The sequence below is a fragment of the Ixodes scapularis genome, unplaced genomic scaffold (assembly GCF_016920785.2).
Source record: "Ixodes scapularis isolate PalLabHiFi unplaced genomic scaffold, ASM1692078v2 PGA_scaffold3__209_contigs__length_174095766, whole genome shotgun sequence".
NCBI lineage: Eukaryota > Metazoa > Arthropoda > Arachnida > Ixodida > Ixodidae > Ixodes > Ixodes scapularis.
The window spans coordinates 95,841,822-95,986,000 of NW_024609868.1; the positions used below are offsets into that span (position 1 = coordinate 95,841,822).

The 144,179-nt window shown below is 46.6% G+C and overlaps 2 protein-coding genes across 2 annotated transcripts; one reads left to right on the forward strand and one right to left on the reverse strand.

The window, feature by feature from the left end:
* Positions 1 to 22,123: 22,123 nt before the first annotated feature.
* Positions 22,124 to 57,256, forward strand: LOC120844825 (the record flags this gene model as incomplete). The annotated part of the gene is made up of 4 exons (XM_040216777.3): positions 22,124 to 22,525; positions 22,632 to 22,724; positions 54,410 to 54,518; positions 56,787 to 57,256. Coding segments are annotated over exons 1-4 (1,074 nt in total), but the record flags the coding sequence as incomplete, so codon positions are not given.
* A 12,815-nt stretch (positions 57,257 to 70,071) lies between these two features.
* On the reverse strand, positions 70,072 to 71,943 carry LOC121837230 (zinc finger MYM-type protein 1-like). Its single transcript, XM_042292804.1, has one exon. It carries the CDS (start codon positions 71,941 to 71,943, stop codon positions 70,072 to 70,074), a length of 1,872 nt encoding a protein of 623 aa, XP_042148738.1.
* Between the last annotated feature and the right edge of the window lie 72,236 nt (positions 71,944 to 144,179).

Genomic DNA, 144,179 nt, shown 5'->3' on the forward strand with positions numbered 1-144,179 from the left:
CGTCGAGACTGCCGGGCTCCCAGGTGCTCCGAGTGCCGCGCCTATGGCCACGAGCGTGACGACTGTGTCCGCTCCTACGCCCGAGCCGTGGGACGAGGAGTCAACGAAGACCACGTCGACGACATGATGGACGAGGAAGAGGCGGAGAGAGCGGCCGCGCCCGTGAAAACCCAGGCCGAACAAGCCAAGAGCGACGACGCTTCCGGCACCTCCCCCGAAGTGAACAACACCGTGCTGCCGGACAAGCCGTCGACTACGGCTCATGCAGATCCACCTGCAGTCGAGCGCTCGACGGTACCTCCAACAGGGAGCGCCGGCGGGGCAGCTGGTGCTTCGCCATTGCCAGACGAGGTCTCCATAACGCCAGAGATGGACGTCGAGCTGGGCTCTGCGAAGCGTAGGCTCGAAGACGTCACGGACACGACTGGTCAGGAACTTCGGCTGCGTCAGCTCGAGCGCAGGTGGAGAATGGTGTCGGGCTGGAGCGGAGTGGATGGCCACCAGCGGTCCGGCGCAGACCGAGGAGGACCACGCGACAAACTGTCGCAGTGAACGGCAGTGTAGGCGGGTTGGTCCTCACTAACCCATGGTCTCCTTACAAAGTCCTGTCCGAGTAGCGACCCTTAATGTCCGAGGCCTCTCAGATCGCAGGAGGCAGAGGCAACTCTGCCGTCTGGCAGTCGAACAGGACCTTGACATCATCGCTGTGCAGGAGACCAAGGTCGAGAGTGAGGACCAGACCAACTTCATGGTTAGACCTTTTTCGGCGCGTTACGAAGTGTGTGTTAGTCACGCGGTTGGGTCGTCAGCGGGCTGTTTGTTGTTAGTGCGCCAGAGTTTGGATGCAACAGTCGAGGCGGTGACGACATGTGATTCAGGCGCTTTGTTGTATGCGATTTTTCTCTTTCATCGTATGATTGGAGGGCCATTTGTGTGTACCCCTCCAATAGGGTTGATGAGCGGCGGGAGCTTTTTGATTTCATGCATCAGTATTGCAAAAGTGATCGCCTTATTATTTTTCTTGGCGATTTCAATTGCGTCGGCTCTGCTGGGGACAAGTCCAGCTCAACGCCCTATCGCGATTTAAGCACCGAAAGCCTTCTGAGGTTAATCAACGAGTCCGGCTTTGATGACGGAATGTTTGAGGAATGGCCGCGAAATTCAGTACACCCATTTCCAAGGGTCGAGTCACGCTCGTCTAGATCGAGCATACGTTTCTTTAGATTTGATACCATTATGTTTTGAATGTCGCGTGCACCCTGTTTCCTTTAGTGATCACTGTCTAGTTTCCTTTTGTATGCGTAGTAATCCCCAAGCCAGGAAAGTCTTCAGCTGGGAATTATGGAAATTGAACGCGAAACTGTTGGAGGTTGACGTTTTCACTGCCGAAGTGCAGGCCGCAGTTGAAACACTGGAGAGCCAGAAAAAATTAGGGTATGGTGTGAGATGGGAGCTTTTTAAGCAGGAAATAAAAATGAAAGCGTTAGAGCGGGCAGGCGTACTTAAAAGCACTGAAAGGAGCAACGAAATGTTATTGCGTAATAATTTGCGGATACTGCTAAAGGAAGAGACTAAAATGCCTGGGGCATACAAAGATGATATTTCTTGTGTGAAAGATAAACTCGAGATTCTAGATCGGGAACGATATTGTGGGGCGATTGTTAGAGCCAGAGCCGAAAGATGGTCAACAGGCGAAGCGCCAACTAAGCGTGCGCTGAGCCTTGAGAAAAGATATGCTCGGCGTAACGAGATAACGGGGGTAGAGAGGAACGGATCACTTACGACCGATAAGGAAGAAATCGAACTCGCATTTTTCGAGTATTACAGTAGATTATTTGCGTCCTGTCCAGTAGATGTCCAGCTTTTTAAAGATGAATTTTTGGGTTTCATGCCGCGCATAGATGACGAAACGAAAGAATTACTAGAATCGACCATCAGCGTAGAGGAAGTGGTCTTTGCAATAGAAGCCCTAAACCCGGGAAAGTCCCCTGGCCCAGACGGCCTAAGTGCAGTTTTTTTATAAGACTCAGAAGCACGAGATTGCCGCAGTCCTAGCCAAGGTATTCAATGAAGCATATGATTTGAATATGTTGCCTCCATCTTTTATGTCGTCGCACACAGTGTTAATTCCCAAAACAGATGACGCAGTTAAGTTGCAGCACGTCACAGCGTATCGGCCGATCAGTCTGACTAATGTCGACTACAAAATTTTAATGAAGATCTTAGCAAGGAGATTGCAATCTGTAATATCGGAAATAGTGGGGCCCCATCAACCTTGCGGCATTAAAGGAAGGACTATTTGCACCAACATCCACAAAGCACGCAGTGTTCTGGAGTGTTGCGACGCAATGCGTACTTGCGTTGCGATGCTCCAGGTAGATTTGGAAAAGGCTTTTGATCGCGTGCCTCACGACCTGCTTTTAACCATTCTCGATCATGTAAACGTCGGCGCTGTTATCCGCGAAGGTGTCAGCATGGCGTACAACGGTTGCTCGACGAGACTTATGGTGAACAAGTCGGTTGGAAAACGTATAAAAGTGAATCGATCCGTCCGCCAAGGGTGTCCTTTGTCACCACTTCTTTTTTGCATTTACATAGAATCCCTTTGCATTAGTATTTTTAAAAACAGTACTATCAGTGGTTTTCAGCTTCATGCGACCGAAGTTAAAGTGTTAGCGTATGCTGATGATATTGCAGTGTTTTGTTCCAACCGCGAGAGTATTGTTCAAGTCGTTCACACGCTTAAACGTTATTGCGAAGTCAGTGGCAGCTCTGCTAACTGGGCCAAGTGCCTGGGATTTTGGCATGGAGAGTGGAGCTCTACTCCTAGTTCGTTTGCCAACATGCAGTGGGTGACCACCCCCGTAAAATATTTGGGAGTGCCTCTAGAAAATTATCGCGATAGCGAACCCTATTGGCGATGGCAGGTAATGGAGCTTCGCGAAAGAGTAGAAAAAAGTCGGATGTATGATCTGTCTATTTTTGCACGGGCCACAGTTTGCAATTTGTTTTTTGTCAGCAAACTGTGGTACGTTCTACAAGTTTTGCATTGTTCGCGGGTAAATGTGCAGAAATTGCACCGGGTATTTGCAGTGTTTATTTGGGGTTCCACGTGGGAGCGATCGAGTAGGACGAATCTTTTCCGGCGCGTACGCAATGGGGGGCTTAGTTTGACGCATTTGTTTTTACGTCAGGTTGTTAATCGGTTCATGTATTTTCGGGACATAAGTGACCCCTTTTTGCGCACCGTTTGTCAAGTGAGAGTTGCAAGCAGGTTGCCTGAGTTGATTGTTTCCACGTCATCGATGTCGGGTGGTATTCACGGATATTTAAAGGAAGTCGTTGCCTCATGTAAATTTCTGTTATCTCGTTTTTCAGTTGAGTATTTTAGTGAGGTTCCTCGGAAAAGATTGTATAAGGCTGTGTGCGATACTGTGTTTCCTGTACCTCTATACAGAGCCTTATACTGTGCAGGCCCAGGGCAAGATGTCTTGAAGCGCGTTAAGCGTATGGTGGTGCCCGCAGGCACCAAGACTTTCTTCTTTACATTACATTCAGGTACACTGCCGGTCAAGAAATGGCTAAACGAGAGGGGACTTTTTGTACCGTGGGGGGATCGCTGCTTTTTATGCAAGAAGCCAGAGACGGTCGAACACGTGTTTCTTGAGTGCTGGGATGGGGTCTTCTTCTGGGACGTCCTCCAACGTACCCTGAAGAAGGACCTCCCCCTGGATGCGCATGGAATCCGTTATCTATCGGTTAAAAACAAGGAAGGTTTTCCCTTTGACCTGGTTATGCTGTTGGGTCTGCACAGTATTTGGAAGTCCCGAATGGCTCTACACAACGCTGACAATAATGTACGGGAGGCGCGGGAATATTTTCGTGAAAGTGTATCTTTGTTAGTTGAAGTCAACAGAGCACAGAAGTGCGAGCCTGAGTGGCTTCCGCGCATTGAGGCACTTTTGTCCATGAAACAATTTTAGCCTCCGACGCCAGTCACTTCGGACTGGTTTAGTTTAGCCTTGCCCTGCTTCCTATGGTTTGAGCGATATGCCTGCCTATTTGACAATGTAAAAAAACCCGGCAATAAAGAAAAAAAAAATCGGTGGCCGAGTGGTCTAGCGCACACCAGCTCGGAGCACGTCGAGCGAAAGCTCGCGCTGCAGAACCCAGGAATCCTGGGTTCGAGCCCCACCCCTGCCCGTTTCGATCTGGATGAGCATCGTACCGGCGTGCGGTCGTGTATCACTACTGCGTGGTGCACGTTAAAGAGCCCGGGCTAGCGGCTGTACCGCACTGGCTAAATTTCTCATCTACAGCTGGGAGACTCGTCGCCCCTGTGAGGCAGACCAAGTTCTAGGCTGTATAAACACACACACAACCCAATTTTTTTTTTGAGTGGGACGAGCTACAGGCTCCGCTCATGCTTTCAGTTGCACCTCAAAATGTGGAAATTGACCAGGTGAAACCAAGCCGCTTTGATGGCAGCGCCACCTTCGTTGCGATCAAGCAACGACACAGGTCAAGGTCATAAGGGCTAAATAGCCCCTTAGGGGCTATATTGTATGTTTTATGATTTTGACGTCAGACGTAACGTCAAAGCACCACGACACGACGACCCCACGATGCCATCGTCGACGACGTCACGCGACGCCAAGATGCTGTCATATGGCCGTCGTGACATCGCGTCGCGTCGAGGATGACGCCGTTTGGCAACATGAAGTCGCCGTGGTAACGCGGTCGTGACATCACGTTGAGGACGACGCCGTTACGGGACATCAAGTCGCCGTTGAAATGCGGTCATGACGGCGCGCGCCACATCGAGGACGACGTGGAAGTGGTCGTGGATGTCGACGTTGACGTCGACGCCCCACGCAATGTAAAACATCGCTATGACGTCGCGTTAATATCGTCCTGACGTCCTCGTAAACGTCAACGTCAGGACGAAGCCTTGCCGGCGTGTAACGTCATCGCCTTCGCCAGCATCAACGTCGACGCGCAGTCACGACGAAGTATTAACGTCGTGTAACGTCGTCGACGATGACGTCGACGTCGTGAAGCTGTTGGGACGTCTTCGTGACGTCGAGTTGCGTCATGTCGACAATGACGTCGACGAACTGGCCAGCGTCCTTATGACGTTGCATTCACAAGGACGCCATCACTCTGACGTCCCGTGGCGTTGTCGTCGTCGTCATCAACGTCAACGTAGACATCGTCGTCCTTGTCAACGCAATATGACGTCAGAACTCAGTCTTGATGTTGTGTAACGCACATTGCCAACGTCGATGACAACGTAGACGTCAAGGCGTCGTCCTGATGTCGCATGGCGTTGTGAGGACAAGTCAGGTCGAGGTGACTTTATGTACGTGATGCCTGACGTTTAAGTTGTCTAAGAAATATAGTCCGGCGTTCTATAGTTTCTATGACCTTGACCAGTGTGCCGGTCGAGCTTGGCGTTGGAACGAAACGCGTTTTTCATAAAAAGCGGCTAATCCCAACCACTTTGCTTGTAGCGCCCGAGAGGGGCTCTATAACTAGCCCGTAGCGTTGGATACGATCCGAACTAAGGTAAAGTAAAGCAAATCTTCAGGATTTAGGGTTTCACAAGCCAAATCAACAAAAATCACGTAACACGTCCCGATAAAAAAAATTGCGGGTTTATTTTGACTAACTGGAGATCTTTTGACTTACAACCGAAATCTCACATTGGCCTCCGCCAGATTGCGGGCACACCGGCAAGTATTTAAACCAGACAAATATGGATTCATGGGCCAGCGCGTTGGCTCAGAGGCACTGAAACGTGTTAATGCTTTTGTGTTTTGTTTGAATATTTTGGCCACTTCAGAGCCACTGAGGTGGTTTTTGAAACAAAATATAGTTGAACCATTCTGACAAGCATAGTTTGATTGCGAAAATGATTTTTGCAAGTCATAAAAACATTCAAATGTTTTTGCGTACGTGGTTGAATTTCAAATGGCGGAATCCCTTTCATGGCGCCCATTTCATTTAAATCGCGTCAGGCATGTGTACGGACGCACAGTAGAACGCGCGCAAAAGCAGCTGTGGAACACCCGCAGCCTCGCGCTTGTTTTTCTGACATATCTGGCCCTCTCACTGCGGGCATCCAGGCATCTGACACCCTGACATCTAGCGCTTTTCTGTCTTTCACGTAGCGTTCCAAGCGGCACATGACGGAAAATGTAAATCAAGCTATTCTGGAACACGTGTCGCCATCTATATTTTATATTAAGAAACTGCAATTCGCCGTAACTGAATGGGAAAAGTTTGAGGGCTAAGAACTTTCTTAACTTGTAATATATCAATATGGAAGTTCTGGAAAATGTAATACCGAAGTATACTTCATAGTTTAATGTCTCGTAATTTTGATTAGTTGACGTAATTCCGTTTTTATTGCACAATAAAAAAACATCATTTTAAACTTTATCTTTAATTTAAGATATAAGTTATTTTTACAGTTCGTTGCTTACTTTTTTTAATTTATTACATCCAACCAAATGCTTACGTAAAATATCGCGAAAGATGGGACGTTATAACTAGAGATATGCTCTTTTTTAATATTAAAACTATGATCTATTAAAGGCTGAATAATTAACTAACAACAAAAAATATATGTAATATCGAGACATTAAAGTATCGTTTAAAACCCGCTACTTAATTTGACATCATCTTTATAATGATAGAATACACAGAAAGGAAATTATAAACCGTCCAAAAAAAACACTAAAAAGTCATGCACGGTGGGGTAGCACTTTAAAGCCGGGGTCACACTGCTCATACTAGGGTGCCTTCATGTGCGCTTTGCTTAGGGTGGTGGCATCTCGCCATTTTGTCTCACACGTTTATTTTTATTTTTTGTTCAGAAGCGCGTGAAAGAGCGTGGCCCTGCACGTGTTTGTGGCGTTGACTGTATTATGGCGACATTTTGTTTTCGTTGATTTCTTTGTATTTTCCCCGTGAGCGCGTGCTGTCGGCATCGGGTACTACAAAGGGTGGCATCACCCTAAACAGAACGACATTGAGGCACTTTAGCTCATACATTACACAAAAGACAGTCTGCAAATACGAGACACCACAATATCCGTGGTTCCGATGTCGCGTGCCAAGTTTCCTTCTTAAACTCATTGCCATGCTGCGTTCGAAGCACAGATATCGCCGTGACTCGCGTTCGAATTTGTATGCAGACTGTCTTTTGTATGATGTATTAGCGCGAAATGTTTTGGTAGCCCCCTCGTTCGGTTACCTTTCCTGACGTCATTACCTTGTGAACAACAAGTTCTATGGTGTTTGTAATGGGTACGGTGGAAGCCTGAAATCAGAGCGCTCTCAAAGCAACACTGCCAACAGCGTAAAAATTGAAGTTCTTACATTCCTCTTATATCTGCCGATAAGACATCCTTTGCTGACGTCAGAGTCAGCATTCGGCCGATTGTGGTGGGCCGACCACAGCGACGCTTTCGATCGCTCACGTCGCCAATGAAGAGTGTGATCCCAGATTTATGAAATTGCACGACAACTGCTGTGGAAATTTTTTTATTACATTTAACACCAATTTACTTCATTCTCACACCTAACTGTCTATTACCCGCAAACGATTCCTCCGCGACCAACCAACGACTTTCTTGTGGCATCACTTCAATGCAAATGTTTCTATCTTATTATATGGGCGTGTACATAATACTTATTTAAACATATTAGGCATATATGCAATATGCATATACGCACGGTAATTTCTGCTCAGAATTATCACATTAAAATCTAAGCAACAAAATGCCTCTGTCCAACTGTCTAATATCTGCCATAGGATCTTCAGTGACATTAGAACGTAGGGCATGGACACTTAATTAACTAGAATCTCGGAATTCTCACACATCAATTGACTTTCAAGAAGATTTCCCGGGATCGCACGAGCTGTTAATGCGCAACAAGCAGGCTCTTTTGATATAACAAAAGAAAGTCAAGCGCCTTGGACAGTGTTTGGGCCACCGCTCGTAAGAGTGGGAAAGCCTGTCAAGCGCTCACTTCTGGAACAAGGCTTTTACTTCCGGTGGCTTCACACCTGTTTGCTCAGTGCGCCATCCAGCCCTCTTGTGATGATCAGTGGAGCAGCACATTTGGAACGCCTCACAAAATTCGATTTCCAAACTTACATACCTGAAACTGGGCATGAGAAAGCCTTTTTGCAAAATAAAAAATAAAGCTTACTAGAATGGAAAGTTGGGCTAGTTGGTAATAATTCATATTGAAAAACAGCGCGAATAACACGCGGACAAAGAAAAGGGAACACACAGGACAAGGCGCCTCGTCCTGTGTGCTCTCTTCTTTTTGTCCGTGTGTTATTCGCGCTGTTTTTCAATGTGAAGGTGCAGACAAAAATATCATCTACATATCTTCTGATGGATCCCACGTTAGGTGACAACTCATTCATCCTGTCAAACAATACTCTATCCAAACTGTTGAAGTATATTTCAGCTCACAACGGAGCGACCTACGAGATGATATTTTTGTCTGCACGTTTGAAGAAGGAAAATCAGAGTATCTTGAAAAGCTTATTAGGTCAACGGCTTCGGAGTTGCATTTCACAGTAGAAAAACCAGAGGAGAACATGTTGCAGTTTTTGGACTTGCGCATTCAGGTAAAAAATGGTTTATGTTGGGAATTTGGTCAGATGATGGCTAAACCGGTGCTCCCAAGACAAAGTTGTCACTCTAAAATTATTAAGGCGGGAGTTGCGAAATCATTAATTGGTAATGCGCTAAAAAGGTCATGTACCCATTTCATGAGTCAAGCTTTAAAAAGACAATGGGGTAGAGTGGAGGACGCGGGGTATGATGAAACTTTTCTAAAACCGCAACTTTCTATTCAATTCAGAGACAAGCGGAATGAACCAACTGTTAGGAACCGACGGGTTGCTATACCGTATTTTCACGATATTTCCCATAACATAAAAGCGTCGGCGAAAAGGTTTGGCGTAGAAACAGTGTTCACATCTGATTTTAAGTTGTGCAAGCTTACACCTTTTGAATCGAAAGAGGAAGTTTGCCAGAAGGCACATCGCGAGAAGTCGGTACCGTGTGAGAATTCGGTGATTTATGAGATTCCTTTGGAGTATGGATTTAAATACGTAGGTCAGACGTCGAGATGTCTAAATGATAGACTGACGGAACACAAACGGAATGTGATAAACAATGCGTCCAATTCCGAGTTAGCCAGGCACCTTCTAGAGTGTAATAATTGTAAAGCCAACTGGTCTGTAACGGAAGTAATTCACAAAGAACGCAATGATATGAAACGTGTAGTCCAAGAAACGATTCGTATAAAAACGTCTGGCAACTGTATAAGTCAGGCGTCATTGCAGTTTGGGTATGAATGTAAACAATTTCTACGACTGTAAAGTTTTTTTTTTTTTTTTTGTAGTATTAGTGTTGTTTATATGTGTATCCTTGGACTTGTTCGAGAAAGTCGCTGTGTTATCCATTTGTGGTTCGTGGTAAGAGGGCAATGTCGTTCTCATTTTTGGAGATGGCCCCAGTTCCGGCTGTTAGCAGTGTATAGTATTGTTTCTTTGGACTGAGTGATTTGTTAGAGGAAACGCATCTTTTGAAAGTCAAACCCTTTCCTTGTGTTCAGTAGTGTTTTCACCTACGTTCGCCTGGTGGCGGTGGTTATGCAAGAATGTGACCCTTTGTGTGAGTGTCCCACAGCCAAGGTCAAGCGAAATAAGAGAAGGTTTACCGAAGTGTCATTGTCCTCTTGTCATGCGTGTTTTTTTTTTTGTTTTTTTTTTTTGTAGAGACGGCGTTGGAGATGGGGTATATAAAGCGTGTTCGAAATAAACTTTGCAGTTGAGTTTGAGACGTTGCCTCCTCTTTTACTACCTTCTGTTGTGTTCTCTTTCTGCGCCAGTCTCAGGTTTACAATCATGTTCAACTTACACCAGCTCGCCTGCACTCTGACTATTTGTTCTTTAGACGAATGTTTGTTTTATTTTGTCGTCTGCTATCCGTTCGCGTATCTCTGTTGGGTGCGGAAGGCACATATAGAGGACCTAACAATATTATACAAGTAAACCCCCCCCCCCCTTCCCCCCCCCCCCCCCCCCCCCCCCCGGCTCGAACGAAAAGAAAAAAAAGTTACATGCTTTTTTCCGCAAAAAGAAACTATGGATCGCCGGACGCTGATTCTCCATCCAAATATAGTGTTAGAGGTTCGAACCAGATGCCAAAGTTCGTTATCTTATTAAAAGTTATGATTGATTTCCTGAAATTTTAATTGGGAAAATGACTGCAGACAGAGCTGTCGAATACGTGGAGCTCTATGGCGCCAGTTACCGAAGACGGCCGAAAATGGGCCCCATGTTCCCACTTAAAGTTTCAGGAATGGCTTACAACTTTTGCTTAAGATAACCGTGAGTGCTGAAACTTTGGCACCCGGTTCGAACCTTTAGTGCTACATTTTGGCGGAGAACGAGTGCATGGCGATGCTAAGAGTGCTTTTTTTACTCTCAAAAAACAAAACAATTATTATTATATTTTGTTTGTTTGTTGTTGTCGTTTTTTTTGTTTTTTTTTTTTTGTTGTTTTGTTGTTGTTGTTTCTTTTTTGTTGTTTTTTTTGAAGAGGGTGGGGGGGGGTTGAGAAAAGGAAACGTTGTTTTTTTCGGCCGGGGCAAATAAAATATGCATCACAGAAAGCTCCAACGCCGTGAGAACGGGATAGAGGCTGGGAAAGAACGCGGAAGTTCGAGAACATGACGTTACCTGGATCAAAAGACAATTGAGAAACACGAAACTTTTCATTGAGCCGACGTCCACCTAAGCCTAACACCGCCAGAAACATGCCCTAACAATGTAGGCTCCTGTAGCACCTATTTCAGTAAGCAAAACAAAAAAATCTTGTCTGCAAAAAAGAAAACAATTTTCTCGTTCTCGCGGATAAGTGTTTTTTACTTATATAAATCCCAGAAGCGTTCACACTATCAGTTCTTGTTTTGACGATACTAAGCTTAGGTAAACGTCGGCTCAGAAAAAGAAACTTATTTCGTGTTTCTCAATATTTTTTTTTTTAAATCTAGGTAACTTTATTTTTTCAATCTTTCGCGTCTATCTATCCCAAACGCTAGTGTCACTTTCTCACGATGTTTGAGCATTCTGCGATGCTTAGCTTATTTACCCGGGGCAAAAATCACAGTTCTCTTTTCTCGGAAGCTTCCTTATTTTTGTCTCTTGTGGAAGTGTTCTAACCTTGGGAGCCACATGACTATAGTTCTGTTTTATATGTGGCTCATTCACTGGACCCTGACAAAGTTGCGCCAAGCTCCATGAACAGTCGCCATTTTGGTTCATGGCATGAGCAGTTTCTCCTTGACTTCTTCATTGTTGGTGAGCTGATTCGAAATTGGGGTGACAGGTTCTTTATAAAGAAATTTCTGGTATCCAAAGATATTGTTTTTCACACTCTAGCTAAACAAGGACGCATCTTGCACCTCCACCACATGGAGCATCGTTTTTTGGCGGCACTGAAACAATTTTTCTGCCTTGAAGGACAATATAACTATGAGAGATCTGTCTAGATAAGCATGATTGACAAATTGCTTGCATACGCAGTGCCAAGCGTGCCTATATTGGCGAGGAACTCTTTCGCTACGATGACGTTCCCTAGCGACCTTGGCACGGCTGGTTCAGATTAACCGTTTTGAAAATTCTAAGATTGGAAAAGACCGAAATGACGATTGCCATGGCACCAGGGACCGATCAATCAATTGCCTTGGAAGGTTTTAGTCACCTGTATGTTCGTATATGTTTGTGTCCTGCAATCAGACAGGGAAGACAATGGCGCTACTCTCCCAGGATTCAACTCCGAGGTGTTTTTGTGGCGCCCTCTTAAGGTTTCCATCCGTGACATCACGATAAAGATTAGACTCGCCGTGGCGTCACGAGTTCTGTTCCTGGCTACTTGTAATCAAATGCGATAAGTAAGATGGTGTGTTTAAAAAGCATAGAAGAAGCTAAGAGTTATCGCATTTTCAAACCAGCACAGTCGGAGTTGACATTCTGACAATGCCCTAATGCCCGTGATTTGGCCAATCGTGAAAAGCTGAAATGTATAGAAATATATCTCAGGCTGAATTTTTAGTATAGCTTTTTTTCAAGGCTAGATGTATCTTTCAGTAGAGTAGATTGTTGGGCTATAGTAGGTTACAAGTCAAGAAGGTAGCGGCAAATGCCCCTCAAAGGGAATCATATATCCGTCCGCCACCTCCGCATCCAATAGCGTTCCATCGTTTCCGTGACGTCGCGGCCAACGCGCGAAGAGGGTCTTGCCTTTCTGTACCATATTTGCTTTATCTTTCGACTTTGACTGAGCATTGTGGAAGCCTCGAGAGGGAGATTAGAGCTTTCCCCTCCGATGGAAACAAATACGACTTTCGGGGATTAGGTTCCCCCTCCGATGGATACAAAGGCTGCTTTTAGGGGCTCGGTTCCCCCTCGAATGAATACAAAGGTCGCTTTCTTAAAAAAGTGGGATTGGAGACAAGTTGGCATCACTCTGTAGCCAATATCTATCCATAGAAGCGGAAGGAGCCTTTTTAGTGAACTCTTCTTTCGACTGCGGAGGGACTTGAAACCAGCGCATCGCGCTTGTGGGAGGAGCTTCTCCTGCCTTCTTGACTTGTAACCGACTATAGTTGGTTTTGGAATTTGGAATACATTTTAGCTCTCAAGAAACAGGGACAAAGAGGCGAGAAACAGACAGCACAGTGCGCTGTGCTGTCTGTTTCTCGCCTCTTTGTTCCTGTCTTTTGAGCGCTAAAATGTATTCTAGATGTATCTTGTTGCAATTTTCAAGAAATCATGACTCTCTAAACAAAAATTCAAGCTAACGTTTCACGCTTTTTTTGTTTGTTTTTTCTTGAGAGGGATGGAGGTTGCTGTAAAGGAGATGCGAATGCTTCGTTGTTGTGTACACCAATGTTCATTATGGACGTCTAGTCTTTGGTCATACGTGACAGCCTGCTCTGTTCTCCAAAGATAACAAATGTTTTCCAAGACTTCAATGTTGACAATCATCGTGGATTCCAAAAGTTGAAGGCGCTGCCGGCAAGTGCAGACTAAAGTCCCTCAATAAAATTCACGCTTTCAAGTACCGGAGAGGGAACAAGAAGTGCTTCAAACAGGTCTGTGCTCTTTTCGGCTCTGTTATTTGTGGCTACATTTTAATAGTACCAACCTTCTACACGTTTTTCGTTGAGCCTACAAGTGTGAAGCCTGCCTCCGCCTGTATGCGGGCAGGTGTGCCGGTCGGCTAGGGATTATTCCTCGGCTTTCTTGAAACGACTCCGCAATGTCCACCAGAACTCCATCACTAATGGCAAGTCAAAGAGCTGCAACCGACCGATACAGCGTGAGCTCCTCGATATGCGATAAATCTGTTGCTAAATCGGAGTACGAAGCTTCCGCTGCTGAGTTGGCAGGAGACCTCGCAGCTGTTCAAGTCAAATATCAACGTATCAAACGCCGAGGAGTCACAGCTCCTGCCAGTCTCCTTTCAGCCCAAGTGCTGAACCCACAGCTAAATCTGCATGGGAAATTTGGATTCCACTTCAGAAAGTAACCCGTATGGCTTGCGCTTTTCTATCTGCTGTGGATGCGTAGTGGGCACGACTTATCCTCTGAATCTTTAACATGATTCTACCTCTTATGAAATCATGTTAAAGGCAGGGAAAGCCAACAGGTCGTGTCAACGAATCCGGGACCCCAAATTCCCGTCAATTCTCCAATGGAACGTGAACGGCCTACATACAAGCATTCCTGAACTTCGGCAAAGTTTGCAGCAGAGAACCATAGATGTAATTGCGCTTCAAGAAACCAACATTCTACACGATCTCTACTCATTAACGGCAGAGTATGCGGGAGTCACAGCAAGGCTCGGCACCCAAGACACGACAGGCCGACAACAGTCAAGACCGACATCCCGAGGCGGCCGACACGAGACTTCGGGAGGAACCAGGCAGAACAAAGTGAGCTGGGCTAGCAGGGTCTCCCACACCACGGCTCCGCAGAATGCAAAGAAAAAGATTAGCAACCAAACTAGCGCGCTACAGGCAGACAGGCAGCAACAGGTGGAACACACCAAAATCAAGCAAATTCCAGAGATGGTAGTCGCCGAAAACCCAAATCTAAAGGCTGAAGTGGCGAAACTAAGAGGAAGCGAAAACGCCGACAAAGTAGTCCCCGAAACGCAGGGTCTCTCGAAGTCGCAGGCCCCACCGCCAGACCAGGACAAGGCAAACACACTACGACCCACACAGGTCCCGCTAGCTGAGGACTCGTCTAGTTACGAGATGGAAAACTCGGAGCCCGAGTCTCGTCCCTCGAAGCGTAAGGCGAAAGACACAACAATAACAAACGCCCCAAGGCTCCCAAAGAGAGCAGAGAAAAGGGACGCAGAGACACTGCAACATTTTGGAGAAAAGTTGAGCAAAATGCTCACCACAAAATTTGAAGCCATGCTGGCGAAATTTGCCAAGAACATAGGCACGCAAATCGCAGCACTCAACGCTAGGGTAACGGCGACTGAGACCATCTCACCGCGCTTCACCGGAGGCGGAGGGGGAACGCGTCCGACGAAATCCACCGAGCCTTACGCCAGACTCGTATCATTGGAAACCACTAGAACAGATCTAGACAATACAAAACGTAAGGTTTATGGCGCCGAATAATCACAAATGCATAATATGAAAGTGGAATTGCCACGGGTACCGCCGCAAAAGGGGGAACCTACAGCAATTCATAGAAAATAAAATAGCAGGGGAGGCGCCAGACGTCATTTGCCTGCAAGAAACGGGAGCCTTGGCTAAACTTTTGGGGTACAAACCGTAATACAGTGAGGATGAACCGGCCTCGGGCAAAAAAGTATAACAGTAGCGACCCTCGTTAGACGTAATCTACCGGTTATACGGCGCGATACCGGCGTAACGACCGTGAACCACGTCCTTGTGGAGATCATCTCGAGCCAAAAAATGGGCAAGGGAAGCCTATTTGTATTAAACGTATACAGCAACCCACGCAAGAAACATAGATTCACAAACCTGTTTCGCAAGGCATTAGACATTGCAAAGCGCCAAACACTAGTGATGGTAGGTGATTTCAACGCACACCAACCAGCCTGGAGATCCAAGCGGGAAAGGATCAAAGGGCGAATCTCTGTTCGGATGCCCAGTAGGAGGGGCTGTCTCTGGTCACCGACCGCGCGCACCCCACTAAGTTGGGAAAGAGCGTATGTGCGGACGCCACACCGGACCTAACATTCACAAAGAACGCTAAAAGAAAGCCGAGTGGCTAAACACGCAGTAAAATCTAGGAAGTGACCACTATATAGTGGCCACAAAACTAGAAGGGGGCCTCCACAAACCAAAAAGGGCACGCAGCTTAAGATCATCGAGTGGGACAAGTTAAGGGAACTAAGAGCAGCCGAACGTGATTCATGCGAGGACAAAACAGAGAAGCACGAGATTGAGGACATCGAATCGTGGGTCGAACTAGGGTGCCTCAATGTCCCTCTGTTTAGGGTGATGCCACCCTTTGCAGTACCCGATGCCGACAGCACGCGCTCACGAGAAAAATACAAAGAAATCCACGAAAACAAAATGTCGCCATAGCACAGTCAGCGCCACAAACGCGTGCAAGGACACGCTCTTTCACGCGCTTCTGAACAAAAAAGAAAAATAAACGTGTGGGTCAAAATGGCCGCATGTCTCCACCCTAAACAAAGCGCACATGAAGGCACCCTAGGTCGAACTACTTCACACATGCGTGCAGAAAGTAACAAAGACCATTCCGGAGGAAGCCGAACTAACACGGGCCAACGCTAAGCTTCTACATATGTAGGAATCGAAAGAAGGCTTAAGTTAAGCAAACAAAAACTAAACCCCGCGCTTCGTCGACAACTAGCGCTCCTTAATAAGACAATAGAGGACTACGCAAACCAGCTGTCGCGCCAAAACTGGCATAGCACGTGCGACGGTATGGAACTACAGATGGGCCTTGCAAGAACCTGGAATATCCTTAGGTACTTAATCGACCCAGATAAAAGCAAGACCACTCAGAAACACAACATAAGTAAAATTTCGCACATCTACTAGGCCACGAACGACGGCCTAATCAAGGAAGTCCGCAATAGATACATCAGGACCAGTCCAAAAGAAGAACTCAGAATATACGCGGGAGCTTCGAATGAGACTCTTGACCATCCGTTTACGACGGCGGAGGAGCGGGGAGACATGCTAGGTCTCCGCACCCAATGCGTTCCGGGACCGGGCGGTGTAACAAACAAGATGCTGAGGAATCCAAACGACGATTCCATCGAGGCTCTCACCAAGTAAATGAACAAGAGCTGGAGGAACGGTAAAATCCTCCCACAGTGGAAGACCGCTAAGGTTATCATGATACCAAAACCGGGCAAAAAGCTACAGCTGGAGACCCTGCGGCCCATCTCGCTCACCTCATGCGTGGGGAAGCTGATGGAGCACATAGTGTTAAACAGACTAAACGAGTATGTGGATGAGAAGAAACTCTTTCTCCATGCCATGATAGGTTTTCGGCCCAGGCTCTCGACTCAAGACGTGATGCTGAGGGTCCAGCATCAAATTATAGATGGAGAGGAATGCTCCCCGCTAGACACCAGGGTCATTGTGGGGCTCGACCTCACAAAGTATTCAAATGTAAAACACGCAGCAATTCTAGAGAACTTAGAAAAATTAGAGGTAGGTCAAAAGACCTACGACTAAATCGGGGATTTTTTATCCGACAGGACGGTCACCCTGACAGAAGGGGGTATTGAGTCCGGCGAGCTGGATTTGGGGCGCAGAGGCACGCCGCAAAGCTCTGTCCTCTCGCCTTTTCCCTTCAACGTCGCTATTATCGGCCTACCCAGCCTCTTAGAGAAAATACACGGACTAAATCACAGCCTGTATGCTGACGAGGTCACAATCTGGGTGGCTGCCGGCAGTGACGGGCCCGTGCAGGATACACTGCAGCAGGCAATAAACGCGGTGGAAGGGTACGAGGAACCGAAAGGCTTAAGCTGCTCTCACAAAAATCGAGGCTGCTTCTTTATGGGCCAACCCGTAAATGACAAGAAAAGGAAATAACCACCGAAAAACCAGAAATTCAGCTATACGCTTGCGGGAGGCTTCCCATCCCGGTGGTACACTGCATTAGGATCCTAGGCCTGAACATTCAGGAGAACGGTCACAACATCGAGACAATCAGGACACTCGAAAAATGTGTATATCAAACCACCCGCCTTATTTCGCGGATAGTCAATAGGCATCACGGTATTAAGGAGGGCAACTTAATCAGGCTGCTCCAGGCGTTCGTCCTGAGTCGAGTAACCTACGTCGCTCCCTTCCTTGACCTCAAGGCAGATGAGCGCAATAAAATCAACGCTTTAATAAAAAAAGGCTTACAACAGGCAATTGGCATACCAATCACGACCTCCAACGAGCGCTTTGAAGCACTAGGATTGCACAACAAGCTAGGTGAGCTAGTAGAAGCACAGAGGATAGCGCAGATGGAAAGGTTTACCAAGAGTCCGATTGGCAGACACAACCTCCAGATGCTAAATATCAACTACGAAGGAAGTCTCGGCGAGTCACACGACATTCCACCCGACATCAGAGGGCACATAGACATCCCACCATTGCCAAGAAACATGCACCCCGAACACAATACGGAACGCAGGCAGGCCAGAGCACAAGCACTAGATAAAAGGTTCGCACACCTCGAGGACGTGGTTTACGTGGACGCCGCAGATTACAGTAGTCGCGACGCCATGGCCATATAGGTGGTTGATCGACAGGGCAAGTTAATCAATTCTGGCACGGTCTTCACGGCTTGATTGGAGGTCGGGGAGGAAGCTGCCATTACACTGGCCATGACCTCGTCCTCCCGGATCAAATTCATAGTAAGCGACTCCAAGCCGGCAATTTTAAATTTCACGAGGGGACGCATCTCGTGCGAGGCACTCAAATTTCTACAGACCGGTTTCGAAGGAGATCGAGTTCGGGCAGTTTAAATCGTGTGGGCGCCAGCTCACTCTGGCCTCCCGGGGAACGAAAAGGCGCATGACGCGGCTCGAGGCTTAACCGACCGGGCCGACGTCACCAACATCTTTGACGCACATTCGTTCCGCCGGTCCGACAGAGACAGGCTGGTTGCCTATCGGAACGTGATTAACCACTACAGGCTGGGAAGGGCTAAATACCTAGCAGCAGACAGGACTCTGTCGAAATGGCAGGCAGTGGCGTGGTGCCTTCTTCAAACTAATACATTTCCAAACCCAGTGGCGTACAGTCGCTGCTATCTGGGGCTTTACTCCAGCGCATGTAAGCATTGCGGGCACAGGGCCAACCTGCAACATATGGTCTGGGCTTGTTTCTTTAAAAAAAGAAAAAGAAAAAAAAACATAGAAACAACAGAAATGGAGCTCGAATTTTAATGTTAAACATTAGAACCTCCGAGCAGTGGGAGACCGTGCTCGGACCCTGGAGAACAGATCCGTCCGGTCCAGATGGCCGAGGCCGCCGCCAAGGAACAAGGACTCCTGGCCGCAGACTGAGGACGGAGGGGGGAAGGCTTTCTCAACATTCCCTCTTCCCTGACACCATCTATGGTAAAATAAATGCTGTCCTCATCATCAAGTACCGCCAGCCATTGTTGTGGAAACGCGCAAGACACGTGCCAGGGGCGGGTGCTAAGCCGCCATCGCTTCCAAGGGCCGCTTATTTCCGTGCTGCACCGACAACTGCTTCCAAGGGCTGCTCAAGCCACGGGCCTCGTGCACTGGAGCATTTAACGCTACTTGCAAGACAAACGCAACCACATGAAATGGCCCTTGTCCAGGCAAAAAAGAAAATGGGGTGTGGGTATGTTCATACTGCCTAAACTTAGTCTGCCTCAACGGGAGACTTGTCACTCAGCAGTAGATAAGCAATTTACCCACTGCAGTTTAAACTGCTTGCCTAAAATCTTTAACGTGCACCACGCAGTAGTGGTACATGACCGCAAGCTTGTGCAATGTTCATCCAGATCGGAACGGGCAGGGGTGTGGATTGAATTCGTCCAGACAGATAAGATAGCACCGGTTCATTCCCGTGATATAGTAAGATCACTGCTGAAAGTGGTGTTCATAACAGACAAGAGCATAATGGACTCTCGAGATTGTTCATGACGACACTAAGCTGATTTAGACATTCATGTGAGTTTGCCTAAAAATTAGAAGGGTAAAAAAGAAGAAAAAACCTACGTTTCACCTAACGTTAGCTTCACCTTTGGTATTTATTTATTTATTTATTTATTTATTTGTACATACTGCTGGCCCGTGGGGCCGTGGCAGGGAGGAACAAACACACACACACACAAAAAAGAATATGACTCATACCTCCAACAGAGCTACGAACAATAAAGTAATTACAAGTTTAAATACAAAACGCGCCGAGAGCGCTAAATAGAAAACAAGAGCACTAAATGCACGTAAAAAGTGATAATAAATTTAACAATGACAATATACTGACAAAAATCATCACCAATAACTAATAACTGAGGGAACGTGCCGTGTACAAAAACACTATACACACAAAAAAAGCAGTACAATATTTAAATATCACGTAATATATACATATTTAACCCCAAAAAGAGAAAAAAAAAAAGACAAAATAACACCAAGGCATAATGCTCACTCTTTAAACAGAGTAAAAAAGTCTAACGGCATCTTCGAACAGTGAAACATCGTTGTGACTTACGATATGTTCGGGAAGCTTATTCCAGTCGTTAATTGTATTTGCAAAAAAGGAATACTTGAAAACATCGATTCTGGGCAGATACGACTGCAATGCTTTGGAATGATTTAATCTAGCTGATATATTGGTTATGTTTCTAAGATAAGTGTCTCGGTTGATCTTTACTTGTTCATGATACTTATATCATGAACAAGGTGCAAAATACCGTATAAAGGTATTTTCCACCTTTTGGAGGTCCGCTTGGTTTTCTTACCAATCCGCAAAACGAGAGTGTAAAATTTACAAGAAAGTTGTTTTGGGTGCCAAAACGCAAGCGTCAAAATTCAATTTGTTTCTTACAGTAAGAGCTTGTTTGTTGGTAAATAAACGTTCCTGTAAATGGTCTAAAATAACATTCATCAAGCTTCGTTTTTGTTTCTTATATCCATTAGCCACCCAACCAGGTCTACAAATTAGAGAAATATCTAAAATAATGCCTCATAAAATAATTTTTATCCGAAATAAGTATTTTAGCCGTCTTTGCTATGTATTCAGTTTTTTTGTTTTTTTTTTTTTGTTTTTTTGAAATACATATTACGGTATTCATGTTCAGCCCTGCACGATATTAAGGTGCTTGCCAGCCACGCTTGTAGCCACGCGCGCTAATAGAGGATACCGAAAAATAGAATAAACAAAACTTCCGCCTTCAGAATGTTTTCAGGCCTTTCGCTAGGAGCTTCCTGAAATCTAGTTACACGTGCAGAACGTGCCGGCGTCTCCAGCCTTATAACTGTTTGAGAGCAAAAGTCTATGGTGCTTTCAAACAGTTCTTATTTTGATTATTTACTTTTAATTACTTATACAAAAGAAATGAGTGCGTGCGGTGTCTGCACCTAATGATTTTGAGAAAGTCGTGTTTTTTGGCCCGTGTGAATAAATTACGTATCGCGTTAAGCTGAAACGCCGTGAGAATGTTACACCAGGAGTTGGAATAGAGCACGAAAGTTTGAGAACGTGATGTCAGCTGGATCAAGCTATAAAAAAAGAAATAAAAAATGTCTTCATGAACGACGTCCACCTGAACCTCACACTGTAAGGATAAGAGGTTATGTTGTTTACACATTTAGGATTTATTTCAGTTAAGAAAACTTGTCAAAAAAATAAGACCATAGTATTTTTTATTTTTTATTTTTTTTTGCTGCCAAGTGTATTTTGTCTATGTAAATATCACATGCGTCCACAATGTTAGTTCTATTTGTTTTGATGATATTAGACTTATGGGGACGTCGGCTGAACCACTGCACAATGCCGGAACAACCGATATTGCGGAACGTGAGAATCTGAAACTTTGAATGATAATCAGAAATGCTGCAAGCGCAAGTTTACAATTTTGGCTTGCGCTCCCGCGGCACGAGCACTTTTTCAGCGGAAGTGCAATCGAACACAAAAACCTAACACTTGTACCCGTAATTGTGCTGAAATTCCACAACTTTCAACAGAGGTCAAACTTTTGAAAGGGTCTATTGAGATTTCCAGAAGCACTGATCGTAGCTTGAGCGTTACATGCGACTCCTGTTTTATATTTTGCACTCCCGTACCCTGAAGGAATATTTCCTCCGGCCGTCCACTTCTGCCACCAAATAAGATGACATGACCAAGTAAAGAGAAGCGCAAAGATTCCTCCCAATGGAAGAGTAAAATGGGACACAAATGGTTCTTGTATATTATGCCCTAGTTCCCTAGAGCGACAAAAAGGAACAATCGGCACCGATAAGCCTCAAGCAAATGTAGCAATCAATCCACGCCCCAGCCCGTTTTGATCTGAATGAGCATCGTACCGGCGTGCGGTCGCGTATCACTAGTGCGTGGTACACGTTAAGAAACCCAGGCTAGCGGCTGTATTGCACTGAATAAATTGCTCATCTACAGCTGAGAGACAAGTCCCCATTATAAAAACTGTAGCGCAAAGGACGCGACACAAGAAAGAGAAGGATGCAGTACAAGTCACAGCAAAGTCAGCAAATGAGAAGTCACAGCACAAGTCAGCAAAGGACGAGACACAAGAACGAGAATGGCACAGCACGTCACCAGTTGAGGCAGACTAACTTTACGCTGTATAAACATACAAAAACAAATGAAGCACGCACGCAAAGCAGAAGGAAGAAGAAAATGACCTTGACAGCAGTCCAGCTTTTCCAGACCTCCGCAATTTTGGTTGTTTCTCACTCAATCTTTGTCATTCCTGCATTCCCAACTAACCAAGAGGCCTCTACAACGTCTTCCACCTCGTTCCGGAGTGGGTAACCACTTCGGCCGGCGGCCGATCATGCCTAACGCCAACCACGACAACGCTGAGCAGAACACGGATCAGAACAGCAACTTGAGCCCCAACATCCAAGCCATCATTAGTAAGATCCCTCCAACTACGGACAATGACCCAATCCTAATGGACGCCCAGGATTGTCCGGACGGCCAGATTCCAAACCCGGATGCTGCTCTTGACGACGGTGGCGAATGGTATCCAGCCTGTGCTCCCCGAAAACGTCGGTACAAGGAAACATCCAGTCAAGACTCAGAAAAAGACGCTCCCCGGACCGAAAGCCTCACCGTAATATTTGTGCCAACAAAAGAAGGTGACCGCATCAGCAGTCTGAGCAGCCTAAATCTGTCAGACGGTTTAGATTTTCTCTGCCCCGAGTGCATTGACCAAATCAGACCAAATGTGCGTGTGAGCTTAATTGCCATGTATGTGAGAAATGGATTCAACACAAGAGCACTGCTCAAATGCACACGCCCCGGCGGACCTCCAGTGAAGGCGTACGAGGGTCTTGCAGGTCACAGTCGAAGGTGTGATCAAGAACGTCGACGTAGTACATCCTGAAACAAAAATTGCTGGACGACTGCGGTCTGATACGGAAATCGCTCGAGTACGTCGTTTCGGCTCCACTGAGAGCGTATGAATCACATTTCGTGGAAGCAAACTTCCAAGCCATGTTCTTCTGCGGCAATTCCAGCATCCAGTGATGGAATTCCACCACCGACCGAGTCAATGCTACCGGTGTGGAGGCTTCGTACACTATGCTGTCAAGTTCAAGCGTTCCGTTGCTTGCAACCACTGGGGTGAGAACCGTCCAACAATTGACGAAAAAACAAAACAGAAATGCACCTCCACGACTATCAAATGCGTGAACTGTGGAGAAGAGCATAAGGCAACATCCCAAAATTCCAGAAATGGAAGAATGAACGAGACATTCTTCACTAGTCGAAGGTGAACTCTGTCGATCTCCGGACTGCACGAGCAGCTATACAGAACCCCAAAAGTAATCCCACGCAGGACGGCGCTTCGACCCCTTGCCAAAGAGCTCTGGAGAGAGGGGCTACAAAGAAATACTTCGTGCCCGAGAAAATTTCTGTTCTGGAAGCTAAAGGAGTTGTTCCAGCATCATGCGCTTCAACATCCGCCTCAGCATCCGTCACCGGCACTACACAGTCAATGATAGCAAAAGGAATTCAACAGTCGCCTCGCACTCTACCAAAGTCCCTTCCACGAAAGCAAACTGTTGCACACAGCAACGACCCTATACCGGAGGAAATGGAGTGTGATACTCACCAAGCACATACGCCTTCCCAGGAGAACATTTGCAATTTCAAGCCTCCAACAACGAATGCCAAAAATCTAAAGCCATCTTCGTTACCGACTCCAGATGTGGACTTGCTGTTCATTGTCAAAACCGCTGCCCATATGGCATGTTCTTTTCTCACACCCCTACAAATACCATGGGCATGTGGTCTACAATGTGTGATTCAATTCGTCATTGACCAGTTGGACATCTATTTCACCAAACAACAGTGAGCCACAACGGAAGATTTCGAAAACCCCAAAGTAGAAAACCTAAACTACCCACTGTGCTCCAATGAAACGTACGTGGCATTAGATCTCGTCTTCCTGACCTTCGCCAGTACCTTCTGTCAAACAAAATACACTGTTAGAAAAACTCCTGTCAAAGTATGGGACACATACATGCTAACCTTGTTGCCACAACATGTACTGTATTACCGGACTACAGAACATGTTCCATACTTCTTTAGTACGGGACATGTTGTTGTTGTATGGGCAGCCAGAATAAGATCCATACACGATCATCACGGAACAAGTAGCGTATGCTACAGGAAATGTACCATCATGGCACACAGCAGCACATGTTCGGTTGCAAGCCATGCTAGAACGAGTACCATTTTTACGAAGTACATCACATGTTCCAGTGCGTCCAAAATGACAAGGTTACATTTCTTGTACTTACGGAAAAAGTTCAGTCTTGTTTGTGATAGTACTCGCCCCATTTTATGTTACTGCCGCTATTCACGAGTCCATCCGGGCTTTGTATGTCACATGCCAAGCTTCTCCTTAAAAAGGTTGATATGTGACATGCAAAACAGGGATCTCCTGACAGTTTGCAGGCGCAACTTGATGCAAGTCTTTGCAACATAAAATTACCTGCAATGCGGAAATGTTCCCCAAATTTGTATGGAAAATTTGAACTGTCGTATCTAATGCGAGCGCTAACCTGAAAAACAGAACAATGAATCTGTGACATACATACTTAATAGAACAGCCAGGAATGCTATGAGAAAGTGCTCTCATGCTACGTCAAGTTTAGAGATCATTGTACATGTAGGGACGGGGATAAAGGCATATAAACATTTGTAAACATCCTTATAAAACTAATTTCACGCTTGGTCGTTTTGGTTCCAAACCATAGCAACGGACCCCTTGCGAAGAAGACTGAACAGTTTGCTGCTTCAAAAATATTTACATTTATTATTTTTTTTAAATGACTAGAACACATACACAATAAGAAAACATTTCATGCCGCAAATATATTTGGGGCAGCTCAGCCATAAAAAGAAATATCAAAGCGAGCAGTCTACTAAAGAAAAATGTCACAAAAATTATGCTGACAAGCTACACCTCGAAAAGAACCATCTTGGCCTATGACAACAAATAGTAATATTAACGATAGAAAAAAAAATTAATCTAAACAAGCACCGAATTTTCTTTCCACTTCTTTCGGAACTTCGAGAACTCTTGGAGGGCTCCCTGCGCCTTCAGACGCACCAGAGCAACTTTTCTTCAAGACTGCCGGGGCCCCTCCTGTGGGTTCATTGCCACAAGTTGCCTGAAAGAAAAAGCACTTAAATAATGGGCGGGATTATTTAGAGGAAGATGTCTAACAGAAGCTAAGGAGTTCCTGACTCCTTCTTTAACTTCTCTATCGGTTAGTAATGCAATCTGAACGAATTCTAAATCTTGACTATAGTATACTTTCAAGCCGAGACAAACGCCCCTAATCTGGACAGTCCGTGCACACACCATGAGCCTCCAAGTCTGATCCTTGCATCAAAACAAATTTTGGTTGTACAAAAAAAAAAACATTTCCCCCCACTGGCATTAGTTCTCAGTAATAACTGCGCACATTTCGGAACTTGCGTGAGCACAGAACGCTAAGACATTCTACAACCCGAGACGGAGGCTACAAAGGAGGACAAACACATCCATCTCAATTGAGACGTATGTCTACGTAACCTCCATCCCGGGTTGTAGAATGTCATATTAACCAGCTCGCCTGCCTAGTAACGTTGTACACAACAATACTTCGGTTAAAAAAAGAAATTCAGAGTGCCAGTCAATGCAATATTAAAAAAAAAGCTTCCCTGAAGTGCTTAAGCAGAATATTGTGCTTAATATTAGAACACTGAACATTCATGTCTTTTGGTTCATATTACTTATTCTAACTGATAAGCATAGCCCGGTCACAGGTATATTTATGTGCCCCTGCAGAACAAGGGCCCATGCATTTGCAGCTGAGTGATACTAAGGCGGGTTAAAATATAAGTTGCACGTACCGTAGGATGCATAAATTCTAGTATTGGTTCTATATGACAATATATCTGAGTACCAGATTCATATTTATTCATTATATTGCAACATAATAATAGGATTTAAAAAGAAGCGGTCCTCCCCGCAGCACATCCAATTAATGTGAGTAACGAATTGTAAAGCGAATTGCGAATTGCCAAGCGAATTGTAAATAAGGGTGACTAGAAAGCAGCACATTAACATTAGATCTTTGCCTTTCTTAGTGTAAAGTTTCAACAAAAACATGGTTCAACATGTTCCAGGTTGCTGTTGAAGGTGCCAAACAAACACAAACCCTAAGGCGAATATTCTGCTCTACAAAACATATTTTTTTCCAAATTGCTGTCGAAGGTAAGACACTTTGCTTGATGTAATTGGCAATGCCTCAGCGACAGTGTGACCAAGCTGAATGAAACCCTTAATATTTACATGGGAATACTGCAATACGTTCGAGGAATCGTTATGCGTCTGCTATGCTGTTTTTTTGTTGTTTTTTTTCTTTATAGATTTGTTTAAAGAAAAGTCATGAAAGCTACACTTACGCGGTTTGTGCGAGTGAGTTATACGCCCAGGGGGACATTACCGGGGTGGCTACTCTTCGCGATAAGTCGGCTAATTAATTGAAATTCGTTAATTATATTTTAATTAGTGGAAGTAGTCGTATGTTTCCAATTAGATATTTGCTGAGCGTCGTTCAGATCCCCTGGATCAGTAATTTTTGAAGGACTTTGAGCGCGTGAAAAGCGCAACAGTGTGCTGAAGTTACTACTCGTGGAGCAGGTACAAGGCTGGGGCTAGCTAAGAGACGGAAAAATCGCGCGGGCGCCTTACCGCAACCGCTAGCCTCGTGCTCCACAAGTGGTAACTTTATTGTACTACTACACTTCTCACGCGCTTAAAGTGTTTCTGAAAATGACTCATTTAATGGCTTTCGATAACACTTAGAAAGTTTTTAATTGGAACCATATGTCTATTTTCACTAATTAAAAAGTTAACCAATTTTAATTAATTAGCTGACTTATTGCAAAGATTAGCCACCCACACAATGTCCCCCTGGGCGTATAACTCACTCGCACAAACCGCATGAGTGTAGCTTTCATGGCTTTCTTTAAACAAATCTGTAAGAATAAAAAAAATCCTGTATATGCACAGTACTCAGCAAAGGAACACGCGACTGTATTACCTCTTAAGATTACATCAATCTATGACGTACCGCACAAAATTGTAGCATTAAGCGTTCGGCCACCGACAAGTTAGCACGTTTATGAGGTAATAACAGTTTGTGTGTTCCTACAAGTTTCGGAAACATTGCACATTGCCAAAGGAAAACAGTGTTTGAACTTTTTGACTTGTACCCTATACTGTAAATGACTTATTTTTCGCGGGCTCAATATTTCGCGATTGAGGTAAAAGTTGAAGATTTGGAATAATTCGCGGGTTCTAATTTTCGCGATGCGGCGGGATCCCAATATAGATTCCAATGTGTTTACATTTTACCAGAATCGTTCGCGGGACCTATTTCTTTTTTTTTTTTCTTTTTAATTGTAGGCGATTCGGGAAAATTAGTATCTTTCAAAAAATAAGTCGCGTATACAGTCTTCGAAATCTCCAATTCTGAGCCCAATTGGCTTTGCCGGAAATACGTTGAGGAGCAAACCACCATTCAAAGGTATGCCAAACTGCTTAGGATGTTGGCAAGGACACGATAACAGATTAGGTATATAATTTATTGCTAACGGCCTTTTATGTCATTAACGCTGTCAAAAATTACTTATCAGTTATTGCTGCTTCCCAGACAAAAATAAATCGCCTATTTATTTCTTCACGAAATGCAATATCCACTTGACAATTCAACCACTTGAAGGATTTAGAACTGTCCATACGATACATTTTTCCAAAGCAAATTCACAGTGCAAATTTTCATAACTGAAAGGCACATTCATAGTTATCTCTAAACGAACTTCAACGCTGCTGGCAGCTCAGCAGAGTACTTTAGGTTGAGACAACAGTATGTGGTGTACATCAGCTCCGTAGCAGAGAAGAAGCTGACGCCTTCGAAGCACCTGGTGCCATCCAGTGGCAGTTGAAGATGCTTCTGCCTGAAAAAAAGTAGATATTTTTAGTCATAAAGGAACGCTGAACCAAACGTTTATGATTGCAATTGTGTTTGAGAGCATTAATACCTAGGACTTTTGGGAGTTATACTATTTTCAAACATGGCACACCTTTTCAGTTTTTATCTGGGGAGATTTTCAGTTTCTTCCGGTTAGCATGTATACCCATGAGTTTGATCGCTTTATTCTGGTGATATGTATAGTATCTTCCTTTAATTCACAACGCAAAACCGCACTCCGTTGCGGTGAATGAACTTGATACGCGATGAAAACAAGTCAAATCCCATCCTCTAAAAAAAGGGAACTTGACACGCAAAACCCAATTACAATTCACGAGCATGCTCATGAATGTGCGAGGCTGCATGCACAATGCGCGAGTCTGGTCGCATATTCACAAGCAAGCTCGTAAATTGCGTGGTTGGTTAGGTCACGATAGCGAAAATATTTGTTTGAGGGCTGTGCAGTAATTTGTATTGGCAGAGCAAAGCTCTGCCACTATGGCCAGGATTCGACTCGTCCAATGAAAGAACGTTAACGCGCGTCGTGAGTACAGCAACTTCCAGTAGAGCTGCACGACGCCGTGCGTGTAGCAATACTCTACATAAAAAGGGTCTCCCTCTCACGCCATAAGCGGGAGTTCACTCTGAGCATGCGCAGCGCTCAGAGAGCTCCAATGTGTCGTCGAGTGAATACCACCTATTACATTAGAGGTTTCGACTCGACCGGGGTAATTTCGAAGTATATTCGTCTATCAGTAGCCCGAGTTAGGGTGCCTCAATGTCCCTCTGTTTAGGGTGATGCCACCCTTTGTAGTACCAGATGCTGACAGCACGCGCTCACGGGGAAAATACAAAGAAATCGACGAAAACAAAAAAATGTCGCCATAGCACAGTCAGCGCCACAAACGCGTGCCGGGACACGCTCTGTCACGCGCTTCTGAACAAAAAATAAAAATAAACGTGTTTGACAAAATGGCGAGATGCCACCACCCTAAGCAAAACGCACATGAAGGCACCCTAGGCCGAGTTATTTCAGAAATATCAGTCCCGAAAAAATGCCATCAATTTAGTCCACAAAACACCTGGAGTGACGGAGCATCCGCGGCGCGCACACGAGCATTAGCAAGACGATGATTGATTACTGGCACAGCGCGGATAAGTTTACTGGGCGACTCAAAATATCGCACGATAATGCGTAGCTATTCCTAAGATGCAAAAGCCTGCATTGTTTCTCTGCATCAAGCAGGTGCCACCTTTATTTGACCGCATATTCGAAAAGCTGCCAAGAACTCTCACACGGTCGAGAAGCTGAGAAACGCAGTGCTCCGCTATGCCTTTCAAACGCATAAAAAAAAAAAAAAAAGTTAAAAACAAGCCTTTTTAATTGAACGCTGTATTGAGAATATATTACGCTTTCGACCTTAGGAATATACTTCGTTCCTTAAAACATAAATGACCAATGTTCACGTCTTCTAATCCGATCTTCCCTCATTCTCCAATTGCCCCATCCCCCTCCCCGATCAAGCGCTGAACTTTGAACAATGTGAGGTTGAAGTTAGCGGCGAATCTAGTTTAATTCGACGCGCTTAAAGCCTAGTTCACATGCAGCGGTTTTGGCCCTAGAGCGGCGGGATTTCTGCCGTCGCGGCGCTCTGGCCAGTACTAAAGTCACTGGATCCTGGGAAAGTAGCGCCATTGCCTTCCCTACCTGCTAGCCGGACACAAACAGATACGAACATACAGGCGACCCAAACCTAGCAGGGCGATTGGCTAATTGGTCTACGTTGCCAATGAAATCGCCATCTTGGTCCATTTAAGTCTTCGAAGCGTCTAGAGGGTCGTTCTAAACCAGTCGCGCTAAGATTACCATAGAGCATCATCGTACTGAAGGCGTTCCTCGCCAATATAAGAGTCTTTGGCACTCTGTATGCAATCAACTTATTATTCAGGCCTATCTCCATGGATCTCTTAGAATTATATTGTTCTTATTGCTTATTTCAATACAGTAAACTTATTTTTCAGTGCCTCCAAGCACCGACACAGCATCTGGTGCTGGTACGAAGATGTACGCCTGTTTCGCGGGTGTGTGGTTAGCAAAATCTCGGTATACACAAAACCACTTCATAAAGCTACACGTCAGCAGCGAATCTAGATCGGCTCACCAAGAACGGAGGGGTCAAGGAGAAATTGCTCATTTCACGGACCAAGATGGCTACTACACGGGGAGCTTGGCGTTACTTTCCCAGGATTTAGTGACTTTAGCCAGCACCAGCAATTCAGTGGCACGAGCGCCGCGACGGCAGAAATCGCGGCCAAAATCGCTGCATGTGAAACACGCTTAAGTCACGCATGTTTACAGCGGCTTGGCGTAATAATGCGGGAATATTGCGGAAACCGTGCTCTCCTAGTGCCCAACTACTAAATAGGGTCGGGCAGTATGTCGCCCCGAATCAGGAACTATAAAAGGCCTAGTCTTATGCGGCTGGGAAGACGAGACGCTGCACGATGGGCATCCCGAACTTGGAATATACGACACCTTTAGAGATAGTAAACTAACACTGGTGTTAGGAACAACTTAACGTATACGTACCTTGGAAAACGAAGCCGTCAACGCACCGTAGAACGCCGCTGACGACGCGACAACAACGCCAAACTCGCCTTCCGAACGGGTAGCAGCATTCCGCAGCCCCCGGGCCTAGAGCACTATATAGCTCCTACGGAGCAGAGTAGCGCAATCCTTTGAACCCCGTGTTTTGCCGACAACATGGCCGACAGAGCGGCTCGGTGCGAGCCACGTGGTACTTCGGGTTCCAGGAGGCGGCCCGCCCTATGGGAGAATACATGGAGATCTACATAACACGGCTGATTAAAAAACTAACGGCGAGTTCACATTTTTCAAAACTAGCCTGTCGTGAAGTTAGTATAAAGCGCTAAACACTTTATCAAAGTTTTAATAATATCGGATGCGTGTGCAAATTTTGAGAAGGCAATTTCCAAGGCAATGGCGTTTGAAGCAGACGATTTTTGCTCGCAGCGGAGATGGGCTTTTCGGGTTGGCCGGAGCGGGTCACGTGAATGGTGTGAGGTCGCCGTGTCGTCTGCTGCATGATGCCGCTCAGGCAATTTTTTAAAAAAAGTTACGTCCTTGTATGGCACAAAACTTATCGCATATTATTCGAAAATGTTTCATTATTATGTCAAAAATGATTTCCATTCCGCACATCCCCACAAAACTGAAGAAACAACGATTTTTTCACGTTCTCCTTGCATTTCTGACCGCAGTTGGAACGCGGGCGTTCGCCGCTAGTCGCCGAGAGACGGCGTTCTAGATTGCGCTACTCCAGAGCCGTGTATTGGGAGAGTTTGGCCAATAGGCGGAGCAAAGGCTTCCGCCAGCGCCGAATATTCCCCTCACGCTTGAAGCGTAAACTAAATTTGTGACACACCGTCAACCAATCAGGAGACCACGACGTCACAATATTGCAAACGAAATTTAAAGCGTGAAATAGAAGCGTTCAATCTCGGCCTCTCTACTCCATCTCACAAATGTCGGCAATGAAGACAAAGGTACAGGCGCGTGAGCCTAGCTCAGCAAAACGCTTTTGTTTGTACGAGAACTCGTGCATATAGAGGCACTTTCCAAAGCCACGCGCTCGTGCCCCTGCCTTTGTCTGCACTGCTGATGTTTGTTCGCTCTGGCCGGCTAGCTAGAACAGCGTCCTGAGACTGGCTGAAGAAAAAAAAAAACAGTGCAAAAGGTGGGGCGCGCGAGCGTCTTGAGACGCGGAGTCCCGCTCGGCTCGTGCGCTGGCTTTGGCAGTGCTTTCTTTCCCCGTCTCAGCTGAGACGCTGTTTCTAGGAAGTCGGCCCTGGTTTGGAGCGCACGTTCGTTTTTTCTACACTTGAATATTGGCGTGACGAAAACCTCACATGCACAAAGTTTTCAGTCACCGAGAGTTAAACCTTATCACTCTAGCAACGCTAAAACGGCTTAAATTAGTCGTGTCTCAAATCTAGAGCTCGCGACCACCACTAGGCGCTGTTTCGAGGCCTGTGGTTAGTCCCGAGATGCTCGCCTATTCAAACCAATGTATGGCCAAACTCTCTCAATAAACGACTCTGCGCTACTCTAAAGCCCCTCGATATGTTTTCGTTTGTCTTTGCAAGTAGCGCCAAATGCGCGAGCGCACATGGCCCAGGTCTCGAGCGGCCCTTGGAAGCAAATGGCGGCACAGCATTGAAATGAGCGGCCCTTGGAAGCGAATGGCGACGGAGCACCCGCTCGTGGCACGTGTCTTGCGCATTTCCACAACAATGGTTGGCGGTACATGTGAAAACTTTACGCCACTCTGCTCCGAAGGAGCTATATAGTGCTCTACCCGGGCCCACGCCGGCCGGCAGCGGCTTGCGCATGCGCGAGAGAGAGATGTCTTCCTTCGCGCGGCGTAACTCGGCTCACGGGCGCTGCACTTCCGCGGTCTGATTGAGTTCCATAAAAATTCCTGGATATCCGGCACTTTTGGGCGCGTTCAATTCGCTTATACCAGTTGAACAGACTATAAACTGTAATCTTGTAAGGCTTTTTTTATTGATACGGATAAGCTCATACTTATTGCTTAAATAGCACATTTCAATGCATATGGTACAGTTCCCGTTCTTGAAAGCAAACAGCATATTATGTGCATTTCCAGAAAACGGCACATGTTCTATTCGGTTTTTCCACGTAGATTGATGGAATTTTCTAACAGTGTAGACATTCTGGCCCTTCAAGAGCCACGTATTTGTCTTGGAGATTGCAGACTTGCGCCATATGTGATATACCTAAATGCATCAAAACAAAACGACGGCCAGTCTCGGGCGGCACTATTCGTCCGGGCAAGCATTTATCAAGAACCCCTAGACTTATCCTCAATCGCAAAAGCAGCAGCGGAATATGTCGGTTTCATTAGTGTCTACACTATCATTAGTGTCTACACTATCTATCATTAGTGTCTACGTTCCTCCAAACGTCTGCTGGGATGCCGAAGAGCTACGCGAGATGGAACATGCCTCTACGGAGCACCTTGTTATCTGTGGAGATTTTAATGCCTATAACAAGCTATAGGGCGACAGGCAGACTACACGAAGAGGAATTCACCCGAGATTGTAGCATCGTCCTTACACCTTCAAGCGCTGAATGACGGAATGAAACTTTTGTAAGACCGTGAGCTAAACAGAGTGTCTTGGATCTCTCTTTTGTTTTACCGAGTATAAGAGCAGAGTGGAATGCTCAACCCAACACATGGGGAAGCGACCATGTTCCCATAATAGTCACTTCACCAAGACCTCCGACGCCAATGTACAAAGAGGTACGCGTCACCAATGGGGATGCAATTAGGGCTCACATGGGAGGACATGTGGTTAAACTTGGAGGAGATCCATACCCTGCAATTGCTCACGATGTATCCCTGGCTACGAAAACGATCCGTGTTCCTATCACCCATCTTAGTCCCGACCTCACGTACCTCAAGCTGCGGGCGGCCCGAAGGAGAGCCGAGCGGTGAGCTCGCAGAACGAGCAATCCCGCAGATTGAATAAGGGACCCACAACTTGATGCGGCTTTCCGCCGGCACACATCCCGGCTCCAACGGCACCAATGGGACCAACGTTGCTCTTCCCTAGGATCAGCGTCAGGTATTTCACGTGCATGGAAGATGGCCCAGACACCATCATAGAGAAAAATGTGAAGTCATCCAATCGCAGGTCTAGCAATTGCTTTTGGCCATACAATGCAGGATACGGCTGAACTACTTGCTGATGCCTTCGCGACACCTATTTCACTACCTCCAGGTTACCAGGCTGGTAGGGAATCCAGTGCGAATAGTAGAAGCTGGCCTCATTTGCTCTCGATTCAGACTTCACCATCTCAAAGCTTGAGTTCGCATTCCGTCGGTGTCGACGCAAAAGTGCTCCAGGACCTGATGGGGTAACTTACCAGGCACTACGAAATCTTGACAGATTACAGTACTTGGCCATACTAGAGGCATTTAATGTTGTATGGCGCACAGCTAAGATTCCTGGAGCCTGGTTAGCGTCTACTGTTGTGCCTATACGCAAACCAGGAAAGCAAGCGCAATCACTTGACTCGTACCGTCCCATCTCGCTGACAAGCTGCGTAGGAAAGCTCATGGAGCGACTTGTGTTACGTAGGCTAACCTGGTATATGGAGACTACAGGTGCGCTGCCTGATGAACTTTGTGGATTTCACGCTAAACGCTGCACTGCCGATGCAATTGGCGATTTAGCATCCACTTTGGAGGAGGCACGAGCATTTCACCAGACAGTGTATTGTGTGTTCCTAAATATGCACAAGGCATTTGACGCTCTACCTGATGCAACAATTCTCCAGCGGCTACGACATTTCGCCATTACAGGAAGATTGTACAGCTACGTGTGCGCCTTCCTTACAGGAAGATCTTATTTTGTACGAGTTTCTGACGCCGTCAGCAGCAGTCGTTCGATGACACAAGGTGTTTCTCAGGGAAGTATTTTAAGTCCTTTCCTCTTTAACCTTGCTATGGCCGCCCTTCCGTTTTCTCTGAAGGCATTACCCAAGTCTCCTGCAACTCTGCACATTGCGATATACGCTGACGATGCAGCACTCTGGTGCGTCGGTCCTTCAAGGGCTTAAAAAAGTATCGGCTCACAGCTGCAAATAGCACTTGACGAGGTTGTGAAGACCACAGAAGACCTCGGGCTCACTCTTACTGTCACAAAAACAGCGTTTCTGTGCTACCGTCCAAACGAAACACCCAGCCGACCCGTAGCTAATGCTCTGAAGATAGGTAGCATCCCTCTTCAGCATGTTATGACTCAACGATACCTGGGCGTCCTGATCGATAGCAACGTGACCTGGCGCCCTGAAGCCAAGCGACTACTCATCCAGTGTCGTCAGCTGATGAGCGTTCTTCGCTGCTTCCGGCGAAAGAACTCAGGCCTCTCACCACAGGGCCTTCTAGCTCTGTACCAAGGACTCATCCTCTCAAGAGTACGCTGTACCACTTCTTAGCCTTGGCCGACCCGAAATACAGCAGTTGGAGCAATTTCATATATGCGCGCTGCGACTGTGCCTTGGGCTTCCACGATTCTCTGCAAATGTAGCGACGCTAGATGAGGCAAGGGAAAACCCGATCTCGCTTCACAAAACAAAAAGAGCAATGCGCCATCTAGTGCGACTCCAAGACGCCTTGTCGGCGACATCTCTTCTATCCAAACTCCGCTAACGGCCGCAATCCTGCCTTGGAACTGTCACAATAGAATTCGAGGACTACATCAGACCATCCAAAAGACGATTCTCACCGACGCCACCCCACACAACCTTACCACCGTTGAATGTGACCGAAACTTCACCTTTCTTCGAGCGAAAGTCATCTGTCGCTCCCATCGTAGCTCGTTCCCTCGATATGGATCACCTAGATAGATGGTATAATGGTTGGCTACATGACTTCACTGATGAGTCGACTAAGCCCGAAACAGCAACATCTACACCGGCATTTCTGACCCCGTCCATGGCGGTACAGCAAGCTGGTAGGCTTAACTTTCGTACAGCGTCAACTGCGGAACTAGTAGCTATCTGCAAGGCTCTGGAGGCGCTGCTTGTACTTGAGCCTCGAGCGGCATTTATACTAACAGATTACAGAAGTTCCCTTTGTCATCTTGAAAACCTGGAAGATGCTCCACCACTTGCAAAGGAAGCGTTCATGAAGCCGCAAAGTTGAAGCCAAGGGACAGAGGCTAGCATTTCAATGGATTTTATCTCACTGTGGCATCAAAGGCAACGAGCAGGTGGACTCTCTGGCCGCTAAGGCTCATGGCTAGGAGACCCCAGAATACTTCATCCCCCAATTCGGTGAAGCCAAAGGTCTTTTCCATCTGAACACAAGAATGGGACATCCTCATGACGGTGTCGCCTCTGGCAATGCTCCTCCTCCCCTACCGGAGTCGAAACTCAGCCGAAAGGAGTCTTGCCTTCTGCATCGCCTGAGAGCAGGCGGCCCTTTACGGCAAAAACGTTGCACAATATTTCACGCAAAAACAGTCCGAACTGCGACAGCTGCGGGACCCTATAGGACACCGAACACGTGCCATGGTGGTGTCCAAAATACGGCAGCGCTCGAACTATGTTTCACACTGCCCTGCAAACATCCCGCACGTCGGTGACAACGCCCAGCCAACTAATGATCCCGAACGGGGGCAAGCGCCTCGCAGAACACACCTTTCGAGCACTTTTAGAGTTCCTGGAAGCAAGTGGCCTAGCAACTCAGCTGTGACGACATTGCTTTCCGCCACAGAGCTGTGACGCCATTGCTTTCTGCCACAGTTTAGTACTTTTTGCTGCAGATATTTGTAAGAGTACCTGCATTTCTCTTCCAGTGTGAGCATGTGTAGTTTACAACGCGGATTAAACTATACGCCACCCGAATTTTATGCCTTTTGGTGTGACACTTCGTGCCTCAAAACCTTTTATCCGGTGTATCCTAACTCACACCGCACATTCTAAGCTTTTTTTTTTTTTAGCTTGGTTTCAGGCATCGCCCTCTCCCTCGAATTCTGCAACTAACTATTTGAATATCTTAATATGCCGCCACTATCAAAATCTACCTTCCCCTTTGTTGTATCGTTCGATGAAATGGGAGGCCGGGTACTCAAGGAGACATCGGAGACATCTTTATGTTCCAGAACCCAAGCATAGGTGTCACGTGATGCGCGTGGCATGAAACTATGTACAGGCAGTCACTCCAGGCAGCATCGGAACTACTCAGATTAATATATAGAAACCGAAACTAGGTTACAACAACTTCCTTCCGCTTAGGATTAGAATCACTCATGTCCAAATCGATCAGGCAGACACCTAGTCCTGGTACTACGCCTTAGTGCTACAGTGACATGAGTAGGCGACCCTTAGTAAGCTGGATGTGGTGATGTGTTACTGGCCACATCTGAACTCTGAGTGTCCGCATGACCGGCTTGAACCGTGGGGGGCTCACAAGGAGCAGAAGCATCACATACATCATCATCATGAGGCAATGACACGCGCCTCAAATGGCCTTTCAGAGCTGCATTCTTGAAACGACCGCCTCAGATGGTCAACATGCACAAAACGCACTTGTCCGTTCACCAACACCAGATCACCAAGTCATTAGAGACTTGACACTTTTGATTGTTTTTTGCCACCACTTCACAGTTTTTCCACGCACCGTTCTCACGAACACGCAGTCACCCACCGAGAACACTTTCGGTGCACACTTTCGCTTATCAGCGGCACACTTGGTTTTCTCAACCTTTTCCTGCATAGCCATTTTCATGTCTGGTTGTACAAGAGACAACCTCGTCCTTAGTTTCCTTCCCAAGTACAACTCAGCGGGATTTTTGTCTGTGAAGGTGTGCGGAGAAGTTCTATACGCAAAGAGGAAGTTGTCAACGCGATGTTGCACATACCTTTTCTGATTTGCTGCTGGTCCTCTAGAAGTTGTTTCAACAGTGATTTCTTTACTGTTTGAACAGCCCGATCTGCTGCGCCGTTTGATTTTAGATAATAAGGTAGGGTGAGGGTGTGCTTCACACCGTTGCTACGCAGAAAATCGGTGAACTCTTCTGAGCGAATTTGCGGTCCATTGTCAATGACAATCTCTACTGGTAGTCCGTGGGCTGCAAGCCATCCCCTGACTGTCTTGATGGTTTGCTGCGCGGTGGTTGATGTCATTATCTTAACTTCTAACCCCATTTAGAAAGAGTACGCCGCAAGCAACCAAGTCTTGCCTTCCTTCTCTGCAAAGTCTAAATGTACCATTTCCTACTTGTTAGTACCCCATCGCAATGGTTGCAGTGGGGCAGGCTGTCCAATCGACACAACGCTCTGGCGCACACCGCATCGCTTCGCTACATCTTCGAGAGCTTTGTCCATGCCTGGCCACCAGAACTTGGATTTAGCGACTGCTTTCATCTTTGTGATGCCCATGTGTTACTCATGCAACATGCGAAGCATGTGACCTTGGAGGGACTTTGGGACAATTAATCAAACCTTCGAACGAAAAATGGCTGATACTTATCAGATACCCTTTGAGGCCATCCTCGACAGGTCATTTCTCGTACAGCGCTCAAGACTTTGTCTTTTGTTGTCTCCCGTTCGACATCTTTCGAGGTTGCTGGACGTTCACTCGCAGGAGAGAAATAAAATATCTCATCTGAGTTGTCAGTCCTACTGGGCAGGGGTAGCCTTGACAGGCCATCAGCGTTATTGATGGTTTTCCCCGACCTGTAAACAATGCGGTAACTGTAGTCTGCCAGGAATGTCAGCCAGCGATGAATGCGGGCCACAGCCACTGCACTAGCGGGTCGCTTATTTTCAGAAAATACCGTCAACGGCTGGTGGTCCGTTACCACCTTGAAGGTGCGTCCATACAAGTACATCTGAAACTTTTTAACTCCAAACACAATTGCAAGCGCCTCTTTCTCGGTGTGGGCATAGTTACGCTCTGCAGGCGACATCGATCTAGATGCAAATGGAATTGGTTTTTTGACACCGTCCACTACGTGGGACAACACGCGCCAAGATAATACGCCGATGCGTCACATGCAAGTTGAATCTCTTTGTGCACATCATACAGCTCCAAGATCTGGCTCTCACAAAGAAGCTTTTTACACGCGTTAAACCTGTTAGCACATTGGCTTGACCATTCCCACTCATTGCTTTGTCGCCGAAGGGCTTGCATAGGCTCAAGCAAAGTAGCCAAATTTCGCAGATACCTGGCGTAATAGTTCACAAGGCCTAAAAATGCCTTAAGCTGGGTCAGGTTCGTTGGTTCGGGGGCTTTGAATCGCCTCCACGTTTTCTTCTGTTGGATGTAATCCTCTACTATCCAGCACGTGTCTTAAGTACTGTACTTGGATCTGAAGGATCTTGCATTTTCCAACATTCACTCGGATGCCGTGAGTGCTCAGATTCAGAAGCACCTGCTTTACGCGGGTGTAGCATTCTTTGCGGTCTTTGCCAGCAACGAGCACATCACCCAAGTAACATGCGGTGCCAGGTATACCTTGTAGGATCGGATCCATGACTCCCTGAAACATGGCGGGTGCCCTTGCTACCCCATACGGCAATCTCCGGAACCTGAACAGGCCCATGTTAGTGTTCACAGTTAGCAGCTCTCGCGCTTTCTTGTCGACTTTGAGTTGCAAGTATGCCTTGGAACGGTCTAGTACTGTGAAAACAGTGCCACCAACTAAGGGCGCAAAAATGTACTTAAGAACAGGCAATAGGTAGTGGTATACTGTACTTTTATGTTGGGGTTCACGGTCACTCGATAGTCACCACAAAGCGGAACAGCAGTGCTGTTTTAGAGCGCAGCTCTTAGGCGCCCGTTTCCGGCTTGAGCGGCGTCGGCGTCGCCGTCGCAGTCGGCGTAACCAAGGTCACCCCAAGGTCTCGTGACCCACCAAGGTAACCCCAAGGTCACGTGACCCCTCCCAAGGTCACCCCAAAGTCACGTGACACCCAGGTCACCCCAAGGTCACGTGACCCCCGAGGTCGCGTGACCCCTCTTAAGGTCACGTGACCCCCAAGTCACGTGACCCCTCCCAAGGCCACCTCAAGGTCACGTGACCCCCAAGGTGACCCCCACGTGACCCCACGTTACCCCCCCAAGGTCACGTGACCCCCCGAGGTTACGTGGCCCCCCTCACCGAGGTCACGTGACCCCCCCTCCCTTCCCGAAGTCACGCGACACCCCCCCCCCCCGAAGTCACGTGACCCCTTCCCCCCGAGGTCAGGTGACCCCCCGGAGCATATTAAAGAATGAGGGGAGGAGGAGGGGTCTACCCTCCCCTCAGTACCCTTCCCTCCTCCTCCTCAAGAGCTGCGTTCCGATTCGGCGTTACACGGAGTTGTAAGCGGCTTTCACTTTTTAGAACGCAGCTCTTATGGTACGTTTACACTTGCGGATCCGCCCAGCTTTTGCCGCTGGGGCGAAACGCTGGGCGGAAAACGCGGCGGCGAGCCGTATAGGTCCGGGATCTATTTCTGCCGCCGAACGAGGCGTTCCGCTGACCGGATGTGACATTCTTGCGCAGCGCGACGCTGCCTACGTCACGAGTGCGCGTTCTTCCGGGAGCAGCAACGCCCGGGAGAGAGAGCCGAGGCGGGAACTCTCGCGCCTTCTCGTCACATATGGCGAGACGTTACGGGAACTGCTGCCGCAGCCGGCGCTGCCGCCACTGCTCGAAGGCAATAGATGTAAACACAACCAGCTCGTCGCCGCCGCCGCCGGGAGCGGATCCGCTCCCGCGGCAGCGGATTTCTTCTCAGGTGTAAACGTACCATTAAGCGTCCGTTTCCGGCTTGAGCGGCGTCGGCGTCGCCGTCGCCGTCGGCGTAACCAAGGTTACCCCAAGGTCATGTGACCCCCCAAGGTCACCCCAAGGTCAAATGACCTCCAGGTCATTTGACCCCCCAAGGTCACGTTGTGGTGTGCGAGAATGGTGTGACGGTGGGGGTAGAGAAGAAAGAAGAAGCGGAAGAGAAGAAAGAAGAAGAGGACCAAAAAAAAGGGCCGGTTGGGCAGGCGGTGGAAGCCGACCTTCGGAAGCCTGAACAGACGCCGTCATCGGCCCTGGGTCTTTGCGAAGGGGTCCCGATCGACGTCGATCTCCATTCTTCCCCCGCGACGAGCAGACACAGAAGGAAGACGGCTGACTGTGAGTGATGCTGACGAACACTGACTGAGTCACCTACGTTGATCTCTGGATATCTACGGACTATGACACGTGTAGATAGTATTTTTTCTTCATTTATTCCAGTTTACTTTCTTATTTTTCCTACGTTTTCTTCCGGATTTCTTAATTTTATTCTAATTCTCAAAGTAAAACTTGTTCATATTCACAAGGTCTCCTGATTTGAAACGACCCTCTATAACATACACACACTCAGGTGTTGTGACGGATAGCAACGTCACAAATGGTGGCAGCGGTGGTTTATTCAAATAATTTCGACATCCTAAAGTGGTGGGAGCAACCCTCCTACTGGCGAGCCTTGTGAAAATGAATCAAGCAACCTCAGGCCCTGGACAAGGAAATGGGCAAGCAATGACAGGATCTCTGGGGGCAATTGTACTGGCACTGGGAGGAATGGTGCCCATATTTTCCGGGGATGGTAACGGAACCTCCGTAAACGATTTTATTTTAGTGCTCGAACAGGTCGCACAGATGGGTGGCTGGAACGACACGCAGAAAATAGGAATTGCCAAGTGCAAAATGTCAGGGAGGGCATACGAGTTCGCGTGGCATGAAGAGAGGATGAAATCCGTCGCATCATCATTCGTTTCAAACCGTTGCTCCTTGGACGATTCGATAGCGAATCACGAAGCGCTCGACTTGAGAAGTTTATGGGGGCTCGTCAACAAGCAGATGAGGATGTCAGAGCCTTTGCGACCCGTGTGCAAAGACTGGGGCAGCGAACTTTGGTCCTTTACGAAGGTGGACGGGCCAAACAGAAGGAGGACGTTGCTAGAGAATTGTTGGAAGATCAAATGCTCACGCAATATGTGCATGGCCTAAGAGATCCAGTGAGGCGGTTTGTTCTCTCTAGAGATCCTAAGTCCTCTGAGGAGGCTGTCAGCGTAGCACATAAGGAGGAGAGGAATGACCAACAGGTTACATCAAACCAAGCGGTACGGACAGTAGCTGCAAATGACTCTGAACTTAAAGAAGTGCGAAGCCGTCTTGAACGAATCGAAGCAATGCTGTAGGAAGGAACGGCAGCTCGGGAGACTAGGGACCAGAGTAGTTCGAACTACAAACAGAGATGTTACTCTCCCAGGTGTTTAAACTGTGGACAACTAGGCCACGTTGCACGAAATTGTCAGGTCTTGATGTTTCGAAGTGATGGAAACACGGGAAAAGGGCGGGGTCAAAGAAAAGATGGGCAAGTCACGGGGAGCCGTCAGGAAAACTAGAACGGCTCCTCTCAAATGACCCCATCGAGAAGGAAGCCGATACAAAAGCGGGGTTAGTTAGATTATCTGGTGAGAGCAGTCCAATGGTTTAGTGCCAAGTAGGAACAACAGTGGCCGAATTTATTATCGATACTGGATCTAAGGTAACGCACATGAAATAGTCTGTGTTACGAAATCTTAAGGGAGGTGCTCCTTTCAGCCTTTCAGAAGCGCATGCCCACACCGAACTGATTGGAATTACGGGGAAGCCATTGAAAACGAACGGTTGTTTTGACTTCCCTTTCAAGATAGGAACCACTACGTTTCAACATCCCTGTTTTGCATGCGCGGACGATGTTATGCTTCCAGTTGCTGGAATATTCGGCCAAGATGTTGTGCGAAAGTATGGCATAGATATTCTGGCATCGGAGGGTATCCTTAGGATAGGAGGGCAAAGCGTCCCTATTCTTAACTGGAGAAAAGACGACGATCACCCCGCACTATCTGATGTACCATCAACCGAAATTGTACGTTCTCCTGTATTTCTTGCGAGAGAATGTGTAATACCACCAATGTCGGAGACAATGGCACTTGCCAGAGTGAAGCATTTGATGCCGATTTCAGGAGATGGTGTTGTAAAGATGAGCGAAATAGGTATACACGGACTATTAGGAGCAGATGTGGCCGTTCGAATCAATAGCGATGGCGAGGTACCGGTGAGAATGGCCAACCTGACATTACAGGAACTTCGTGTAGCCAAGAATCAGCTAGTTGGAGATTTCATAAGTATTGTGAACGAAGGGTCGACTGGAGAGCCCGTTTTGCATTGCAGCGGACAGGCAAGAAAAGGGTGGCGTCCTACTGAGCAATTTGATCTTGACCACCTGCAAAAGAAAGAAAAAACGTCAGTCCTAGATCTTCTTACAAAGTACAAGAGCGCGTTCTCTCTTCATAAACTAGACCTTGGACGTTGCGATGTGATAAAGCACCGCGTGCCAACCTTAGTAGACGCACCTGTATACAGAAGAGCCTATAGAATCCCTTGTGCAAAGCGAGAAGATATGGAACAGCAGGTAAAAGAAATGCTGGAGAAGGACATAATTGAGCACTCCACATCCCCGTGGGGCGCTCCTGCTTTGTTGGTACAGAAGGCAGATGGGTGTTTCATGTTTGTGATCGACTACAGAGATTTGAACAAAGTGACTCGAGTTGATCCTTACCCACTGCCCATTATTGAGGAAACGCTTGCTCTCTTGGGGTCTGCACACTACTTCTCTGTCGTAGATATGGCCGCCGGTTACTGGCAAATAGAGATGGAACCGAGCGATAAAGAGAAGACCGCTTTCAATACACCAAGTGGGCACTATCAGTGGAAAAGGATGCCAATGGGATTGGTTAATAGCTCCGCCATTTTTCAGCGTACGGCGGATGCAATTTTGGCCGCCATTCTTGGGAAGACATGCTACGTCTGTCTAGATGACATCATCATTTTCAGCCAGAGCTTCGACCAACACCTTAAAGATATCGAGACTGTCCTGAGGAGACTACAAGCGGCAGGACTAAAATTAAAACCCTCAAAATGTCAATTTCTTAAACCTCGGACACATTTTGTCGAAAAACGGGGTTCGACCAGATCCAGAAAAGACGCAGTGTGTTAATGAATTTCCAAGACCAACAACAGTCAAAGAAGTTCGCCAATTTCTTGGTCTTATTGGATATTACAGGCGTCACATACCAGAGTTTGCCGAAAAAGCCAAACCTTTGATTGCGCTCACGTCAAAGAAGGTCACTTTCAGCTGGAGCACTGAAGCTGAAGCGGCTTTTTAGGTTCTGAAACATGAACTGACGCAAGCTCCTCTGTTGAGGTTCCCGGACTTTTCGAAACCATTTATTCTGATAACGGACGCTTCTCAAAGTGCACTGGGAGCCGTGTTGACGCAAGAGTTCGAAGGAAACGAGCACCCCATTGCATATGCAAGCAGGGAATTGGATTCGGCCGAACAAAATAAGCAGCAACGGACCAAGAATGTTTGGCGGTAGTCTGGGCAGTCAAGCAGTTCCGGTGTTACCTGTATGGAAGAAAGTTCAAGGTGTTAACCGACTGTCGTGCACTCAAATGGGTGATGAACGCCCGTGACCCCTGTTCTTGTTTATCACGCTGGAATTTACTGCTGCAAGAATATAACTTTGAAGTGGAGCATCGGGCTGGAAAAATGAATCAGAACGCGGACGCATTAGGCAGAGCTGTAGTCAGAGAAGTTATTCAATATGAACCACATTGTGATGTCGATCGTTTTATTGGTGCACAGCTAGTGGACCGAAAGTTAATCACGCTCATCTTCAAGTGGGAAGAGCAACCTGATAAGACATTCGGATACTATGTTATCGACTCTCGAGGCCTTCTTTGTCGGAGAGAGCAGACTACGTTGAAGCAAGAACGCCGTGTGAAGAACCGAATTGTTGTCCCCGAATTGCTTAAAAATTACATGATCCAACTATATCATGATACACCTTACTCTGGACACCGAGGGACGGGCAAGACAAGTGAAAGGTTCCGAGAAAAGTATTTCTGGCACGGAATGCAAAAGAAGGTACAGAACTATACTGTGCCCAGTGTGTGTCGTGCATACGTCACAAAGCGTATCACAACAGAAGGCGAGCCCCTCTGCAAGTATTCGAAGAGGTTGCACACCCATTTCAAAGGGCAGGAATAGATATTGTGGGGCCATTTCCAACTACGACGGAAGGAAATCGTTTTCTTCTGGTGTTTGTAGACCACCTTACCAAATATGCAGAAGTCGTCGCGATGCCAGACCAGACAGCCGAAACTGTTGCTAAAAAATTTGTGGAACTCGTAATCCTTCGCCATGGGGTGCCTCAGCAAATCTTGACAGATCAAGACCCTAATTTTACATCAAGATTGTTCCAGGATGTATTCACATTGCTAAGGATGCGGAAGCTACAAACAACAGCATATCATCCCCAGTGCCACGGAGCCGTAGAGCGACTTAACCAAACCTTGGCCTCAATGCTATCCCACTATGTGCGTGCTGACCAGAAAGACTGGGACCAATGGATTCCATATTGTATATTTGCATACAACACAGCCAAACATGAAAGTACAGATGAGACGCCTTTCTACTACTATACGGACGTAACGCTGATTTGCCGGATCTCTTATATGACCCACCCCTTAGCGAAAAGTCGTTCAAAATCAGTACACTCGAAGTGTACTGAAGTATACTAAAAGTATACTTTCAGTGCGGTCTTTGTACTGATTGTATACTTGAAGTATACTTCTAGTAAAAATGGTGCTGGACTGAAAGTATACTCGTCCGTACAAAACTAGTACATGTAGTAGAATCATAGTGCCCGCGGTAAAAAGTAGTTCAAAATCAGTATGCAGAAAGAGCACTTAAGTATACTAAAGGTCTACTTTAAGTGCTTGCAGTCGGTGTACTTAAAATATAATAACGGGTATATATATATATATATATATAGTGCGATTTTTAACATCAACACACTAAAAACGCGATAGATAGGCCGATGCCGTTTTCACAGAATATTTGTGGGGCTCGGCGGACATTAGATGAATAAATAAACGTCACAGCACGTTGCCTAATTAGCTTTTTTAATTGACAGTGTGATTGACCACGCTGAATTTTCAATTTTAAAGGGGCAATGAATAAACCCTAGCCCAACTGAAACAATTTGCGAAAAGGTGAGGAGTTCTGGGTTATTCATAGCTAAAACTCTGCCTTTCGTCGCCTGATTAAAAACAGCGCGCTGGACAGAGCGCAGGATGCTATTCTTACGTATTCCCTTCAATCAAACCGTTGGAAGTATGATGCTGGAGCACCACCAAAGGCACGCTGTGTGCAACTTCGTTCATGCTGAATGCGACAGCACTTTATGAGGGTTGTAACTTCACTAGAAAATTAAATAATGCATAGAACTTCAGTATGAGAAGTTCTCGCTAACACAAACAAACATGCCATCACCGATATGCCATGTCAAAACCGCTAAGTCACTCTCCACTTTGCCCGCCCCTGCCGCGTGTGGCTCTTGAATCGAGAGAAAAAAGTGCGAAATTCGATAAATAAACATCTAAAAGCCCCTTGCTGTTTCGTGAATAGTTTTGATTGTGTTAGGCTCTAATAACGACTGCCTCTAAAACAGCAATAATAAAAAAGTAAATTTACGGATTTTAATTACTTAAAAAAATGTTGCTACGGTTATTCACCCATGTAATGTCCCCCGAGTCGCACGACACACATGAAGAGTGCATCAACATGACAGTGAGCCCCCAATTTTCCTGAAACCAGTTGATAAAAAAATATCACCGGGTATAGCTGACATAACGTGACCAAGGGATGCTTCATTTCTCATTTCACTGCAGACCACGTGATCCAAAAGTTCCCCGGAGAAACGACCGGCACTGTCATAGCATACTTACGTCGCAAATGCAACATGGACTTAACGCCTAAAAAAAGCGCAAATAGAAAAATTAGCTACATTGTACGCCACGGAAAGTAGCGTTATCTAACTTGTCAATAATTATTTTAGCTAGTCATTTCCATAAATTTAGGAATTGAAAAGTCTACTTTTATTGCAAAGATAGCTTTTATTTTGCCTGAGTTGTATTTGTTACCTTTATTAAAGAATAAAAGTTTACTGTAAAAAAAACTGTTAGTACTATTCGGAAGCTAGGCGATCGAGGGCAATCGCACCTAGTGTCTAATGCTGATGATGAAAACGCATGCACATGACTTTGTTTTCAAAGTGCACCGCCACAAGCGTGCTGCCTCATAGGCTAGTAGACAAATTACGTTTGCAGGATATTCCGGTGTTTTTGTAATGCAGGTCTCAGCGCACTATACGCTGTTTCAGATATATGCATCCACAGCAATCAAAAGGACGAGAGGCAAAAGAAACCACGGCTAATAATGGGGACATAAGACGCTCCACCTTGCATAGTCGCATGCAGCGCAAGTCAACTTCTGAGCCGCGTAAGCGAAGTGATGTTATGAATGGAAGCTCGCTCTGAAATTGGCTGGAGAAATCAGCGCCTTCATGTAACAACCTCAAGCTTTCACCGAAAGTGTTTCATGTTGTAGATTTATCTTTCAGAACTCTAAGACATCTCAATTCACGTGAAAAGAGATTGACAATTGCAACAACGAACAACACCGTCGATCGAGAGTTCCACACTGTAAAAAATCGACGTAAATTTAACGTGTTTTTCCCTCGTCAAAGAAAAAAACGTGCACGCTCATTGTTTAAAAACATGAGGTTGCCCTCATTATTTATGTGCCGCGAGAGCCGATCCTTCCAGAAAAGCCAAAATCCCAGCGGTGCAAGCATGCGCTGATGAATCAAAATAGCCTTGGCGACAAGGGAGAAATTGCTTGAGATGGTTGCGGTTTTACACTGAAAAAGAAAACCGAAAGTTTAGATAAAATCTAAGATAGACTAAACGCTTTGACAATTTTTTACGAATTTAATAAAGTGACATTATTATTATTAATATATTGATTCGCTTAGTTTTGTCTTGAAAAACACAAAGAACAAAAACAAGAGACTTCTGAAAACTGCGCAAGACCATCGCTATTGCAATCAGCTTCCGTTCGGCCGCCGTTGGAGTTCCGGAGGCTTCGAGCATCGCTTCCTTTTTACGCTTTAGCCGTTTTAGCGGATATTTTACATAGCTTACTTACGAATTTCGTGTTCAATAATAGCAGTCGATTACTGAGATCTGTGAGACGCAGCGTCGGAAGTGGCGGACAGTCATGGCCGACTGGCGCAAGCGAAGGTGAGGAAGTTTTTTTTTTGTTTCTGCGAAGTGCGCTGCTGTTTCAAACTTTGTCTTGTACCGTGTGCTTGCTAAGCTATGCTTGACTCTCACTATGCTCTACCCGGTTTTATTTCGTTATTTGAGAACAGCGTATTTTCAAAATTTATGGCTGTCTCCGCAGTGTGAGAAAGATTCACGTGCGGCGGAACCGAAAGCCAGCCGCGGGCCTGTCCTGGGCGCCGTTCCTACGACGGTCGCCCGACGACGCTTTTGCGGAGCGTTCAAGTACAGTCTGACGGCAGTTCAAGCAATTACAGGTCATGCTAGTTCTGACGTGTGGTCCCAACAGTCTCTCGCCAACGATTTGTTTCATAAAGCGGGAGCGAGAAAAACGTTACAAGAGCGAGCAGCATGATTTCTTGCCCGTACTGATTGATGCCTGTGCCGTAAAGACGGGCGTTCTCTTTGCGTATGCCGAAGCGGCACGCTTTCCAAGTTTGCGATTGTGTGTTGTGAATAAAGTCAGTTTGGATGTCACGTTTTTTAGTGGCGGCGAAAGCCGCTACAAAAGGCAGAGCAGTTAGAAAAAGCGAAAGCATGAAAAAATGTTAAAAGGACCTGAATATTCGATGGAGTTTAAAGACTACCAACGTACCAACTCGCCCAATTATTCTTTGTCAAAGAATAATAGCCAATACTAATAAAGTAAATAAATGGCAACTTTTAATTGGTTAGAAATTTATAATTGATGCAGTACACCCCTACCCTGCTCTAGTGCTTTTATGATATCAGATAATGTGTAAATATATAGGATAGTTCATAGCAACCATTTATGTCCGACCCATTATATCGAATCTTTTCTCTAAAAGCTCGAAGGTATATATAGAAAAAGTGCTTATCATAAATTAAGCCGCACCACTGAATGTGTAATAGCGTAAGACTTGTATGTGTGTTCTCATCTGAAGAAAAAGAGGCATTAAAAAAAGGCCAATAATTTTGTTTGCTCTGTGTTAGAGCTTCTTTCAGGTACAGAAAAATATGGCTGTCCCTATCTAAAAAAGTCTAATTGACATTCCCCGCAGGGCTGCAGGCCTGACTCAGTTGGGCTAGCAGTTTGCAACCTATGGGAACCTGCAGGGACCTGCATCACACGAGTAAAAGTGACATCCGCCCACTGATCTCTATTATGGGTGGCTGGAAGATGCATCGACCAGACAGGTATGAAGCCACCGTAAGTAAGCGGCCTGTCCCGGTAGCGAGCGCTTGACAGGCTTTTCAACTCTCCTGAGTGCTGGTTCTAACAGCGTTCAGGGCGCTGGGTTTTTTCTTGTCATCCCAAGAGAGCCTGCTTGTTGCGGAGTAACAGTGCATCCGGACCCGAGAAGTCTCCTGGGAAGCCATTCGACGTGAACATTTTTAGATTCTATGTTATCAAAAAGTATCTCTTTGGTGTCCTTGTTTGTGGCTTCCAGGGCTGTTGCCACAGTGAAAATGCCCTCTCACGTGACGTCCTTATCTTCCATGGCAAGCAGACGGCAGCGAATGTGTTCGCTTCGGAGCCCGGCAATCAAGTGGTCTCGTAACGCCTCCTCCAGGAAAGTGCCGAAGGCGCAAATGGTTGCAAATGTCTTCAGAGCGATGACAAAGTCCGAGTTGCTTTCTTCGGGACCCTGGTCACGTCGATGAGATGGTAACGTACCGTGACGACCAATCGTTTTGGAGCGTAGTGCTTTTGTAGCACCACAACCGCCTCCTCATATCCGGTTTCCGTCGGCGTTTTCGGTAAATTTAACTGGCGCAGCAGAGCGTAGGCTTTCTCGCCGAGCACGGTAAGAAGAACGAGCAGCGTCTTGCCTTTGGCAACATCGTTCGCCACTGCATACAGCTCGAACCGCTCAAGATACACATCGATGTCACCTGAGTCTGGGCAGAACTCCGGAAGCTTCCCCACAGTAGTTGAAGCACTCGACGTCATCGTCTTCATTCCTATGATCCCATCTTCTCGTTGCCAAATGTTGTATCGTTCGATGAAATGGGAGGCTGGCTACTCAAGGGCAACGCTACTGGAGCAAGCTCAGTTTTACAGCTCCGCCTGCGACGTGGGCTCAGTGGCGGTCACGAGACCTAGCAGCGCTGCAGTCGAGTCTTGCTTCCGGATTGTATAGCCCGCCAAGTTTGAATAGTAATTCTTGAGCTTGGGCGAGTTGTTGATTCATATTAACACTTCACAGCGCAAGGAGACAGACGCGCACGAAAATAAATCTCAAACACTCAAAGAAAGAACACCCACGATGCGCTGACTCTGATCCCTGTGGTGTACTATGGTCTGTTCACACGATGCATCTTTTAGGCGCGCAACAGTTTCGCGACACTCAAGTTTCGCAAAATGTGCTCGTTCACACGTACCGCTTTACGTGCAACAACGATGACGTTTAGACTCGCGAAAATAGTTTGGGTGTTGACCATAAAGTGGCGCTTCAGTTGAAAGCCAACATCATCATCATTACCTTTAGCCATTCAGCCGTCGTGTTCTCCATCTTCCGCCACATTCTCAGAGTCAAAACGCAGTCGAGCTGGTGAACAATCATAATTAAGAAATAAAACCTTCATTTACCGACATTTACATAATTTACTCTTAAATTGGCATTTACTAGTTGTTGAACTGTCGTTTACTGCCATTTGCTTTATTTACTGTTGAATATGTATAATTTGGATGGAAATTGACAATGAAGATGACTGTTGTTGAAGTAAATGAGAGGCTGTACGCTGTGCTGGTTTTGAGACGGTACTGTGTACGTCCCTTTTTGTTTCCTTGTCTCAAGGTTTTATTTCTTAATTATGACTTAAAATAGACGCGAATTATCATCATCACCAATTACGTCTTCTTCCATCGCTGGATTTTTTTCCGATATGCTACTCACATTTCCTTCAGTGGTGCTTGACGTGCTTGCGGAAGCGCCGGCAGTATCCATCGTTCGTGGTTTCGTTGTTTTTTTTTTCGGATTTGGCTCGGCTACAACACCGGCAGTGAAGTGATCTTCTCAAACAGCTCGGTCCCCCCTCAAAGGCCACGTGAGAGCGTTTCTGAGCGGCCATTGGCGGCGCCCTCAGAGTGATTGACAGGACTCGGCAAAGTTTCAGCAAAAGCTCGCTCCAGAAGCGAGGTGTGCGCGCAACTTTTTTCAGATGCGCGCGTCCTTTTCGGACTCGTTCAGACGGCGCAACCATTTCTCAATACTACGTTTCGCGACACTAGATGCGCCAGAAAAATGCATCGTGTGAACGGGCCATTACACTTCACCTTTATCCTTTTTTTTTTTTTTTTGCTATTATACACATGGAAAAAAAGGAAGAAATGAGAAAGAAAAGGAAGGTCTCAACGCAGTGGTAGCAGAAGACGCGCGTGATAGGGAAGCAAGATCCGACTGCAGCGCCGCCAGTTCTCGTGGCCGCCACCTGGGCCACTCACCTCTGCAGGCGAGAATAGGAAGCTGTGAAACTGAGCTTGCTCCAGTAACGTTGCTCAAGGAGACATCGGAAACATCTTTAAGTTCCGGAATCCAAGCATACGTGTCACGCGATGCGCGTGGCATAAAACTATATACAGACAGTCGCACCTGGTAGTCAGCATGGGAACTACTCAGATTAATAGACAGAAATCGAAACTGGCTTACAGCACCCTTCTCCTCCCTCTTCTTTCACTCCTTTCTCCCCAGCCCGTGCGAGTCTTTCCCCAGTTATGGGTGGATAATATTTACGCGCGGGCTTTTCCCATTTTCACGAACAACAACACGCACGCAAAGGTATCTTTGACAGGCTTGTTATCTCCCGGTGCTTTTGAAGAAAACACGAGCTATTGCAAGCCTGCACATACATTCGCGCACGTGCTTCATTTGCTTGAGGCTTGTCGATGGTTGTTTTTATTGCTCCCTCTCATTTGACTTGGTCATGAGCTTAGCGATCCCGAAACTGCCCAGAGAGGCAGTGCAACCGGGAGCCCGCGCTCTTACACTTCAAGCATGCCCTGCAACGCGCACCAGGAGCAGTACACCGTGGCCGCGGTAACCAGAGGCAACGCTTTTGCGAGCGTTTGGGTGTGTTTGACTCAGTGTTGGCGGTAACGCGGTACAAGTCACCGCGTTACCGGTAACGCGTTACTTTTTTTGGTAACGTAGTAACGTTCTCGTTACTTTTCCAAAGAAGTAACGGGTAACGTACTTACGTTACTTATTTTGAGTAACGTGTAACGAAATTACGTTACGTTACTTTACTTCCTAAAACTTTAAAAAATTAAATTTTAATTTTTTTTGGTGTGTTTTTAAGTGTCTAGTCATAAATTCCTTAGTAAAAAAAATGGAAGCCGTTTACAACTCCCTGTAACACCGAATTGGAGCGCAGATCTTGAGGAGGAGGAGGGAAGGGTACTGAGGGTTACTTGTTCTCGGGGCGGGGGGGGGGGGGGGGTCATGTGACCTTGGGGGGTCACGTGACCCCCCAGAAAAATTTTTACGCTTCATTTAGCGGGGAATTTTTTCCGCTAGATTTAGCGGGGCATTTTTCCCGATAGATTTAGCGGAGAAATTTTTCCGCTAAATTTAGTGGAGAAATTTTTCCGCTAGATTTAGCGGAGAAATGTTTCTGCTAGATTTAGCGGGAAAATATTTCCGCTAGATTTAGCGGAGAATTTTTTCTGCTAAATCTAGCGGGGAAAATTTTTCCGCTTGATTTAGCGGGGAACTTTTTCCGCTAAATTTAGCGGGGAAATTTTTCCGCTAGATCTAGCGGGGAAATTTTTCCGCTAGATTTAGCGGGGAAATTTACCCATAATGCACCACGCGGTTACGCCGACGGCGACGGCGACGCCGACGCCGCTCAAGCCGGAAACGGGCCCCTAAGAGATGCGCTCTAAAAATGCCGCTGTCCTCCACGTTTCTTTGACGTCGCTGCTCGTCAGATTTGACGTCACACGCCACCTGTCACTGGTTTTCTCCCGCGGCTCATTGACCTCGACCCGCCGTCACCTCGGCTGGAAGGCCAAAGAGGTCCGGCTTCGGGTGGATTTGGGAGATTCATGCGTCGAAGCCTGCGTTTCGCTTCCCGCTGGGAAAGAGAATAACACCTTCGTGTCATTCCCTTCCCCGTTTGCCATGCTATAAATCAGCTTCATAAATACCTCCGCGTTTTTTCTTGTAACTATTTGGGTGAAACCCTAAAAAAGAGAGGGTAATTAAGTTTCCGCATGGACATATTTTAGCTATGGCGCTTACGCACATAGCAAACGTCGAAACAGCAAATGCTTTTGTTCGTGAATAAAAAGTAACGCAACAATAACGTGCGTTACTTTTTATCAGTAACGGTAACGGTAACGCGTTCCTCTTATTTTGAGGTAACGTAGGTCGGTAACGTGTTACCTTTATTTGCAAGTAACGAGTAACGTATTTAGTTACTTTTTTTCGGTAACGCATACAACATTGACTGCGTTGCGGCTGCGAAAAATCAGGATATCCTTGCGTCCTGTATCGCGCGCCACGCTACTCCTTGAATTGAATTCCATGCTTCATACAAAGCAAAGTTTTGCTGGAGACTTCTTTCCGTTTCTCGGCGCAGCGCGATCAAACGCGCTAACACGCAACTGTGGTTAAGGGCATTTAAACACCTTATTACGCATGTCATTTATTCTTACTGTTCGTCAAAATATTGTTTCGGCAGCACTTGCGAGCATCGATCTTTTCCACGTGACATCAAGGAACACGACCCCTCTCACTGATGTAACGCATAAAACCAAAATATTATTTATTAGGTACCCATCTATTTGTTTTTTTCTTTTCTCGTAAGCGCAGGCGCCACAGAGAGACAGGCAGCACGTACAATGAATGCCTGTGAGGCCCGGTTTAGTGATGATAATAATAATGGAGTGCGATGTAATTTGCGGCAGTGATAATCTACATTGAGGCATCACGAAGAATGGTCTAAGCTGATCGCAGGTATGTGCCAGCTTCGCGACAAATTTGAAGAACATCGGGTCGGTCACTAGTAAACCCGTTATATCTTTTTTTTTTTTTTTTTTTGCAACGTTGAAAATTGCAGACCAACGGGGAGCTATCAACTGTAATTCTGTTGTGTTTATCTTTAGGCATCGGGAAGTTAATCAACCCAGAGAGAGTCTGGTGTCTTCGTTGGAGACGAAATCCAGTGCAGTATATCGATTCAGGTTTTACGTATTTAACTTTCATCACGCAATAGTGTTCCATAACCGCACGCTGGTACGATGCTCACTCAGATTGAAACGGGCAAGGGTGGGAAAAAGATTGGGTTGTGTGAATCTTTATATATTTGAACGTGAGCGCATTGGTTTTTTGTTACAGTTTCTCAAGTCGACCCCCCCCCCCCCTTCTTGTCGTACTAGGCTCACAAATACTCGCTCTCCTGCAGCCCCGACCTTCCCCCTCCTCTCCCTCACTTCTTTCACTTTTCCTTTCCTTTCCCCTTTTCCTCATGGTCCACCGATATCGACGCCAACATCTAATAAAAAACGTCACATGTTGTTGAAAGTAGAAAGATGTCCGTTCTTGTCCGTCCTTTTTGGTTACTCTTTCTGTAACAAGTTATCAAAACCAACGCGCTCACGTTCAACTATGTCTTACTTTTGAGAGCCATGTGTTCGTCACGTACGGATGTGCCAAGCGTCGGGCCCTCGGAATTTGATTCTGTCACCTTCCTTCGAGCTTCAATATTCGTGTCAAAACTTCCTCCTTCGCCTACGCCTGAGAACCCTCGGTCCCTGCCTTCGCAAAACTATCACCCACCCTCCGATACATCAGGTGTTTGAATTCTCCTCGACGCGTTGGGCGGCGAACTACAGAGTGATGCAGATTGCACGAGAGGAGTTATCGCAGGAGATCCTGGTGATGCAGAGGTCCGTCCCATGCCTCCCCTACTGGAAAAACCAGCATGAGAATCAAACTGGCCAAGATGGTAACTAAGCTGGTCAATCTGGTCAATGTGGCAGTCAAACTGGCAATCAAGCTGGTTTAAGCTGGGCAAGCTAGAATTTAAGCTGGTCAGTCTGCTTTAAGTAAAAACCAGCATGGTCTAACTACAATATGGTTTTAGATTCAATATGGTGTAGCTGGGAACCAGTCTGGTCCTAATTGGTCAAACTGGTTTTCCATGGAGCCAATGTGGTCAAGCTGGGAGACAAGCTGGTCATACTGGGAGACAAGCTAGCGAATCTGGTCGAACTAATAATCCTGGTGGTCAAGCTGGTCATGCTGGGAGCGCGCACGCCAAGGTCGGCTAGAGATAGCCGAACTGGCATTGCTGGGAGCGCGCGCCAAGGTCGGCTTAGGCTGAAACGAGGCCACGTCCTGTTCTTTGTCCTCTCGTTTTTGGTAGACGACCGGGCGCGTCAGGCGCGCTGCAAGCTACCTTTGTGTGCGAGAAAATAGAGAGAGAGAGTGGTATGAACGTAGAATTTGAGACGCGTTTGGCTATCTTGGACAGATTTTCGAGGGGACGGCTGTGTGCGCGTTGTTTGGAGACTACTTGAACGACGGCGCAAGCGAAGCGGGTTTTGAGGAGACAGCGAGCGGCAGTCCGTTCAGTGCGGGAAGATGTCGGACGTCCCCATTGAGGCGTCGCTTCGTGTCTTCTAACGTTTGTGTGCTCGTGAATGACGGTGGCGCCGAGGAGTATCGCCAATGCCACGCAAGCCACACGGATTTCCTCGCCTCTGCCGACCACGCAAGTTGCCACTTCGCCCCCATCACTGGCGGGACCCAGGTTCGCCTCTCTCATCCGTGTAGCATTTTCTTTTGCTGCTGCCTGTTTTTGGCGGGTGTCTAGTATTTTTCGCGTTGAAAGACAAGCAATCTGGTTTTATTAACATTCTTGGCTTTGCACCGAGAACCACTGTATGTGCGTCGCTTAGTACTGTGTCAGCGCCGAGGATATGTAGCATCCGTGTTCATGTGAGGCGGCCGCGAGTACGAAAATAATAAATTGGATGCCGAGTTGTCTTTTCTGAAGAGAACCAGACAGTGGTTCTCGGTGCAAAGCATACAATGTTAATAAAACCAGATTGCTTATCTTTCAACACGAAAAATACTAGACACACGCCAAAAACAGGCAATAGCAAACGAAAGATATTACACGGATGACAAAAGTGAACCTGGGTCCCGCCAGTGATGGGAGCGAAGCGGCAACTTGCGTGGTCGGCAGAGGCGAGGAAATCCGTGTGGCTTGGATGGCATTGGCGACACTCCTGGGCACCGCCGTCATTCTTGAGCACACACACGTTCGAAGACACGAAGCGACGCCTCAGTCGGGACGTCCGACATCTTCCCGCACTGAACGGACTGCCGCTCGCTGTCTCCTCAAAACCCGCTTCGCTTGCACCGTCATTCAACTAGTCTCCAAACAACGCGCACACAGCCGTCCCTTCGAAAATCTGTCCAAGATGGCCAAACGCGTCGCAAATTCTCCGTTCCTGCCACTCTCTCTCTCTCTCTCTCTTTTCGCACACAAAGGTAGCTTGCAGCGCGCCTGACGCGCCCGGTCGTCTACCAAAAACGAGAGGACAAAGAACAAGACGTGGCCTCGTTCCAGCCTAAGCCGACCTTGGCGCGCGCGCTCCCAGCAATGCCAGTTCGGCTATCTCTAGCCGACCTTGGCGTGCGCGCTCCCAGCATGACCAGCTTGACCACCACGATCATAAGTCCGACCAGATTCACCAGCTTGTCTCCCAGCATGACCAGCTTGTCTCCCAGCTTGACCACATTGGCTCCATGGAAAACCAGTTTGACCAGTTAAAACCAGACTGGCTCCTAGCTACACCAGATTGAATCTAAAACCAGATTCTAGTGAGACCATGATGGTTTTTACTTAAACCAGACTGACCAGCTTAAATTCTAGCTTGCCCAGCTTAAACCAGCTTGATTGCGAGTTAACCCAGTTTGACTACCACATTGACCAGCTTAGTTACCAGCTTGGCCAGTTTGATTTTCATGCCGGTTTTTCCCATAGGGTGGGGCAATAACCCAGCTTGAAGCTGGGACCAGATCAACCAGCATGACCAGATAAACCAGCATGACCAGTATGACCAGATCAACCAGCATGACCACCATGCCAAGCTGGGCATGCTGGGGCAATAACCCAGCTTGAAGCTGGGACCAGCTTAAGCTGTTTTTTTCAATAGGGTCATGACGGCTACTTTCGGTACTAACTTCGCCACTCATCCCTCCTATGTCTTTCTCAACAAGCCCGCCCACCTTCTCCTGGAGTCTTCTTGGAAGCTTATCCTCTCCAACGCAACCGCAAAAAAGCGAGCTAATCAGAACCCCGCGCTGGTCCCTTCTATCAACCTCTCCGACACCACCCTTTCGGCACAAGCTGAGGCAGTTCTCTCAAGAGGTCCCAAGTTTGCCCCCGCGTATGAGCTGTCGCGAATTGACCAGCTGGCTACTGTCCACCAGGTCGCCTCAAAAATCCCTGAACTTGAACGACAGGATTTCCTCGCGACGGGTTTGCGAGTGGCGTGCAGATACGGGAGGGCTCCACCTTCAAAACTGGAGTTTTTGGAGGTAGTTGACGAGCTCAGGCGTTCAGAGCTGAAACTCCTGGAGTCTGACAGGATGGGTGTGTTCGTTGTTATGACCGCCGGGGACTTCAACAACAGACTGGGTGCAGTTTTTGACAAAAACTTCAAGAAAATGAAGTCCAGACCATCGGGGTCTTTCCGCACAGAGGCTAAAACTATCTGCAAAGCCAACGAGCTCACCTTTTTTCTCAACAAAGTGTCAAAACCATCGGATCAGTACCTGCGGGTTTTCTTCACGGCAAAAACGCGCAAACAGAACACACCTTTCGGAGGCATTGTATTAAAGAGCGGCTGCTGGCCCTCTTCCTTCAGACACATTTGACAGCCGTCCCTCTCGATCAGCCTTTCCGGGTCGAATGTTCCCTCGAGGTTCTTCTATATCTCCGGGAACTTCACTCAGCTGGGCCAGACGTCGCCATGTTTTTCCTAGATGTCACCGACATGTATTACAGCCTCGACGTGATGGTTCTGGTGGCTTACATTGAACGGGCTGTCAGGCAATGCGGAGTGGCTAAGTTTCAAAACTCAACTGGAATCACACTCGAGGCGTTCCTGCGAGCTTTTTCTCAACCCACTCCCAAGGCCTCAAGTTCACCAAAGAAGACCCTTCGGACGGGGAATTACAGTTCCTCGATCTGCGCCTGAACACCAAATCCAATGGACTCTGCTGGGGTTTCCAGCAGCGGTCCAAGAAGCCCGTGCTACTGTTCGGAAGCAACCATTCAAAAACTGTGAAGTCCGCGATTGTAAGATCCCTCTTTTCCTCATCCCGTGCCAAATCTTGCCCCCACTTTTCTCAGACCAGCTTAACTGCCCAAATCTGTCGCCTCCAGAAGGCGGGCTATCCACGCGACCTCCTTACGGCATCCCTAAAATCTCTGATCTCCCAGCCTCACCCCGACCGCACCGGACCACCTCGACCAAAAAAATTCGCAGTAATCCCTTACCACCAGAACATATCACATCGCCAGAGGGCTGCGGCCTGCCCGTACGACGTCGATGTGGCCTTATCATGCCGGTTCCGATAAGGTTCCATGTGCCACCTCGTGAACGACCCCCACCGCCGTTCACATGCAGGGTGTGCAAAAAAACACAAAACAGGCTTCATTCCCTGAGCAACTTGTCGCGTGTACTCAATCCCCCTGTCGTGCGGCGCCGAGTATATTGATAAAACGGGTCGCTGCGTGAATGACAGGCTCGGCGAGCACGACAGGGAAATAAAAAAAAAGAAGACATTCAGTCCCAGCATCCCATTCTCCGCCATAGAGGCGCATGCTCTTCGTGTGAGCCCGTTTCACAACGTACGAATTCTGGGCTCAAATAGAGACCGCTACGGGCACGAGATAATTGAAGCATATGCCATGCAGCAGGCATCTCAAAACATTTCGTTTCCCTCGCTTTTCCTTTCGGAGAGGGAGGCGGCTTACCTGCGACCCCAACTGGCGGCCTTGACGCGGGCCCGCGGGTGCCCTTGCTCACTGACAAAGACAATGCGGCTATGCGGCGCCGCTTTGTGTCTCAAGATGACTCCCCTTCGCCCCCCCCCCCCCCTGCCCAATCTTATCGGGCTAACAACTTCCTGAGTTTCTCAAGCCGGCCCCCCCCTTCTCATCGTACATCGACCTTCCCCTTCCTCTTTCTCCTTGTTTCACTTTTCCTTTCCTTCCCCCTTTCCCTCTATCCCTCCTTTCCTTCTTTCCCTCCTCCTCTCCCTCCCTTCTTTCACTTTTCCTTTCATTCCCCTCTTTCCCTCATGGTCCACCGATCGCGACGCCAACATCTAATAAAAAACGCTACATGTTGAAAGTAGAAAGATGTCCGTAATTGTCCGTCCTTTTTCTTTATTCTTTCTTTAACAAGTGAATCTTTATGCAGCCTAGAACTTGGTCTGCCTCAACGGGTGACGTGTCTCCCGGTTGTAGATGTGAAATTTAGGCAGTGCAGTACAACCGCTAGCCTGGGGTCTTTAACGTGCACCACGCAGTAGGGATACACGACCGCACGCCGGTACAATGCTCATCAAGATCAAAACGGGCAGCGGTGGAGATTGAACCCAGGATCCCTGGGTTCTGCAACGCGAGCGTTCACTCCACGTGCTCCGAGCTGGTGTGCGCTAGCCTACTCGGCACCGATCCTCCCAGGGCCCGTTTGCTCGAAGCTGGTTAAAGGGGTGATGCAACAATTTTTGTGCTTTGCGCAAATACCGCTTAGAATGGATCCCTGACGTTAATGACCTATGAAACTCGTGTTCGCTTTTCACCCCACGCAATAGAAGTCCCAGTAAAAAATTAAAGAAAAACGAGCAGCGTTCACCCCCTCAACTCGCAGCCAGAACAAGCGGCCACGTGATCTGGAGCCGATTATATACCGCCAATGTTCATCATAGCCATGCGCTGGGGTTGGCAAAGCTCAGGACACGCGCTGAGTTCCAGACAAAGTCAAATTTGGAGGTTTTACGTGCCAAACCAACGACGGGCATCTGGCACGCCCCAGCGGAGGACTGAGCATTAATTTCGACCACCTGGGGATCTTTTGACGTGCAACCGAAAGCTCGGTTACACGGCGTCTTCTCCGCAATAAGCCTCCGTCAGATTGCGGGCACCTTGGCCGGGATTCGAACCCGCCACATAGGGATCCGTAGGCCGACGCTCTCGCCTGCTGAGTTCCAGACATTGTTATGGCTCGGCTATTGTCGTCGTTGCAGCGATCGGACACGGGCCACTACCCGAATGCTTCTCGAGCTAGCAATTTTCAATCGAACTCTGGCGATCGCTGCTCGCGTACATCCAGGACCCTGCAGCTCCCCCTGTCGGCACGGAACTTCAAGGCATTCAGCTCTCCACCACTGAGCCCAGGCAAGACACCAGGCCTGAGCCTACTGTACATCTATCCTCTGACGCCGTCGCACCAACCGGGCCAACAGAGAGGAATGGAGGCCCCCTGTCCCCCGTTCCTGTACCCTAAACCCTTTCACCGCAGCATTTCTTAATGCAAAAAAGTGAAATAAACGTTCCTACCTACCTACCCAAAAACCTGTTTTGGCTGCCGGTCTAGAAGTATTCACTGACAAATTAGGCCTAGGAAGGATTGACAAAATGTATTAGTCACAAAGTATTAGGGCCGTTTTTTTTTTTAGAAAAAAAAAATTGCAAGCTAGGCACATTGCCCAATAATGCTCTGGATCAACGAATATTTTTCTCCATATCTTTAAAAGCTAAGGTCTTCAAACTTTGCCAGCCTGTTGTCCTGTATGTAGTTCATCTTTGCGTGAAATATTGTCCTGGTTAGGGGGAGAAATTTACAGGAATTGCTCACACAGGGTCATTTAACTAAAAATTCGCTATTTTGAAAAGCATTTTAAAAAAGGCCATCTTTAATAGTCTTTAAACTCTCGGACATTAACGTTTATAATATGAACTAGCAGGGTGTGCAAAAACATGATGCAAAAATATGGCTTATAAGTTATAAAGCGAGAAACATGCTCAAATTGACGCTGACGTAATTGCCATAAATGGGGCGCACACATACCCATTCTTCACAATTTCATTATTATTAAAAAGCGTAAAATGCCACGAGGTGTTCAGGAAAAGATAAATTGACAGCACAGAGGTGGACTGCAGTTTTGAAGGAAAAATTTCTAATACATTTTCGTACAACCGACTTAAAAATGCCCAAGGGCCGGAGCGATCGAAGTGCACCACCCTGTAACATGCTTCGCGGTGCCTGCTTCAACAGCCGGCGGAGAGCGTCTCTGTCTACGCCACGTGAAGGAAGCAATTGGAACGACTTTGTAAACAAATCAGCCGGCAACCTTGGCGGTAACATGATATAGGAAGTAGGGCGCAGCAGAACCTGAACATGCGCCGCCTGTGAGCGCCAATACATCCCCCGCCGTGGAGGGCCGCACGACGTGGAAAAAATAAAGATACATAAAAAAAAAATAATTGTGATTGATAGAGTTTCTTTGTAAGTTCATTTATAACATAATGGTTGGGAGAGTCGTGAAATTCAATTTTGGAATGCTGATGTGAGCTACGTAAATGATGGTGCAGCAAACCACTTTAAGAACAAATACCAACTAAACGAGCTGCAGAGCCACAAATACACGTCAGCGAGATGTATTTTATTCCGCAGCTTGACATGGCGAGAGTGCCTGTGATTGAATCGGTTGTCGTGTCAAGCACAGGGTGTAAGATAGGCAGGTGGGGAAACGGCCCATAGAAGCCTACCGCAGCGCCGTGACCGGATTGTGTACACGTCTGCTTGCGGGTACCCCCGATTTGCGACAGATGGCGCTGCGGCGAGAGAAAAAAAATCGGAATCGGATTTGCGTGGAACTCTATGGGAGAGTGCGCAAAATAAACCAAGAGCACGACAGTCCTCCATTGAAAATCTACGAGAAACCATCTCCGTCAGTTTAGCAGGTCGCCACCGGTCGCCTACCCTGAGCCAGAGTTCGCGGTGCTCCACATAGATGGCGCCACAGAAAAAGAGAAACCCGAGGGGGACACAATCCGGTCGCTCATTGGGCTCTCGTTTCCCCACCTGTCTATTTTACACCCTGGTCAAGCACCAGACAACGTTGTACGGCCTCCAACGGCCTCTAAGTCGGTGATCAAGTCGGCGTCAGAGGTGGTTGCGCCACTGAACACTAAACAGCCGAACGCGAAACTAATCCATCTCCCGAAAGCCAGTGTTGTACGGAACGGCGTTCCTCCTGGAACGCGTTCCTTTTAGGACGAACGAAGGAACGCCGCCGTTCCAGTTTGCATCAATGGAACTGGAACGGGAACTCGTTACATTTTTACGGGAACGGAAGAAGGAACGTCGTTCCTTTTCCTTCGTAAGGTGGGGTCATTTTTATTTCATTTATAACAGGGGAATTCTAAAACGAAAAGTATAAAAACAATATATTTACACAGAAAAAAGGACCTCGTTAGGCTTTTTTTTTCTTTTGTTTTTTGGGTTGGGGGAGGGTATTTTGTGGGGTCCTCGCTTGGTAACAGTAGGGTACAGGAGAGCTACTGAGCATTGATTCTCTTTTCAGTGCCCGAGACTGCGGTACAGAAACTAAAACATTTGGTGGAAGGAAAAGACAGAAAAAGGGACGTCTCAAACTCAGGTACTTTCTTTGCTTCTACGAATCCTCATAAACCAAGAAATCTAAGGCCGACTACAGCCATCACTGAAGTTTCACAAGAAACCAGTTACCCCAAAAGAACAGGTTACTAGACATCAGACGCACCATTGTATCCCAAACATGGCCAGATGCGAAGAAATTAACCTTGCTTCCCTCTCCTCTTCTCCCACCTTCAAACTGAACAACGAGTCGTACCTTCACGAAGAGAGACTGGTGGTTTTTAAGACTGACCTTCAAAAAGCCCTACCTCCTTCTCCACTTGTCTGTCTCACTGACAGCAGATTCGGGAAGCAACTGTTGGTAAGTTCGAACACGGGACTTTGTTAGATTGAAACGTCTGAGGTTGTTGTAAAACGCTCGTGCCATGTGGGGTAACAGTACATTTGGCTCGTCTGCATAGCTCGCCATAAACATATATACAGCAAAACGCTGAGATATTTAGAACTGAACTTATCAACAAATGGAACCTCGCTTCCGCTTGTTTTCTTCTCCTGGTGTCCTTCCATCACGGCATTCAAATTCGTATGTTGCTATTTGATGAAATAGGCTAAAAAAACACTTAATTTGATCTAGTTAAATACTGTAATTAGCAAAATACAAATGTAACGTAAATGTAACGACACGTTCCATTTTCTAAACTGTAACGGGAACGAGTTCTTTCTCGCAGATGAAACTTGTACCGGGAACGCGTTCCAAAAATCAAGAGGAACGAGGAACGAGCTTCCGTTCCTCTTTTTGAGGAACGTGTACAACACTGCCGAAAGCTGACGTCAAAATGTTCAGGGATATGAAAGCAAAGGACTGGGACTCTGTTTCCGTTGTGCGTGGAATTAAGTCATGTCACTTGTGGCAGTGTACGCGGTGCAACACTTCGTTACCACAGGTATTTTTAGCAAGAACAGTAGACGCAGAAAATATATATCTTTAAAAGTAAAGTCTGCTTAAGCTGCGAAAAACAGATTTCGGTCGCGAGCTTGCAGTGCTTCTGAGAAGACACGAACAGTGACCACTAAAGTCAAAACGGGGAAAAAAAATGCTCCTCCTCGGAGTGCCAGGAGAGTGCCGTGACCGACTCAGGTCAGCCTCCGGCCGAAATAATTCACGCCACAAGCTCCGAATGTGCGCACTGGATCTTGATTAATTAAACTAGTCTCAATTGTACCACTTTGAACATGTGCTCTTTCTTATCACTATTTACACCTGGTCGTCAGGAGCCCAGCCTCCCCACGAAGGGTAGGCTGAGAAATTCACTGATCCGAGAAATCGGTGTTTAAATTCTTGACTTGCGCTGCAAACTCACCTGTAATTTTTGGTATGAATTCTTATTTTTCACGAACTCCTCTCACAGTGTTTTTTCGTCAAAGACCTCCTACATTTTTCGACCCCTTGTTTGCCCTTGTTTGAAAACCGCAACGTCCTGTCTTTGTAAAGACAGAACGAGCGAGTTTGTAGTTTTTCTCTACTCCCGTTACGGCAATTATGTATATTTAAAACCCTGTAAAATAAAAAGAAAAAAAAAGAAAAAGTTGCAAAACATTTTTAGGGGGCCTGATAGGACAGATTATGAGCCTTGATCTGTGAAAAGTAGAAGAAACATTACGCTGGCCATCATTTTAAACTGATTTTTCACTTATTGCAAAATCTGTAACATGTCTACATTTCAGTGTATGTTTTAGAAAGGTTACCATTTTCAATTTCAATGACAATTTACGCGAATATAGAACAGACGCGTCGAAATAATTTTTAAAAAAATCGAATTTCCAGTCTTTTCAGTTTCAGATCCATAAAACTCTGAATCGCTTCGTAATCGATAATGCATGTTTACCTCCTTTTATTTTATTTAGAGTCTCTGCACAAAAAATGTTAAGGCTAAGACGACAGCAGTTTGTAAAAAATATCCAAAAAGACCGTTTCGTGCAAGTCGCAAAAACGTGCCCGAATACCGAAAGCGACTTTGTGATTTTGTTCGCCTCAAAAGAAATCTTATTTTCCGCAAAAAAACTTATGAATATGTTTCTGCGCTTGCACAACATGTAAAAAATATATCTTTTGGTAAAAATAAAAAAAAATGTTGACCGGACATGGTCGTTCGATCCTAACTGAAAACGCCCAATACCCAAAAATCTCAGGCAATCAGAATTTTTTTTGGTTTTGAGTATCTTTTATTTTCCATGCGTTGCGCGTCTCTCCACGGCGGCGGATCGATTGGCGCTCACAGGCGGCGCAGGTTCACGTTCTGCCGGGCCCCAGTTCCTATATCATGTTACCACCAAGGTTGTAGGCTGATCTGTTAGCGAAGTCGCTCCGGTTGCTTCCTTTACGTCGCGTAGACGGAGACGCTGCACGCCGGCTGTCGAAACAGGCACCGCGAAGCATGTTACAGGGTGGCTCACCTCGATCGCTCCGTCCCATGAGCATTTTTGGGTCGGTTGTACGAAAATGTGTTAGGAATTTTCCCTTCAAAACTACCGTCCACCTCTGTGCTGTCAATTTGTCTTTTTTTGACCACCCCGTAGCATTTTTACGCTTTTTAATAAAAATGAATTAGTGAAGAACGGGCATGCTCACGCCCCATTTATGGCAACCGCGTTAGTGTCAAGTTGGCCATGTTTCTCGCTTTATACCTTAAAAGCCACACAAATATTGCATCGTGCATTTGTCTACTCTGTTAGTACATGTTATAAACGTTAATTTTAGCGAGTTTAATGAATATCAAAGATAGGCTTTTTTTTTATAATTTCCAGAACAATACATTTTTAGTTAAATGCCCCTGTGTGAACAATTCTTGTAAATTTCTTCCACGAACCAGGACAACAATGATTCACGCAAAAATTAACTATATGCAGGGAAACATACTGCAAAGTTTGAAGGCCTTAGCTTCTATAGATACGGAAAAAAATATTCTTTAATCCAGAGCGTTATTGCGTAATGTGCCGTGTTTGCGTTTCTTTATTTCTCAAAATGGCTACCCTATTATTCGTTGATTAATACGTTTTGTCAATTATTCCCATTCCTAATTCGTCAGTGCATACTTTTAGACCCGTAGCCAGAGCAGTTTTTTGGCGGAATCCGCCCGAAAAGTCAACATCGCGCGATACGCAAAACGCGCACGTGAGTAAGAGGGTGCTTACAAACTCTTTTCGCAAAGACGACATATTTTTTTTTCGATAACAAGGATTGGTTCTGTTCTCCTGGGCATAAAGCCAGCAAAATATATTTTTCATCGAAATTAAAAATGGTCACCGGACCAGGGTGTCGAATCCGAACCGAACCGAACCGAAAACCGGAACGCGAACCGTTATTTTTTGCCGAACCGTAACCTAACCGAACCGAAATGCTCGCCGCCATCTTGGAACTGAACCGGAACCGAACCGAAAAACAAAATAACGGTAACCGGTTCAGAAAACGGTTCAACAGCTTTTTTGGCAAGAAACGTTAGTTACAGTACCTGCGCGCCTTAAAGAAAGGAAGAAGCAAACGGTTTGTATCGAGATTGCGAGTTTCCATCGTTCAATTCGTGCAATTACGCTTTCTTCAAGTGACAAAACTATTTATAGACGGGTGAACAAAATAAAGAAACGGTCGTCCTACTTTGGGGCAATAAGTGCTCGGGCGTGCTAAATGAAGGCATACGCAATCACTCAATCAATCCTTTCACTTTCCTCGTTCGCGGTGCTGGTGCCGAACTGAACTCAAAATATACTCTCTTACCGAAAGGGTCAATAAACGTCTACTCAATCTCGAAAAAGAGATGTCCACACTCGCGCGCGCGAGCTTAAGTTTTTTTTTTTTTTTTTTTCTTCTTCTCAGTATTCGGCTCGTTTTACGTAAGCTAGAGCATGGACAGAACTCCTCCAGTCCGGCTGTTGCTATGCTCCATCTCTCCTAAGAACCATACCTACGGGTCGTCAGGTCCCATCACGGACCAGTTAAAAAACATGTGGCAGATAGCTCCGCTGTGCGTATCATCGAGAGAGTAATATACCACGTAATTTCTAACTGGCTCGTGATTGGACGTGGCGACCCCGTAGCTTTGCTTCTTAGTCCGTCGTAGGGTAACACAGAGTACGGAGAAACCGTATTTTCAGGTCACATGCGTGTAGAAGAAAAAAAAAAAAAGAAAACCTAGCAGCCGCGGAGTCGGCATGCGATGCAGAAGTGTCGAACAGCGCTCAAGGCCAAAGGTTCCTTCTGTTTGGAGATCGTTGACGTGCTTCTATCTTTCCATCAGTTTCTTCCCTCGTTTGAGGTGGCGAAAGGGGGGGGGGGGGGGGGGGGGGGGGGGGGCTAGGCCTTGTGAAGGCGTGAGGATGAAGCACACAAAGCTTTTTTTGTTTAGCGTATTTTTAGTTGGCAGGTCTCAAGGGAAGGCCGTGCGCATATTGCGTCTGCTAGGTCAAGTCGATATTTTTCTTTTTTGTTTGTTTTTCTAGAGTGCTCGCGTTACTAGACGTCTTAGGGTTAAAAACAAAAATGCCAGGAAAAAGGAGGATTGGGATGGAACAGACTTGTGCCATGTTCAATGCCCTTATTTGGTAGCAGGGACGAGGTTCATGACCAAAAAAGGAAAGGCCAGAAGAGGTCTTTAAAACGAGCGCGAGTTTTCTCTCTTACCGAGCGTCGAACATTACCAAAAAAAGGAGATGTTGTGTCTTTGAGGGAAAAGAGGGAAGTCACATGTTCCTGGAGCGGACACTTTCCCTCGCGGAAGATGAAGTTTTATAAAGGGGCGAAAATTTTTCTGCGGGCACATTATCAGCGAAGAGCCACCCTGTGACCAGCGACGCCTCTGCCAAAGGTCACCCCTTGCAGCCAACAAGCCGGATCTTTCAACCAACCAACCGACCAACCGTACAGGTAAGCAAGTGTCCATTTATGGCGATTTGATTTCTTCGGGGTTAACATCAAATGCGATGAAATTAAGTAGGTTTTGCTTTTCCTTGCTTCGTACTCTCTCCGTGATACGTGGTCGTTTCAGCTGAACAATTTCAACGCATTTCTTTTTGTTTTACAAACTGCTCGAAAAAAACAACAACAATCACAATTGTTTTCGCTTTACCTCGATTTTTTTTTTTTTTTAGTCAACGCTCAAGAGAACTGTTCGCTCGCATTTTTATTTTACTTCCAGTTATAATTGACTGCGGTAAACCGGCCCATCTATTTTCCTTCATAACCACGCAAAGCCAGTCACTAGGGAGTAGTAGTAGACCGCACCGCGTCCGCCGTCGCGCTAAGCTTACCGAAGCTTACCACGACCGGAAACGAGCGCGCGCCGCTAGCCTTGGCTGCAGAACTTCGGGCCTCGTTTACGGTCGCGGTAAGCTTAGCCGGATAGCGGACGCGGTCTACTACAACTCCCTATTCTGATCTGCGGAAGAACGGTCTGACGATGGCGTAAACATTTTCTGTACACTTTAGACGACTTTATTTTCTCAGGCTCCATATTCAGCAAATTTAGAAAAGTGATGGTTTGGAGAATATTTCGCGGGCACAACGTTTCACGAATCGTAGTGGCATTCTTTGTATTCGTGACCACCGTGCGCTTTAGTCCTGTGATAAATATTTTCTCAATTTTTATCAAATCGCGGAATTCGAGGAAAATTTATTCTCGCGCACATTAGGTCGTTTGCCGTAATGAAAAAATTTAATGTGGCTTTGAACAGCGCAGGCGGTGTTTCACATTGCCCAGTTTTGCAGTGCATACATTTGAAGGTAAATGTTTTCTACCCCGCTGTTGGTTCGGTTTCCTACGCGAGCTGAAGATTATTTCTCCTGAATTACGATGTAAGCGTGCGTATACATGCCCGTATACGTAAACCCCGTCGCTTCGAACAAAAATATGCCTTTATTGTGTTTTAAGGCGATCTGCAGCGCTATCGAGGCTATGCGAGCGAGCACGTTGCCAGACAAAGTGACTTTTCTACTCAAGTTCTCATGTAAATAAATAAATAACCTCGTGTTGCGTTTTTGCGATCGTGTCCTTGCTAACCCAGGTAATGCTTATCTTTCAATTGGAGCACCGCCTTCAGAATATTTTATATTACCTGTGTCGATGTAACACGTATAAAATTCATCACTAGCGAAAACAGTCCTGTTTTCTTATATTTCAAGAATTTTGAAAGTTATTTGTTAAAACAGGTTATATGAGGTTAGCGGGAGCTATCTTCTACCTGAAGATGGCATCCGCTGAGCGGCAACTGAGCCACTGCAGTACCACTGGTAACGCCAGGACTTCAAAGCGCATCGCGCAGTAGGAATATGCAGTTATACATTACTGCGCGATGTGCTGGCGCGCCCGTTCATATCGAAACAGCTGCGAAAATCAACGCCAGGATACAGAAGATAAAGTTTAAATGTCAGATCTTTTTTGCTAAAAAGAGCAGTCCAAGGCGCAGAAACTCATTGGTTTTGGCTGCAAATAGCGATTTTTTTACGTTTACTAAATACTACTTGGGACTATTCTTTGACGTAGATAAGCTACGAAAAATACATTGTTTTTTTCTTACTATACTATGGCAGTCGCAGAAAAAAATACAGTAAACGAGCAGCGTTCACATCCTCAACTCGGTGCCAGAACAAAGTGCCACGTGATCTGGTGCTGATTCTATGCTGCCAACGTGAATCTTAGCCACGCGCTGGTTTTGCTAAGGCAGAGCGCACGTGCTGAGCTCCAAACATTGTTCGAGTTCGGCTATTCCCGTCACCGCGGCGATTTGGCACGAGCCACTACCCGAATGTTCGCCGAGGCAAAGAGTATTACAAGCAGAGTGCTCACGCAGTGCTCGTGTCTACACTGTAAAAAATTTTCACCCCATTTTACGGGCAAAAGTTGCCGGTTCAATATTGCCGGTATGGTTTGCCGTAATCTAGAAACGGGACTGTCTGTAAAACCAAGGCATATAATTCCGTAAAATGACGAAACGTCCGTAGTTCACTTTACAGACAGTTATCCGTTTTCCATTTTACGGGTGAAAGTTGCCGGTTCAATATTGCCGGTATGGTTTGCCGTAATCTAGAAATGGGACCGTCCGTAAAAACAAGGCATATAATTTTGTAAAATGACGGAACGTCTGTAGCCCACATTACGGACAGCTATCCGTAGGAAATGTGAAAGCTGTCCGCACTAAATACCGAAGGACTATACCTTTCCGAATTGTATAAGGTCAAAGCCTCGAGCCATCCGTACCACCTGCACCTCCGATACATCAGGCGACTTACCTGGCAGAGCTCTAGATCTGCCAGGGGTGTCACCTGACTTATCAGAGGTGCAGGACTGGTGCGGATGACTCGTAGCTTTGGCCTTATATAATTCGGAAAGGTATAGTCCTTCGGTATTTAGTGCGGACAGCTTTCACATTTCCTACGGATAGCTGTCCGTAATGTGGGCTACAGACATGGGCGTCCACAGAACTTTTTCCAGGGGGGGGCACCCGTGCACATAAAGGGCCGGGAAAAGGGGGGGGGGGGGGTTAAGGGAAAAGAAATTGCCAAAGATGCGCGATTTCTGGTGTAAACTTCAAGGATAAAAAAAAACATTAGAAACGGCAAGGTAAACTGCCAAGCTTAAAAAATAGACTGGATTTTGTTATTGAACAAAGCGTTAAGTTTAAATATTCAAATTGCAGAAAAATTATTAAAAATATGTTGACAACAAGAGTGCCAAGTCTCTGTGAACGTGAGTTCGCGGCTCACGCGAACTGATGACCAGCACGCAACACAAAATGTTCACCAACATCCGACTGTAGTTAGTCTTCCTTGAATAACAGCTGCAGACGCCTTGGATTTTTCTGGGCAAATTGCGTGATTACACGGGTGATAAAGTCGTCCTTGTGTTTCATTACACGCTCCCGGTGTACGCTCATCATACAAAGGCCGTCCAGCCTATCGTTCCTCATAGTTGAACGTAGCCACGTCTTCACTCTCCTTAGTGTACTGAACGAGCGTTCGACAGTGCAGGTGGTAACTGGTAAGGCAAGAGCCACCTCGATGGCGTTTGCGACAGCGGGGAAGAACGTCTTTGCCTGAAGCAGAAGTTCGGGATAAGATATTTCTGAGCAGTCCCCAGTTCTGTTGAGCCACATCTCATACCAGGAGATGCCCTCTTCCTTGAAGTTTTCGATGCCGTAAAAGCCTTGGAGTTCATCGGCGAGAACAGCAAACTCAACGCGACTCAAGTGCTTCATTCTTGCTGGATGCAGCTGGAGAAGTCTGTAGCTCTTCTTGTTGCTTTCAGAAAAGCGGCGAGACAAAGAAGCATTGAGAGAGTCCAAGTACGGCACATATATTGCCACGCGGTAATACTCTTCCGGCAACTGTATCCCGTAGTTGTCTCGGTGGGCCTGCCGTGAGGCTTGTCTGGGTTCAGATATCAACACGCCTAGATGATTGGCCGCTTCACTTGCTGTCTTCATGATATCCGAGAACTGCTCTTCAGCGTTGGTCCGGTGGCAGCGAAAAATATTCTGCAGCTCAGTGATGTGGTTGTGTACAGAATGGAAATTCATGGATACACTCTGCAAAATGTTCGTAACGGGTTCCAGCTGTGCGCTGTACTTCGCGACAATGTGCAAACAGACGATGAAAGATGAGCTCGTTGTTGCGCAGTGGAGGATATGAGCGCGTTCCCTCGTTGCAGCATTCGAGCTTGATTCCATTGATGCCAGGTCCTCGAGCGCTTCGACTATGGCCACGTAATGCTCAGAGAAGATCCGAATTGACTTGTATTTTGCAGACCACCTTGTTTCACACAGCATCGGAATGTTGGGCACCAATTTCCTTCGGAGAACGCTCTCACGGAAGAAGTTTATGGTTTGTTTGATGACCCCTATCGTGTTTCGAATTTCAGAGACCTCGTTCAGATCGTTGATCACGAGATTGAGTTTGTGGCTTGCGCAGTGGAAGAATAGTGCCTTAGGAAGCTCTTTCTGTATTATCCTGTTTACTCCAGCTTCTTTTCCAGCCATTGTAGAGCATCCATCGTATCCCTGTCCAACGAGGTTCGACAGAATCAGCCCGGCATCCTTCAAAAACTTCAAGATTGTAGCGGCGATGCAAGCGGAGTTCAGTTGTTCCAGCTCTAAAAATCCCATAAACTGCTCCCGAACGAATGCCTCGGTTCCCGCCTTGTCAATAAAGCGAATCCCTATAGACAGCTGTTCTGTTCCTCCAATGTCCGCCGTTTCATCCGCAAGGACGGAGAAAGCCAACGCTGTGTTAGCTTCGGACACAATTTGCTCTCTCAGGATGTCGCCACAGATTGTGATGATCTCGTTCTGGATCCGGACAGAAGTGTACTTTGCGTTGCCAGCACAAGAAGCGAAGTGTTCCTGAAGTCGAGCATCTCCAGCTTCCACCCGAAAATCAAGCAGATCGTTGAAGACTCCACTGTCAGACTGCTTCCCGCGAATAGGCAAGTCATGCGTTGCGCAAAAGATGATGGTGGAAACTATAGGAAATAGTTTCTCGCGGTTCTTTTCAACTTGGTGATGCAGTGCTCTGTTCAGCTGCTGTGCAACGGGCAGCTGCTTGCTCATCATTACATTCATAAAGTCTTGTGAGGCTGCCATTGCTTCCTGGTGCCATTGGGACTTTACGTGATCCCTGCACGCCTCATGCATCTTTTTGTAGTTCATGAAAGCACGCACGATAAAGCTACCTTGAGTGCCGCGGTGAACATTCGCGGGAAAAGTGACGCAGTAACGGCAAAGGGCGCCTTTCGCTGTCGCTGAGTACGCAAGCCAAGGGGAGTAATCTGCCAGCAATTGGTAGCGGAAACTTCTTTTGACAGATGTTACATCTTTCTTAAAGTCGTACTTAACATCTGGCGTCCATGGGTCTTTAAGAAGGCGTAACTTCAAAGAGTCCGGGATGCTCGGGTGTTTAGCTTTGTCTAGAAACTCTCCCAAGTCATAATTATTAAAGACCCGAGTTGCTTCCTTGCTGGAGTCACCTTGGTTTAAACCCAAACAAGGGGAAGGGGAATCATCGTAGCTTACTACGTCGTGGGAGCTCACCGTTGGTGCAGTCCCTCTCGTAGACTCGACGATGTCAGCTGCTGTCTGCTGATGAAAGCTTGCTTCACTTTGGTCAGATGTGGCAACGTTGAAACATGTCACACCAGGATCTTCAGCAGGACAACTTGATAACACTTCGTCACACATCCGCTGACGCTTGAAGAAGTGTCGAATGTCCATTGTTTCGGATCGCGCTAGGCAAAGGTGACTAGAGAGTGCCTCGTGGGAGATGGCGAACAGGCGAAATGGACGGATTGATTGTAACGGACACAGTGAACAGTCATAGCGGGCAGTAGCTTACGTCTTTGGAATCGTTGTTTGTTCAATTCTTCACTCCACGCCAGCAAATCCCAGCACGGCGTACAGAACACCGAAGCCCGCGCAGTACCGGCAGATCGCAGTCGTGTCGATGACTATGCGGCTACCCTGGTGTTTTTGTTGCTTTCATTCGTCTGAAGTGTCTGACACTCGTTCTTATACACAGAAAACAAGGCAAGGTATATTATGTCACGTATTAAAGACTTTCAGCAATAAAAACAGCGTATATAATTAATTAACCTTACTATTAAGATAGATAACAATTCATCAAATTTGGTTTCGGTTTGATTTAACTGGAATCTAAAAATGATGGCGTAGCAACTTAGTTTCGTTGAAACGGTTCGTATTAAAAGGTACTACTCCCTCAACCTTGAATGCAGTAGAAGTTTTTCCAGGGGCGGATTTATGGTTCAGGTTTTGAGGGTTTGGGATGGGGGGGGGGGGGGGGGATACAAAGAGATGTGAAGCCACGTGCGAATGGTACTTTGTTCCCCCGAAATGTAGTGGGCAATTTGATACAAAAACTCTACTGTACGATATAAGAATGCAAAATCCATGAAATTCATAAGAAAAAAATAGCATCGAACTTTCAGCTTAGAATTGTCCTCTATCATAAATATCTTCAATGCCAGCCAGTGTTTCCTTCACCACCGGGACCTGACGGGCTAGATCAGTCATAATATGTGACATGTAAAGTCGGCTCGCAATCCTAAAGGGCGTTTTGTACGGATAGGGCGGACTTCTTGTCATATGGAGAACTCCAGTGTGTTGGCAAAAGTTGAGTAGCTTTTTACCAATGCATGATCAAACTAAAAAAAAAAAAAAAAATGCTCCAAAGTTGCAGGGGGGGGCAACCGCCCCCCCTTGCCCCCCCTTCCGGACGCCCATGGCTACAGAAATTTCACCATTCTACAAAATTATATGCCTTGTATTTACGGAGAGTCCAGTTCAAAAAGACGTAAATGTCAAGTGTTACATTATTTAGTGCAAAAAGCTTCCATATTTAAGCAAGCCTAAGTCACATGACGCTTTTGGGGTAGATTGGTATGGAGAGTTCATAGCTCCGTCATTGTAGATATGAACTTGAATAATCTTTCATCCTCAGCCAAAAAGTTCAAGTTTTGCAAAAGAGAAAGAGCACACAACCGGTACTTCTCACTGCCAGGATTTTGTTTGTGTGAGCTCAGCTGTTCCTATAGATGACAGCTCAACAAACGAACCAATTAAGAAGTTTCGCCACAATACCTTTATTGGAAGAAGGCATGCCTTGCTTTAACTTTGGAGAAAATTTACATTATAGTTGTCCTTGTGCTGGCCATTTAGATGCTTGTGCTTGAAGTTGTCATCCAATTGAAGACCTCCTCGGTATCTTCATGGTGCATGTTAGGGCAGCTTGAAATAAAGAGCAGAAGAGGATTTGCATTCAAACACAATCGCAACAAATTGTATATGACATGCATAGTTAAAGTAAGTGAGCAACGTGCTTACCAACTAGCCTAGCTCCTACTAAACATGACATATAAAATAAACCCCCCATAAATTGAACCAAAGTAAAAATTTGCATTGATTTGAATACCGAACATATCAAGTGCTTGAGAAATAAAACTAGCCAATTAAAATTGCACAACTATTCAGTGATGTTGAGGATATTGGATTGAACCAGATCTCCCTTAGTATATACAGAACTCGCGATAATTCAAACTCAGATATTTAATACTTCTGGTTAAGTCAAACAAATTTCAAAACTTTGGTTGACCCGCTACGTTTTCAATGTATTTATAAGCCGCTCAACTCGAACGATGTTTTCGTGTAATTCATACTTTTTGTTCTCGCACCACCATTGAGCGCACTTCTTTCGGAGCACCGGTGCACTGCGGAGAAGCAACACCCGTGGAGCTTGCTTCCGCTGGTGTTGCTTTTCCGCAGTGCACCGGTGCTTGGTAAGAAGTTTGTTTAACGGGGTTAAAGCAGAGCAGAACCGTGTATAGACTGTTTTACTAAAAGAGTGCGAGAGATAAAAGGGGAAAGGGCTATCGGCGCTTTCCCCCTTGCTGGAGCGTTAAAGACAGTGAAAGCCCCAGATGAGAGGCTTTGCCAGTGTTCGGTGTAAGCATTGCCCGAACTTCGTTCGTGTTTTGTTCTCTGTTTTAAACTCCCAAACTTAATTAGAGCCACGGGCTTTGATGGCAACAGTCCCCCGGTCATCAAGACACCATTGCTCAGTTATACGGTGCACGAATAACGACAGAAAGCGTAGAATACTGTCCGAGAGCCTGTGTGGCTTGCGCGAAATCCGGCAAGGCGAGTGCGACTGCAGTGTCTTTAAGCTCCATCGCTTTCCACATGACCCCGATTTCCGGCAGTAGTGGCTTGCGTCCCTAAATCGAAAAGACTTTTCCCCAACGCCATCCTCTCGACTGTGCTCGGAACATTTTGTGAATGGAGTGGTCATGACATTTAACGCTGTACCGTCGATGAACACGGGGTGCGCTCGCAAGATGTGTGCAAGTTTTCTCTTGATATTTGCTTTCAACTTCTAACATTTTGGAACTGAATTTATTTTAATATAGATATTTCGAAGTGGTGACATTGACTCAATTTTGTTATCTACAGCACTTAGTTGAAGGCTGATTTTCGTCGCCAGGTGTGGCTGGCGATTGTCAAAAAGTTAGTTCTATTGCTTTGCCTGAATCCCAATCTCCTGCGCAATACCAGAGAGCCATGAGCCCATGCTGACCGTCACAATGCGACTAGATTCTTCTTATTTTCAAAATTAGTACATAATGTAGCTGGAAAGAAACCTTCAATTTCTGTTGCTTAAAGTTGAAACATGCTCATGCATCACTGTTTATAAACATAGAAACAAGCTCATGCATCGGTGTTTATAAACGTTTTATTTGAGGATCCCGTGCCAACGAGTGTGTCTTTTGTCGAGAACTGAAAACAGCAAAGTCGAGATGGGCCTTTTGCCGGAGCGAGTCGGTCAATGATTCAACGATTCGAAATTGATGCATGAGCATATTTCAACTTTCAGCAACAGAAATTGAAGGCTTCTTCCTGGCTACATTATGTACTAATTTTTAAAATGAGTATCTAGTCGCATTGTGACGGTCAACATAGGTTCATGGCTCTCTGGTATTGCTCAGGTGATCGTGATTCAGGAAAACCAATAAAACAAGCTTTTCGACAATTTTCAGCCACACCCGGCGGCAGAAATGAGCCTTCAACTCAGCGTTGTTGATAAAATTGAGTCATTGTCAACATTTTGAAATATCAATATTAAGATAAATTCAGTTAGAAAATGTTACAACCTGAAACAGCCATTATCTCGAGAAAACTTGCACGCACCTTGCGAGCGTACCCCATGTTCATCGACGGTACAGCGTTAAGTTCGGTGTGCGCTCCATTCACAAAATGTTACGAGCACGGTCGAGAGGATAGCGTTGGAGAAAAGTCTTTTCAGTTTACAGAAGCAAACCACTGCCACCGGAGATTGGGGTCATGTAGAAACAGCCGCACTCACCTTGCCGGACCCCGTGCAAGATACATAGGTCCTCAGACTGTATTCAACGCTTTCTGTCGTTATTCGTGTACCCTAAAACCGAGCAATAGTGTCCCGATGACCGAGGGACTGTCGCCATCGATGCTTGTTGCTTGAATTAAGTTTGGGAGTTTAGAACAGAGAAGAAAGCGCAAACCAAGTTAGGGCAATGCAGATGCCTAACACCGGGACGCAAATAGAGGGCTTGACAAGATATCTTGGCCAACCAGAAGCCGAAAAGAATCTCGTAGCCGTGGTTTGGGATTGGAGGGCAATGTTAAAGAGCACCTCATGTTTAAGAGAAAAAAAAAAAAGCCGCTCACCTGATGTGCATTTCTGGAAACAGGCTTTGACTAGCAATAAATTATTGCCCCAGGAATGAAGTGCTGCTTCAGTAATGGTTCCTGCACAAACAATTCAAGTGTAAGAACACAAGCCCCAAAATTTTCTTGCCATCCTCCTCCGTCTACTTTTTTGTGCATCTAATTAATTTCATCCCTTGGCAAATCCTAAAGATTTCGAAGTGCTTATCCTACGTCTTTCTCTTAGAGCCTAGTTCATGTTGCAGAAACTTGGCTGAGTGGATAAGCTGGAGCGTTCATTGTTCATTGAGACACTTTTTCTTTCACCCCACCCTGTTCTTGAAAGCAGAAAATCCTCTCCCTTGACCACGGTCATTGACGACGTTTTACAGATCATACACAGGAGGTTGGCATTGCCAAGACAAACTCATGTCTTTACTTTGAGCATGGAATAAATGTATGTCTGATCTACGGAAAGTTCCTGTTATACCAAGGCTCATACTATTCCATTGTCAAAGGAGCAGGCGTTGTTCATAAAAACTTCGCTTCATTACATTGTTTCAGAGAACAATTGTTCTTTTTTAATAGGGATCAATTAATCATATTAGGACAATTGTCAAATAATGGCAGATTCACGCGATGGGTTGAATCGCAATTTTCATCCGTGGACCGTTTGTCACGTTACCATCATGTCGGCTATTCCTCCGATTTGCACCTCGTCAGCAGACGCCCAGACTTAAGGGCAAAGTGCCCTTCCATGCCCAGATTTTTAGCGGGTGAGTAAAGGCCCGTTCACACTCTTGCGACCGAGTTAGACCGAGAGAGACCAGACCGGTTTTTAAGCCTCTTGCGACTTCTTAGGTCCAACTCCGCTGCATCGCATCCGGTCCTAAGAAGTCGCAAAAGGCTTAAAAACCGGTCTGGTCTCTCTCGGTCGAAGTCAGTCGCAAGAGTGTGAACGGGCCTTAACAGTAAAAGCGTTTACGGTAGAGCGCCAACAGCGGAGCAATATTTTTGGTTTTCGAATGAGCCAAACAAAGATAGTGCACTGTACTTTGTCCATTCGCTGTTTCATTTTGTCGAACCATTCTTATTTTCCACTCGTGAAAGAAGCTGCGAGCACTTTGCCCAGTCGACAAGCCGCAAGTTCTGGTACTCCTCCGGGTTGGTGTCAAGAAGCTTCAGTGAAAACTGGCCTAGCAAGCTGCAAGCTTCCCTGCATGTCCACCCAGTTTTCAACCCAGCCATGACCTTTCTTACGGCTGTAGTGTGCTGAAGAGTGGTGTACAAGCAAGCAGTGCGTGAAGGTATTTCCAAATGCCCCTCCGCAACACCAGGACTTCATCACTTAGACGCTGAAGCCTCCTGGAGCAGGACGATACTTGTGTCATATGGTTAGTAAAGCTAGTAGCACTTCACGCTAAGCCTGTCATGATGCTTTGTCTTGCTCAGTATATAACAGCAGCACACAATACTTTTTCATACTAGCACAGTGATCGTAGTCGCAAACATCACTTCTGACCTTGGAAAACTGTGCCACAGTGCGATGTTGGCATTTTGCGGAAATGCAGGGCCGGGAATAGGCTCAGTTTGTCCTCGCTGTCATCTGCTCGTCTCCTCTGTATGGACGTGCTTGGAGGACTGATGTTCCGTGGACGTCTTGACACTTGATCAATTTATCTGCGGATAAGTTCATGTGAATCGGCAATAAGTGGACAGCGGAGTCTGCGGTGACTTAAAGGGGTTATAACACGAAAATTAAACGGATCTATTATTCTTGAAATGGATTGCTCATAGACTACGTAGTATATACACCAAGTTACGCAATTTTAGAGCTCTGGTAATTGCACTATTCAATTTACGAATTTGTATCATTTTCATCTGGCGACCAGGCAACACTGCCCAAGTTAGTCACATCATGGTGCCCATAAAGCATGTGACCATGAACGCTCTTTCATTCTAGGGGCCCCCATGATCGCCCAAGCTCTCCTCGCCGCGGTACGATCAAAACCGCTCGCGCAACTCGGTAACCCAAATGCTTTTCTCGCTCTCGCCACCGGCCCGTTGACCTTCCACCCTGCATGCGCCTGCGAGATATTCCCGGGCGACAGTGACCACAACGAGTTTGTCCGTAACTCGCCGTCACTGGAGTTTGTCGCCAGCGGGTCGCAGTCAAAATGAACAGCTTTCAACATCTCTTGATAGCAATCATACTCATCGCTGCTGCAATCAATGTCGAACACTCTGACAAGGCGAGCGCAGTGATGGAAGTGCCATTTGACATTTTGGAGCAGGCCTTGTAGCAGGCAAAATGTTGTTTTGGAGCAGGCAGTGGCCCTTTTGGAGCAGGGTCCGGCTTATGTTGGCATGTTACTTGAAAATGAAATAATGCTGCATTGTATTATAAAGCCCATCTCTGTTATTGGAACACAGCGCCTGTCGCCTTTTTAAGACAGGATATATAAAATTCAACAAAGTAAACAAAAAAAAATTTTTGAAAAATAAAGCTTATGTGCTTTTCAGATAAAAAAGATACAAGTAAATATGTCACACTGAGTTCTGATAGTACAGGATATTTAGTTTTATCAGCCTGCTTACGACCCTCACTGTTGCGGAATGTATTAGTTCAGATTAGAGTTGTCGTTCGGGCAGCAGCTTCAAATATTGCGGTATCTGATATTTGCTTCAAAAATTCTGATTCATTTTCGATGTGCTGGCGAAGTCACGATCGGATCACGGCGAGTTAACCCGTTGAGTGCGCTCCTTGGCATGCACCGACGCGCTGCAGAGAAGCGACACCCGCGGAGCAGACACCGCAGTCGCGCGAGTCGCGCAGTGCTTTGTGCTCCGAGAAGGACGGTGAGGCTTTACCAGCAGTACATCCAGAGTTTGGTACAACTCAACTATACTTCGTTTCAGCTTCGGTGTGAGCGCAGCCGAAGCTACAAGCGCGCGCATGGAGCCCGTAACGGTGCCCACACTGCACGAGCCCTCGCGCGAGTCAGGAATGCACAGAGCATTGGGCTCGCGGTAGCTTTGACTTCGCTGGTAGCTAGCGCACGGGAACAGGGCGGGCCAACATTAAAAACAACCACAAGCCCGGCCTTTTTCTTTTTTTTTTTTTTAGTAGGCTGCTATACTCCGTTTTACCTTATGTTGTACCGCAGCGAAGGCTACAAGCGCGAGCTCATAGCGTTGGCAGCTGCAAATGGTGCATGAGAGCTTGTGCCGCCGAGATGTGCCCTAGAGCAAGGAGCTCGCGCTTGTAGCTTTTCCTGCGGTACAGCACAAGGTGAAACAGAGTATAAGTGGGACGGTTCTTCGCTTAGCCTCTGCGGCTTTGGTCTCAGATGTTGCTAACGTTGTTCCTTTCAATGATAATGATGATGATAATGGGCCCTCGCAGTTTCGGTTTGCGTAACAGTTGCGGTGCGGAACATACCGTGGTACCGCCACGCGCTCTGATAAGACTTCAATTTTTAATTTTTATTGCTAGATCTCATTTCGGCGCAGGCATGGCGCGATTCTTCGATAAAATGACAATTTGGCGCTACATGTAGCAGGATTGCGCTCTTGGCGCAATTTGGCGCAATTGGCGCAGCACTTCCATCACTGGGGGTTATAACACGAAAATTAAACGGATCTATTATTCTTGAAATGGATTGCTCATAGACTACGTAGTATATACACCAAGTTACGCAATTTTAGAGCTCTGGTAATTGCACTATTCAATTTACGAATTTGTATCATTTTCATCTGGCGACCAGGCAACACTGCCCAAGTTAGTCACATCATGGTGCCCATAAAGCATGTGACCATGAACGCTCTTTCATTCTAGGGGCCCCCATGATCGCCCAAGCTCTCCTCGCCGCGGTACGATCAAAACCGCTCGCGCAACTCGGTAACCCAAATGCTTTTCTCGCTCTCGCCACCGGCCCGTTGACCTTCCACCCTGCATGCGCCTGCGAGATATTCCCGGGCGACAGTGACCACAACGAGTTTGTCCGTAACTCGCCGTCACTGGAGTTTGTCGCCAGCGGGTCGCAGTCAAAATGAACAGCTTTCAACATCTCTTGATAGCAATCATACTCATCGCTGCTGCAATCAATGTCGAACACTCTGACAAGGCGCGATGTCGTAGACGTAATCATCACAAACCGCATGCTCGAAACGTGGAAGGTAAACGAGAAAACTGAAGCTCGAGACGCCAAAATAGCCAAATCTGTCAGTGCGTGCAAGGAGACATCGCGCTGGAGGCTGGCTACAAAGCCAGCCTCCAGTTCTGCTTGGATCCGCCCCTCCGAGGGATTCACATTTAAGTGGATTTATCCACGAAACTATTGCGCCATTCTCAAAACAAATCTAGCAGGGTTACAGGAACATACAATGGGTCCTAGCAGTATAGCTATCTTATATTGTATTTTTGGCGTGTCATTTCACGCCAAACATTTTTGTTGACGTTGCCTGCACGTCATAAAAGTGTGTCTCGTATCCAATTAGACATTGTCGAAGGGATGAGGAAACTGCATTATAATGTCGCACACTGTTTACCTTAACCGTTTCTTTTTTCTTCAGTTTTTGATCCTAAGTTGTTTTTTCTATATTTATTGCACGTACAGCCCAAGCTGCATATGTCTCCACAATCAGTTGCCATCCTTAAAAATGTGTACAATAAAAAAAAACTACATGCTGCCATCTCTGAGCAGCACCGCAAACTATGCTCGGAACAAGCCTGGGATGTCCAAAAAGAGCCAACTGGCGAGGTATAGTGCGCGGATGAGTTACACCCATCCTAAACGGTTTAGGAACAACCCTAGGTGGACGAGCGAGGCTCGTCCAAAATGGGTTAAGGTGCACCAACACCTTCCACGTTGTTGAATCTTATGTAGTAGTATATGATCCTAAATTACCAGACTAGGTTGCAGAAAGTAAAGAGTAAGAGGAGGACGGGACGTCATACCTTTTCATGTTCTCATTTTTTCGCCAGTCCTGTATTAAAAGGTTTTCATAGTAAAAGTGACGGTTGTATTTTATCTACCCTTTTGTTTCTCGCAATCTCCTGCCCACCAACTCAGCCAGCAATCTCCTGCCCCCAACACACATCCAACCCACAATAGATATTTTTGGATACAAGATGCCATGAATGTGCTGTGCATGTGAACCAAGCTGAAGGCAAATTTGCGGTCCGAGGGAATAAAGAGTTACAAAACTGACAAACATGGCAGTAGCATACTTTTCACTTTTGCACATGTACAAGAACCGCTAATTTCTATTAGAAAAGCGGAAAAGCCCAAGGCTATCAGGTTACTCACCGACAGCAACTACCAGGAAGAGAAAGGGGGGGGGGGGGGGGTCATGATTGTGAGGGCAGCTGGTCTGTAATGCTTGTGCTTTCCTGAAAGTTGCAAGTAAGACTTTTAAAGAAAAATGACCCAAACTATTGCAACACAATATTCTTTCATTTCATTTCTCATACCAAAAAGGTTGGCATGAGGAACTTTGCCCAACTGACACGACGCAGAATCTGGTACTCATCTGCGTCGAAAAGCTTCTGTAAAGACGCGTCTGCCACGCCGCAATCACTTTGAATCTCCAATCAATCTTTCACCCAGCAAGACCTTTCTTGTGGCTGTGGTGTACTGAAGGCACAAGTGCAAAGTGAGTGGAGGCATCTCCAAATGCCAGTTAGCGGGCCCAGGACTTCGCCACCTCCACGCCAAAGCATCCTCGAGCAGGACCATGCTTGTGTCTCTGCCATGGTTTGGTTTAGTAAGGCTAGTGGCAATTCGCACTAAGCCTATCATGGTGTTATGTCTCACTCCGCACGTAACAGTGGTGCACAGTTCTTGTTCAAAGCAGCAAATGTCGATTTCGATCTTGGACAACAGTGCCACAGTGTGGTCACAAACATGTTCGGCTCGTCCTGGCTGTCATTTGCGTGTCTGCTCCTTCGTGTGGATGCGCTTGGGAGACGGACGAACCGCGGACATGATCAATCCGTCTGTGGATCAGTTCGTCGTGTGAATCAGCCATCAATGAGGAGTGCTGTTCATTTTGAACTTGATATAAATAGCCCTTTTGCAAAATCCCCCAAGCACGAAGATTGGTGCGAGACTGTCCCTCGCCTAGCCGCTCTGCCTTGAGATTGCATTGCCTTGTCGCTTGCCTCCTCTTAATCCTCTGTTTTTCGATTCCATTACCTGTCCTTATCTATTCCAATGTATATTTTATTGCTTCTAAGCATAGGTGTAAACTTCGGGGGGGCATCGAGGCTCGTGCCCCCCCCCCTGGTGAGATCCGCGGAAGGGAGAGGGGGGCAGGGCAGGGCCTTACCCTCGGGCCCTGCCCTGCCCCCCCTAAGATACAGCGGTGTGCTGTATTTTAGATAAGTAAGCGGCAGTCGAAGGCATACGCTACAGTGCGAGTAAATGGAGCGAGCGTGGGTGGCCAAATCACAGCGCGCTCGGCTCTCGCATCAAAATAGTTGATTCAGGGCTGTGCCTATCCCTATGACATGTGCGCGGCTGTTCATAAACGGCTCCTCTCGACTGTACGCGGGTCTAATCGAACCAACACAAACAGCTGATAGTGCGATAGGAATCTGTAGCAATGGTAGTACTCATACCGGGAAACGACGCGCGAAGCGGCGTGTTGTCCGTCGGCACTCCCATCGAAAAAGGCAAAATAAAGACACAAATACTATATATATACAAGAAATATTGTGCACAGAAGAGAATGGAAACCCTTAGAAGCGAGAAAAAATACACTGGAATAGATAAAAATATGTAATGGAATCGAAAAACAGGATTAAGAGAAGGCAAGCGACAAGGCAATGCGATCTCAAGGCAGAGCAGCCAGGCGAGGACAATCTCTCCCACAATTCCTCGCGGGCGGGCCGGGGCGCTCGGGAAAATAGCGAATCGTCTATTAACTGAGCAGCACCTTTCTGTAGGATGGCTAACCCAACCTAAAACCCCTGGATATGTTTGTGTTAGTTTCTTAAGTGGTGTCAAAGTGCCAGTGCACGAGGCCCGTGCAGCACTTGGACGCAAATGGCAGTGTAGCTCTGAAATGAAAGGCATTTGGAAGTGAGTGGCATGTGTCTCTCGCGTTCATACAATTCAAGCCGAACCGTATGTACGCGATTTAGCGAGCGACGGCAATGAGCGACGGAGAGCTCTCAATGCTCGGTTTTTGGATCTCTAGAAAGCTTTGCTCATCGCCTCGGTCGCTTGCTCCCGTCGCTTTCATGTGGCTTTCCTCGTCGTGCAGCTGATCGAGCGATAGCAAAAAGGGTCGCCATCACTTTTCTAGTTGCTCGCTAAATTGCTTACATGCGTTTTATACTTTATAGTTGTTGGCACTTGCCAAAATGTGAAGCATGCATTTTATTCAGCCCTTGCTGACTCTCAGACTGCTGGGATAACTTTGGGTTCCAGTGAAATACGACCACGTGATTTCTCCCTTTGCTTATGAGCTGAGGAGGAAGTAGTTTAAAACACTTTTTTTTTTCTGTTTCTTTTGACACTAGTCAATGCGCGTTTTTTTTTTTTTTCTCTCCTAACCTTTACAGTGAGGTACTGCCAGAGGGTTAGTAAATAAGTGCACCATACACAGAATTTTTTTTATAAGAAGTCAGTGCCCCAGTCGAGAGAGAACTCCTTTATACTCTTTGCAAGCAACATCATCAATACAGACCTTACTTCTAAAGGCGCACGTCACGCAATGTTTCGAGTAGTTTCTGAGGGCGAAAATCGAACTTGAATCTAACCTCGCACAGTGGAAGCGAATACAAGCGCCATCACACTAACGGGTACCTTTAGCAGTCATGGGTTCCGCAAAACACACCGCCTAGCTGTCTGGTACCAAGCCGCCACCCGATTTGCAGAAATCAAGCTCCCTGATACACTCACCAAGTGTCTCGCTTGGCCCCCCTTGCCTCCGGTGGGACCTTTGCCTTTGGTTGCGTTCCCGCAATCTGAGTGCCCGTGCAGTGACAGGTCGGTTCCGTGGCTTCCTTGGCAAAAGCTCGAGGGTCATCCAATGCGGAAAGCACCTGTGCGACAAGGAACCGCACACGTTCGCTTTCACGCCGACTGCACACAAAAGGATCACGTTATAAACGCTCCGAACAGAAAGGACTCAAAAAGTAAAACGAGTGAGCGAGCACTCACCAATTAGACTCATATCCACAGCTGGTTTTATGGGCACGCCGGCACCTAGGACACTTCCTTTTTCCAAGAACGTTCTTCGATGTTTGTTCCTAAAGTCTGAAAGCGCCCGGAAGTTGCGAAAGTTTTGAAACTCGCTTCGTTTTTGAAAGTTTTTGCGTTTTGTTACGATGGCGATGGCGATGCGGCGATGCTCGTTGGTTCCGAGTTCCGACCAAGTTTATTTGACGCAACGTGAATTTGCTTGTTTTATTCGACTTAAATTAAAACTTTAAGATATAAACAAATTGTTTTAAGATTTATAAAATATTTGTAATAAAGCATGTCGAAGCGCAATGTGTACTAAACTGGAGCTTGGCTTCGTCAGCTTCGTTTCAATTTGACATGGCGGCGACCACTATTGTGCCGTGTACCGTGCTCGACCTATTTGCTGTGCATTGGTTGTCCTGTTATCCACCTCTTGCGATCCTTATCAGCCCCAAGCATGCTATCTAAGTATTGTGTCCTCCACGGAAAGAATATCCAGTCTTCTTGGAAGCGTTGCTCGAATGTCGTCGGCACCCACGAACCGACTCGGCAAGCCTCACGTCGTTGCTTGGTTCCTCCGCGTTTCCGGCGATGGATCCCCCAGCCCTGGCCTCAGCCTTACAGGACGTAGCCGGTGAAAAACAATCTACGACAACGCGGTGTCTTTGGAATGCGATTGCTACGATCAGTGGCTCTTAAAACCTCAGTAGCCCCCCTTCAATAGTGAACTCTTCGATGTGAACGCCCTTACCTTCAGTGTCCGGAGACTGCTGCAAACCTCTGACGAGAGCGGACGTCTTCTCCGGGCTTCGCAAAGCCCAGAGAACTGTACGCGACTGTACGTGATCCTGGTATAAACATCGCCGCGCTCCGTCGGCCCGCCGCAGCACGTCCGCCGAGAGATCGGTTCGCTCGAGTCTCGTTCTGCGAGCGGCACGCCCGTTTCTGCTTCGAATATGGCTACAGCCGACATCGCCGCTTCGCAGCTCACCAATATCTCTGCGTCCATCCTGAGACAGGACATGAAAATCTCTCTAGAGCGAGACGACCAAGGTGGGAAATGGATCACCCCTGGAAGGCCCCGCAAATCTCGTCTTCCGGCCGACTTTGACCCCGAACTTCACGTAGTTATAGTGCATCTCCCAGTCCGTTCTGCTGGCGCAGCTGCGCTGCCTCTTGACAGTTTGCCGGCGTTCTTGCAAGCCGCACAGCTCCTTGCTCATAAATGTACCGACGTGTCGCTCCACCTCCGGCAAAATAACCGTCCTCCGCACCCATCACGAAGCGATCGTCAACTGGCTACTTCGCATCACCAATATCACCTTACAAAACATTTCCCCTCCCGTCCACTCCTACCTACCCCCGACGAGATCATCAATGATCTGGAGTCTTATCAAGGTGACATCCTTCAAGCAAGGCGAGTAGGCACAACAGGTTCAGCCATCATCACCTTCATCGGAACCCATGTCCCTTACACAGTGTACTACCGCCGCCTTGAATTTCGCTGCCGTCCCCCCAAACCTCGAGCCCATCATTGCAACAGCTGTGTCGAGTACGGACACCGCACTCTGGCCTGCCCGGGCAACCAGCGACGCTGCCCCCCGTGTTCCACCGCCCTGGCCCGCCCAGACGAACCCCATCCCTGTACTCCCTGGTTTGCGTTGCCTCAACTCGCAGTGTGGTTCTCAAGCAGGGCACTTGGTCCCGAATAAGCTGCTGCACCTTCACTCACTCCATGAGACGCATCCCTCAACAGTTCTAGCGGCATGTAAAGCGTGGATGCAGGATTCGGTTTATGGCAGTCACCTTGACAATTGCTACAGTGGATCACAATGCTTACAGAAAGGATCGTGCTAAGAACTGTAGGGGTGTGCTGGTCGTGGTACCTTTTCTACTACCCTTTTGGCGACGCCACGACCTGGAGCTGGAACCTCTCACAAGCATGGCAAGGGGCTGCTATACTGTGCGTGCTACCTGGCTTCTGTGAAAGCTGAGTCCTATGACCTGCCCAGCGAGCCACTGGTGCTCATTAACACGATTTAATTAAATGTGTGCATACTAGACGTCTTCAAGTTGAGTCGCTCGGAGTGCAGTGTATACTATGGAACCATTTCCAGTGGCCCCGAATACTCGACAGTTCGACGGTACAGTGTGCTCAGTCCACTTGTTCTCAACATGTTTATTAATCGTGATCCCTGCAATCAACTCCACTGCTGTTACGGACGACCTGATACTGGTGCCGCTTATCAGGTGGCCCAAGAAACCACCAGGGTTTGCAGAACAACATCGACAAGGTCTACTATAAACAGCCAGCTATGCTTCTTCGCACAGCCTGACGACAGTTTTGTTCAAAACGTGCGGAACACTGGGTTTTGTACTTAGCGTGTCCAGTAAACCAGGCCATAACAGACTTACGTGCCTTTCACCAGTGGCGTACCAACTTGGTTTTGAGTGGGGGGGGGGGGGGGCAAACTAAACCCCCTTCCCCTCCGCTCCTCCCCCCCCCCCCCCCCGGGACCGAGGAGCGGTGCCCTTGGTATCCCTTGGGCGCTGCCAGCCAGTGTTTGCCCTGCCCAGTGGTGGCTGTTTTAGGGGGGGGGGGGCAAAACACATGACTTGCCCCCCCCCCCCCCACTCCCACTCTAAGAACTGGGGGACAAGCGCCCCCCTTGACCACCCGGTTGATACGCCCATCCCTTTCACAGCCCTGGTCCTGCCACACCTAAAGTATTGCAGCTCCATATGAGACTCCTGTGAGGTTGATCTTGTAAGATCAGTTGAAAGTGTTCATCGAAGGGCAACTATAAACTATTCTTCGGCAGCCAAGCTCACTCCGGATCACTCACTGCTTTGACATTGGCTAGAATTCTGGCCCTTCAATGGACGACCAGAGTTGATCTCAAGTGTGGCCCTCCAGCGGGTTGTCTTATTATGCCTCCTAAACAGCGTTGTGGAACTGCAAGGTCATGAGACAGCACTGAAGGGAGTTGTTTGCAAGAATTGGGCTGGTGCCTTTCAACCGTTTCGTACTGTAGAGCAACAGCCTTCCTTCTTGGTGTGGTCTTCACTGTTCTGGCAATCCCTTTATTTGCACTCTCACAGAACCCCCCTAACAATCATCACAAGCTCGAAAACATCTGTAGACAGGAAACTCGCTACCTTCACTCCCACTGAGTTAGAGCAGTGCCTATGTGCTTTAACGTGAATTGCAGACTTTTACTTGATTTCTATTTTGTGTTTCCCTCCACTTTTATTTCTTCCTTTTGCAGGGTACTGCGGGTTTCTTGGTATAGTCTTTGGCCTCTTTACTATAACGAATTGCTCTTAGCAGGATTAGACGATAAAAGCACTTCTAACGCTTTTATCCTCTACTATGGTACTCTTTGGCGCACAACTGTACTATATTATTCAACCTAACGAAAAACGGGTTTTATGTCCGTTAAGTAAGAAACGGACACACTGTCCGTCAGAATTACGACAAATTGTTTGTAAAATTACGGAAATTTTTTACAGTGTAATCCATGAACTTCATTCGACTCGCGTCACCATGGGTTTTGCCGTTCTGCGATCCCCCCGAAATACGTCATCAAGCTTCGCGAAGGAGAGATTGACAGAAATTGTCCGCTTTTATGCTTCAATCTTACCGCGACGAAGAAGCTTCTAGGGCAGTGGTGTGGCGCGAGTATGCTTGGGTAATAACTCTCACCAGTACGCCTGTGTAAATATAGGAAGATTGCAACCAGATATTGTTGCACAGCCCCTTAGCATGTGACCCTGCAGAAACATATATACTTCGTCTCACCCTAGCATGGACTAACTGCGAAGGCTGTGCAAGCGCGAGCGGGTAGCCTTGACTGCCTTGACCGGAGCACTCGCTGCGCGAACGCTCGCGCAGCCGCCGAGGCTTAATCCAAAGCAATTAGCTCGCGATTTTAGAATGCGCGGCTAAAGGCCGGTTCAGACACTTGCGTTTGAGTGCGTTTGACTGCGTTGCGTCGAGTACCGAAAGCAAGTCACCGGCACATCTGTGCTTCATACGAAGCGTGGAATCCAATTCAAGGAATCATCTTGGCACGTGATATAAGCAGCAGGGATGTCCTGGTTTCTCGCTGCCGCAACGCAGTCAAACGCAGTCAAACGCAACTGTCTGAACCAGGCTTAACAGTATGCTAAGGTGAGATGAAGTATAGTAACTATACTCCGTTTCACCTATGATGTACCGCAGGAAAGGATATATAAGCGCGAGCTCCTTGCTCTAGGGCACATCCCGGCTGCACGAGTTTTCGCGCAGCAAGAGCAGCGGCCAACGTCATGAGCTCGCGCTTCTAGCCTTCGCTGCGGTTCAATGTAAGGTGAGACAAGTATAACATCATTAGGAGACCAGAGCGCTGATGAGCTTTGCTCTTGGCTCCACTTCATGTGTAGATTGAAGCTTGCACGGCTTCCAGTCTTTGGCTATGGCTACCGTCTATAGACCTTTCGAATAAAGGGCTTCAGGCCGGTTTCCATCTTCAACGTTCGTGCGTATGGCGCCTCGGTTTCTCAAGCGACGAACATGCGCGTGCTGGGCTGTGGAGATCGCACGCTGGGCTGTGGATTTGTAAACATTGGAAAAGTTTATACTCCGTTTTATAGACCTTTCCAATGTTTACAAAATCACAGTCCAGCGTGCGATCTTCACAGCTCAGCACGTGCGTGTTCGTCGCTTCGGAAAGCGAGGCGCCATGGAGCGTCATATACACAGGTGCCACGCGAGGGAGTATGCTCAGCTCGAGTTGGAGAAACCGTCAACCAGCAAGCGTGCTCGGGACGACAGCGTCGAACTGCAGCCGAAGAGACGCGACCAACCGAGCATCAGGGACGCGCTTGCCAAATCTCCTGGGGCCGTGGTAAATATCACCTCAGAAACTCTTATGGACGGTTGCGTAGAGCTGATAACGAAGAACGGTCGCCCATTTCGTTTAATCGACGGCAGCGGATTTCGGAAGATTGTGGATCCTATTCTGAAAGGCCTAAAAGAAAAAACGTCCATCAACTCTGAAAATGTGCGAGCTAAAGTGAATCAGGAGGCACAAGAAGCGAGAGATAATATATCTCGCTCTTTGAAAGACCGCCTCATCTCCCTGAAAATGGACTGTGCAACCCGCCTGGATCGGGCCATTCTCGGACTTAATGTACAATACATACAAGATGGAAAGCTTGTCCTGCGGGCACTGGCCATGAAAGAATTATTCGAGAGGCACACGGCAGAGTACTTGAAGACTGAAGTGATGAAAGTTCTGTCCGCATACAACGTCAAGGTCGAGCAGGTGTACAGCATTACGACTGACAACGGGGCGAACATGCTGAAGACTATAGAGCTGCTGAAGGAGTGCTCTGCCGAAGAGTCTGAGTCATCCGATTCAGAAAACGAAGAGTCCGATGAACGTGCGAAGTGCGCCGGGGAGTCACGCGATGCCGTCTTTGGGAGCTTTGAAGGCACCATTACCCTCGACGATGACGGCCCATTATTGCAGGGCATGAGATGCGCCGCCCACACACTGCAACTAGCCGTTCATGACACTCTGACGGAACCGACCCTCGCTGATTTCATAGAAAAGAGCAGAACGCTTTCTAAGAAACTCCGGAGCCAAACCATACTGTCGCTAATAAGAAACCTGAAGTTGAAGAAGCCGGTCATCGACTGCAGCACGAGATGGATGTCAACCGTGCTTATGTTGAGGCGACTTCTCGAGCTGAGAGAATTCTGCGACGATCTCTTCTCAGCTGACGATGAAGTACATTTCACCGAAGAAGACTGGCTGAACACAGAACGAATCGTGCTTTCCTTCAGCGCAGCAGAAGCAGCCACGAAGGTTCTCCAACGAGAGCAGCTTACGATGGGCGATTTTTAAGGCACTTGGTTAAAGTGCAGGATGCAGACATCGAAGGTCGACTCGCCCATAGCGACTGCGTTGGTTGCCTTCATGAAAAGAAGAGAGAAATGGCTGCTGGGGAACAACCTATTCTGTGCAGCAATTTATTTGGATCCTCGCTACCACGTTTCTCTTTCGAGTGATGAGAGGAGCCGTGCAAAGCAACACCTGATGAGGACCTGGGAGCAGATGAAGACTGCGAGCGAAGGGTACGCCTCTTACAGCCAAGGGTACGCCTCTTAGACTCCCCGGACAGCTCTGACAGAGCGGAGACGCTTTCCGCCGATGACGACCTGGAGTTGTTCCTGAAGGAGAGAGAAGAAGGCTCCTCAGGAAGTCGGACGAAGTCTTCCCGGAAAAGCGCACAAATTGAGCGACTTCTCGAATCGTTCGAAAGGGAGCCCCGCATCAAGAAGGAAGCCAACGTCCTGGAGTTCTGGAGAAGAGAAAAACCTCGGTTTTCGGAGCTCTACCAGCTGGCAGTGGTCGCACTCGCGGTCCTCGCAACACAAGTGAGCGTTGAGAGGGCCTTCTCAGGCCTCAAGTACATACTCTCTTGTCAGCAAACACGGCTCACACTGTTATGAATGGCCCCCGGACCAGACCCTCTCGATCTAAACCACCCGGCACTGGGGAACCCCCCTTGAGAATCGTCGCCATATGGTTCCGGTCAGTTGAGATTGAGCCCGGAAACGAAGCGAGCGGCGACAAAGGGATGGCTTTCGACGGAGGACCACCGTGTTGATGCCGCCACACCTAGGCGCGAAGCTGAGCCGGACGCTTACTTCTGGCGGGGATTACACTGGCCCGAAACGGGGTCACCCGACGCAGGAACCGGGGGGGATTACTGTGCGAAGATTCCGGATGTCGGTGCGCCAGCTGCGGGACCTCCGTGAGGGTGTGTTCAGCACGGATCATCTTCGGACGCCACTTGCGGTTGTTCCGGCCCAACCCTTTTCGTGCCACAAAGCCGCTTAATGGAGAGATCGGCACCACCTCGGCCAGCGTCGTCTCCCAGGCTGAGAGTGGACCCTTTGTTGTCGCCTCCTCGGCGCGGCATTCGAGGGCGGGAGTGACTCGGCGCCGGGATGTGATGTCCGGCCGCTACTACGCTGTGTGCTTGTGCGTGCTAGTGGACGGGGCCTGACCAGTTGGGGAACGGCGTCCTGGCCTAGAGACTTAGGGAAGGGGGACCTTATAAAAAGAGCGGTTTTACGCGCTCTCGGTGTGTTCTCACGTTGCTCTCATGCCGAACGGCAAACTGTACATAGAATGTAAATAAACAGTTAGAGAAGAGACACCCTGGCTCGCTACCAACTCTGCCCGATGTCCTGGGCGACGCATGGCTCCAGCGGAGATCGACTACATGGACAAGTCCCGAGTCACAACAACACCAACGACTCTGGACGACGTTCTCCTCCTACGTTCAGTGTACGCCAACAAGCAGCCCTGATTGCGTATTTATAACAAACAACGGTGATAAGTCAACAGCGTGCCAAGCTTTTGTGTCAGAAGAAATCTTTAAATACGTTAGAATTTTGATAATAAACTTGTTTATCATATTTGCTTGGGAATTAAACTTCTTCGGGGAACTTCTCGCTAAAGCAAAAGCAAATAGAGCTAGCAGAACTAAACTAAAATCACGCTGGAAATGGTGGGGATCTCAGCCTCTCAAAATTAATATACAGTGAACGATATCTCAATGATGAGAACAATGAACGGACTTTTGAAAATATGTTAGGGAGCACTGTGATTTTGCTACGCTATGCGCGATTACGAGCATGGAGCTTCCTTTGCCGGGATGATGTATGTACAGTCGGCACGGAATGGAACGCGTACAGAGAGGGTCGACTGCTTTCAGAGCGCCGCCGACGCTAGGTTAAAGCTTGGGATGTGACAAGCTAGGGTCTAACACATCCTACTCCGATGTGTCAGACCCTAGCTTGGCGAATTCCAAGCTCCAGCGTAGCGTCGGCGGCGCGTTAAAAACCATCGACCCTCTGTTCGCGTTTTATTCCGTGCCGACTGTACACATGAAGAAGTGACAAAGACTTGCACCACGAGGGACAGATTTCATAGATCGTCTCCGAAAAGGACCCGTCACCCACACAGCTTTAAAAGTGCCTCCCTTAAACCGCTGACACTTCTAAGGAAGTAAAGCTTCATAACACCATGCATGTCAACTATTTCTAAAGTCTCTTTCAGTGACCTTCGGGTTCCTACTCGAATCCAGCCCACCCAGCAACGCTCTGCATCGGCTTTTCCGCTCTTTCCCTGGGTCTCAAACAAGAAAGAAAGTCGGTGAAGCGGGCGAAGAAAGTAGACTGTAGAGCGTAAAACGTGGTAGAGCTTTCTATTTCAATTTTGTATTCTTGCTCTAGAGCCCGGTCGCCCCGGCGCTCGCACCACCTTTCTAAAAAGCCGAGTTCAAGGTCGGCAAAAAAGCGAAAACAAAAATGTAGCGATAAAGTTGTTCCTCTTTCTTTGTGCCTCTCTCTTTCTCTGTCTGTCTGTCTGTCTATGTGTCTGTCTGCCTGTGCCTGTCTGCGTTTATGGCTTTCTTGGTGAAATTTTGCTTCTTTTACGACCGCGTGACTCCGCTGAAAACATCGAAGGCACTGTATGCTAGGGATGCCGCGAACCACCCGAGGTTCGATTTCGAAAGGTTTCGATATTTTCGAACCGAACTGATGTTTCAATTCGAAAGGTTTCGATATTTTCGACCGTACGGAGATTCGAATTCGAAAAATTCGCAACTTTCAAAAATCGTGGAGTTTCGAATCGAAAAGTTCGAAGCTTTCACGGTTTCTAAAAGTTCGGGTTTGATTATTTCGAATATTTTCTTACTTGAGGTTCGAGAAATTCGAAGATTTCGAAATTTCTCTAACTTGAAATTCGAGAGATTCGCATGTTTAGAATTTCTTTGGATCTGAAATTTGAAAAATTTCGAACGTTTCGAATTTTTATAGACATAAAGTTCGATAAATTCGAAGATTTCGAATTTCTTTCTATATAAAGTTCAAAAAGTTCGAAGGTTTCGATTCTCTTTTAGAGTTAAATTCGAGAAAAAACAAAAATTTAGGTTTCGAATTTCTTTCAAGTCCATGTGTGCAAAGTTCGAAGTCCGGTTTTCATGTTCCGCCATAGTTTCAGTTTCAAATAAAGGCCCGTTCACACTCTCGGTCTTACTCGGTTCCAAGAGTGTGAACGGCGCTTAACGTTGTCACGCCTCACTGGTTTTCACGAAATCAGGTTCAGAAATGTTCGGGTGTGATATTTAGACTGCGCGAAGTTGGTAAGGCAATTAAATGGGACGACGAATGTCCCGGATGTGCTGGATTATTTGCCAGTGCAGAGTGACATGTGCAGATCAGTAATTGTGACCGCCAGCCCGGGGGCGGGGGGGGGGGGGGGGGTTAACGTGCATCACGCAGTAGTGATCACACGAACGCACTGTTTAACGATACTCATCCAGTTCGAAACGGCCAGGGGCAGGCAGGTGGTTGAGGCTCACAAAAACCTTGAAGCGATCTGGCAAACTGCCTCCCTGCCATCCCCCCCCTCTCTCTCCCCCCCCCCCCCCCCCCCCCCGCACGCTGGTAGTAATCCGCTCGAACGCCGCCCGAGTGATGCTGGCATATAGTAAGTTTAGTTTGTACATGATGCAAAATCCTGATACTGGGAATGAAATTTGAAAGAAAAAGTGTAAGAAGACAGAAAAAAGGGTACAGGACAACGTCTCAAACTCAGCTCACGACAACGTCTCAAACTCAACTCAGCTGAAAACTCGGCTCAGGACAGCGTCTCAAACTCAACTCAGCTGAGTTTGAGACGTTGTCCTGTCCCCTTTTCTCTTTCTTCTTACACTATTTCTTTCGAACTTCATTCCCAGTCTCGAGATTTTGCATCATGATCAACATACACCAGCTCGCCTGTAAGGGATTTTGCATCATGATCAACATACACCAGCTCGCCTGCACCTTGACAATTCTTTAGTTTGTGATTGCTTTGGAGGTTTATATTCCGAGACGGAAGAAACGCCGAGCAAAAAACACAGGAGCTGACACAACTTGAGGTCGAGGAGCGTTCTACCATACGAGTAGCGTCGGAAGAGGAAAAACGGGGGGAAGGGGGGGGGGGGGGGGGGAGGGCTCCAGCCTCTCTCTCTCTCCCCTCTTCCCCCCCCCCCCACCCCATCAGATATTTCGGACTGTTAAAGAAAACAATACGGGGAAAGAGGGCATGGTCGAGCTTATTTTAATCTGAAATTTTTTATGCATATATGTATAGCTACTGTCGCTCTTCACTGCATATAAGGTCGCGTAGATGGTCATTGTTAGAAACGCGTTGTCAGAAGGCGCTACTCGTCACATGCTTGGTGGTTCGGAAATTCAAAGCTATGTCTTTTCTACCTAAATAACTGCCATTTGTAAAAACTAATAAATAAATAAACATAACAATAAATGCAAAAAAATAAAAAGCTGGAGAAAAAAAAAACTCGAGAATCCACCGGAAGTGTTCTATTCTCGCATATTCACAGGCCCAGAACTACGAAACAAGTTTCTTCTACCGAAATGTGTACAGGCTAAAAGAAACATGTCCCAAAAACGTCAAATAAAAAAAATAAAAAAATAATATATTCATTCTCGCTCACCGCTTGTCCGGAGGAAGGGGCCAAGTCATGATGGAGACATGTTTATTCTTTGAGCCCGGTGTTCGGTGGCTTGCGCCGCCATGGCTGAACTGTCCTGCTCTCCCGTCACGCGCCTCGCGCCCCGTGCTTTGGCCCCGCGCTCGTTTCTCGCGCGCCGTCCGCATTGCCGCCGAAGTTCTTAGTGTCCAAGATCCCCACATCTTCCCCCCCTTCTGTATTGCTCACGTTCCACAAAAGCAGCAGGCAGTTCATTGCACCAGATGTTTGCAGCAACCCCAATTCGCGGGGCAGAACACATTCACAAACATTATTAACCTCGCGTAGCCAATAACTGCGTCCTCATCTTAAAGTTAAGAAAAATTGAGAATCACAAGGTATTTGTCTGCTTTCCCATCGGTCTCTCCCCCCAACCGAGCATCGTCAATAGCACCGCTTAACTTTAAAAAGTCTTCCAGCTGACTCCCCGACTAGCTTGGTTGAAGAGAGAGAACGGACATCAAAACAGGCACTTACGCTTTCAAATAAATACTGATATAAAATTAAGGTGAAAAGTGGCAACAACAAACAATTTGCCTGCTTTCTGACCGGTCTTCCTACCCCAACCGAGCATCATCACTAGTGCCGCTTAACTTAAAAAGTTTTCCAGCTTGCACCACGACTAGTCCGAATGAAAAGGGAGAACAAACAGAAACGCCGGCACTGCCGCTATAAATAAATTAAACACCAGTGACAAGGCCTGCATTACATAGTCTTTCCACGCCATGGGACTGCCGCCCAAGAAAGTCGACGCACACCGGGGCCATCACCTTGCAGGGCGACTCGCAGTTGTAGAGGTCGCCACCTATTGACTTTGTAAATAGTCTGCCGCATTCCTGTGGCGCCCCCTCTCGCTGTACTTACTTGTTGTCGCTTGATTAAATTCATTCCTCTGTTGTGTTCTGAAACGTGTCGGTCGCATCCTGGCTCGCTACACCCTGTCCTCACGGTACGGGCCCTCAATCTATCAAACATGGTGTCAGAAGTGAACCGACCTCGACGCTAGCCTTCAGGACACTACAATCATGTCCAAGGAATCCAGCCCGCAGTGGGTCGGCGTCAATCTGCAGCAGCCGAACGCGTTCGACTTTTCGAACGTCGGGACTTGGCCGACGTGGCGAGACCGCTACGACGACTATGTCACCGTGTCTGGGCTTGGACAAGCGCCTCAAGACGTCCAGGTACGCTCCCTACTCTACTGTATGGGTCCAGAAGCTCGTCCGCTACTCAACACGTTCTCGCTCGACGCGGCGTCCCTCGCCTCGTACACCGCAGTGGTTGCTCGCTTTACGGCGCACTTCGTGCATCCAGCCAACGAGCTCTACGAGTCTTCGCGTTTCCACAAACGCATCCAGCAAGCTGACGAAAGCGTGGATGCCTATTACGCGGAGCTGTGTAAGCTCGTGAAGCGCTGCAACTACCCGTCAGCGGCGATAGAAGAGCGTCTAGTTCGTGACAGGTTTGTCGTCGGCCTGCGTGACACGCGTCTCTCGGAGCAGCTGTGTCGGAACGCTAAGTTAACTCTCACTGAAGCCTGGACCCAGGCACGTCAGTCCGAAGACGCCGATAAAGAGAAAGCGTCTGCGCGGCCAAGCAACGAGAGTTCCCGTGCAGTCCAAGTCGACGCTACGAAAAAAGATAAAGTTCCATCCCGTCGGCGCTCGGACACCAAAGCAGCTCGTGCAAGCGGAGCCCAAGCCAGAGCAGGGCATCCCCGTGAGTCATCGGCCTGTTCGTTTTGCGGTCGCGCGCCTCACGCGCGTTCAGACTGCCCAGCACGGGACTCGCTCTGCAACTACTGCAGAAAGAAGGGACACTTCGCCGAAGTGTGCCGTGCAAAGAAAGTCAAGCAAGGCAAGCTCGGCTCTGTCCAGCTGCACGCTGTGGGAACATCCGCTAAAGCTAGGTACGTGGACGTCACCGTGAATAACTACACCGCGGAATTCAAGGTGGACTCTGGAGCGGAAGTGTCTGCCGTACCGAGTGACTTTCCCAACGTGCCGGCCAAGCTTGACAAGGTTGAAAGCCTGCTGACAGGACCCGGAGGTCAACCGCTGCGTGTTTTGGGGTCGTATCTGGCACGACTGCAGTGGCAAGGGAGGACAAGCTCTCAGCGGCTCTATGTGATCGACTCCCTTTCCGTACCTCTTCTGGGTCTTCCGGCGATTGAGGCTCTCAAGGTTGTACAATTCCTAGGTGCTGTGGATGCTCCCGAGACAACGCTACATGCCGAATTGTTTCGCGGACTGGGCACACTCAAGGACGAGTACACCATTCGCCTGAAGCCAGACGCCGTGCCATTTTCACTCAGCGCACCTCGTCGGATTCCCATCCCGCTGCGAGAGGTCGTCAGGCACGAGTTAGACAAGTTGGAGAGCGACGAAGTGATTCGTCGCGTCGACAAACCAACCCCATGGTGCTCCGGACTCGTCGTCGTCCCAAAGCCGACCGGAGCGTATCGACTCTGCGTCGACCTGACACGGCTCAACGAAGTGGTACTCAGAGAGCGCCACATCCTGCCGACAGTCGAGCAGGTCCTTGGTCTCCTGGGCGACGCGGCCATCTTCTCGAAGTTGGACGCCACAGCAAGCTTTCATCAGGTCAGGCTGGCAGCCGGCTCGCAGGAGCTCACGACCTTCATCACTCCTTTCGGCCGTTATTGTTTCTGTAGACTCCCCTTCGGCATCACCTCGGCGCCGGAGTACTTTCAAAAACAAATGGCCAGAATCCTTGAAGGTCAAGAAGGCGTCGCCAATATGATCGACGATATTCTCGTTTTTGGACGTAACCAGGAGGAACACGACGCTCGGCTCAAGCAGGTGTTGTCGCGGCTAGCAGGAGCTGGCATCACGTTGAACAAAGACAAGTGCCGGTTTGGAGTCTCCGAGGTCTCCTTCCTGGGAGTTATTGTTTCGGCAGAAGGCATCAGGCCGGATCCCAGCAAAGTGGAAGCCATCCGGACCATGGATCCACCGAGTGACATCGCTGGCGTCAGACGCCTCCTTGGGATGGTAAACCACCTAGCAAGATTCCTGCCTCACATCTCTGACGTCACTGCCCCAATTCGAGTCCTCTTGAACAAAACTACAAGCTGGACTTGGCAGCATGAACAACAAGCAGCGTTTGCAAAAGTCAAGGAGCTGCTCACTTCAGACCGGTGCATGGCCAAGTACCACCCGGCGTATGCCACGACGGTTTCTGCAGACGCAAGCTCTTTTGGACTCGGTGCCGTCTTGCTGCAGACTCAGCCGTCGGGAGAACGTCGACCGGTCGCCTTCGCTTCGCGGTCAATGACAGACACCGAGCAACGATACAGTCAAACGGAAAAGGAGGCATTGGCGACGGCGTGGGCCATCCAGCGGTTCGACGAGTTCGTTCGTGGTATAAACTTCGACGTGGAGACGGACCACCAGCCCCTTGTTTCGCTGTTTGGAAAGATGGAGCTTGACATGCTACCTCCGCGGGTACAGAGACTTAGGCTCAAGACTATGCGCTATCAGTTCCAGATGCTCTATGTGCCTGGAAAGCTGCTGGCTACAGCAGACACCTTGTCGCGGATTCCTCCAAAGGCGCCGTGTCCTTTGGACACTGTGGAACTTTTTGCCACAGAGGTAGTTGACAGCACCTCTGAAGTACTGCCTGTCAGCTTGGAGGATGTGAGGAAAGCACAAGGCTCTGATGGCGAGTGCAGTGCACTGATCTCCTTTTGCCAGCGCGGGTGGCCGCAGAAGTCAAAGTTACCGCTACATCTCGGAAAGTATGCTGCCATGATGGATGAGCTATCTGTTTGCAACGGTGTTCTTCTTAAGGGTGCCTGCTTAGTCATCCCTTTTTCACTGAGGCTGCAAGTGCTGACGTTGCTGCACGAGGGACATCAGGGAATTAACCGTAGCAAAGCCCGGGCTCGAGAATCGGTATGGTGGCCAGGCATAACTGCGGAGATCACTTCCATGGTTACCAATTGTGAGCAGTGCGCCTCCACTCGTGTGAACTTGTCGGAGCCGCTGGTCTCCACCCCTCTCCCCGGTCGTCCGTGGGAAATGCTCGGCATGGACCTATTCCACCTCAACGGACAAACCTTCATCCTGGTGGTGGACTATTACTCCCGATTCCCGGAGGTTGTAACGCTAAGAAGCACGACAGCTCAGGCTGTCATCGACGTGATCAAGAGCATCTTCGCTCGCCATGGAATTCCTCAGCGCGTAAGGTCTGACAACGGTCCACCATTTTCTTCGAGAGAGTTCACACATTTCGCTAAATCTTACGGGTTTGACCACATGACCAGCAGCCCTCACTTCGCCCAGTCTAATGGAGAAGCTGAGAGAATGATCCGGACGGTAAAAGACCTCTTTCGGAAGGCAGATGACCCCCATCTCGCCCTCCTCAGCTACCGAGACACCCCGGGAGTGAGCGGTTTCAGCCCAGCCCAGCTTTTGATGGGGAGGCAGCTGAAGACCCGAGTTCCTAAGCGCGACGAGCAGCTCCGTCCAAACTGGCCAGTGAAAGACAAGGTAGCCAGCAATGATTTAGTCTACAAAAGACAACAGGCTGCAGACTACAACCGGCGTCACGCGGCCAGGGACCTGCCGTCACTTCGAACCGGAGAGCAAGTCTGGGTGAGACCTGATCAAGTGCGCGCTACAGTGTTGAGTCCTGCTCAACGACCACGAAGTTATATCGTGGAAACAGAACGGGGTGGTGTTCTTCAGCGAAACCGCCGCCATCTCGCGCCTTTCGGTGGAGAGGCACAACTACAAGATCAGCCCGAATCAGCGCAACACGTCTTGGTTCCTGAACAACCACGACCCGCAAGCCCGACAGGGCCGCCCCCTGCCACTGAGCCGGTCCCGGTCCCAACCAACAGCGACGGTGTTGTGCGAACTCGTAGTGGCCGACGTGTTGTTCGGCCGACTCGTTTAAATTTGTGAAGTTTGATGTAGTAGGCTTCCTCCATCTTTCATCTTTCATAAAGGGGGGAGATGTAGAGGTCGCCACCTATTGACTTTGTAAATAGTCTGCCGCATTCCTGTGGCGCCCCCTCTCGCTGTACTTACTTGTTGTCGCTTGATTAAATTCATTCCTCTGTTGTGTTCTGAAACGTGTCGGTCGCATCCTGGCTCGCTACACCCTGTCCTCACGGTACGGGCCCTCAATCTATCAAACAGCAGTCAGGGGTGCCTCGCGTAGCCGCCCGCGGACAGCTCGAAGATATCCAGTCAGGTCTGGCAGGGCGTTCGACGGGCTGCACAACTGCTGCTGCTCGTAGCAGCCCAGGTACCTGGAGTGGGCCTTTCCAGCAGGTCCCCTAGAACTTGCCCTTGGCCTGGAAGCGGCATCCGAGCAGGCGTCCGTTGCGGATGATGTTCTTCTCGCCTATCGTGACTCTGTTCTGCCGGGCCCCAGACAAGCAGCGAGCCCCACGTTGGTGCGCCATTTGTGGCATTCTCGCTCACCGCTTGTCCGGAGGAAGGGGCCAAGTCATGATGGAGACATGTTTATTCTTTGAGCCCGGTGTTCGGTGGCTTGCGCCGCCATGGCTGAACTGTCCTGCTCTCCCGTCACGCGCCTCGCGCCCCGTGCTTTGGCCCCGCGCTCGTTTCTCGCGCGCCGTCCGCATTGCCGCCGAAGTTCTTAGTGTCCAAGATCCCCACAATATATATATATATATATATATTGTAAGGAAGAAGAAGTGGCACTGACAGACAGGCAGGGGTTTGACCAAGCGCGCGCTCGGCACGGGCGCTTCTTGAATGCTGTACCGCCATTCATACTGGTCGCATCCTCCTCCCATCCTCCATCAATATATATATATATATATATATATATTATGACGTGCCGAGTTTGAACAATATTAGAAATATTTTTCCCTGAGTTAATTTAATTTATTCCTCAACATGAAAATAACAATATATACATTAATTTGTATTCTGCAGATGTTAATGATATGTACTGTCCGTGGTGTTAATTTAAATGCGATACCTCAAACAATTACGACGAAAAAAATTACCAAAGTTTAGGGCATAATTGCCCATAGATACATGTTTGGATATTTCTTCGAAACTCGTCTTGAAGAATAGTAATCATATCTTGCGACTACGCTTCCCTAGGTTATACATAGATCATTCTTAAAACGCTTAACATCTCTACCATAAATATCTTCGGCTCCAGCGCGCTTCAAATATGGCACAAACGACAGTTGTCGAAAACCCGCCGTCCTTCCTCGCTCCTTCGGGAATCTATTCCTTTAAAACCAAGCATGCCAGACGATTGAAATAAACGGCATTGTCTTTCGGAAGTGATGCGGTACCACATGTAAAAATGCGAGAAAAAAAAATTACTAATGTACCTCACAGCTTGAATCCAAATAAAACCGCCCGCCCGTCTTTCGAAGTTCAAAGTTCGTCGAACTTCTGACTTTTCAGGAATCGGAAGTTCGACAATTTTCGAATTCTTTAGATTAATAAGTTCGAGAGTTCGAAAATTATCAAATTTCTTAGCGTAGGAAGGTCGAAAGTTCGAAAAGCTTCGAACTTTTTGGTGCAAGAAAATCGAAAGTTCGAAAATCATTGAATTTTTTAGTCTATCAAGTTCGAAAGTTCGACAAGCATCGAATTTTGGGCGTAATAAGGTCGAAATTTCGAAAAGCGTCGAATATCTTACTTTAACAAGGTCGAAAATTCGACTTCCGTCGAATTTCTAGATATGGAAAGTTCGAAAATTCGGAATCTTTCGAACCTTTCGAACCGCTTGAATCGATCATCCAACTTTCGATTCGAAAAACGTTCGCGGCATCCCTACTGTATGCGGAAACTTTGGAAGCTCGGAGCGCCACAGCGGTGCGCGAGAAGCGCCACTTCGCGTTTTTACTTCTTAGTCGCCAGATCGAAGTGGCAACTGACAATGCTCGCGGTGCTAGATGTGCCGCCACATTTCAAGGACAGACTAACCTCGTGCTGTAGCAGCTGTTTAAACAATCACGACGAATTTGAATTTGAATTTTTGTCCAGCATAAGCGCGTTTTCGTTAGTGTTTTGTGCGTCAACTGATGGACAGAATGCCAGCAAAAAGGTTCGCTTTGGATATACGCCGCTGGCGGCCACCTTTAACATCCGCCCAAATGTGCGTATGAATCGACGAAGGCGGCTTGTCTCGCTTAATTATAGTCCGACATAGCGCGGCGCGCGCTCTCGGAGCGCGTAAATATGTTGATTGCTCGCAGATCTCGGTCCTGTGCTCGCAGGCCAATGAAAGCAGCGCGTGGTGCGCTACGTGCGTTCAACGTCGGAGCACCGTGCGTCGGAGTATAAAGGCGCGATCGCTGGCTAAAGTCGGCTTCGTCACGCCGGTTACGCGGTTACGCCGCGCACGCCAGCAAACTGAAGTTGGGCGGAGCGCTGCCGAAGCTACAGACGCGAGAGCACTCTCAGTTGAAAGGGAGCGAAAGGAGTCTCCACAGTGCGCAATGGTGACTCCTCTCCCTCCTTTTCAACTGCGGGTTCTGCGCTCTCGCGTCTGCTGCTTTGACAGCACTGCACCTAACTTGTGAGACAGCGTATACACTTCAACTTCTCCGACGGCGCGCCGCTACCGGGCGCATGCGCAAAACGCTACCTCGAGCCCGCGCTTTTCTTGTTCCTGCGAAGCGCCGGTCGTGCCTTGCGTTCCGTGTGGACGCGCCTGCACCGTCGCGAGCGAGTGCATTGTTTGATCGTCGCTTTGAACGCCGAATTGCTTTGCCGGATGGCCTGGACATACGATGCACGCATGAAGATGGTGATAGCATTGTTGTTACATCTCCTCCGCCGCAAGCGCAATCGCTTAGAAATTTTCGTCGAGCCTACGACGCTTGGAGAGTACCACTGTACCACCACCTCGTACAGGAGTTCCGGCACAGCGACCCAGAGTACCGCTTCAAGTACTTCAGGTAACTGAAAGCTTGCTCTAAGGAAATATTTAACGCCTGGTGGTTTAGGGCTTTTGACTAGTGACCTTCGAAAGTCTTCGAGGCTGTTTCGGCGGCTTCGGCGCGGCCGGCGAGAAATGGCTCTACACCCATTTCGCGCCGGCGTTGCCCGTGCGCGCCAAATGCCGCCGGTCGCGTCGGCCGCGTCAAGACGAGTGCCTGGCTTTCGCCGACGCAACGTCGCCGTGCCGCGCGCGCGCATCCGTTACCCGAGTCTGCCAGAAAAGTAAGCCTTGTCATCGGGAAGTGGGATCTAAAATGTTTTAAAAATATAGCCGACTTTCAAATTTGCGTAATATCGTTTGATGCGAAGATTTCCCGCGACTTTATTTCACCTTCTCCTCGTTGGACAACTCGACACACATGCAACCCCCGGTCACATGCGGCAAATAAAATTTATGTCGAGTGCACGGCTTAAACACGTACTTCGTATGCTACGACATTTCATTTCGTCTTCTTCAAGGGCTCCGCTTTAATAAAACTGATATCTCAGATAAATAGCACGTAATCTAAGTAAAAGTGAATTCGTGTGAATATTTTTCATTGAAATTAAAGTTTGATAGTAGTAAACAAAACTGGATTTTTTGACGGACTATTTTTTTACATTTATAAGTTTCTATATTCCTGTTACTTCTGAGGAAACAAACCTCGCTACCTTTTTTCTCTAGCATAAAATATAAATAAAAGTGCACTGGCAACTATACAAGCAGAAACAAGTTGCTCCATTGCGGCTGGAGCAATGGTAAAAAGATTTGGAATAAATTAATAAAGTTTAGCGGTTCGAAACGGTTCGAACCGGTTTGAACCGGTTTGAACCGTTATTTTTGCTCCTCGGAACTGAACCGGAACTGAACCGATAAGCGTGAACCCGAACCCGAACCGAACCGTTAAAAATTTCGGTTCGACACTCTGCACCGGACATGGTTGTTCGATCTTGCCTTAAAACGCCCTGTACGACCTCCATTGCGCCTTCATAATTAACCCTCAAAAAATAAATACTCTCGTACATTTCTGAAGCTCAGGTTTGTGTAGCGAAATTTGCCCATTCAGTGTCGAGTAGGTGAATCCCGCTTAAAAACCTTTAAAACACACGTTCGTTTTTTTGTTTTTTTTTCTTGTTTTTTTATACCACACGCAATTGAAGTCGCGGGAAAAATTAAAGAAAAAGGAGCAACTTCACCGCCTCAACTCGCAGCCAGAACAAGCAACCACGTGATCTGGAGCCGGTTATATGCCGGCAATGTTGATCATAGACACGCGATGGGGTTGGCGAGGCACATGACAAACGCTGAGTTCCAGAGATTGTTAAGGTTCGGCTATTGTCGTCATTGCAGCGATTACACACGGGCCACTACCCGAATGCTTCTCGAGCTATCGATTATCACGAGCCTAAATCGAGTGCCCACGCTATGCTCGGGTCCATTCCGTGAGCCGCATTAAAATATCGTCACTGGAGGATACTGCGATTCCCCAATTACGTCATCAACTTTCGCGAAGGAGAGATTGAATGAAAACTTTCTCTATTGTCCTTGAAATTACACCGCAACAAAGGAGTTTCTTGGCCTGTGGCGTTTCGTGCGAGTATCCTTGGGTCCCTCTAGTGCCAGTGAGCTCGTGTAAAGTGAAAAGCATTCCAACTTAATATCATTGCACCGCCCCTTTAAGCTGAGACTAGGTGCTACGCCTTCAGCGCGAGCTTTCTGCCCTTGCTAATACAAGTATGAACGCGCAGGCACGCGCAACCAAAGCACTGTGGTAACTAGTGAGCTCGCATTGAAAGCGGAGCTTCTGTCTCAGCTTGAAGGAGCGACGCAACAATTTTTGTACTTTGCGCAAATACCGTTTAAAACGGATCCCTAACGTTAATGACCTATGAAACACGGGTTCGTTTTTCACCCCACGCAATAGAAGTCCAAGAAAAAAATTAAAGAAAAACGGGCAGCGTTCACCTCCTCAACTCGCAGCCAAAACAAGCGGCCACGTGATCTGGAGCCGATTAATGCCGGCAATGTTGATCATAGCCACGCGCTGGGGTTGGCAAATCGCAGGACACGCGCTGAGTTCCAGACATTGTTATGGCTCGGCTGTTGTCGTCATTGCAGCGATTGGACACGGGTCACTACCCGAATGCTTCTCGAGCTAGCAATTATCACGTGCCCAAGTCGAGTGCCCACGCAATGCTCGGGTCCAATCTATGAACCGCATTCAAATATTGTCACTTGGGTGTACTGCGATCCCCACGTTACCTCATTAAATTTTGCAAAGGAGAGATTGAATGAAAATGATCGCTTTTGTCCTTGAAATTACACCGCAACAAAGGAGTTTCTTGGCCAGTAGCGTTGCGTGTGAGTATCCTTGAGTCCCAGGTGGGCCAGTAAGCTCGTGTCAAGTGAAAAACATTCCAATTAAATATCGTTGCACAGCTCCTTTAAGGTTAAATCTAGCATATTAGCGAAATTGTTATACGTCAATAAGCTGGGAAACTAAAAATACAGCAAAAAGAACAGCAAATAAAGACAGGTAAGTATAAGACTATGTGAATAAGTTAAAAGAGCAGAGCTATTGTTCGAGCGAAAATGAATTGGCGAGATGAGATCACAACGGCGCATGCCATTTCTAGCGCTCGAGACATGGGAACCGAGACTCACAGCCGGTTTCCTGTGGGCCGCGTCCCAGAGGGTCACGGGCCCCGTGTTTAAACCCCTGCACTAAGGAATAGCGCAGCAGACGCATTACGTCACAACTTTGCAGAGCACCCAATAAATGGCGTAACAGAAGCGTTCAACTCCCTCGCCCTCTCTGTCACTTCAGTGAGCACGTGAAGCTCCTCGCAATCTAGTTATTTGTGTATTTATTTCATTATTCCTTCTGGGGCTTTTACAGGAGCGTAATGGTAAACACTGATAAAACTCAAAAGCAAGACAATTTCAAACGCATTGGATAATTAGCAAGAACAAACTGCGGTAAAGGAACAGATGAGTATAAGCAACAACAACAAACAAATCACATTTCAACGAGCCGCATATTCAGTCAAAACGCCATTGCCGTAGCCCAAAACCATGGCTCATTAATAAAACGAATGTATTATACGAATGACGTGCAAACCCCCAAATTCGGAAGTAAAACCTCTTTTTGTTTTTCTCAATCCAAGAGCACTAAAATCTCGAGACGCTACATGCACACTCTCAGGCAGCAGAACCCACGAAAGCCTCTCAATAGAGCAACAAAAGCACTGATTGGACCCGAGCCCAAGACGAGTGCTGAAGCAGTGCTTGTGTCAAATTCCGAAGCCGCATTCGACTATCGTCATCCCGGGGTGATTCCAGCGACTACGGCAGCAAGCCTTACGGAGGGGAGACAAAACAAACAGAAAAAAGATACACGGCGAGCACAAACTTTTTTTTTCTGATCAAGAAAACTATTACACTAAAACCTATGACAGATAAAAACGTCTAACGGAACGTTCTACTGGTAGATCCAGATAGGCTTCTAAAATCTGCGAGGGAGAAGAAAAACCGCTCCGCGGCACCCACTCTAAATCGACGAGCATAAAATGGTGTCGTATTTTTGGAACAACCAACCGGAGATGGCCGGTCATTATTTGCCTGAGCTCGAACTTGACGAGTTGAATGAAATCTCCGACAACCAATGACAACTGTTGCTGGTCTCCAGCAGAAGTACCCGACAGTGAACGAGCACCGAACCGCGGAGTTCATGTCACAATCAGAGAGGAATAGATCAGCGTTTACCGCCCCGGAAAGGCGGGGCACGCAGTGATTGCCAGCGGTGGAGCTCGGACCGCTGGTAAGACATTAAAGGGGCCATGAAGCAAATTTTCAACTTCTTCCTCCTTAGCTTTAATCCTCAACTCAAAAGCTAATTGAGAAATCACGTTGTTGTGAAAATAGAGCAGATCATGGTTGTGACAATAGTGTAGGTCATGGTTGTGACATGCTGGGGGGCACCGGTCAGATGACTCCGAGCTTCGACTGTGGTTTTTAAACACGCCATAGAACCTGTATTTCGCAAGTGATGATAAATTTCGAAAGGGCACTCATTAGCCAAGAACGCGAGTCCAAATATTCGTCGACGGATTGATTTTTGACGAGCGTATACGTCCGAGTAACGGAGTACTCGTGTCCAATGCGTGAGCTCGGGTAGGCTGACGTGTTTTTGGGGTCGGCTGACATGTTCTCGGTACTCCGGATGTATCATAGTGAAAAGGCGGAGAGCTTCTGAAGTAGAGGCACGAAATAGTCCGTTATATTTTCAAATGTTCGTACCGAAAATATGGCTTCTTACTTTCTATCCTCTTTCTTTTGGCCCACTAAACATATGCGATTAACTAAAGTCCCAATCTAAAGTGTTTTATCCCAGCCTAAAATTAATGTCATGTCCCCTTTCATAAAAGCTTTCAGCCTTTCCACTCTGGTGAAGAAGGAAAACCAGCGAAGCTGTACTATGGTGGGAATGAAGTAATGGCCGGCCGCAAGTCGGCAAGCCAGGGTGGAAAGGCTCGAAAGGTTGCCGCCATCTATAAGCGACGGCGGAAACCAGACTAACGTCAAGCCAGTTGTCTGGTTGCGACCGTCGCTCATAGATGGCGGTAGCTGTCCAGAATTCTATGTCATCAGGTCATTTGAGGACGGACACGATCCTGGGGAAACTAGCCCTCAACAGCTCCGCTGTAAAAACAGAAAGGTAGCAGACCGCTGCCTAGTCTGTTCTTGACTTACTCCAGAAGAAGACACCAGCGGCATGCGGCGTGCAAAGGTAAACAATCAGTGGCGCAAATATGGTCTACGAAACTGCTTACCAATCGTGTTACGCGTGAACGTTCCGGCATCGCTCCGGAACGTTACCGAGACCGGAGCCTACGCTCACGGCGCTCTTGGTAAGAAAACTTAACACGTGGCGTAAAAAACTTGGTAGTATTTGCTGGAATGAAGATACTGGCACTAGTCGGGTTGTAAAGACTGGAGATTCTTCAGAACCTCCCATACTGACCGAAATCAACCAATAATCGCTGACCACGTGATCTTTCCTCCAGTCAATCAGTGTCGAGCTTTCCGATCGACGTTTTGGGTTTTACTAAAGCTGGCGCACACCCAGCTCGACACGCGTGGAGCGAAAGCTCGCGCTGCAGAACCCAGGGATTCTTGGTTCGAGCCCCACCCCTGCTCGTTTCGATCTGGATGAGCATCGTACCGGCGTGCGGTCGTTTATCACTGCTGCGTGGGGCACGTTAAAGACCCAAGGCTAGCGGTTGTACTGCACTGGCTAAATTGCTCATCTACAGCGTGTTACTCGTCGCAACTTTAATGGCTGACCAACTACACGCTGTATAAATATCCCGCCCCCCCCCCCCCCCCAACGAAAGCTGGCAACACCCCCTCCTTCTTTGAAGAGCAAGAACATGTTCATGTCAAAACGAACAGGCCTAAACTTGCGTCAGCTTCCCTCTTCAAAAAATCTGTCGTGTCCTTTCCCGTCCTTCCTCTCGTGATCTCAGATGTCAGCGCTTAAAATTTCACACGGTCCAGTCCCGCCTCTGCACCCCCTGAACCATGCCAGATAACAGCGTGCGAGACACAACGCACGCACCGCCCGCGCAATCCGTCACCACGCGGGTAAACAACCGACCGGCAGGACGAGACCGAAGACGCTCGGCGGCCGTGACGCGGAAGCATAGAGGAGCGCTGCTGTCCATTTCCGGGGAAGTCTCCCGAAGTGGAGGTAGCGAGTTTGCGACGTGGTCGGAAGCGCTCCACGGTGCTAGCGAAGGGAAGATGGCGCACTTGAGCCGGATCTGCCATCGGAAGATGCGCACTCCAAAAGGGGCGCTTTTCGAGCGCCCTAAATCTACGAGCGGAATTCACCGTAAGTAGTTCCGTTCCTTAGGCCGACTCTATTTTTTTTTTTTTTTGCTGTTGTTGTTTATGTTACACGTGGTGTTTCAATCATCTGTTCGAACTAGAGAGCCCTCATTACAGAGAGTTGCCAACTGCTTGATTCGGATTGCGTGGTTTACGGGCCGGATTTGTAACACGAGCTGCGAGCAGGTGACGAAAGCGTTGATCGTCTGCAAACGCATCCGCTTGTCCGCCTACCTTACTACTGGACACGCGAAAACGCCGCCCCCCCCCTCCCCCCCCCCCCCCCCCCCCCCCCGCGTGCGCGCTTACGACCGACTACCGCAGGAGGCGTCCGCCATCAGAATACAAATGTTTGCCATCGTTTGAGTTCGACCCTCTTTTTAATACGGGCAACCGGTTCAAACACGGCGTCCCTAAAGGAAAGAAGAGTAATATGTCGGTTGCTACAAAATCTGAGCCAGCTCGGCCCGTTGCTATGGTACCGCGCCAGACCAATCGCAACGAGATGCGACGTGGGGAAACGCGTAACCTCACACTTGCGGCTAAGGCTGCCGTATACAGTGGCTCCGGTGGTGTGGACGGCCTCTAAAAAAAACTGGTGGAAACGGTTGCATCCGGATACTTAGGAACGGCATCATCCGGACAATTTGGCGACTCCGTAGATTTAGCGCTCTTCACCCGGAACCTCTTGGATAATTGGACCTCTAGGTCCAGTTACTTAAGAGGTTCCGGGTGAAGGTTATCCAATAACCTCTTGGATAACTTGACCTCTAGGTCATCTATTGGAGGCCAGCGCGGGGCGCAGACTGGGCTCGAGTTCAATCCTTGAAATCAGGAAGACTAGTCGAACGCAGACGCAGCACTCGCGTGGTCAAACTTTGCCCCGAACTGGCCTCCGATATTTGACGTCGGAAATTCGGCACTACGGCCTTCCTATATAGGAGATGCCGCTTCAGGGGCCTCGTTTGAGAGGACAAGAGTAAGTCGCGTGCTTTTGCGTAAACGAGGGTAATTACGCACCGTAGATTAGAGTGACAGGAAATGAAAGAACATGCGATGCTCCGCTGAAAGGACGTCCAACAGGAAATGAGAAGGAAGCCATTCTGGGCTGGATCGATGTAGCCTCTGTAGCGTGCGTCATTCATACCACCTCCAAACCTGGAAGTGACGGCCCATGGCCGGGAATATCAGCTTAGCCGTTCAATATGTACGCATCAAAACGTATCGCCCGGTTGAGTGTGGCGTTACCTTGTCCCATCGTGTTGCGCGAGGTAATGATATCGCTAACTCGCGTGCGTGTGAGACGAGAAAGGTACAATAGAGTCATCATAGCCTTCACGTAGAAAACTGGCCTCTACTTTTATATCTCTTTTTTCCTCTTTTTTTATTTTTGCTACGTGTCCTTGAGACCAAAAAAAAGCAATTTGAGAGTACGCACTTATTTTTAGATCCTGTCCTTTTCTGACAAGATTTTTTTCTTTTTTGGATGCCTCTTCCCTTACATCCAAATAAAACGTAAAAGACAATTAGTACCATGTGAGCCTTAAAAGAAAAGCCTCAATACAAAGGGTACACCACATAAGCGATCGCACCGGCTCCTTGGGCGTCCCGTTTCCTGCGATCTATGATAAATTACAAAGCGAAAAGTGTCCTTCAACATAAACCCAGCGAGGGATTGGGTAACTCAAATTCTCACACTCCAGAAAACAAAAAAACAAAAAAGGGAACGTTAGAAAATTCATTCCATTTTCTTGAGGCGGTTAAGAGATCCTTTTTTTTTTTAACATAAACATTTGTAAGACACGCCTGAGGCTAAACGTCTTGCCAATATTTGGTGACGGCTTCTGTACAGTGGAGCTTATTTTTCTAGTAATACTTTAATATCTATTTATACTTTTTACAATGTGACTCAGGCTTCTTTGTTCTCAAATAGATTTCCTATTTTTTATGCAGTTCGTTTTAGTTTCGTCACTTTTACGGTTCACGCTAGCCTATGCTGGCATTCAAAGGAAAGTCTGATGCCAGAAGCACTCTCCTCGCCTGTTGTCTTTTTATATGTTTCTGACAAATGCATATCTATACAGCGTGTTCACAGGTAAACAAAAACAAATATGGCTGAACTTCCGGGGAGTTTGTTGCTTCTGGTTGGTTATTGTTTTTGCTTTTTTGACAACCGCCGCGAGTGGCGCGTACTTTAAAAGTCTCACCGCCACGGAAAAAGTGAGGTATCTCTTAAACTTTACTCATACGGGATTGACACGGCTTCCTGGTCCTTTCGATGAAAAGAAAGAGTACTTGTTTGGCAAAGGAAATGACAAATCTGTCGAAGGTAACTTGAGCACATCTTCACGACTGCCCAATGGAGTAGCCGAGTACATGTACCTGGAGCGACTTAACACCTATGAGCCCTTAAACGCGTTCAACTACTTCTTGAACGGCAAGGAATCGGCAATGGTCACCTGGCTCCCCCAGGTGCCAAAGGTACGCATCGAGCTTCACCACAGGATTCGCCGAGCCGCGTCTTGGTTTTAGCAGACAATCTTCTCAAAGTATTTATTGCGCTTCCCTCAGCCGACGCGGGACTCCGTACTGCACAATTTTCTAATGTTTCGACTCGCTTGCTTCGGTATTCTAGGATCCTTTCCCAGTGCACTGTGTCACCTTGGATGTATACGTGCCGCAATGGCCCGGTTGGCACCTATCGTTGTACGGAGATGGGCAGACGAAGTACGGGTCGAGGTGCATCCTCGCGTTTGTCGCGTTGCGCCATCTATTGGCAGCACATTGAAGCAAGCTAGCACCATCTGCTATAACACAGGCTCGGCAGCGTCGATGGTGTCCCTCGTTTTGAGATAATCAAAACAAGCCACTGCGCATCGGGTACTAAAAAACACGACACATGTGTAATTCTAGCGCATAGCTCTCGCGCAATTGCTCGCTAGTAAACCGAGAGTCGTCGCGCACCTACTGAAACATGACGTAAGCTTATAAAAATTGGAAATATTTCACTCCCCATGGCAAGGCAGCCGGAAGTGTCGCAAATACTCTGTATAAAACAGGTTTCATACTCAAATGTTTACCGAAAGTATGTTGCCAAATATGCAACAATGGAGTAAGATTTCCCAGTATTGATCGCTGATATATTGATAAAATTTGATTTGATCTAGTTGATAGGTTTTTTATTTTATTTTAACATAAAAAACTAAACGCCAACGTACTTCGTGCTCAAAGGCAATCGAAATCGCCTTTCATTAGACGTCGTACCACGAGCTATTTGGTTGACAAAACTTATTCTCCAGCAACCTTTTCACCGAGTTTCAAAAGACATGACATAATCTCATGTACTTTTTTATAACTTCTGGTCGCACAGCTGACAGGTTCGTTAGCAACACCCAACACACTTTGAAAGCAGAGTGTTTTACCTTTGTTTTTTATAACAGCAAAGGTAAAACGGAAGGGAATCGTTGCGCATTGTTTTGCAATTATTGAAATAGAAATCACTGTACTCGTTCAAGAAACCCAGCAAGATCAATACTTCGGCCAAGTGCTTCATCACTTTTGTATATGTATAATGAAGGTCAAATAGTGTTAAAAAGAAGCAATAAAACGTGCACTCAAAACACAACAGGCGCCATTTAAATTTCACGTATCATAGAGTATCATACTATCTCACAGACCTTGTCACGCGACAGTTGATATAGCACTATAATATATCCGTGCCAACCGCCAGTCAGCACCTGCCGTCCCTTGTGCGTGCATTTTTAAGAGTTTCAGTGTCTGATATCCGTAGGGTTTCATAATGTTCAGTGAAATAGCATCTTTGTGCGGCCGAGTCGCCTTACAAATCAGGTTTTGACTCGAAGTTCTATTCACCGCCAAATGTAATATCAGTGCAGTTACGGTCACTGGAACACATTTCGCTTGATATCCGTTTTCAGTCCGGGTATAGGTTAAAGTCCCGATTATATTATGCCCCCTGAAGACATCGCAATCTGTCGAAGACGAGAGACGTGAATAGCAGCGAAGCGGATATATAGTATTACATTCTGCCTGGCACCCTACGCGTTGTCCCAAGTATTCAGCGTGCAGTTGACAACCAACGCGAAAAGCTGAGAGCAGGGGATACCCAATAACAGCGGGGATTCTGGGCGGTCCTTTCTTCGCTTCCTTTCTCCGAGTGGGACTGACATCCGCGACAATCCCCGGGGATCTCCGGATTTCTGCTGGCGTCCAGAGTCCCGTTGCGAGTAATGTGAGGAAAAGGGGTTAGTGAAGGCATGACGCTGACAGCTGCTGTCTGTTTGGATATGTATAAGAATGTCTCCAAACTACCTCGAGGCGGAAGGAGCGTTATACGCAATCTACCAAACGCTCGGGAGAGCTCCATCTGAAATGGGGCTTCGCCTCAATTAATCCCTTTGTGCAGTGAAGTGACATTGAAGGCCGGTTAATGGCGACGAGGGCCGTTGTTGGAGAGATTTCTCAGCAAATCCACGGGTGCGTTTCACGTATAGTCTGTGATTGGTAAAGCAATAGGTCCTCTCACTTCTCCCCACTTCAGCAGAGCGAACGCAAGAGAGGATGTCGCCTCCTCCTCAGCGTTCGCTCAGCTGAAGTGGCAAGAGGCGGGAGGGGCTTCCACTTTAGTCTTCAACAGCCCCCGAAAAGAAAAAAAAAAAACAAGTTTTTTTTTAGGCAGTCTAGTTGGGACACGCGCGTCAAGAAATTAAGTTATTTTGACAAAAAAAAAACATTTTCAGCAATATTGACGGCGTAAGACGCGATTTAGTCGGTATTCACCTCATTTCCCCATGTTTTCTCTCGGCATTTCGGGCGTGTGGAGGAGGGGTGGATCGGTTTGGCCATCACGTTGATGTGGAAAGAGTGTATGACCATTCCGTGACGTCATGGACTTTGCGAGCATAATTTAAAATAGATCTGGCACCATCAATATTGCTTTAAACGATTTTTTTTCGAATAAAATTAGTTCTTCGGCACGCGTGCCCAAACAAGGCCGTTAAAAAAAATTATTTTAGGGGTTCTTTAATGCTGCCCTGAGGAAATTTTTGAGATCGCCTAAATATGGCGATAATTTACTCTGCTGGCTCTTAGCATCCTAGAAATCCTCAAATCATGACGACGCGTGGCCGATTATTTTTTTTTTCTATTATTAAAAATGCAAGTAAAGTTTGCAACACACCGAGGTCGTCTCGGGCGATCGGAGGAGCATGTTCCGAAACCAGGAACACTGTCAGTCAATAGCAAGCGAAGGATCCTCGCGTTTCCGGTTGGTGCAACAGCGTATCACTAATGCGCGCGGCTCGTTGTTCATACATCCCGGACTACGATTCAACCCCGCGAGCTGACCACCGGACACACCACTTTCGCAAAATAGCCGCCCCCCCCCCCCCCCGCCAAAAAAAAAAAAAAATCATAAAAAAGGAAAACGAAACAAACATAGTGCGTTGTATTTTAGACGATTATTGCTGTATTATGTTCCCTCTCCGTAAAAAATAAAAATTTTTCAACTGCTCTTATTTGCTTTTATCGTGTACAAAAACATACACATTTTGTAACAACGGGGCTTGTAATCTGAAAAAAAAAAAAAAAATGTCGCGTTTTCATTGGTCGGATATCGTCCTGGCTTCCGGAACAATGCTCCTCTCTTCGCCGGATATGACCACGGTCTGTCAAATCTTTAATTGCATTTTTTATAGAAAAGTCGGCCGCGCATCGTTATGATTTATGAGTTTGTAAACTACTTAGAGTCCGCTGAGTGAGTTATCGCCACATTTAGGCGATCTCAGAAACCTCCTGAGGGCACCTTAAACCTGTCACCCACTAAAGACGTTTGTAAGCACGCCCTCCGGGCGCCGCCATCTTGGCGCTGGTCTGTTCCAGCATTGTTGACGCCTACCCATGGTTTCCAGACTGCCACCCAAATAAAGCGTTTTCCATACACGGTGGCCATCACGTAACGTCACAGTGGCACCTGACGTTAAGGTGTCAATGGGACCATACACGCAACTTTCAGAATATCACATGGCGTTGTGGTAACACGTTACCTCAGCGTCACTTGGCGCCATGGTGACACGTCACAATGTTACGTGATGTCGTGGTATCACGTGACATCCCAATATCACATGACGTCACGGTGTCATGGGGAGAAAGGGTGTCAACTAACATCATGCTGTCATGCGTCATCGCGAGAGCGTTTAGTTGATACATTTTCTCGCTGAATATAACGGAAATTTTTTTCCTCGATATTTAAAGGTAAAATGTTTCTGCTGACGCTTTTTTCAAACTTTAGCCGAAAAATATGATGATAGACTTGGTGTGCAAATTTCTCCGGTAAATTTAAAAGAAAAACGTTTCCGTCAACATCTCTAGCAAGAAAATTTCCGTGTGCAGGGTGGTTGTGTGTGCTCTGTGCGTAGCAAAGTGTTCAACGCCCCGGCTGCCGCAGCAGTTCACTTGCGAAAGACGGCAAGGAACTGAGGGGAGGCGTTTTCAACGTTAGCAGGGGTTGTTGTTTGAGCTGCCTGTTATCATGGATTTGAAAGGAGGTCGTCTGGGTCAGTTTTTGGTTGGTATGAAAGGAAAGGAGGTAGCAAGTGTGATTGGTTCAGTTTGAGATGCCGGTGATGAAGTGGAAACGACGTGTTTCGATTTTGGAGAGGACGGTCGTGGTGGTATATATAAGAGCAGAGGTGTTCAAATAAACTAGAAGCTCTGTTTGAGACTTGTTGTTGTTTTGTCCATTTTTTTTTCGTGTTTCCGGTTTATGATGGAAGGAGCTGTTATTTTTGCGCGATCGCGGAAAACCCAAATCGTGAAGATGCATCGGAGAAAAACTGCCGAGGTACACGTAAGTTTTCGCCACATCAAGGGTCGCGCAGGTGTGCGCAACGCCCTGAAGATTACTCGCATCACGAATTTACAGTCAGCTAAAACTCGGAAAGGTTTCTTCGTTCTTTCGGGTAAAAAGCACGTACTCACGACAAACTCCAGCGAACTGCGTTAAGCCGGTCTTTATTCGGCCCCAATTTTAGCCCCTGATCGAAGTTCCCGCGAGGCACAGGGTTGCTCGCTTTGCTGTATCTCGCGTTTCAGAAAGTTCACGAGTCAAGAACTTTCATCGAGAATACGCGACGCAGATTACGTAAGCGTTTAAACTAGCTTCCTTTTAAAACTTTTTTACTGCACCTTCTAAATTATTTAGAACTTTTTTTTTTACTGTACATTTTAAAACTATTAAGTCTCCAACTATTTTACTCGTGACCACAAATAAACACGCCCTAAGATACGATTACGCGAAAACTTCCGCGGAAAAATGTCCAAAAAATTTAAACCGTATTATTTTTGTAATGCGTTGGCAAGCGCAAGCTAGTATTTTGCGCTCTAAAAAGCGCGAGAGTGTACCGCTTTCGTATCGCTGGGACTTTACCAGTAGAAGTTTCCATGTTTTTTTTTTCAAACACTGGAAACACTGTTATGGCCAGGTGCGAAAAGAAGAACGGCAAGGTGCCTCTTTCAAATCTCCGGCCTACAGCACCCGTTGATTTTTAGGGGCGAAGCTCCTATAGGGGTTAGCGATGTCCGTATGTCCGTCTGCGTCCGGCGTTCCCCTGCTCGTGAGTTCAGCAGCGAGAGCAAGAAAACGAAAATGAAAAAAAACGTCCGTCGTGCCCCTGCTCGTGAGGTCAGCAGCGAGAGCAAAAAAAAAAAAAAAAAGATGACAAAAAAAATAATAAAAAGAAGAAAAACAAATAGGGGGCTCTGAGATGCCATCCCATCTAGGGTGCCTTCATACACTTTCGCCACGCCTGTCTTAGGGTGGCTGCACCTCGGCCATTTCTATGCCCAAAATGCACACACTTCGATCTCGTTCGGAGCGAGCGCTTAGCCCTGCCCGGTGCTTTGGCGCTATTTTAAGGCCCATTCGGCACGCGCAGGCAGTTTTCAATACAACAATCGGTGTAATTATAATCCAATTAAATGCAAAGGGGCAAGCTTTTGTCAACAACGGGTGTCTTCACCCTATGACAGACGCACATTGAGGCACCCTAATCCCATCTGTCTTTCTAAAAAAGAAAGAGAAGAAAACCACACATTCTTTTATTGACATGAATGAAAACGGCACCATCAGCACTACCTATGACCAAAATCAGTATCAAGAAAAAGGAGAAAAAAAAGAGTAGGGGGTTCTGAGTTGCCATCCCATCTGTCTTCTTACAAAAAGAAAAGGAAGAAAACCACATATTCTCCCACTGACATGAATGAAAACGGCACCATCAGCACTACCTATGACCAAAATCAGTATCATCAGCACCACCCGAGCATCGCCCCAATCAACATCATTCACCACGTGCAAATGCAATAATCTTTTTTTTTTTTTTTTTTTTGCGCCGTGCTTTGGTTGTTTGTGCGCGCTCGAAGCCTCCGAGATGCCGTAGCGTTATCCAAGGCATCAAGCTCGCTCTGGAGGAGGCACAACTGAAAGGCTTCCCTACACAGATACCGTGAGTGACTTTTGAGTCGAAAGCTCCGAGTACACTCTAAGCCCTGTCCCACTTAGTAAGAGGGACATTTCTTCGATTTTTTTCCACTTAACTTTAAGGGGGGCGACAGACCTCTTAATATTACATGGAGATTCTCCCTCTTAATTAAGTGAGACACCAGCCCTCTTGAAGTAGGCGATACGGCGTCTCCCTTAAATTTGAGGTCAGAGTCTCTTGGTAAGAGGGACATTTTTTAGATATTTTCCCCCTTAAATTTGGAGGGACGGTGGTCCGCTTAAAATGCAGGGGTATAGTCCCCCTTAAGTCGGGGTCACGCTGCTTATACATCATACAAAATACATTCTGCAGACATGTTCCGGAACGAGTCGCCGCGACATCCGAGCCTCGTACGCCACGAGGCAACCGAATCAAGAGGTTGCTTTGTCACGTGGCACACAAAGCACGGATGTCGCGGTGACTCGTTCCGGAACATGTCTGCAGAATGTATTTTGTATGATGTATAAGCAGCGTGACCCCGACTTTAGGTTATCTCTTTTATTGTATCGTAGAATTTCTGCTCCTTCGTGTTTGGACTGTCAGCTGACATGCTGCACTGCAGTAAGGCAGTTCTCGCACTTCCGCTGATATTGTTTAACCAAAGTTATTCTGTGCTGCGTAACAGAATTGAAATTTGACCTGTATATGTGTTAAATAAAACAGTAACAATCTTTAAGAGTAAACACGTGTTTTATTTGCCATGACACAAGAAAATATTTTGAAATGTCTTTATCAAAATAGTAATTTTATAACGATGTTCTGGTAGCTTTTACGGATAAAAAAGACGTTAGAACGACGCCAGAAATTGGAGTTTCTTGGAAAAAATCACACAAAATATTTTGTGCTGCAAAGTGACTCCTTTTGCCTATCATAAACAATAACAATACAATCGTGCTGGAAAAATAAAAACTTTTTTTTTAGCGGATAACACAAAAAATAGGTACATTCTAAAAAAAGCCCGTGCGTCTACTTTCCCGCACAACACTTGGAAATACAATCACCATAACTCTCGGAGGCAGCTCAGCGAATGCAGATGCCGAAACATATGATTATACCAAAAAAATGAGTTGCGACACTAACCACAACAAGCGTGACGTTTTGCATTGCTTAATGTCACAACTCAGACTGGGTTTTTTTTTTTGTCTAATCTTATGTTTCGGCATCGTGATTCGCTGAGCTGCTTCCGTGAGTTACGGTGATTGACTTTCCAAGTGCTGTTCGGGAAAGTAGATTCCTGTGCTTTTTTTTTGAGCGTAGCTACCTACTTCATAGCATTAAAAACGAATTATTCGGCGTCTCTTGTCATCAGCAGAAGCTCGGAATTCCTGTTGTTTTCGAACGGCCATAAGCAATTTTCTGAGCTTCTCCGACATAAACTGAATCAAAAGACTTTATTTTCAACGAGCAGAATTTAGAGGAGTCCAAGGGTTTGTCCACATGCCACAGGGTAGGAGAGTCCCGTTATGTAATACACCCATAAGCACATGACTGGTGCCCCCTCCATAGTCGTGCTAGCGGAGAGTTTCACTGACCAGTTCCCAGGAACGATCCGTTTCTCCGAACCGAAGAAAGTCTTGGGTCCTGGAACTTTTTCGACAAAATCGTCCTGCAAGCAGCAATTGTTAAAAAAAAAAAAAAAAGAGCGTCAGCGTCGAACTTACATTTCTATTTTTGCATTCGCTTTTTCACATACCATAGGCGATGAGAGGACGTCTGGCCAATCGAGACCGGAGAATGGTCTTCATGTTCAAGAATGTTGTTGGGTTGTCTCCGCAGAAGGCCCCTTTTACCTCCTCCAGTTTCTTCAGCATGGTGACGATCGTGTTATGGAACCGAAGCTGTGCATTCACCTTTAGTTGAATGAAATACCATATTGTTTTCCTTTATATACAGAGAGTTGGAATTAGAATGAAGGCAATGAAGCGCTTTCACCTGTTTTCAAGCAGGCAGTAGGAAACAAATGCGAAATTAAAGTGGAAACAGTTCAAAGATTCGGAGCCCAATCTGTATACGATGAAATAGCGAGTGACATTAGCTTATGACGTAACTTCTGCTACTATTAATATTTGGTACGAGAATAGACTGCTGTTTTAAGTAATTTACGCGAATCGTTTTTGTATTACCAAGACAAAACAAAAACGCATTTAGAAGTAGATGAACATTAGAAGTCCCATGTGCTTTGGAAAGCAGAGATTGCATTTGCGGCTCGAAGCTGCAGAAGAGATCTAATGCATGTTTTAAAAAGCAACATAATCAAATAAAAAAAAATATATTTCTGTAGACATTTCGGCGCAAGTCATTCATTTATTCTTTTTTTCGGAAGCAACGCATATGCTAACAGAACGTAAATAGAGCCTACCTACATACCAGAATACAAAAAGTTTATAATTACCGAGTTCATTGTGGGCCGTGTCCGAGTGGCCGCAGTAGACTCATCACTCAGGGTGGTGCGTTCCACCGTGCAGAGGGTCCCGGTAGAGCTGTGTACACGAGAAATCCGAGCAGAACCCCCGTCTGATTCCCTTCATGTCGACGTTTGTTGCCATTGGGCGCGTTCAGTAGCGGCCCCGGAGTCAAGGAGTCACTGACTCCTTCCACTGGACGGCCAAAAGTCACTTCCGGTGCACGTAACTCCGGGGCTTCGGAGTCAAGCTCCGAACGCTCCGAAGCACCGAGTCCGGAGACGGTGCACGTAGAGTCAAAGGAGCTAAAGATGACGTAATTTCCTGACTGGTGACGATTTCCGGCGCTAAAAGAGGAAAAAACAAACAATATGGCGGGATAAACTGCTTCGGTTCTGTCGCGGGTGCGCGGTTTGCTCGCTTTTGTTAATGAAAAGTGCTCTAGGTAAGACGAATAACGCGTTCGAATATCTTTTTCAGGTAAGGCTCTTTTGGAAAATGCATTGGACAGTATTTTGTTTGGTTTGAATATGCTAATAAACAACGCAAACGTTCATTTGACGCTGTGTCTTGATCACCGTTGCACGGAAACTCGGTAATTGACGATAGTCCTGTCCGCGCTCAACAGAGCAAGGCAGGGTATGACCGCGACTTTGGAAGCCGGTTGGACATTCACGCAGAGCATGATACCGATTAATGTTTTGTTTGCGTAGCTAAATCGGGGTGCACGTTGGCTGAGGCTCGCTTCGGCCGACAAAACCTTGATCGCCGAGCGCGGCCGAACTTCCCGTGTGTATACAAATACATTTTATAGGAAGTTCGTTACGAAGGGCAGAACAAACTTATGGCCGTATAAAAGTATCGCAACCGGCGGGGTAGATTCGCTGAGCTCTGTATTTTGCGTGTGCTGACGACGTTTTTTGTCGGCTTTTATAACAGTAGCTGCCTTTGCACCGCCAAGCGAAGGGCTCGATCGCGTTGCATCGCTTCGAACAGCAGCGCTGATGTGTACAATCACCCGCTTGTTCTTCAACGACCTTGTAAAGACTTCTTCAATACCGGGGTCAAATAAAAGCGATCGCGCTCGCCATCGTCTGCTTCCAGTTTATTCGGAGACCGTCTGGCGCGGGGGAGGAAGCGGAAGTTGCGTAGAAGCAGGTTTGGAGCCGCGGGTTTTTTTGCCGTTCAGTAAGCGCTCCGATGACTCCAACTCGAGGCGCTCCGTTCGGAGGCAAGGGAGGCGCTACTGAACGCGCCCATTGGGCGCGTTCAGTAGCGGCCCCGGAGTCAAGGAGTCACTGACTCCTTCCACTGGACGGCCAAAAGTCACTTCCGGTGCACGTAACTCCGGGGCTTCGGAGTCAAGCTCCGAAGCACCGAGTCCGGAGACGGTGCACGTAGAGTCAAAGGAGCTAAAGTGACGTCATTTCCTGACTGGTGACGATTTCCGGCGCTAAAAGAGGAAAAAACAAACAATATGGCGGGATAAGCTGCTTCGGTTCTGTCGCGGGTGCGCGGTTTGCTCGCTTTTGTTAATGAAAAGTGCTCAAGGTAAGACGAATAACGCGTTCGAATATCTTTTTGAGGTAAGGCTCTTTCGAAAAATGCATTGGACCGTATTTTGTTTGGTTTGAATATGCTAATAAACAACGCAAACGTTCATTTGACGCGCCGTGTCTTGATCGCCGTTGCACGGAAACTCGGTAATATTGACGATAGTCCTGTCCGCGCGCAACAGAGAAAAACAGGGTATGAACGCGACTTTGGAAGCCGGTTGGACACTCACGCAGAGCATGATACCGATTAATGTTTTGTTTGCGTAGCTAAATCGGGGTGCACGTTGGCTGAGGCTCGCTTCGGCCGACAAAACCTTGATCGCCGAGCGCGGCCGAACTTCCCGTGTGTATACGAATACATTTTATAGGAAGTTCGTTACGAAGGGCAGAACAAACTTATGGCCGTATAAAAGTATCGCAACCGGCGGGGTAGATTCGCTGAGCTCTGTATTTTGCGTGTACTGACGACGATTTTTGTCGGCTTTTATAACAGTAGCTGCCTTTGCACAGCCAAGCGAAGGGCTCGATTGCGTTGCATCGCTTCGAACAGCAGCGCTGATGTGTACAATCACCCGCTTTTTCTTCAATGACTTTGTAAAGACTTCTTCAATACCGGCGTCAAATAAAAGCGATCGTGCTCGCCATCGTCTGCTTCCAGTTTATTCGGAGACCGTCTGGCACAGGGGAGGAAGCGGAAGTTGCGTAGAAGCAGGTTTGGAGCCGCGGGTTTTTTTGCCGTTCAGTAGGCGCTCCGATGACTCCGACTCGAGGCACTCCGTTCGGAGGCAAGGGAGGCGCTACTGAACGCGCCCATTGCCTCACTCTGAAAACAATATTTTTAACGGTCAGTCATTTAACGCCCATACTCAACCTATCGCTAAAACGCCTAAGAAAAAAAAAAAAAAAAAGGAGAAAACGCAAACTTTTGTTTATATATTTTTCGCAGATGTACCGCAGAAAAAAAGATATTCAACCAGCTACAGAAAACAAAGAGCATAATAAACATCATAAATAAAATCTCCAAAAACAAAAACATGATCGGCGCCGAAAAAAAAGAAAAAGCCGGTAGCTTTGCTGGCGCGACCGTCAAAATATAACAAACAAAAAAGTACGGCAAGAAAATAGAAAAAAAAAAATGTACTCCAGGGCCATGCGGCACCCTTCCCCTCTTTCCGCAGACGCCGCGACGCCGACGCAACGCGCAAAAGAAGAAAAAAAAATCTTTCTTTCTTCTTTTTTTTTTTTTTTTTGTGGGATTTGAATTAGAAGCTGGTCCACCCCCCCCCCCTTTTTTTCACATACATACACACACATTATGGGTTTTTGCCCGCCTCCCACTTGAGAAAGAAGTTCATAATCACTGTAACGCTAACGATGTCTACAACATAACGTTGCATTGTAAATTGCTGTAATAAACTCTGAAGGCAAACAAACGCAAAATCGCCAACATTGTTTTCGTCAATCAACGCTCTCGGGCGGTCAACCTCAAGCATTTAGAGTGCACACCGAGAAACAAATCGGCGAGCCAAGCTTACAAACACTGACTGCCCCAGCTAGGGTGCCTTTATGCTGGCTTTGCCTTAGGGAGGGTGATGCCATCCTTTGTAGTACTCAATGCCGACAGTGTACGCTCACGGATAAAATACAAGGAAATTGTCGGTAATGAAATGCCGGCGTAGCAGTGCCAAAGCTAGCAGCTCGAGCTGGGAGAAGAACGAACGCGCGTCCGAAATTAAAAAGTAGACAAAAGCGTCGGGCAGAAAATGGTCTGATATCACCAGCCTAAGACAGACGCGTACACATTGGGGCACCCTAACCCGCTAAAAAAAGTTTTGTGCGAAAGACAGCCCTGCGGCTCACGGCAGGGCAAACGATTATCGACGCTTTGTCGTAGCTGAACGAACAGATCCAGGAAGCGACCGCGTCCGCGGACTACAGCTGAACACTCTCTCTCTACATGCAAAGGTCGTGCATCTCACAGCCAGCGTGAAAATATTGATGGCTCGTTATTCCCACCCGCAATGCACCCAAAACAAGAGCGTCAATATGACAGGATTACTCACCCGAAGGAAGTCAAACGAGCAGCATGACGCTTGCGACTCTCCGGCAACGACCCTTTCCAGCTCTCCGTGAATTGGCGCGAAGCCTTAGCATTGTCCGAACTCTTTGCCGTGAATTAGTGCGCCTGCCCCTCTCCTCCTGACCGAACTACGTTGGTCCAGTTAAGAGGGACCAGTCCCCTCTTAATATGAAGGGAGACGCGTGAATCTTTCTGTCGGTCTTTCCTGTTCAGAGGGACTAACGAAACGGTTTCTTTGGTCTCTCTTAAAATGTTGGTGTCCCTCTAGGTGTTGCTATTTTATTTTTCAATTTCCCTCTTAAAAAGAGCTGTCCCCCTGAAAGCATTGTTGTCCCCTCTAAAATCAGAGGGACAGCGTTTTTTATGAGGGACCGGTTTTAGAGTGTAGTTGTCATTGTGTAGATCTGTGAAAACCGTACAAGTTCAGTTTCAACTTGTAATGCAGCACGAGTTTCAACGTGTAATGTAGCACAAGTTTTAACGTTTCATGCAGCACGAATTTCAAAATGTGATGTGGCACAAGCTTCAACGTTTAATGCAGAGCAACTTTGTACTACCGGTGAACTTTCCTTCGCAAAGATGCCAAAGTTGCTAAAGCGCGTGCGCTTGCGCACCTGTAGGACCAACTAAAGCTGCTCACGCGCACTCCGACTCTCAATAAAAATACTACAGAAGCTCTTCCTCTGTATAGTGTGGCTCAAAGTGTCACCAGATGCTTGAAGAGCAATAATGTGTTACACCGAGACCGGGTGCCTTTTTATGTCACCAAAGAATAGGCAAAGATTCGATGCGGATTATTTCGCTCTTTATTAAAGCACTTCGCGTTTCAATTTTTCGCGGTGTCTAAATATTTTGTGCTGAGAGCGTAATTCGCCCTAAACGACGTCTATTTCAGAGCTATAATTGCATTGTTTAGATTCGATATTTAACTGTGTTTATTTAGATTTATATATACGCACAACTCTGCGGGCCAACAACAAATATAACTATCTTTATCATATGCATTTTTATAAATATATAATCTAAAAAAAAAGATTTCACCTTTATCAAGCGGTCGCATTTGAGCGTGGCTTAAGTATTGTTTTATAAACGTCCCACACATGGTGCAACAGATCTATCGTCTGTGTATCCTAATGGAATACAAATGAATGCCCGAAGTCCAGCCCAGAATGACGCTTCGAAGAGTGACGTTGTAGTTTCTGTCTTTCTTCGCTATCTCGGCAGTGCATCCTTGGTGAATGCACCAACGGATCACTGCCAAGATAGTGCTGAGGTTCCAAACACGAGAGCTTCACTCCTCTAAGGGCCGGTTGCACCAACGTCGCTTAGCGTAAAGCGGAGCTTAGTCGGGAACTTAAGCTTAGTTTCGGTTTTGTTCGGTTGCACCAAACTCGCTTATCGCTAAACCTAGCACTAAACTACGCTTAACTTAAGCGCTCAACATTGGGCGCTTTGCTTCTGGTTGTTTCTTAATCCTGGATTAAAAACATGACGGCTGGTTTGTCGCGGTCGACGCGGTGGACGAAATTGGTTGTGCAAAGTGTTTTAGGCTACATCAGCGTGAAAGTCTCGACAAAATGACCTTCGATTGTGACAAAGATGCAAAATATTGTTGCGTGAAGTGTTTATCGACCCCTGTTTTCAAGTTGGCTCTCCACTCTCAGGGCGTGTTAGCCCTGACCGAGATACGTACGGAGCTCAGGCTCACGTCTGTCTTCCCGTTGGTTCTTCTGTCAACGAGCTTATTCGTATGTACTTACTAATTTTCGCATAACCGTAACGTGTTGTTATTTACCACCTTGTTTATTTACACTTGCAGCGCGTATCCTTCAATTCGATCAGCGCCTTTGAATAGTGGCAGTACATGATCTCGGCGATCAGCTGATTGTCGACACGTCTGCCGTTTGCATTAGATTGTGGCGCTTTTAAGTAATAAAACAACGAAAATTCAATTTCTTTCGTTTTCTGAGTTTTGAGACAATCTTCAGTGAATTTTCCTAACCTCGCGAGTAGAATCTTGGCTTCAGAAAACCGTATCGTTCCATAACCGTAAATTTTTGGTGATCGCGATTTTTTAGGAATATTTTGCTTTATATCTTTCATTCGTGGCGACGACAAATCGTAACGACTACTATACTAGATTCGTTCATTGCTGTATCGGGGCAGGCTGGGGCAGGCGATGCGAAAAGACGACTGTTCTTATCGGCACGATGTAATGTACTAGTGGGAGCTTTTTATTTTTTTTATTTTTTGTAAATTTGACAGTGTGACACTGAAGTTCGTTTAAGGCTGCAGCGGATGTTCAACGACGGTACAGTGCAGTTCTGTCACCTTGCTGACAGCGACGAGTACCGTCAATGCAAGGTCTCGTGACCTCACCTCTCGACGACTTCTATTCGACGATTTTCGGGCATTTTCGCAGCTGCCGTGGCGAGTTCGTCACTGTTTTGAACTTCATCGGTCTCAGGCTTGACTTGATTTTAGAAGTCATCCTACCTGCCTACTTATATCAATGATGTTTTGTCTTCAGCGATGTAGCAAGTAGAGTCCCTGATGGCTCCTTCACCTCAAAATGTGAGCACGAAAACTACTACCACTGTCAAAATATCCTGTTATCAACCGATATTAAACACACAATCACAGATGTAAAGAGCATTCGTGTTTATTTGAAGCTTTGACTTCTGTTATTGAAAGTTAAACGAAACAATGATTGAATTTGGAGACCTTTAATTTGTTACTCACCGAAGAAATCCAGCAAAAAGCAGACGCCGACAACGACTACTACGGCAGTTTTTTTTTTTTTTTTTTTTTTTTTTTTTTTTTTACATTACGTGATTCCTCTCCGCCAATCGTATTCGTCCCTCTCAGCGTTCCCTAGTTTGCTCTGTTTGTCCCTAGATTCCCTACGCAAATCCAGCGTTTAGCTAGGGGCGCGTCTGTAAAGCCGGCTTAACGTTGGTGCAACCGGAATTTAAACCCGCGCTTACCTGAGCTCGGTTTAGGGCGCTAAGCCGGCTTAGGAAAGTGCCGCTTTGGGTTAAGCTAAGCGGCGTTGGTGCAACCGGCCCTAAACATGATTGCAAACGTGGCTCGGGGCGGCATTTTTCTTCAAGGGGTTTTGTAATTAAGCGAAAAAAACTCGAAAATTTATCGATAAATATCTCAAAGCCTGCTTGTACTTCACAAGAAGGTTTAGAAGGGGGATCGGTAGGCGAGTGGGCTGGCGCACACCAGCTCGGTGAATGTGCAGCGAAAGCCCGCGCTGCAGTGCCCAGGGATCCTAGGTTCAATCCTCACCCTTGCCCGTTTCGATCTGGATGAGCATCGTACCGACGTGCGGTCGTGCACGCTGGTACGACTGCGTGATGCACGTTAACGACCCTGAGCTAGCAGTTGTACTGCATGGGCTAAATTTCTCATCTACAGCTGAGGGAGAAGTCGCTCGCTGAGGCGCACTAAGTTCAGGCTGTATAAACGTGCCCACACACCAAGAAGTTTTAAATTTGTTTAGTTTCTAATAGCAGTTGTCGTAAAGACTGCGGTGTCAACACGAGCCATGTAACAAATAATTTTAAAATAATGCAATATATATTAGTTAACTAGAACACTGTTCCTGGTCGTTATGATTGCACCTTATGTACGCGGACCCCGCATACATGCAGTGAAGATGGTTTCAATGTAATGTTCACCCTTCTTCTTCTTCTTTTTTTAATCTGTACATAATAAAGAAACATTCCGTGTGATATAATTACACTGTTCACATTCTCAAGGATTAAAATCAAGCTGAATTAAAATATTATTATGCCTACTGCTAAAACATATTGAAGTACTAACAGAAACGTGCAATGTTCACGTCCGAGCGCCAGTATCAATTTTTTTCCTAAATCTTAAAAAAAAAAAAAAAAAAACGCGAAGACGACGACGACAAAGCGAACGGTATTTAACAAGACATAGCACAGAGTTCTGGGCCCGTTTGCTCGAAGCACTAACCGCGGCTAAAGTTAGCCGCAGTACCTAGGAGAGGGATTTTGAAATCACATGACTGGCTCGGTAGGGATACGGGGCAACATGGCGGTGCCCCAGTGAGTGAGCGCCGCTCGCTTTGGAAATAATATGTCGTTGTAGCTGCAATATCGGGCGCGTTAGTCAGCAACGAATGGTGCAGAAGGCTTTCGCTTTGCCTTACCTCAACTTAAACCGCAAAGCACGGGCAATGATATCGCCGCATTTTTTTAGATAGTGTTTCGATTCTGGGCCTTCCTAAGCCTAAATGAACGCGATAATTGTCGGCATGGCAACGTCTTTAGAAAGCACATTGCCTTGACTCAATCGGCCGGGTGTTGATAGCACACAAAAGCAAACAGCGTCCCGACATACTTTCTTCTAAATTATCCAAGCATCGCGAGGAGAGCGCTGGAAGTGTAATTCTACGGTCCACGCGCGCTGCCCTTCCTCTTATAAAAGGTTTGAAGTAAACAAATCATAATAAGGGTTTTACGAACGCGCGTGCAAGGCAAAATTTGTTTTATAGTTTTTGCTTTAGAACGGTTACTACTGCAGACGCAAGCAAGTGCGATGCGTGCAACTGCAGTCGTAGCATGCACCTCGGTGCTTGGATAATTTAGAAAAAAGGTCTGCTGGGGACGCTGTCTGCTTTTGTGTGCTATCATTAATCCGCTTTCCAAAGACATTGCCATGCCGACAATTATCGCGTTCATTTAGGCTTAGGAACGCCCAGAATCGAAACACTATCTAAAAGATGCGGCGATGTTATTGCCCATGCTTTGCGGCTTAAGTGAGGTATAGCAAAGCGAAAGCCTCCTGCACCATTTGTTGCTGACTAACGCGCCCGATATTGCAGCTACAACGACATATTATTTCCAAAGCGAGCGGCGCTCACTCACTGGGGCACCGCCATGTTTCCCCGCATCCCTACCGAGCCAGCCACGTGATTTAAAAAAAATCCCTCTCCTAGGTAATGCGGCTAACTTTAGCCGCGGATAGCGCTTCGAGCAAACGGGCCCTGACGTTTACTTTTTACTTTGTTCTCGTCTTCGCTCTCTTTTTGTTTTTATTATGTGTGTATACCAGCTAAACCAAACTTCAACACTAATCATATTTTTTTTTATTTCTTTACAATCATCGACGCTTGCCATTGTTAGGAGATTATGACAAGCAGTTAGATGTATGTGTACACGACATATATTAAGATGTTCTTGCACGCAGCGTCGGTTTGTGAGTGCGATCAGAATTTGTCGGCTAACCCAAGAAGATAACTGAAATGGAAAATTATATATAGAACAAAATATCAAATCTAAGGGTAGATATTTACGCGTCGAATCTAAACCAATATTACACGTTGCTCTCATTGTGTTGCAGTTGTACTGAGCCGTTTATCTTCAATTTTCATTTGGAAAAACAGCCGCTCAAATAACAACCTAGTTTGCAAAGGCTGCACATTCAAAAATAATGTCGCATACATTTTTTTTTTTTTGCTTTAGGCTTTCGTTTATTTTATTTTATATTCAATTCCTGGCTGTATGACAAGAGCCGACTTACGAGATTAAAGCGCTATAAATGTGTTCACAAAAATAAAAGTTTGGAACCCATTTGGAATCACTTCGTTGTAGAGTCGTTTTTTTTTTTTTTTCTTTGCGTTCAATTGGCCTTTTTGTTTTACAAATCTACACCAAATCTTTTTAGGTCCCTTTAACGACTGGTATGTTTTTGTAATTTTTTTCAGAAGAAAGCTGATGTTTCAGCCCAATGATCAGTGGTATCGCGCTTCGGGAAGGTTTCATATCCAGAACGGTAATATAACACACGTGCACTGACGAGTGAACATGGCAGCAGGAAGAAATATCGCCCCTGCAGACATTTTGAATAATGCTAGTAAACTATTTGGGAGAGAAATAAAATTGGTGTGTGGCCTATATATATATATATATATATATATATATATATATATATATATATATATATATATTTTTTATTTAGAGGATACTACAGGCCATTGAAGGCCCAAGTAGGTGTGGGATGCAACATATGCATTCACACATACAACGAAAGCAAATAACACGACAGGAGTTCTTATTTTAAAAAAAGAGTCTAAGCTTGACATTCTATATAGATAAAATTCATGCAACCAACTCTAGATCTATTGGTATTTTATACAAAAAAGACCGCTGGTTTTGTGTTGGTTAAAACTTCAATGTACTATACTTTAGTGCTCTCTCACCTCCATTACTTTCTATTAGTTTCGGGTCCAGCGACTAAAAGAAACATTAATAAAATATTTCTTTTGCAAAAAAAAAAAAACAACAAAGAAGTAGTACGTTGTAAGAAAATCTGCAGCATACTGACCACACATAACTTTTTTTTGTGTCTCTCACGCAGTGTTCTTATTGTTCTCTTCCTTTTTAAGCTTTCAATACATATTTATAATAAAACAATTTGTGACCAGTCCCGTCTTTTACGCACTTCCTAATTTATTTATTTATTTATTTATTTATACTGTTAGCCTGAAGGATAACAGTATAAATAAAGGTAATACAGGGTGGTACAATATAAAATCATATGTGGCCGATGTCCTGGCCGCTGCACACTCCCGTATACAAAAACACAGGCGTACGTAGAAAAACGCACAGGCATAATACGTAACAAAATAATAAAGGTCAGTATATTATGACCAATTACCACTGGAGGACGCAAGATAAGCGAGTACGTTATTTTCAAAGCTATTCAATGAGTTCATGTTCACTATTTCATGAGGAAGAGAGTTCCAGTCTTCTATAGTTCGAGGAAAAAATGAATATTTGAATGCATCTATACGTGCCATTATTGAAGTTTTCTGATCCGGATGGCTGTTTCGAACTGAGCGAGATGATCTTGGTTTTATGTATTGTTGGACGTCAAAGTTGAATAAGTTCCGGTGCATTGGAATAAATGCATTTCAGTCTAGCTATTTTTCGGCGCCGTTCGAGACGCTGTAGGTTTAGCTGTTTTAGCATATCAGTGACTGAGTCCGTTTTCCTGTATTTTGACAATATAAACCTGGCTGCCCTTCTTTGAATTCTTTCAATTCTGTCTATTTGGTAGTTCCTGAACGGGCCCCATACTACTCTGGCATATTCCAGTACGGGGCGCACTCGGGTTAAATATGCAGCTAATTTAGCTTCCGATGGAGGCGCCCTTTAGTTTACGTCGTAGTGACCACAGTCTTCTTTGAGCTGAGCAACAGATGCTATTTATGTGCATATTCCAGTTCAGGTCTTCAGTTATAGTAATCCCCAGGTACTTGAAGTTACTGACGCGCGCCAAGGGCGTGCCATCAAAGTCATAATCGAACAACAAAATGTTTTAGTCTTGTTTGTTATCCTTGCATACACTGTTTTTTTTTTTTGTAGTTTATCTTCATTTTCCACTCCGTGCACCAAGCATTTATAAGTTTTAATGCTAAGTTTAGTTTGACCTGGTCCTCTTGACTTGAGATTCTTGAATGATTATTCTTGAGTACACAATACAATCATGGACATGGCTTTCATTCAATGCCTTGGTCTAGGACAAAATATGGATATCTCCAATTCCCATACTTAATACCGGATTATTAAATAAGCATCAATAAACATCCAGCCGTTATGCAAATAACTCAAAATTGTGCTTCGAAACATAGGTTTAAAAATAGCCTGAAACGGTACCCTCTGTCACGTCACGTTGAGTGAATACTTTCAGATAGTGTTTTCATTGCTTACAAGTTGTATCGAGTGTTTAATTTTTTTTATTTCCATACCCTTAAGACAACCACTGACGATTCTATAAACTCTGTGCAAAATATGCTAGTCTTATTCTTGCAGATGGTCTACTACATCTTCTTGTATTTCTTTAATGTGTATTGTTTCGTTTTTTTTTACTGCTGAGCAGTGCAAATTGTGATAGGGTCACGTCAGGCAGAACCAATCTGTCTTTTGCAAGGTTACCTTAGACCTAGTGTCTACATAAAATCAAAATAAATTAAATTCATTTCAAGATTCCAGGTAATTCCCCCTCCTTCATCAGCGCCTCCCTCTTTTGCATACTTCTGGGGCCAGTGCCTATGTCCGACACGTTGGCATAAAAAGCTTCGTTGAGGATCCGACAAAAAATAATAGACCTTATATTGAAGTTAGGCACCTTTGACTGAACTGGGGAGATAGTTAAGATACACTATCTGCACCAAGCGTTTAGTCAATTGTTCCGGCCCATCTGGACTGAAGGTGATACGCCAGATTCTAGGGACCGGAGGGACATAAACCTCTTCGATAATCTTCTTTTCTTCTTTTCTTTTTTTTTTTTGTCTTTTGTGCACTTAAAAATGTTGGGAGGTTTATTTTCAAAATTCGGTACAGACTGAGATTTACAAATAGAAAAATATATTAACAATATGATGTTGTCTTTACTTCCAATGGAATATCACCGGACTACACTTTTGTCTTATAAGATGCCCCAATCAAGTTTTCGTCAAGCAAAGCGTAGAACACGAGGCCTTGGAGACCTTTGGGGCTCACGAAATTAGTCAAGAGTGGGTTGTGCAGAGCAGTATTGCGGAAATACCACTCCGGAATCGGAATGATTCCGGAATCATTCTGCATTTTAGCGACTCAGGAATGGAACGGGAATGGCATGCCGGCAGTGCTGGGAGGAATGGAATATGAATGAAACTGGATACTTTCTGCCCGGAATAAAGTGGGAATGGAATAGGCTCGGTTCTTATGCGAACTGTGTCGATTATCATCTAGGGGCTACGGGTTGAGGGCGCAATTCGCTAACGCCCGGTATGTGGCTCTTGAAACAGCATAATTGCGCTGGAGGTGACTGGGGGCTTGATAGTCTCACTGACTTATGCTCCTTCGAGGATGAAAATTGCGTGCCCTCAGTGAAGCAACCAAAACTGAATAGTTGTATACAGAAAAGGTGTCGTTCCTGCCGCCGCGAGGCGTGAAAAAGCGGCTGTTGCAATCATACGTTATTGGCATGTAGCTTTTAACAAGGGTATCCAACCAAACCCGAACCGAACACCGGAGCAAAACCGTTATTTTTAACTAAACCGGAACAAAAGTTTAACCCAAATAAAACGTTTGATATGAAACCCGAACCGGAACGGAACCATAATTTTATGTGGCGGTTACTGGTTCATTGAAAACTGTTTGGCGCAATCAAACGTGAGCCGCGCGGCTTTCCTTGTGGGTGACGGCGCCAAGACGTGACGATGGCTTCAACGGCTCAGTTTTGATTAATCAAGCGGCAGCGACGACATGGAGACAGCTAAAAAGATAATAAAGCAAAGAGGTATATTTCACGTCTATGCTCAGCACAAATTGGCTTTGATGAGGTGGCGTACACATCTATACTTTTGTTTTACCTTACCATGGACCGCAAAGGACGCTATGAGCCTCCGGAACCAATTCATAGCTCAAAGCGTGTCACGTGTTTTTCCGGACCGACGAAGCGACGCGGGGAGCGCGAAGTCACGAGACAAGGTATAAACTATAGATTGGTTTGTATAGGTCGTGGAGTCCATTGCCGTGGAATGGAATAAATCGGCCAATGCCGAAAAACTAAAGAGCTATTCTTTGTGTGCGTGAGTGTATTTTTTTTTCTTGCTGCTAAGCAAAATTTCTTAAGGAGGGAGAAAGCGAACATAAACATCAAAATAAAAACAAAAAGTTGACGGCTGTGGGCGCTTTTGTTCTGCTGTGGCTAGATCTGGAGGCGCCAAGAGGCGAAGCCGCGACGAAAGCGACACTGCGGCGCCGGTCGCCGGTCGCCCAGAGCCCTGGACTCTGCTTGGAGAATTTTCTTTTGTGTGTGCGTTTTCTAGAAATAGCAAGTCCCCCGTTGCGTCTTTGTCCTTTTTTTGTTTGTTTTGTTTTAATTCTCTTTCGATTGGCCTGCGCTGTCTTTATCTCCTTCAACTCCGTGCTTCGAGCAAGTGGTTCGGGCGTGCGGCGGGGGTAGTTTGTCGTTTCTATCTGGGTGAGCATCGTGACGACGTGCGGTCGTGTGTCAGTACACCGTTAGCCAGTGAAGACCCCAGCCTAGCAGTCCTCTTCCACTGGCTAAATTTCTCATCTACCCTGGGTAACAATTCTTACTGTGCGTGCTGGCTGATTAACTTAACATGTGAGTATTGTACAGGTCCCCTCAAAGTAAAACGGAGCGCCGGAGCGGAGACCGAACTGCATCGCCGCGCTATCTATCAGCGCCGGCTGGAACTGATAGGGTACATCTGCGCATGCGAACGTGCCTCCCGCTGGGGCCTCCGTTTTCTTCTTCCAACCCACACGTTATCGGTGGTTCGAGCGGCGCAACGATCTTCCTAAAATCGACGCCTGATAGCACAAGGGGCGGTGCTCATCGACAACACTGGCCTTTCCCACTTGCCCTCAGCGTTATCTCCGCGTGGGAATCGAACACCTAGCGGTGTTTATTGGAACAGCGTTTGGTAGCTCGAGACGCCGATAATGCAAGGATGAAACAAGAAAGACGGAGGACACCGCGAACGGCACGCGCGCATGTGCAGACGGCACCTATCAGTTGCAGCCGGCGCTGCTGGATAGCGCGGCGATGCAATTCGGTCGCCGCTCCGGCGCTCCGTTTTACTTTGAGGGGACCTGTACATTCGTAGTTTCGAAGCACATGCATAACCACGTATTTTTATAAAATTTGTGCTTTCGCTAAAAAGTGAAGATTGCAAAACGAAATTAAGCATATATTTGTTTTGCTGGCCTCGCTTCGGCAGCACGGCTTCTGGTGACCTTTTCTTTTCTTTTTTTTTTTTTCTTTAATACAGAGGACGCCGTGTTGAACTCGACTTTTCTTGTTAACGACTGGAAGGTGTGGATATTTTTTTTAAGAACCGGTTTGAACTAGTTCGCGATTGGTGGAACCGGTAACCGAACCGTTATTTTAATATCAGTGCTGAACCCGCAGAACCGAACCAGAACAAAATGCAAAGGTACTGAACCAGAACCCGAACCGAAACAAAATATTGACTGGTTCGTCTCCCTGCTTTTAGGTTGTAACCCAATCGACCTTCTAGTGTTTGTGTGGAACACAAATAAATAATTGGCATGAATACGTTAAGAAATTCCAAGAATCGCGCAGCAAACGTAAAAGTTTACCTTCAAAGGCAGGCTCACAACATGGGGCTACAGTCGCTTGTGCTAGCGCTGTGTACCGATTGCACTTTGTCAGTGGTTTTCTGCTCTTACCGCAGTCATTTTGGGCAGGTATACGCGGCGTCTCTTCTAACAGCGCACTAGCGGTGCTGTTGTGCAAGCATTCGAAGCAGAGAGGAAGATGGCTTCTTGCGCCAAGCACCAGCTGGACATTTTTAAGGCCTTATAAAAAAGACAACACGCTAACTAGGCATCTGAGGAGGCTATGAAGTATGTTTGCGAAGAAAATCGGTGGTTTTAAGTTCTAGAGTTTGTTGCGACTATCGAACTTTTTACGCCTAATCGCGCGATCAATGTCTGCAGTGACACCAAGTGCCACGAAGCGCTTCGTGCAACCACTCTTCGAGTTAGTAGAATCAGGGCTTTGAAAAAGCTTTTGCATACATTTTCAGTCGTCTCCGTGTTTGATGTCCGCTGCTTTGTGCTGATTTTTTTTCTAGTAACACAGTGTGTCTGTCAATGGTCCTTTTTTTGACGGTTAGGAATTGAGGAGGGATGGAATTGTGGAGTTCAGCTATTCCAGGATTGGGAATAGGCTCAGTGTCTCCCTTCCGAGGAGTAGAAAGGAATCAAAATGTCGGAAACTCCGATTCCCCGGACTGGGGAATAGCATATTTCTATCGTCCAGCTCCTACGCCGAGATAACCAATATGGCAAATGATGTTCTACGTAAATTAAGCTCTTGGTCAAAACAGAACCGTCTAAAAGTTAATTCTAATAAAACTAAAGCCGTTTTCTTCTATACAAGAGGAACGCCTATCCCATTGCATCATAACATAGCGTTTAATCACAAAAACATCGAAGTTTTGGACACTATAAAAGTGCTTGGCACGTACTTCTCCAGTAACATGCAATGGGACGAGCATGTTAACTTTGTACTACTCAAACTTAGTCAAATAGCTGGTATACTGAATCGAAATAGGTATATTCTTCCGGAATCAGTTAAATTATTAATCTACAATACGCTATTTGTATCTCATATTAACTATTGCCATCTTGTATGGTGCACAACAACAGAATCTAACCTCCATAAATTACACTTAATGCAAAAGAGAATGATACGCGTTATTGCCAATGTCTCATACACCGAACATACTGACTACCTTTTCAAGAAATATAACATTCCAAAAGTTCATGACATATACCGAAGGAGGCTTATGCGAGATTTTTATTATAGCATTAGGAAAAATACCTCTACACTCTTAGAAATAGGAAACTTAGAAAAAAGGCAACCTTCGCATAAAACACGAACTCCAGAACCATGGATAGTTCCTCGTTCTCGGACAAATTGTGGTGACCAAATGCTTAAGAATACTTTGCCTCGACTACTAAATTCATTTGAGGAGGCTGGCACCGATATATCCTCTATAACCCCTTCTGAACTGAGATATCTTTTATGTTCATTTTCTGATACCGGTGCCCTTAGAACTGCCTGAGATGAAAACGAGCTATTTCCTCGAATTGTTTTGTGTTCCTTACCCGACCTAATCATGTTAAATTGCAACTGTATACTAATGTGTGGAGCTGTATCGAATGAGTGAATCTGATTGACCAGGAAGTGTTTTGTTACTGTGTGTGAGTGTTTTGTGAGTCCAATGCTGCCATCATTTAAAGGGGGCCGAGGGCCCCACAAGCTGCGTTTGTAGCTTTTTTTCTCGGCCTCCTCCATTCTGTATGAAATGGAAACCAATAAAGAAAGAAAGAAAGAAAGAAAGGATTTGGAATGGAATGAGGGTGCACATTTTGCCACACTGGTGGAGAGGGATCCTTTGGAAAAGGAGGTGTGTGTGTGTAGGTAGGGGGGGGGGGGATGTCTCTGCGCAAAATGCTTTCTTGGAGAGAGGTGCCACACGAATCATTAACGTCTTCGTCCGCTGCTCGGAGTAATGGTATAATGCATAATGAAGCTTTATGGAATGTAATTGATACGTCCTATTTTGACAATGGGATGGAAATCTTTGGTTTTAATGTGCGAGCTGACACGTATATACAAGATATTATTAGGTACCTTTCGGTACTTCGTTCGCAAACTATTCCTTAACCTAGGGATTTGACGCTCCCCGTGGATTTTATCCTTATCTCGAAAAAAAGTTGCTCTATTTTAAGCTTTTTTTTATTTTTAACATATGGAGACACGCATCCTAGGTAAACACTTAGGTGACCCAAAACGTTTCATTAATGCACCATATACGCCTAACGCTGAAGCGTATTTATTGCATGTTCATAAAAAGGCTCAGGATATTATTACTCTTGAGAAGGAGTACAATTGGTTTTCAAATAAAAATAAAAACAACGCTCGCGGTCATATTTTCAGTCGCTTGGGATTATTTTGAGAACGCTCCGGTACAAAAGATGTTGTTAAAAACAGAAACGAAAAAAAAAGTGAACCGGGTGCACTTCGTATTAGACTTGGCATTGCGCGGGAGCGTCGGTTCTGAAGAAAGACCACTTCAATCTTCGCTCTTCCCTCGGGCAGTTGACAAAGGAAGGAATTCTCGGCATCATTGGCTCAGAACAAAGGTTCAATGTGGCCGTGTTTTTCGGTCAAGACAGAATCCAACGTAAGTGATTGTTGTGCCGTACGAAAGATTTCATTTCGGAGGATACCGGAACACGGCATGATGAAAGACGAATAGTACAAAAGATTAAAAGAAGATAAAAAAAATATAAACGGTTGTGAAAATAAAAAAATAAAAAAACTTAATAAATTTCTCGCAAGAATAAACAAAAATTGTCAACACTTAAAAATCTGTGAGATGAAATACAGCGACATTGGGAGGTGTGTCTTCGGAGCCGCTAAGGTGTCATTTCGGAGCCCATGGACTGAATGAATGGTAGAGGAGCGAGTGTGCACCATAGAGACGGCATAGTCGTTTCGTAGTAAACCGAGTAAAACACCGGACGAAAATTTCATAACGGTTTATAACCGATGAATGCGCATTAAATAGAGAGCATTCCAACTGTCTGCGCAAGAAGAGAGAGTGTTTTCGTACGTCACTTTGGTACGCAAAGTCACACCTGCTAGATGCAAGGAGCCGAATAAACAGGGACAAGGAGGCAGACAAGACAAAGCGAACTCTCGAATGAAAGTTTATTGAGAATAACGCACACTATTAATATCATCTTCCTGGCTATTCGTTTCGAAAATAAAACTTTGTATCTGTCAGGTGCATCAAAGCACTTGGTTTCCCCTTGCTTTCTAATACATCACGCATCTTAAAAGTTTAAGACAGTTTTATACGGGTATCTCTCTAGAATTGTTGCTCGCCGTATTTCTGGGTCACATGGGTACCCATCCCGGTGTACTGCCAGACTGCCTGGCGGGGACTGTTTGACTGACCCTACATGTTATCTTGCTACCATGCATGACCATGTATGTCACCTTGCTTGCTCGTTATCTCGTTACCAGAGGCCCGTGGAATGTTTCGGCGAAATGCCGAATGTAACCAGCGTTGATATGGAGCGCAGTCGTCGGCGCAATGCAGCGAAGTTTCCCACTAACAGCTATCGCTGTAATAACATCGCCGTAAAATGCAACACAGAACACGAAGTCTGAATGATGTCTTCACCCGTTTTCGTCATTCTTGTGACTTTAAGCTTATCGTTGTAATTATACACACTAAAATAAGGACTGTAGCCCTTGCACATCTTGTCACATATACGACACCCCAACACTTCAGTTCGACGTACAGCACACTGATGTTGAACCGACGCTACCAACTTCCACAAACGACTGGATAATCGAGTTGTGCAATTTATTAAAATAGATAAAGTAAGTGCGTCTGACTGCAAACAAAGTTATCAGGGTTTTCTTGCCCCCACAGCAAAACCTCACTGTTTGTTTTCTGTAGTCTTTGACACGTACTTTAGCTGTTGAAGATGTTACATCGCACCGTCATCAAACCTCCCGTGAAACTTGGGGCCGTCGGTTGGACGTCAGTACGCTGTAGATCGAACTGAAGTTTTGAGATGTCGTATATGTGGCAAGAGTGGTGAAAGATACACCCTTCGTTTTACAGGGTATTTCTATTTTATCCTAAAGAAACTCAACGACCATGCAGCTGGTACGTACACTCGCCTTCTTTTCGGCATCAGTCCAAACGCAGCCGACGCTACGAGGTACCGGGACCATTCGAACGGCATCAAATTCGCAAAGTCACTGTGACTTTTATGTTTATGATTTGGTCAGCGACGATAGAACACGAAGACGACAAACACCACCACGCTGGTTCGTTTTTGACGCTCTCCGATGGCCCCATCAGCTCGTAGCGTCGGCGGCGTCTCGAGTCGAGGTGAAGCGAAGTATCGACCAAGTCCACGTTTACAAGTAAGCCCGCGTTTGGCCACACCGGGCGTGGGCAGGGAGCGTGCGCTGAAACCAGATTCGCCTGAGGCGAAGCATCTGCGCATGATCAGTGCCGGCAGCAGCGCCACCAAAGGGGTGTGACGTCAGAGAGTTCCGTTGGTCTATTGTGTTACTATAAAATTTACGCGTAGAGTAACGACACTGCATTGTTTTTTCTTGTGTGCGTTGCATGTTTGTGCTCAGCGGAGAGCGAACGCGGTTAGCGATATTTAAGGTTCGGAATTGAGCTGTTCTAAGCTTTAGATATGGAGTCAGGTAGCTCGGAGGATTCCTTGCGCTCTCATGTCTGTGTGCGTGCGTGCGTGCATGCTTGCGTGGGTGGGTGGGTGCGTGCGTGCGTGCGTGCGTGCGTGCGTGCGTGTGTGTGTGCGTGCGTGCGTGCGTGCGTGCGTGTGTGTGTGCGTGCGTGCGTGCGTGCGTGCGTGCGTGCGTGCGTGTGTGTGTGTGTGCGTGTGCGTGCGTGCGTGCGTGTGTGTGTGTGTGTGTGTGTGTGTGTGTGCGTGCGTGCGTGCGTGCGTGCGTGCGTGCGTGCGTGCGTGCGTGCGTGCGTGCGTGCGTGCGTGCGTGCGTGCGTGCGTGCGTGCGTGCGTGCGTGCGTGCGTGCGTGTGTGTGTGTGTGTGTGTGTGTGTGTGTGTGTGTGTGTGTGTGTGTGTGTGTGTGTGTGTGTGTGTGTGTGTGTGTGTGTGTGTGTGTGTGTGTGTGTGTGTGTGTGTGTGTGTGTGTGTGTGTGTGTGTGTGTGTGTGTGTGTGTGTGTGTGTGTGTGTGTGTGTGTGTGTGTGTGTGTGTGTGTGTGTGTGTGTGTGTGTGTGTGTGTGTGTGTGTGTGTGTGTGTTGGAAAACACAAAACCGGATTCGTCTCGATTTCGGGTGGAACTATAGATAACTGGCAACGTTTTGTTTTAGCTATGAGGGGACTAATGCGTCGTTACTCCGACAAGCATACCTTACTGGGTGCTTTAGTTGTAACTTCACCAGTACGTCCTAATTCTACAATTTTTGTTGTCTATTTTCTCTTCAATTCTCTTCAATAATGAAACATATATGTACATATTGTTCTGAAAGTGGCTTTACAGTCACGGGTGGTAGTATTTAATTAAACTTTAGTTGTATATTTTTGTTGCCTACAGAAGGCAGCGCATGCAAAGGACAGAGCAACGCACCTGAGAGGGGCTCACCTATTCAGCCGGAAAGACAAGTACTAAACTCAAGGATCTTAGATGCACATATAAAATGACCATATGATTTATTCCCCGTCAATATTTTTCTTGTTAATATTATTGATGAGCCCACTAGCCGTGAGTATAATTATCTTTATAGCAGCACAAATCAACATCGTTGAAAGGACTCTCGCTAATTTGTATATAGATAGCTTAATAAATTTTGTTTATACATGAAATAGAAGTATATTTTCACATTTTGGCCGAATGCGGAACGCAGAAACACGTCAAGCTCGGCAGGACCGCGAAAATCACATTCGGATTACAAGCCATATTCGTGACTCTGTCAGTTTGGTTTATTTGAAATTAAACTATGCGATTTTTTCTTTTACTCAAGGTGTGTCAAACTTCAGCTAGCGCATAAGACAAAGTGTTTGTCCTGCAGAAGAATAATAATATTCTTTAACGGAATAAAACCGCCACGTCTTCTTTTGACTTAGAAGTTGCAACAGTACACGTCCCATTAAAGTCGTTCCCGCATTTCTTAAATCGAAGTTTCTCACGTCTCAGCGCCACACCCTTGCACTTTAAGCGCTCCCTTTTTTAAATTAGAAATAAAAGCAAGCCAATATTCTGAACTGCTCCAGAGACTTCCCAGACATCGAGCAGGGCTCGATTTATGTGTCAGACATGGGCAAGGGGAGGATAGGGGGGAAAGGAGAGGGGGAGGGGGGCGGGCTCTGCATAGAGTTGTGAAGTCACAGACGAAAGCAATTAGCACTTCAATAATTTAAATACTGAGCAAAAAAAATATGCTTTTAATGTAAGGCTTTTATAATATTATTCTCTAAAGAAAATTCAGTCATCTTTTTAAGTTCTTTATTTAGAAACCTCATTCATATTACGCTCACTGAAAGGTACGGCGAAAGAACCCAATCCCGCACCTGATCACATTACACCACCGTTTATGTAAGGCTTTTATAATGATTGCTAAAGATATTTAACTAGCGCTAGTGTCTACGCGACATCGGGGTTGCAAATTGAAGCAGACAGAAACCATTATACTTTCGCGGTGCTCCTCTATATTCTTATGCAAATACTCGCGTGCATTTTGTCTCGTCAACGTAGAATAACACGAATCGCCTTTGTTATTTTTTTCTTTATTTCTGTCTGGGGATATACGTTCCGCAGAGGAGGTCTAAGGCTAAAGGCACGAGTGCCTGACAGGGCCTTAGCTCCCTCTTGGTATGCAGCGAGCATCAACATACATATACAATACATCATATACATATAATACATCATACATATGTATAATACATCACACATATGTAGCGAGCAGTATGTACCGTTATAACATTATAAAAGAATAATCTCTTTAATTCGGGGTCCCACTTCTCATACATAATACAGAAAGACAGTCTGCAAACACCAGTCACAGCATTATCCGTGGTAAGAATGCCGCGTGCAGAGTTTCCTCCTTGAACTCACTGCCCTGCGGTATTCGGAGCACGGATCTCGCGGTGTATAAGGTTCGAATTTGTATGCAGACTGTTTTTTGTATGATGTAAAACTTGAAGGGGTTGTTCGTTTTCGGGTTTTATTTATTTATTTATTTATTTATTTTTAATTCTAATGCTGTTTTTCAAGCTGATAATCGGAAAGAAATCGTTTTTTTTTTGGTGGAAACATTCCGAAATTCGGGTTTTTTCGGGTTAAATTTACAATTGTACTCAATAATAGAATCGTTTTTTGTTTTTTGTTTTAACAAAGCGTGTTACGATATATATGCATATTTTTTTACTACTAACGCGTTAAAATTAGGGGTCTGTTTCAAGCTGGTAATCTGGGAGATATCAGGGTTTTCCAGCTCCGATTGCCGTCGGTCGCTTCAAAGAAAGAACCGCCCACGGAATCCTTCTTTTTCAAGTATCAACGAAAACCCCGACCGTTCGAGGAATGGTCGTCTTCTATCAGACATTTTCCTATGGAATAAACCTGTTAAGTTTTCCCGATCTGTTTACGCGACTGACTGGTTCGGACGTTGTTCATGAGAAAGGTTAGACGCCAGCAAGTTGGCCATGCTACCCGAGAGACCCTGTTGGGTGTCGACACCTCGGCGGTCGAAGGGGGATTGATAGTGCATTTCGCAATGTGCGTGCAGCAGGGCCGAACCTACGTGGTGTGCAGAGGCGCTTCCACCTGCACAGCGGGGAAACGGAAATGTCCCTCCGAGGCACCAACGCCTATTGTCGCTTTTCCTCAGCCGGCCCTTGTAGAGTGTCACGGTGAGTTAGGCGCGCTCCTTGGGCGGTTGGTTGAGAGTCGTGTAGCGTCCACAGTGCTGCACGCAGCTTGCGAAATGAACTACTATAGGTCACTGTTGTCCCGAGGTAGGGTAGCTAGCGCGTGTGCACCGCCAACTCCGTGCGGCGTAAAAATAAAAGGGTTGGTTCTGTGGCTTCGGAATTCGGGGAGAAATCGGGTTTAACCCGATTCTTCTGAAACATGTTCGGGGTGTAAAAATCGGATAAAATCGGGTTTTACTGGAGAACGAACAACCCTATGTATAAGCAGTGTGACCCCGGGTTTAGTTACAGTATTTTTTTTTTATTTAACAACATCCAACTCCGCTATATTTAGGACCAAACATTTGTTCCACTGCAGATGTGTAAGGACAAGCCGCATATGTAAAAATTACAATTGGAATGGATGTTGAGTGCGCTCGAGAAGCGCCAACATTCTGATGACGCTAATATATTGCTAATATGCTAGCCCTGTCATTATATGAAACTTAACCCTTCGTGCAAATTTACAGGCTCGGTTAAAAATCACCAAAACGTAAAAAATAAAGTACGTGGGCTATGAAAGTTGTTTCTTTTTATTTATTACGCCAAACAGTGTTTATTCAGCACCTATCTTCTGGTGTCTCCCTATTTTTAAAATCTTCGACAGTGCGGGTGATGTTTTAAAAGCGAGAAGAAAAAGCATCTGAGCACATATGCGGCAGCACAAAAAATAAAGCAATACTTATTTATTGCAAACCGGACTATAGTTGCTTGGCGTTCCTCTATATTGATCATCTACATACACAGGGAATTACTGAGCCAGTGTTACTTCGTGGTTCTTTCCTTTTATCATGGTTTTTCAGATGTCCTTCTTTCGTTTGGCAAGTAAATATTCCCTGCAGAAAAGTGTCGACGCCGTGCTCGCGCTAACCGTGTCCAACATTGTACATCAATGCAAATTTGAAGCTAATTTAGCAAAATGCTTAATTATTTGAATTTGAGAGACAAACACTACAACTGAACAACATTGTTATTGTGATTTAGAGATGTTCAAGGCTATTTACTACGTTAAAATTATTCGTAATATTTTCTCTCTTAATTAAGCGCAGAGCAAAACCACGCCAGACTTTTTTTCCATAGGAATGCATACCGGAAGTCAACTTTTCACTCATTGCTGTCTGCTTCAATTTTCAATAGCACACTAACGGCAGATAAACCTCTAGCCTACATTATAATAACTCTATAACCGTCCTCTAACGCCATGTAGGTATAGGTAGCTTCTAGAGGCGCGATGACGCCGCCAGAAGTGGAGTCGGGGAGTCTTCTGGTTTGAAGGGACACGCTCCCAACGATGACCAAAACTAAAAGACGCTATTGAACGAAGGGCACAGCTGATCTAGCGCCAACCAGCGCCA

What these genes read in the sequence shown, in the direction of transcription:
- LOC121837230 (XM_042292804.1), bottom strand. Translation starts at nt 71,943, where the DNA reads ATGCATGAGGCGTGCAGGGATCACGTAAAGTCCCAATGGCACCAGGAA.